This window comes from Neolamprologus brichardi, chromosome 3 (genome assembly GCF_056152115.1).
Source record: "Neolamprologus brichardi isolate AB-2024 chromosome 3, ASM5615211v1, whole genome shotgun sequence".
In the NCBI taxonomy this organism is placed as follows: Eukaryota; Metazoa; Chordata; class Actinopteri; order Cichliformes; family Cichlidae; genus Neolamprologus; species Neolamprologus brichardi.
The window spans coordinates 11,265,027-11,373,449 of NC_142106.1; the positions used below are offsets into that span (position 1 = coordinate 11,265,027).

The 108,423-nt window shown below is 40.0% G+C and overlaps 3 protein-coding genes and 3 pseudogenes across 4 annotated transcripts; 1 reads left to right on the forward strand and 5 right to left on the reverse strand.

Moving 5' to 3' along the window:
• Nucleotides 1-2,326: 2,326 nt before the first annotated feature.
• Nucleotides 2,327-3,723, reverse strand: LOC148103483 (uncharacterized; annotated as a pseudogene).
• A 29,387-nt stretch (nucleotides 3,724-33,110) lies between these two features.
• Nucleotides 33,111-80,336, reverse strand: LOC102797832 (coxsackievirus and adenovirus receptor-like). Of its 2 annotated transcripts, XM_087838773.1 has the most exons (4): nucleotides 80,267-80,336; nucleotides 79,187-79,540; nucleotides 33,507-33,866; nucleotides 33,111-33,268 (listed from the first exon to the last, which is right to left on the reverse strand). In XM_087838773.1, exons 1-4 carry the CDS (start codon nucleotides 80,334-80,336, stop codon nucleotides 33,135-33,137), a joined length of 918 nt encoding a protein of 305 aa, XP_087694899.1. In that variant the 3' UTR covers nucleotides 33,111-33,134. The 2 variants fall into 2 exon arrangements, with proteins under 2 accessions (XP_087694899.1, XP_087694900.1); XM_087838774.1 differs by lacking the exons at nucleotides 79,187-79,540; nucleotides 80,267-80,336 and adding an exon at nucleotides 34,721-34,942 and having other exon boundaries at nucleotides 33,111-33,271.
• Nucleotides 52,982-54,335, forward strand: LOC148103484 (uncharacterized; annotated as a pseudogene).
• On the reverse strand, nucleotides 61,769-64,978 carry LOC148103485 (uncharacterized). The gene is made up of 8 exons (XM_087838770.1): nucleotides 64,948-64,978; nucleotides 64,630-64,665; nucleotides 64,214-64,477; nucleotides 63,889-64,134; nucleotides 63,581-63,802; nucleotides 63,365-63,463; nucleotides 62,330-62,408; nucleotides 61,769-61,866 (listed from the first exon to the last, which is right to left on the reverse strand). Exons 1-8 carry the CDS (start codon nucleotides 64,976-64,978, stop codon nucleotides 61,860-61,862), a joined length of 984 nt encoding a protein of 327 aa, XP_087694896.1. The 3' UTR covers nucleotides 61,769-61,859.
• A 17,836-nt stretch (nucleotides 80,337-98,172) lies between the features above and the next one.
• On the reverse strand, nucleotides 98,173-100,747 carry LOC148103486 (uncharacterized; annotated as a pseudogene).
• Nucleotides 100,748-101,661: 914 nt separating this feature from the next.
• LOC148103487 (low affinity immunoglobulin gamma Fc region receptor II-like) lies at nucleotides 101,662-105,298 on the reverse strand. Its single transcript, XM_087838775.1, has 7 exons — nucleotides 105,223-105,298; nucleotides 104,836-105,099; nucleotides 104,517-104,756; nucleotides 104,314-104,430; nucleotides 103,996-104,088; nucleotides 102,025-102,084; nucleotides 101,662-101,897 (listed from the first exon to the last, which is right to left on the reverse strand). Exons 1-7 carry the CDS (start codon nucleotides 105,296-105,298, stop codon nucleotides 101,854-101,856), a joined length of 894 nt encoding a protein of 297 aa, XP_087694901.1. The 3' UTR covers nucleotides 101,662-101,853.
• Nucleotides 105,299-108,423: the final 3,125 nt, after the last annotated feature.

Consider the following 108,423-nt stretch of genomic DNA (forward strand, 5'->3'; position numbering starts at 1 on the left):
CACCTTGCTGTTGAATTCTGCTATATAAATAAACTTGCCTTTGGTTTAATTTTGTGCATTTTATGATGAATACATGTTCCTCATGAACTGAATTCCCACCCATCCATCAGCTCTGCAAATATTTACCATATTAGTTTACAATACAATGAAAATAAACTTCCTGACCAGTCATTTGTGCAAAATGCTTGTAAACCTTTTGAAGTAAGCTATTCAATTTTTTTTAACAACTGTTTCATAGAGCAGTTTGTTGGCAGTAGCATTTTTGAATGCCTAAGCAAAGCAAAAAAGTTTGGATTTAGGCAGTGTTGAACTGAACGCACGACCCCAAAAAATGAAGGTCTGATAGGTGAGCATGTTGGGATTTTGTAAAAAGCTGAAATGTTATTATCACATGTGTTGTAATGTGTGTATGTGCATGGTATATGTAGAATCTGGTCCAGTGATTGTATATTGAGGATTTCTATAAATGAGTGAACTCTAAAAAATGTGTCTGTTCCGGCGTCAACGTGTTAACGAGCTAACCACGCTAACGCCATGCAGCCTAAAATCCTTTCATTCTCTCAAAAGTTGACAGCTTATGTATGAATTCTGCTTGATGACCGCAAACCGATTTGAAGTGGTACAAGGCGTGCAGCAATCTGTCAAAAAATGTTTTAGTACGACGTTGGCAAGCTACGGAGCTGCACCGCTTAATGGATTGTCGGAGCATTACGGCTACCGAGAAACCTCGCAGAGTAATACTTACTGTGCTTCAACGTAATATTACCGTATTGTGTGTGTAAATGAGACACAGTTACGAAGCGGATTTCAAACTCCGGGCTGTCAGTCACGCAGTAGAACTTGGGAACAGAGCAGCTGTGAAATCTGTCTATGTTATTATGCTAAACGTCTGTTAGTTTACATTTTGACTGCACAATTGTGAGCTTTTTGTTATGCACAAAAACAACATTGTTTTATTTTATTCATGGAGCGTTATCATTTAATAAATGCTGATGATGATGGTATGAATACATTTTCCGTAGATCGAAAAAACTGAAACTGACTGCAGCTGAGATCAAATCTGCATCAACTGCTTCAATAGAGAAAGAGAGAAAAGAGATGTCACAACCCGGCTCATAGGAAGTGACAAGCAAGTGGGAGACCACACACAGGTTTTTAAAGGCTGTGAGACATATTTAATGAAAATAAGGTAAAGCAACTTAAACACAACTTAAAGGTCATAACAGCCATAACTGAAACTTCCAAATGAGCATGATGGGTGCCACAGAGCCAGAGCAACAAAGCCGGTTCAGTCAAGGTGTCTTTATATACACTAGGACTGGCCTTCTCAGGTGTGCTGCATCTATAATTGGGTCAGCTACACCTACCTGCAAGAAACAGGTAAAAGAAAAAAGCTAAACACAAGGCCAGCCCGCTGGCCGTCACAGAGAAAAAAAAACATTTACAGCCACAAAAACACATGAATAGACTCAGTTAAGACAACAATAAGGCTAAAAAGAAATTATAAGTAAAAACATTCAAAAAGAGTAAAATAAATGAATAACAAAAATGTGACCAGCTCTTGAAATATTTAAACTGACAGCCAGAAAACAGAATGTAAAGTTCAAAAAGCTTCACAGATCACAGGAAACATCTTAGTGTTACAGAAATCATTTTTAAATTTTAAATCTTTGGTTTTATGACCAAAAGAGTTAAAATTATAGTTGTTAAATAGATCCTGAACTCCATCCGATTGTTATTGATGACCTATGATCCACAGCAATTCATATGTTCATCTTCACATAGTGTTTGTGTTGTTAGCTGGTTCAGTTACTGTTTGTATTAACAGCTACATGAGGATCAGTCTGTGTGGTATAAACAGCTGTTGAAAATTCAGAGAAGCCAAATATCATCTGTGTTGGAAGCTCACGACAATACATGTAAAGAACATGAAATGCTAACAGAAATGGTTTAGGCTATAATGCTTTAGCATCTAGTATAAACTTTGCCTGTTGATTAAAATGTCTTTGATTTTTCTTGGATCATTTTGGGTCTAACTTCTTAGGTCTCTCCCACAGATGCTGGAGAATTTTTAGTTTTTAATTGCATTGTGATATTACAGTTAAAATAACCTACAAGTTTTAATAATTGTAGTTTCCCATTATGGATTGATTAACTGATCCTTGTCATTTTTTTCCTGATAGTAATACTACTACTACTACTAATAATAATAATAGTAATAGTAGTAGTAGTAAAATAATAAATGTCTTTTTTTTCCTATTGAGATACAGTTAGCTTTTTATTTAACATTGTCTCTGCTGCAAAATCTTTTTTTAATTGAATCAACTCTTTTGGTTTTGTAGATGTTCTCCTGCCTTTGTTGCTTTAGTGATACAGGCTTCTTCTTCTCTTACCCAGCATCACCATGTAAGAAGCTCTGAGACATTTCAAAGCTGCTGCATTTCACTGGGAGGCTGGAATAATTCCCGACACTGTCGTTGTTTATATTTTCTGTAGATCAAAAAACCAACAACGGCAGTAACAAGAACAGCAACAGAAATGCACAGGATAACAATCAGTCAAACAGATATCTCCTCCTCTCCTTCCTCCTTCTCTCCTTCATCCTTCTTCCCTCCATCCTCTGTGTCTCCTCCTGTCTGACCTGCAGGTGAGAAACAGGTGTGAGGTGTCAGCTGTCAGGTAGGTGATGAGTGAAGAACAGAACAGAATCCATTTCCTCTTCAAACTGCTGTCAGACATTATCTACTGCACTCTGATCACATCACTCAGACCAGCTGCTTTCTACAAAGTCTCATCAACAACATCTTTAGAAACAAACATCAACAACCAGGAAGCAGCTTCACCTCTGATCACACACACACTCAACTCTACTCACTCACCTGGAGGATCAACAACACTCAGGTAGATGCTGCTGATGAGCTTCAACGGTTGTCTGACTCCCAGGAAGACATGACACTCGTATGTTCCAGTGTCATTAGTTGTCACATTCTTCAGAATCAAAGACACGTCTCCATCCTTCATCTGTCTGTCCCGCAGATCCACCCGGTTCCTAAAAGATGGATGCTGGTTTTCTGGATCACACTGGCCATCCCGGTACAAAAAAACATATTCATTTTGGAAGGTATATGTCCACTTTAAAACTATGATGTTGTTGTTTGCAGCTCGACATGTCAGAGTGACGAGTTGTCCAGATTCAGCTGTGATGGTTTTCTGGTCTGAAAGTGGAAACAACACAGAGCAGAGAGGTTAAAGGTTAAAGTACAACTGTTCACTTCAACAACATGTGCTGATATTAAATGAACATAATGTGTGAGAGAAAGCAGCCTCTCATTATAAGACACTGTGAGTCTCTGCATGCTGCCTTTATGTAGCTACAGCTGTTTGTATACACTGAACAAAAAGCTTTGTAGCTGTATACTGACTCCTGAAACTACAACACATCACACTGACACACACATTACACTTCTTTGTCTCTGTGCTGGGAACAGCACCGCTGACCAAGCGGGTAAATCCACAGACACCACCAGACCTCGTGATGCCGTCACACACACAGGCAAACTGAAACTAAATGTTTGGGAAGTAACTTGTAAACCAGACTGATGTTTATTCCTCTTTATCTCAGAGGGAAACACCATTTGGTTTATAAACCTCACCTGCAGAGACAAACACGACGACACCGACAATCAGCAAAGTCGAGCAGAGCGACGCAGATAGAGCAGACATTTCCGGGTTCTCTGTTTCTGCTGACCTGACTCTTAGTTTGTTTTAAAAGTCTGACTCTGTTGGTATTTTCAGTTAATAACAAAACTAGAGTTTTAAAACTGCCTACATAAGGTTAACTTTGAGGTTTAAATAAAGCTGAAACATTTGTTTTTCAGCCACACTTTCGATATCTTAAGGAAGTCGCATTAAAGTGACGTATGTTACGCTGCGCTGTAGGACGACCATGAATAAGTGCGTCATAACTAAAGCGGTGAAATCTAAAGCAGGTCTGAGTGTTTAACAGGTTCAGTTCAGCAACACTATAAAATATATATTTAGTTTTAAAATTTCTATTCAGTGTTAATAGTAGCTAGATTCAAAGTGTTGATGCTAGCTTTTTTTAATAAACAACAATATAGATACAAAACTACGGTGGCACTCGGGGTGTATTAAAGTGACGTTTGGTAGGTTGGACTGTAGGGGTGGGGGAAAAAATCGATACTGTGTAGTATCGTGATATTTTGTTTGCTAATAATGTATCGATACAGGGACAGCAGAAATCGATATTTTGTTACAAAAAAGGTTTTTGTGCTCTGACTTCAGAGCATGTTGATCCTTTTTCTGAGCAAGAATCCTGACATTCCTTCACTGTCCAAATGTGTTTAACTTTTTTTATGTCAGCAATAAACATGACAGTTTACTTATTTTAATTTAAGACATGTTTTATTTTAATTAAGTTTAAAACTTTTTTATTTAATGTAAAATTATATTTTGTTTTAATTTACTTTCAAATTCTTCAGTTGCTGAAGGGGCTGCATAGTTTTCATAAACTGCATAGTTCAGAATAGCTATAATTGTACCAGATGGTTGATTCAGTTAAGTTGGACTAGACTGTAATACAAACCGTTCAGTTTGTCAACAATAAAACTGAAATGAGAGAAAGACTGAGTGTGAGACTTTGATAATAAAATATTTTTAAAAATTGCAATAATATCGTATCGTGCGTTAAGTATTGTGATAATATCGTATCGTGGGATGTATGGTGATTCCCACCTCTATTGGACTGTAGGACGACCATAACTTTCGCACTTTCGTGCGTCATAACTAAAGCGGTGAAATCTAAAGCAGGTCTGAGTGTTTAACAGGTTCAGTTCTTGAATGATCTCCACAGAACAACACAATCATAACCTCTCTCATCATCAATTATCAGCTACATACTAAAGACCATCATCAGCCAAAGGACTTCAAAATGACGTCACTGTATAAAAATGTATATTGTACTATGGAGGAGGCAGCATTTAGCTGTAGCCTCCATAAAACCACAGAAAACATAGCTACTATAACTATAAAATATTATTTTTAAACACTTACTGTTCTTCTGAAGAAATCTCTGAAATCCTCAAAGTCTTTTCTGATCATCACGATGGAAAAAATAATCAAAATATTTTAAACATTTAAAGAGCGAAAAAAAAAGGTAAAAAATAAAATAAATAAAAATGGACCTCTGTACTAAACAGCCCGAGAACAAACTGAGCTGTATTTCCTTGTCAGCTGTTTTTAAACAGACACACCTCAGATCTGTGACATCAGCACCCACAGCATCACCTTAGCAACCACATTCCTCCACCTATCAGCTGTGAGTTCACATATTTGATAAACAAATACCACAAATACAAAGTCACAGCTGACTCTGAGCCCTCACAGTCAGCTGATCTTTCTGTCAAATAACCTAATGAAACTAAATGAAAAACATAAGTTATAAGTTAAGGAGATGGCATATTCCACTTTTATTGGATAAATCCTTGACTTGAATTCCTGGTCTACAAGAGGGACTGTGCCCTACTGGACCAGAAACTGATGGCCCTCAAATGGTTTCCACCTGGCTGTGTCTGAACCAAGTTAACAAGCCAGCATCTAGAGTTGGACAACCATGATTCAGCTCTCCAAGACCACAGAATAAATGCTACACCCTAAGACCCCAACGACCAAAACCACAAGCAGATGTGCTTGATTTGCACTATTTTTATTTTATCTTTTTAAAAACAAAACTGATTTTGAAGAGTGGCATTCAATCAGAAGTGGCCTGAATGTGCTGTAGCACATTTTTCACATTTGCAGATGAAAAAACTATGTATTTTGTTGTTTGATATAATACTTTCCTTTGATGGAATGAAAACAGCAATGTTCACTGGCATGCTACTAGAAATAAACTGTATCCAATGCCCTGGATAGTTTTTGTTAATAATTTTATTATAAGCTGGCCCTTTATTTGATTTGCTCAACTGTATTATCTACTGTACTGGTATTTGCATGACATTTCATATTTTTACCATAAAGGGACATCTCAACCGTTTGGTAGATCAATATTTTAAAAACGACAGGGTCTATTGAAAAAAAAGTATTGATTGTGGTTATTACTCACTCCAATCAATAAGTAATGCAAACAAAACATTTTCTTGAGGACATCAAAGGGTTTAAAGACTGAAAGGCATTATTTTAAACACTTACTGTTGTTCTGAAGGAACCCTCACACAGTCTTCTGATCATTAGGATGGAGAAATTACCCACTTGAAACAACAAACCCTCAACACCCTCGACACACCTGTGTGACATCATAGCAACATTTTAGAAACAACATTCCTGTCTTCTCTAGCTTCATACATACATATTTCCAGTCCAACTTTATTTATAGAGTACTTTAAAAACAAAATGGTTTACCAAAGTGCTTTCTTGAGTATTTGACAAAAGTAATGTATTTGACAAACAAATACATTTACAAAGTAATGGAAAGTCAACACATTTGAGTAAAACAGATATGTAGAGACAATCTCTCAACACACTCTGTGTAGTGGGAAGTTGTCTGTCTGTGAATTGAGATCAACTTGGTCCAATGAAATAATTTCAAAGCTCACATGTCTCTAAACATGCTGTAAAATGTTATATACAATGTGTTTACATAGGAGTCAAACTTTTCAGGCTTTTTGTAATCCTTTACACACAATACAAACGAAAAAAAACCTCAATTGTTCAAAATATATGTTACCTTTAAAAAGTAAAACAAAACCAAATCATTCATCATTAACCCAGCAGGAATAATCCCATATTCAAATAACATGAATAAAAAAACCCACTTACACATACTATTGATTCCCTCATTACATCATCAAATTATAAATTATGAAATTATCATGGCTAAAAAACACTAATTTGGGTTGTGGAAAAAAAAGGTTACAACCAAATTTTAGACAACTTTCTAAAATGTCAATTTCCATAGAACAAAATCTTAATCACAGTTTTATGAGTGAATGTTAAAAATAAATGTTAACTTTAAGAAGTAAAAAAAAAGCAGGTATGATCCCATACTCAAACAACATGAATGCAAAAAACCCCAAAAACGTACTTACCATTGATTCCTTCTTTACGTTATCAAATATTACGCTATCAAATCATTAAGGCTAAATACATACTTGATTTAAGTTGTGCAAAAGAGTTACAACCAAATTAATATATTTTACAGCGTCCACTCCAACTATCACAATCTACAGACAAAACCTTTTTCAAAGTTTCACAGTTTTAATAAACAAGTCCAGGTTAAAGCAGTGCATTCTGGGAAACTTTGAAGGCTCATATGGCCATGTTGGAAATGTGGCTGCTCAGAGCAGTTGATGAGTTACTGATTACTGTCACTGTTCACGGTGAAAAGGTCAGTGTATAGGAATTTCTTTTACTTATGTATTAATCACATTATTTTATTGTATGATGCCTTGGTGCCACTGGATTTTAGCATGTCTCACACTCATACTGTAAGACAAATGGTGGAGGTCTAGTAAGGAAGTTGGGGGAAGCAGAGAGCTCCAAAGGAAGAGTCTTTTATCTCTTCGAGGACTCTGGGAAGTAGCAAGGGAGTGTGAACCTTAAGGTGTGAAACAGCTGTGTTCTGCCTTTTGTTCCTGAAGAAGGTATTTAACTGAGAGCCATGCTAGGCTCAGTGAGACTCTGCTGACCGCCTGCCCCGCGGTCATGTAGGCTCTCCAAAAGCTTGGTTGTCTGTTCTTTGTGTGTTTGGATTAAAGAATGTTAGCTACCGCTCACTGCTCGTCTGCAGGCTTTATTTAATAGAAAACTTCCACAACAGTCAGAAAAGTCAGCTTTGTGTTTGTGAAATGAGTCTCAAAAAGAATTTTCCTTTATGAGATTGTTACCTTAAAATAATTATTTGATATTCTGATTATTCATCAAATCTTCACCAGCTTTGTGTTGGTGGAAAACAGGTGTGTGTGTGTGTGTGTGTGAGTCAGTATCCTGGTAAAACTGGTTTAGCACTGAGTGTTTGTTGATGGTACACATGGACTCTGTGTGTTTTGTATGTGAACACATGACATGTTGTTTGTACAGCAAAAAAAAAAAAAAAAAGACATAAAGCTTCTTTCTTCTCAATTTTTATCCTGTGTTCATGTTGATTGTGAAGTGATCAGTGTTGGGAAGGTTACTTTTAAAATGTATTCCATTACAGAATACAGAATACATGCCCCAAAATGTATTCTGTAACGTATTCCGTTACGTTACTCAATGAGAGTAACGTATTCTGAATACTTTGGATTACTTAATATATCATGCTGTTTACAACTACATGAATGTACTATTGCTGTGATTTATTACTGTTACTGAAGGTCCGCGGCTCTTAACCGTAGTAAAGGGACCTCTGGCTAATACGTCGGGTTCGTGTCGGGCTCGTAGCCGAAAACTAGCTTTAGTTTGTTGTCTGGGTCACTTTGCTAGCGAGAGACAGAGAGAGGCGTTGAAAGGCTGCTCCAACGGAACTTATTGTTTTTGGAGGAAAACACGAACACGGTGTACAGTCGAGTCTTAATAGCTTACTTACAACTGGGCTCGTCAGGCTCTCTTCTTGGCTGCAGTGGTTATTATTATATTTACATGCTTCCAGCTCCCGTTTTTGCTCGATGACAGCTCGTACTTTTCCTTTTTCTCCCTCCCTCGCTCACAGACACATAACATGTATGGCAGTCCATTCTCCCTGCAGCACGGACTACACTGCCTATGATGCTACATTCTTTAGAGGTATACCGGTAGCATTCTGCCTATTAGCTTAGCACAACAACAACAGGCGCTCTCTCACCCAGGAAACACGCAGAGAGACAGCGTCACCCTGTAACCAAGGCAACCGTAACGCTGCCGCCTAGAACAACAGAACGTAGCTGTCAAACAAAACCCAAACAGGCCAATATGAAACAGGGAAGTACCGCCGTGTAATCCATTTATTTCAACAAAGTAACTGTATTCTAAATACCACCTTTTTAAACGGTAACTGTAACGGAATACAGTTACTCATATTTTGTATTTTAAATACGTAACGGCGGTACATGTATTCCGTTACTCCCCAACACTGGAAGTGATTTAATGTTAGTAGAGCTAACAGAGCTGCTTAGATGTCAACACAATGGTCAGCTCAGCTGCCTGAAAGCAACAAAACCACATAGTTCAAAAAATCTTGAAAAGGAATGGTTGCTGTTGCAGTCAGCGACTGAACTGCCAATCTTTCACTTTCAAGGTGACCTACACCACCTACCAAGCTATAGCAACTCCAAATGAATACTTGCTACTAGCTAATTTAATTAGCAAGTGATTAGCATGTGAAGATTACACTATGGATTTTTTAAAATGTTTTTTACTTAAACAGCTACACAGTGTCGGATTATGATATTACTTTATGCAATGTTAGACCCCTAATTAAAGATTGTGAATTATTGTGTAGTTTCAGTTTGCATTATGCTCCTGAACTAGAAGAAGGTGATAATTATTACATTTGGTAAACTGATTTGCATTACATTAGACTGTTGATTTATTGTGAATGAATGATATTGTTTTATGATGCATTATACGGCTGAGTTATAAGAAATACTGTTCACAGAAAGTCATCGTCTCATTTGTCTGATTAGAAGAGAACAGAGCATACTGCCCCATTTCATCAGGAGCAGATAAACAGGGAGCCAAGGTCGTAGCTTAGGCGCTGTGTGACAAAGAATGTTTAGGCTCTGATGATTAGGTGGGGGCCACTAGAGGCTATAAGAGTTTGATCAAGGCTCCACCATTTTGAGATCTGATGCTGTCTGTTGTATGGTGTCCATCTCCCACGCGTGTGTTCATTAAATCATCGTTTGACTTGACCCGGCCGGACCAGTGTTGTTATTTTGGTTTTCCTCTTGTATCCATTCCCAATATTTGAATCCGTAACAGTTTTGGGGGCTCGTCCTGTGGTATTGGGATGGAAGTTTTGGAGGCTTGGACGGTCCGAGGTGGTCGGACGGGCAGACATTATCCGGCAATCGAACTGAGTGGACAGGCGCCTTTATAAAAGAGGTAGGCACAGGCCTGTTGATTTTATCCGAAGTGTGCTGAATTGGACGATGAAATTAAATGTCTATTCAGTAAAAGTTGCCGGTGAGTGTCTGTTTTGATTTTGATGAAAAATCTCATGAGTTTTGAAACTTGAAATAAGCTTATAAGTAAAAATACTGAGTTAGAGTCTCAGGTAAAGGTAAAAACACTGAGTTAGAGTCTCAGGTAAAGGTAAAAACACTGAGTTAGAGTCTCAGGTAAAGGTAAAAACACTGAGTTAGAGTCTCAGGTAAAGGAAAATAATACTGAGTTAGAGTCTCAGGTAGTTGGATAGGGAATTGGTCATTTTGTGAGTTAGAGTCTCCATTGGTCTAAAGATTGCATCTGTGTTGGTCATGTTGCGAGTTAGAGTCTCCATTGTCCATAACGTTGCATCTGCCTCAGTCATACTCTTGTTTTTTGGGTGTTGTCTGTTGTTTAAAAGTATTATAAATTTTGTTAGAACGGTGGTTAGAGTCCACTAAGAGGCGCATAGCCCGGAGGTTACGCTCCCTCCTGGCCGCGGACGCGCGACCTTGACCTGTCGGCGAACAGGGTTAGTTCAGTTGGTCACTGTGGAGCTTGGGGCACTCCAGAATAACTAGGAGTTAGAGTCTCCTTATCTGCGCTTTTTTGGGCACTGTAAATTGACTTAGGGACTTTAGAGATGAGGCCAGATACAGTTAGAGTCTGATACTGGTTAATTGATTACAAAAAAGTTGGACTTTCTTCGGTTGGACCCGTTATCTTAAATTTGTCAAAATTGTGTAGGCGCTAAAACTTTCAGGCCTGAGAGTGATTGTAAATATAAGACGTCTTTGTAAAATAACATAGAGAGTTGAGTGTGAAACGAGGCTGTGTGTGACGACAGTGCGCTGCAGCGCTGCGAGCTATTTTTAGATAGTGTGTGAACATGCAAATGAGGTGGCTGCTGTGAAGCCCACAGAGGACTTCCTGTTTAGCGTGTTATTGAGTTTTATAAGTATAATTTGCAAATAATGATACATGCCTGTAATTAAAACGCTGATTTTGCTGATTATAATATTACAAATAAAGTTTTAAATGACTACGAAATGTTTAATGTTTGGCTGAATTTTGATATGGGACAGACGGCTTCGCAGCTGTTGGGGGTAAGTGACCGGAAACTTGCATGCCCATAAAAGGCAACTGCCTGACTGTGTGAACTATGCACCAAGAGAGAGAGTAAAATCTAGGTGGATGAATTAAATGGATGTTTTAAGAAAAATAGTAAATTAATGTTTTAGTCTCTTAATACAGGTGGATTTCTCTCAACCAGGAGACCTGAGTACAGCAGCAAAAGGATAGATTAATAAAATTGGGACGACACACATGCCAAGCTCTGGCTCAAAATTTTACAGGTTGACCTATCACTTTGTCCCCACCCGAAAAAGAAGCTTAAAGGACATCTTCTCCTCCAGTTATCGGTTACCATCACTGGAAATTTTCAGGCAAGTTTTTCACTGAATTGTTTTTGGCACCATGTGTCCCTGAATCTCACAAGCAAGCTCTAATTCCTGGCTGAAGACATGGAATGCTGTTATTTAAGGTGGGAAATCAAAATTTGGGAAACAAAATTAAAAACACACACAATTAGAGAAATGTCTTGTTTGAGAAAAAAGTTAAAATAACCCACCCACAAACGCACATACACGCAATGAAGAAACAGCTTACACTCATGAACACGTGAAGATTTTCCAGCAAGGTTAAAGTAGCAAAACTTAATATACACCTGATGTTAAATGATAAAGTCTATCCACTACTAACAAATAAACTCTCTGGGTTGCAGGACAACAACTTGACTTCAAAAAGACAGACACTGGTAAATCACAAACCAGTGATGAAATAATAAATTTAGTGGTTAAAAGAGTCGAATTGTGACATTTTTTTTTTCTGATTGAATAATACAAGAGATTACTGAATGAAATAAAATTCCTTTTTTGAATTATTAAACATGATCTTAAGAATTTTAACGTGTACCTGTGTTGTCCTGTCAACTTGGTGGGTTATGACTTGATTATATAGTGAGAAAAAACAAAAAAAGGGGGGGAGAAGGCTGACACAGGGCCTGGCCCCTCTCTGAATAACATAGCCAAAACAACATTATTTTCAAACAACATCATTTTCCTGTTCGTCTGTTTTTGTTTTGTTTTTGTTTTTTCTCTTTATGCTTAATTACAGGCTGCTTTGTCGGCCCGGAAAGCCGAGGCTGACCTGGACTCCTGCTCTCCCCTCTAACATCTTTGCTCTCCCTTCTACCATCTTTGATGTGACCCTGACCAAATGCTACAGCAGCTGGACCCACAACAACAGCCTGAGAATGTCAACAGTGCTGCAGGAAAGAGATCTCATGCAGCGGAGACGGAGAACGTTAAATCCAAGGCCCGTTTCACTACACGGGGGAGATTTCCAGACAGCTTCAGCTGACAGAGCTGTGACGAGACGCCTATTAAGCCCGGATGAAAAGTGAGGCCGAGCAAAAGAATGCTGACCTTAACAACTCTGCATTAAAACTGTGCAGGACAGTGATGGACCAACACGGAGGATCGGGCAGCAAAAAGGGCGTGCCAGAGACACGAGGAGTAACTGAGGTCAGAAGGCACCTCAGATTGGACAAAAGCAGCATAAGAACATAAGCTGAAGGCACAGGTGTCGGGGCTCGGTCAGGAGCTGACCTCTGAGAAGAGCCGGACAGCAGAGCTGCAGAAGGCCGTGGAGCAAAGCAAGGAAAACATCAATAAACTTCAATCTGACGTGTACGGAAAAGACTCTGAGGTTTCTGCCCTCAGTGAGAGCTCAAGACATCAGAGCAGAAACTGAGCATGCCTCAGGAGGAGCTGGCTGCTAATCGAACCCATCAGTCAGGCTTGGAGTCCCAGATACAGGACTTGAAATCAGGCCGGAGCTTGCTGGAGCAGGAGGTTGCCAAACCTGACGAGAAGCTCCAACAGCAGGAGCAAACCCTGAAAGACCTACAGAAGCAAAAAGGGTCAAGTTAAGGAGGAGCTGGACAAGGAGAAGATGCAGGACACTGGAGAAAAGGGCTGCCTCAATTGGGGCCAGAACCAGTATGGAGAGAACTTTGGGCAGCAGCACCAATGGACCCAAACGGACTGAAAAGGAGGAGAGCAGGACCCCAGAGCACGCTTCAGGCCGTGGTTTACCCAGAACACCAGAACAGGAAAGTGATGAACACAAACACACACACAAACACACACATTTACATACACTGACTTAGAAGCAAGAGAAACACACATATGAACACATATGCACTCGTTGATTGACTGAGAAATGATACACACACACGCACACAAATCAAAATGCTGATTCAATCCATTGAGAAGTGATCCACACACACACTCACATACACACATACATGTTTGTGCAATGAAGAGTGATACACACACGCTGCTGCAATGAAGAATGCTTTACTAACAAATGCTATGCTGATACGCAAAAGGCTGCACACAAACGTCCAAATACAGAATTTGTTACAACAACAAGAAGCCATTGATTGTTTAATTGGTTAAATGCATTTCATGTCACCCAGAGGGCATTTGTGCAGATTTAGGGGACAGGGTCTAGAGCAGTTTGGTTATGAAAACAATGTCTGTGAGTGATGTCTGTTTATGGCTCAAGGCCTCAACTGAATTGTTTACTGTGCTTCACACAGCCTGATAAGGAGCAGTGGTACAGAGTGAAAATGATGAATTAACGGTGTGAGCCTTATTTCGGAGAGTCACATGTTTGTGATTGAGATTTAATTGAAGGAGGAACACACTAAAAAAATAATAATAAAAATAAAAATAATAACAATAATAAAATATAAAATAAAAAGAAGAAAAGGGGGCCAGCCCTTGGAATTACGTAAGCATCCTACATGTATTTAACACAATTGCCTCAGGCTTTAAAGATCTGTACAAAATTTAACAGGAAATCATAGCTTCCCTGTATTTCCTACATTGTTGGCATGCTGGTGAGTGCTGTTGCTCCACAGTAAGAAGGTCCTGGGGTGCAAGTCCACAGTCTGGTTAGTTTGCAGTGGTTTCTCTCTGGGTATTCTGGTTTCCTGCCACAGTGAAAAGTCATGCAGCTGTTAGAGCTAGGTTAATTGATGATTCTAAATTATCCGTGAATGTAAGTGTAAATGGTTGTTTGTTTCTAGGTGATAGACTGGTGACCTGTTCGGGGTGAACCCTGCCTCGTAACGTATTACTTTAGAGTTATTTCCCAGCCCTCGTGCAATTAGGATAAAGATAGGAGGATGGTAGTTGTTGTAGACCCATTCAATTTTTATGGTAATCAGAATTTAGACTTTGTTGAACCGTAGGCAATGTGAAGACAACATGTAGTATTTAAGGGACCAAGTAGAATTTGGATAAAAGTTATTGAATAGTGTTGAAATAAAATGACAGAATTGTGAAGGATTAAAATATTCCAGGAGCTTAACTTACTCCATCTGAACATGTCTTAATCGTGTAATATGAACTCAAAATGCACAGGTTTACTGAATATGAAAAGGTTGTGTTGATTTAACTCAGTTGTTTAAGTTTCTACCAAAGCAAAACATTTGTGTGCAACTAGTGTCCACTATTGACTGAAATAAGTCCAACATGTTTTTGTCAGTGCAAAAAGAAGTTACGGTACCTGTATGCTTACACAATATTGTCCCGGGACGGAGAAAAACTTTCTGGTGAAGTTTTGGTTGATTTTGGGTTTTGCTTAACACTAGGTTGATCTTATCAGTGAGGTTTGGATTGTTTTCTTTCTCTAAGAGAGAGAAAGATGGTTTTATGCTTGGACATGTTTCCAACGGGCCCCAGTATTTGTTATTATATGAGTATTTTATTGGTTACGTTTGTCTTTGCTTTTGTTACAGTGCACTGAAATAAGAACATCTGAGAGGAGTGATCCACCGGTGGTGATATTTTGGTATTTTGTGAGTTCCTGATTTAACAAATCAGCTCTTTAATCCAGGCCTGAGAGATTGAACTTTAAAGCGCTATAAAACATGATTACTAGAAACAGTCGCAAAGTATTTTTCTCCATAATTATAATGGGCTCTGGAGAAATTCACTTATATGGGACATTGATCACATGAGAAGTCCTGAGCCTAAAAGGATTGCAGCGAGTCAATCCAGTCCAAAAAAAAACAAGGAACTGTTTTCCTTTAAAATGATGACGTCATCCTGCTGGTGATGGAGGCGTGAGAGACTCCATTATCAGCAATATCTGGTATGAATGTGTGTGAATGTATGCATGTGACTGGACTGTGATGGACTGACGACTAAATGTTTAAACTGACTTGACACTGAGACAAAAACGATACCGACTTTAGGATTAGTACATGTCTACAAACAATTCACCCAGCTTGTAAAAGAAGGGTGGATGTTTTGTCTCGCTTTGTTTTGTTTTTGCAGGAGTAGGAGGACAGAGACTAGGGGGGGAGGCTGTAGCTTCACATGAGTGTGAACTGCAGACTTAACCCTTTGGTTGCTAATTTTGAGCTACTGATGTTTCCATTAAGAAAATTGTGTTTTATTAGCTGTGTTTCGATTAATGCAGCACATTATATTGTTGGGAATGTTAAATGCTAAAATGGAGAGAAGCTTTGATTTCACTCATGACTGAACATGTTATTATTAACCATAGCGGGCCACTGTAAAAAGTCAATCAATTTTGATAGAAAAAGCAAGAAAAAACTCTGTTGATAATAACAGGGGAATGATAGACTTGTCACATTCAAAATAGAGATATGTAATGACAAACCTTGGTCCACGTCATTTAGGTTCTCCATTGAAATAGTCAATAATTTAGAAAAGTAAGATAGAACCGACAGGGGCATGTGGTGCTGCACAAGAACAAGAGCAAAATAAAGAAAAATTATTGTGTTTAGCTTTGATAAATTAAAATTAAAATGTACCATTACACTCAGAGGATCAATATGAAATTCAATATATGCTAATTTTGTATGAAGTACATGACTGATAACTGTTCTGTCCTGAGCTTTTGTTTTTACAGCGCCCACTTGACCACACCAACAGTTTCTCGCCACCAAAAACGGGGTACTTGCAAAGAATAGGGAGGAATATCATCAGAAGTGGGAAAGGTAAGCCCCGATGGGGGTGATAATGTAACACACCCAAAGAAAGATTTTAGGTCTGACCAACCGTCTCAGTCGTGGGCAAAACGATGACAGTCAATAAAATTCTAAAAGATAATTTAGTGACTAAAAATATCAAGAGATAAAAGATAAAACAGTCCAGTGTCCCATTCATGAATCAAATAAAAACACACAGTCCCAAGGCCAGAGCCAGCTATGCCACACGGCCAGTTGCACTCCACATGTTGCCTTTAACAGGGGTAGAAGTTGTCCTTGGAGACCCACCACCCTGCAAGCATATAGCCAGTGATCACTCCAGCCTCTGAAACTCTGCTGCCTTTAGGCTGTGGCATATAATAGGCCCTGGCCTGCACAGAGAGACAAAATGACACTTTCAGTATAAAATTCATAGTGCAAAACCCATCCATCCCAAACATATCAGATTATCACATTACATACATGCACAGAGAGACAAAATGACACAGCAGTGTTTGTAGTGTGGGCTATAAGTAGACCAGTGTATCAGTGCAATCAAGTACACCTGCCTCTAATTAGTCCAACCCCATTCCAGCCATTGGCTAACCAAAAATGTGACACACGCACAAAAAACCACTCCCAACCCAGTGCAACTTAACACAATAATATGGAGCTGAATTAACATAGGCACACTAGTCTACCATGTTACAATAACACCATTAATTTCACGTATGGTCAAATTCTTAAAACTTGACCCCAAACATGAAAAATTCTTCAAACATTTAGAGACAGAGTGGAGTTCTAGATAAACATAATGCAACAAATCACATAAGGATGGAGCGTTGGAATTAATAAGATGGTGAAAAAATACGCAGGAAAAATGTTGATCATGTTGATTATGTTTATTCCAGTGTGCAGGGATTGGCTAATCTGACCAGGAAATGTTATAAATGGATTGTCGGAACAATCAGCGTTAAAATCACCTTTGACAGTCCAGACTAAGATGGCGTTGGACATCTTCAGGGCGGAAAAGGGTTGGTGTGACCAAAGTGTGGTTTGGCTTGTTGTATGTATATTTCAAGATGATACAGCTCTGGATGGACCAGTTACCAGGGCATGGAAGGAGGACAGACTCATTAAATGAGGAGAAGGAATTTTCTGGGATTGGAGATCCTGTGGGTGAGTGGTTGACTAAAAGCATGCATAAAATAAAAGCTGTCGTTTGTTATTGATTGGTAATAGATTGATAATTGGCCACACTTATAGTTGTATTGACTTGTTGTGGATATAGTCTACTTCATGTTTAAGCACTCTAATTAACAGATTGAAAATAGTGACATTAAAGGAAGAATAGGCAGCACCACCCTGTCAGATGCCAGTGCCGGTGGGGCTCAGTGATGAATCAGGTGAGCTTCATGGCTGAATCAAAACATAGATGCCCCTGCTGTGGTCAGTAAGGGATAAAAAGGGTGTGTTTTACTGTTATTTTAGCATCAGCATTATTGTTACATGAGAATCATATAACAAGCATTGCATTGAACATTTATTGAAGATATTGACATATTAACATTTGTATTACAGTGATTGTTATAACCTGATGATAATCTTCTATTTACAGGTGTCAAAAGTAGTCAACAAGTTCATGTTGAAGTGAAGTTCATATTAATACCGGTTTTGTTTGTAGACAATTGGGAAGACGCAGGCTCTGGGCGGAGCCAGGTGTTGAACAGATCTAACATGACAATTAAATTGATTTCATTCCCTAACACAGAATAACAAGACTGGAGCAACGACACTGGACAGGAGAAAGTCTGATACTTTTTGAGATATGAGGTCACTAACCTTTTCTTTTAATTTTCTAGCTTAATTGAATGGACACATGTTAGAATTAGAAATGGCTAATTTGTTTTTTATGTCTTTTATTAGAATGAGTGGTTTTAATCATTTTTATATATATCTTGCAAATGTGCTTATAATGAGTTGGCACTCGGTCTTTTGAAGGTCATAAGCTTCGTTCGGCGATAGTCCGGACTGATAAAGTGTAAGAAATGCCTTGAGTGCAGCAGGCTACATGCAAACACGCTTACACACACATACACTAAATTAGGATAAGTCCTTGGGACATTCTGAATATTCTAAACAAATTCTGAATCACCAAAAGATCAGTAGACAGCAACATTAGATTGTTAGAGCCAGGAAGAGAGGTGTTTTGGTTTTCTGTCTCTTACAGAGAAAGGAACAGACACCAGACGAGGTCACAGATATACAAGGATCCTTCGCAGCAGAGACAGACACGGTGACTGGGGAAACATGAACTGGGTTCAAGTGTCATGGCATTTTGGGCTCCAGTTAGTCACCTAAAAAGGATGGATCAAATAAACACAGCGATAACCACGAAGGGGTTGACGGAAATCCAGGAACACCACAACAACGACGTTCGAGAGGCTGTTGGTCATAAGGAGAACACCTTTCTGTTCCTTTTCCTGGGGAACACAGCTGTGATCCCAGAATACACAGATCATTGTTTGAAATCGGGGCAGAATAATCCCCTGATCTGTGCAATGACTGAAGGGTTGTCTAACCCCTGAGGTTGAAGGAAACAAGAGCAGAGAATCACCGACTGGAAGACACTGGTGCCTACAGCAATAAAATAAAGGTTAAAAGCTCCTCGGACAGAGGTTCTAGTCCGAGTACGTTTGGAGGGTATAAGGTAGCACCGAAATAAAGCTGTGGGAGAACTGGGGAGTGATGGGAGTATCATCTGTACCTACTGTTGTTGTTGTAATAAAAGTTTTTCTTGCATCTGAACTGCGCAAACACAGAGGTCATCTCACATATGGTTCACCCAACAGGGGGACAAAAGGCCTCAGGAGTAAGGAGAAATGAACCCGGCAACACTGGATTGCAGGGTGTAAGTGAGCTCTTTATGTCTAAAGAGCTCATCAGGGGGAATTGTCGGATTATGATATTACTTTATGCAATGTTAGACCCCTAATTAAAGATTGTGAATTATTGTGTAGTTTCAGTTTGCATTATGCTCCTGAACTAGAAGAAGGTGATAATTATTACATTTGGTAAACTGATTTGCATTACATTAGACTGTTGATTTATTGTGAATGAATGATATTGTTTTATGATGCATTATACTGCTGAGTTATAAGAAATACTGTTCACAGAAAGTCATCGTCTCATTTGTCTGATTAGAAGAGAACAGAGCATACTGCCCCATCTCATCAGGAGCAGATAAACAGGGAGCCAAGGTCGTAGCTTAGGCGCTGTGTGACAAAGAATGTTTAGGCTCTGATGATTAGGTGGGGGCCACTAGAGGCTATAAGAGTTTGATCAAGGCTCCACCATTTTGAGATCTGATGCTGTCTGTTGTATGGTGTCCATCTCCCACGCGTGTGTTCATTAAATCATCGTTTGACTTGACCCGGCCGGACCAGTGTTGTTATTTTGGTTTTCCTCTTGTATCCATTCCCAATATTTGAATCCGTAACAATAGCTAAACAACACAAAACTGTGGCTGTATCCCAATTCAGGGTCTGCAGCCTTAAAGGCCGCATTTTAAGGCCAATTACGTCACAGCGACGCGACGAAGGCTGTCCCAATTCAAAGGCTGCTCAAAATGCGGCCCTCAAATGCGTCCTTAATTTCACTGAATTTTAAGGATGTGGCGGTGTAGACTTCGTGGCCCAACATATCCCAGAATGCATAGCGTGGCGGTGGGTGTGGATAATTTTGCTGGAAAAAAACGGCGGATGAGGGGCGCCGAAGAGTAAACTTTAAGTAAGCACTGAATATGATGTCACTTATTTATGTGCAAATGTTTAATAGCGAAGAACATTAAAACATTACTGTTGGCCACATGTCGGCACAGTTATGTGACATTAGTGACGTTTGTACTAACTTAAAGCCTTTACTTTGAAATATACGCCGTTCAATGGTTGACGTTAATCTTACAGACAATGTGATGATTTTATGGATATTTAAAGTAAGCACTGAGACAAATTTAGTAATGCCTACATATTAAAAGAACAATATTTGTCTCTCATATATATAACACAGTTATATATACAGTGTCAAAGAAACCTGTCTTTGAGTGAAGATTTAAGGTGACAGGAAATATAAATAAATGTAGCTTGAATCTTTACTGAAGTTCATTCACTGCTGTAATAATGATTGAAATTATAACTTTAATATTGGCCATATTATATTTACATTACCAAAGTGAGATGACTTTAGTCTCATGAACAACATTAGCTAATTGTTATTTACTAGCTAATCTTAAATGACTGTTCAGTACAGAAATGAAGAAATGAAATGAAAAAAAATGAAATGAAAAAAGAAATGAAGCCCAACAATCATGATTTCACAGTCCTGTGGTCTCAGCCTCAGATACTTATCCAATCAAAGCTCATGTAGAAACAAACAAACAAATGAACAAAAGATTTTCTCCTTCATTTCTGTCAAACAAAGTTGTATGAAACGTTTCCAGCTATCATGGTTGCTAGGCAACCTGGGCAGCGCGACGGAGGCTAGACCGTCCCATTTCACAAGCCTCTCACTTCCGGCCTTAGCGGTCTTTGAGTACGTGGCCCTTGTGGACCGTTGAGGCTGCGTACTTTAAGGCTGCAGACCCTGAATTGGGATACAGCCAGTGTGTTGTAAAGGGAACAGGAAGTGATACAGTGACACACAGAGAGTAAGCACCAATTGAGAGTGCCACCAAACTGTTCAAAGGCCATTTAACTCAAATTACTTCACTGGTAAGCTTTAGTTTAAACACTAGATGGCAGCAAATTTTCAACATGACCTTTCAAGTGTCAGCTCTGAGTTGGCTCAGCAGATGAGATCCAGAAGGAAGTTCCATATGAGTTACATGTTCACTGGTTTTTAGTTTATCTCCAAACACTTTAGCTCTCTGGATTCATGTTAAAGTACTAAGTGTTAAAGAATTTCATTCAAGTGGGTCAAAGGCTATTCTGGAAATGAGTAGAAGACCTTTTGTTTGTAGATATCTGAGAAATATACACAGAATCATTCCCAGGAGGAGGAACAAAAAATAAATCTGTTTATCAAAATGAAGCACCCTGTAGTCCAAGTTAACTAGAAGGTTGGAATTAACTGGTTTTTGTTCAGTAGAAAAAAGTCCCAGATTTGAGATTTGTAATACATATTAATTGTAAAGAATCACATTTACGAATCTGCAACCAAATAATGTTTAGGTTGTTTTTATTATTTTTCCTTAACATCAAACAGTCAGCTGCTGCCGCTGGTTTCAGTGTGAATTAGAACATCAAGGTAAGAACTCTTTCCGTGTTTAGCTCTCCTGCAGGTTTAATGGGTTTTTTTTCCCCTCTTATTCTTCTTCTCTGAAGTGAAAAGATGTCTGCATCGGTTAGCCACAACCAAACCGGAACAAGTCAAATTTTCCATCTTACATCTTGGTGAAAACCACAGAACCACGTGAGAAACACAAGAGAACAAAGGGTTCTTAATCCTGCAGAGAAACACCTGTTTGCTGTGGGAACAAGAGCAAGTTATTTCTCATATTTTTATTATAAATAACAGTGAAGTTACAGTGTCTATAAAACACATTCATATATTTATATTAGCACTGATGATTCTGTGTCAGTAAAAAAATATATAATTTCTGATTTTTTGAATCATAAAAGAGTGAAAAAAAAACCATGCACATATATAAAAGAAAAAAAACTTTGTTAACATGTTGATGTCCTCTGGTCTGAGGTGCTGGGGGACCAGATAGAGACCAGCAGTTGGACGTCAGTGGTTGGACTGGTGGACTACCTTAGCGAAGAGTAGATGACGTCTGGCTCTGGTTTAAAGTCTGAACACAAACACACACAGTTCAAACAACAGGAAACATGATTACAAGCTTTGTAGTTCAATCAAGACCTCCAATCTCCACCTCTCTGCATCACACAGTCCCAGTTCAGACTTCAATCAATTCAAAAACACTTGAACCTGAAATCCACAGAGGTGAAACAATTAACTCATAAACTAAACTGCATCAAATTATATTTAAAAGTCTAATATGTAATTTTTGTTCACATAATTGTTGCTATTTGGTGACTTTGTTGCAAGATTTGGCCTCATTCAAGAATACCCTGTCATAAACTGGTGACTTCTAGAAGCTGAGATAAGCTCCACCATGCAAATGATCCTGAACAGGAGAAGCAGCAAGAAACTGGGTGGATTGACAGACCTAGCAAAACATTTATTCAAAATATGGAACTAACTAGTCTTCTAGCTAATCTAACTAATCTTTTGCTCTTCTGGCATAGAAACAGTGCGAGAAGAGCTCTCTCTCTCTGTCTCTCATTCATTGGGTGGGCGAGCAGCGAGACTTCTGAGAACAAAGGTGAGCAGTGGTGCACGGTGGTGTTGCAATGAAGCAAGGCATAGGTGAGTGAAATTTGACCTAGTTAAGTGCACACAGAGGAAAAAAAGGACCTAACACTGAACTGTGTGGTGCAAGCTACAGCTAGATGATAAGTTACATATGTTGACTAAAAAGCTGATTTCTAAAATATATGAATGAAATATATGAAATCAGCAGCTGATAAAAAATGTTCAGATCTACTGAGTTAAATGCTTTGGTTATGTGTGAAAGAAAGCAGCCATGCTTCAGTGCAGTAATTGATTTATTTCAGTCTGTTAATGAGCCCTAAACTCTCAGTTTCCACTGTGTGGCAAATGTTACTGAACTGCAGCAGGTACTATGTAATGCACATGGTGTAATACAGCAAAGTTTACTAAAATATCAGGATTGAGACGGTGTTACTGGATTTTGGTTTGATTACATTTGTCGTGCTCGAAGGGGAAAATATGCTAAGCTGCACATCTATTGTGCTATCCTGTAATTTCCACATTTCAACCAAAGCTCTTCTGCAAACTTGTGATAACTTTTGACCCACTTGAACAAAATCGTTTCTGTTTAAGGTAATTTAAGTCAAGGTATATTAAATTAATTTACATTTTTCATTGACTTCACAGTTTGCTTTGCACTTCGAATGAATAGTGCAACTTTGCAGATAATATATATATATATATATATATATATATATATATATATATATATATATATATATATATTTCTGAAATTATACCAAGAAGTTTGAAATCTTGAGCTTTAGTCAAGATCTGGGATGCTGATCTTTGTGTGGAGACCAGAACAACTTGTGTCCAAAGTCAGACGTAAAGATCATCTGTACCTCTTTTCATCTTTGGTGTGATGATTATGTGTTCATAACTAACATCTTCAATTCTCCTTGCTGAATGGATTTCAGCTGGATCACCTTCTGTAGAACAAAGCAAACACAATGCAATGTTATACTATTTCACTTTTTTTAATTGTTTCATTATACAGACATTAAATGATCACTTTTGTGACTAGCAGCAGGTTTTCAGAGGTTTTTTCCACTCCTTTAAACCTCTGCTGAGAATCACGAAACGACTGCGTAGAACTGGTAGGTGTTTGTGTAAGAAGAACATGCACAGCCACAAAGATGCCACCTTCTTTAAGTGCCGTCTGACACACTTCACCGCAGCGCACCAAGCAAACAAATTCTCACAAAATGAACAATGCCATTGGCCAAACCAGAACTCTCTGTGGTGAAAAGTTTCTTCAACTTCAGACTACAAGAACAAACTAAATATAACAGGAAGCAGCTGCTGTGGTTTGACACAGACCTTTAAGATGACAAAAAGAATCATTGTCTTACAGTTGTCTCTTTATACACTTCATACATCCAACACATTCACCACTCTAATAACCTGTATGTGTCATGGTCCTGGGCCATGTTGGCCCAGTGTTCTTAGTTTTCGTGTGTTTTGTATTTTGTTCTCTATTTATGCCTTGGTTCCTAGGTTGTTTAGTTAAGATGTTCCTTATTTGGTTACCCCCTGTGTGCCCCTCTGTGTATCTGTGAACCCTTGTTTCCCCTTTGTGTACTTCCTGTTTTACTTTGACAGTCTCCCGTCAGTGTTGTATTTACTCCTGCCGTGTCTTGTTATGATTACCAGCGTCACCTGTGTTCCCCGTGTGCTCCCACTTCCCTCGTTAACCCTCTGTGTATTTATGTCTGCGTCTCCCTCAGTTCTGTGTCGCGTTCTCCCTCATGACTGTGTGCTCCTCTGTGTGTTTCCTTGTGAGTCAGTTCCTTAGTACTTCCTAGTTTAGTTTCATATTATTTTGTATCGCCTTTATCCTCTGTCAGCAATAAAGCTGTATTTTAAGTTCAGTCCTGTTTTCCGTGAGTTTGCGCTTGGGTCCTCTCCTGCCTGCACACAGCCTGATCATGACAGAATGTGGGTCAAGAACATATGGCGAACACAGCTGGACTGCCGTCTACCCATCTTGGTTTATTTGTGGTTCCTAGAGAATTTTAAAGTATAATGGGAGGCAGAGCCCTCGTTCTTCAGAACTATGTTCCAGTTTCACTTCAGGAGACAGACACAATCTCAACCTTTAATATTAGGCATGTTCAGCCGATCTTGGCAAATAAATTGGTGCTATATGAGTAAAAGTGACGTGAATGGAGTCTGGGCAGTGATGGTACTACACAAAGCACACTGTAGATTTCTACTCTGGCAGGGGGAAGTATAAACTTTCAGATAGATGGGATCATGTTACAGTGGCTTCTTGGATAATGGACTGAAAGAGCTGAAGACATTGTTAGATGGTTGCAGACAAACATCAGTGAACATCAGTGAGACGAGAATGAGTCTGGACAGTCTGAATTGTAGATTGAACACGGGAGGTCTCATTACCAAGGATTTGGGCCTGAAGGTGGTGGATCTAAGGATAATTATGATGATGCTTGTATCTTAAGTCAAAGTAGGTCAAGTCAAAGTAAACTTTATTGTCAAGTTTTGTTTGGTCTAAATTTCTGGACAATTTATTAGAAGCTAGATCATTTTATCTTATAAAATTTGATCAAAAATAATGACTTTATTTAAAGCTCAGTGCCAATAAGAAAGGTAAAATAATGAGTGATGCTGTGCTAGAAAATGTGGCCATCCTCAGGAATTAATGATCTAATATCAGGAAGATTCTGGGTGCTTTTTCCTCTGGTCATGTTAGCTTATAATTTTCAGTGTCTGTCCTTCAATACCTCTGCAAAATAACTTTATAGTCTAGTTTTTGTGTCTTTGATGATGTTTTGTCCATAACTGACATTTTCTGTTCATATTAATTTCGCTTAATATGTTTGTTTAATTATTATATGCTTCTAACCCGCTTTAGATGAAGTTTAAAAATGTTTAAAATGTTTGATTGGTTTTTTTTTTATCATAAACAGGAAACGGTACAAATGCAGAGGTGTTAGCTTCTGTTAACCACAGACAACAAACACAGAGACCAGCACACAAAGAGCATCACACAGTAAGCACGGAGTGATTCGATTGTGAAGCGCCTTTTTAAAATACAACACTATGGGCCACTTGACCTTAATTAATTAATACTTATACCAATATTATGGGGCCTTTTTGACTGACATGTGCCTCGGGACAAAGGTGGCTGAGCTGCTAGCTGTCTGCTACGTTTCTGCTCAGCTAATTGGAGTCCCTGAACTTGACTTCTGGACTGTGTTTGTAATGTTGGAGCTTCAAGAGTTAAATTATCACTCACCAGTTTTAAATCTAAGATTTTAATATAAGTTATTTACCAAGAACAGATGTTCTTTTACAGTATTTAAATGTTTCCTAGCTTTTTAAAAATGTCAGGACTGTTTATACTTTCTAAATCATATTTGACCACACACCCAATATTACCTCTGATTGGCTGTTGTTGATGATTTGATATTGTCGTATCTCTGTGCAGGTTGTCATCTTCTGCAGGTTCACTGTGATCTTGTGAAATGTTTCAAATTTAACAGTGAAATATGTTACTGTAAGGAGTCTAAACAGAGCCTTAAAGTATCAAAAAATACACATATACATACACACACACACACACACACACATATATATATATATATATATATATATATATATATATATATATATATATATTTAAATATAAATATATATTTATAAATATATATTTAATATAAATATATATTTAAAACACCTTACACGTCTAAAATGCAGCCATCTGGGTCTCACCTTTAGATTTCCTGTGAACACATCGTCTCACCAGCAGAACCAGTAACACCAGTAGAACAACAACACAGACTGATCCAACACATGACAACACAGCGAGAACAGGAGGAGAGAGTGATGGAGGAAGAGTGATGGAGGTGGAACCAGGTGGAGGTGTGGATGTAGGTGGAGGTGTGGTGGTGTGTTCCCCTAAAATAAAGCAAACACAGTCATGAAGTTGTCGTCACATTGTGAATGTTGAAAGCTGCAGAAACACAGACAGGTGAGTGTGTCACCTGTGACAGTGATCCAGCTGGATGGAGACTCTCCATGACCGCTGATGTCACACTTGTAGAGGCCTTCATCAGACCTGGAAACATGCTGGATGGTCATGTGACCTGTAGGCTGCTTCCTGATGAGGGAGCCATCTTTATAGAAAGCAGCTGGGAGGTTGGAGGGAGTGGTCGTTGTTTTACAGAGCAGAGTGACGTCATCTCCCTCCATCACAGGGAGGACAGGACTCTGCAGGATCACTGATCCACCTCAACACAGAGACAAACTACAGCATTTCATCCATTTACACACAGCTTCATCAACACTAACTCCACACACTCAGCTTACCAGTGACTGTCAGGTTAACCATGTTACTGATGGGACCCTCTCTGGACTCACACCAGTAAACTCCACTGTCATGAAGCATCATAGTGATTTTGCATGAAGAACCAGCTGGTTTTCCCCATGTACTTCCACACTGAGTCCTCTGTTGTTTGCTTGTGTTTCTCCTCAGAGTCCATCCAGCAGAGCTGTCGTCCTCCTCACAGCTCAGAGACACAAAGTCTCCTTTAAAGATCTGAGAGCTGCTGGGACTCACAGTCAGACGAGCTGTGAGGGTTAAAAAGAAAAATGATGATCTGTTAGACTTCATTTGGTAAATGGACTGGTTCTTATATAGCGCTTTTCTACTCTTCTGAGCACTCAAAGCGCTTTATACAACTTGTGCATTCACCCATTCACACCAGCACATTTTTCCTAGGTGCTTTCTAACTGACATTCACACACATTCATACTCCGATGGATGCATCGGAGAGCAATTTTGGGGTTAGTATCTTGCCCAAGGATATTTGGCATGCAGACTAGGGGAAGCCAGGAATCGAACCACCAACCTTCCGATCAGTAGATGACCTGCTCTACCACCTGAGCTACAGCCACCCCAGCATAATTAATTTTATTTCTGAGATTTTACATCTTTTATAAGTCTATCCATCCATCCTCTTCTGCGTATCCAGGGCTGGGTCGCAGAGGCAGCAGCCTAAGCAGAGAAGTCCAAACCTGGGTCTGCCCCGGGGCCTGTTCCCTCTGGGACATGCCCGGGACACCTCACCCAGAAGCATCCCTGTCAGTGTGGATGCTTCAAGTGTGACAACACCTTGAGGTGTTATATTAACATATTAAGCGCATGAAGTTTGCGTTGACAAACAGGAACAATCAGGTCATATCAGTGAGCATTTCTCAGGTTTAAACTGTGACAGAAGAAGGTTACTGACCTTGGTTTGTTGTGCAGCTCAGCAGTGAGATCAGAACTAAACAGAAATGACACTCAGGTTGATTTGAGGTGAACATAAAGAACAACTCCAACAGCACTCTCTGCCAGTTGAGTGTATTTTAAACATTTTTTTCCTTTATAAATGATTAATCCTCACACCATATATTGACTTAAATTTAATTCAGTTGAATTTTATTTTGTTTAAAATGCCAAATCACAACAACGGTAGGCTGAAAGTTCTTTGCTGAGAAACCCCTCAAATCAGACAACTCCTCACAACTGCGCAATTTGGATACACTGGAAGAAAAAAAAACTTAAATAAGGAAAATGGAGAGAACTAGGATCTGGGAGTTGTGGAAATGAAGACAAAATAAAGGAAATGGCATAAAACAGATGTTTAATATGTCTCAATTCGGGGGGTGTATCTTCCTGAGGACCCAGACTTTGCGGTCTACATGGACCAGGTCCTTTGAAATGGGACAGCCTAGCCTTTAGATATGCATCACTACTGTCTTGGTGGAGTTTAATCAACTCGGCTGTCTGCTCGTTGCTATCTAAAATATAACAGGACACTGGAGTATATTCTCGAGCATCTCACACTTCTGTTTAATATGTTTTCTGTTTGATGGTTATTCAGCTGTGTGAAAACTAGAACTTTAATCTCAGCCAAATTACTCGGGAACAAATAAAACACTGAAAAAAGCCAAACAATAACATTTGTAAGTTATCTAAGTGGCTTATATATCATGTTTAACCTGAGTAGAGAAAGACTGCGAGGATCTGAAAATGATGTGCCGGGAGTCCAGTGTTCTCACCGGCTCTAGTGAGCCTTGACTTTCCAGCTAGCTTTCTAGCTATTGAGCTGGCGGGTAAAGACGTCTCCGAAAAAGTCGGAGTACTTTTGCAAATATGTGATGTCTTGATAAACCAAGCAGATATTTAAAGTTTACATAGCTGCATTCTCACCTGAAAATATGTTAAAAGTTTGTTTTGTGACCCAGAAAGATTAGTATTTCAAACTCTTTTGCCTATGCCATTGCCGCATTTGAAAAGTATTTTTATATCATTATAAAAATATTATAAATACTACTTCAATTAATAAAGTGTTGAAAAGAGAAATACTAGTAATATTAAAACTAAGTAGCTGCCACCATTGTTGGGAACTGGAATTGGGTGGAATTCTATGAATTATGCACTATGAATTCTGGGATAGGCTGGTCCACGAAGGATAAACCTGACCCATCTTTCAAATCCGAGGAAATGAAGGATGCATTTGCATTATTTGTTTGTAGTAAATATTATTCTTTAGTTTTTTGTAACAAAACTTTTCAACTCCTCTGACTCCCTAGCAGCGCTGGGTCATAACAGAGACAAATCAATGTTTCAATAAAGTTTGATTACAAAACGCATAACAAAAATCATAACCTAATAATAATAATATTATTAATTATTATTAATAATTTATAACCATTATAATAATAATGATTATGATTATTATTAATAATAATAATCATAACCTTCCAGTTTTCCCAGGGTGTGTAAAGGTCATCCATCCATCACAGGCTAACATTGACACCTACAGCTGGTTTAGAATCACCAGTTAACCAAACATGTCTCATGTGTATATTTAACTCCTAATTTTGAATCAGTCCCCTATCCTGATCTGCTTCATGCTGTGTGCTCTCCTGTCTGTCAGTTAATCCATGTTTGTTTGGTTTTTTCCAGTCAGTTTGCTTCCTCTGCCTTATATTTTGTTTATACTTGACAGTTTCCACCTAATAAAGCTGTCTGCTGAGTCCACGCTCTGCATGCATCACACACTAACCACAGCACCTCTCTGACTCTCTGTGCTTTTAGGTCTAATTTTAAAATCTTTTTATATTGTTTTGGAGGAACTTTGTGACTGACAAACATGTTTACGCAGTTTGGGCTCAGCTTTTACCTCTGTTATTATGTTTACAACAAATATACAAAGGATATCCTCTACAGCGTTTCCTCGACTCCTGAGCAAAGATAAAGAGTCAGTTCAGACCTGCAGTTGGTCCTCGTGGTGTTTTGAACTTGAATTCAGCCTGATTTGTTTTTCATGTCTTCTCCTCCATCATCAGTTATCAGGAGAGCAGACAGTCAAAGTACAAGAATTCAAACAAACACAGAGATTCTACTTACAGAGCAGACACAGCACAGATGTTTCCTTCATCGTCCTTCTCACTCATTTGAGCTTTTTTTCATTTCTCTCACTGACACCAAGTAAAGCCCGCCCTCTTCCTCTGAACACCAGCTTTCTATTGGCTCAAACACAGAGGTGGGTAACTGACTTTTTTTCATTTTTTAACAATAGAAGTTATAAAATAATGTAAACATATATCTAAAGGTACACTGTAACACTCCAATTTTATTTCAGAAACAAAAAAGAATAGATCACAATTCTGTTCTTTTAAACGTATGTACAAGGACTTGGACTTGTAAAAAAAGTTTAAGTTGTGACATAATCTAAATTTGACCAGTGAGATTCATGTCTATGATGCCCAAAAGCATCATATTCAACTTCATTGAATAAATCAGATCTCCTCTGCTCTCAGTGATCTGTAGTTTGGTTGATGAACAAATCCATGTCCACGTCCAAACCAGGGACGCTGCTGTTATGGAGCTGAACTGGAACCATTCAGACACTGAGGCCCTCTGAACACATTTTAATTACAGCTGTGCAGAGACACACTGATGACTGACTGGAACACTATGATTCACATTTTACATTAACACCATCCTCACACATGGTTTATATATGACCACCAGAGGGAGATGTTGGACTTTAAACAGTAACATGGATACAAGGAGATCATCAGTGAAGTTTTCAGAGTTTCTTTTGGCATGCTGAGCATGTACTGTTCATAATAAAATGGTTGTTTACTTTATTTCAAATATAGTCAGAGTAACAATGAGATCTGGACTCTTTGACTGCAGAGTTCATTCTACTTTCTGATCAGGCTGTAATATTTCTACTATAAGCTGTTTATTCTAGAGACAATGAATATATTTCATAAACACAGTCAGCAGTAAAAGTACAGTTTGATTACAGTCTGTACTTTGCTGATCCACAGACAAGTTTTAGGTTTCCAGAGTCTCTTGCTTTTTTTTTTTAAAGCAAAACAAAAGCTGTCAACCCAGCAAATGTATTCATACAGATTTTTTTTTTTTACATAGTTTAAGACATACAATACAGATCAAAGTGATGCTCATGAAATACAGCATGCATATATTTCCCATTTTTAGTTAGAAGGAGATTTTGGGAGATTTTGTGTAGTTAAAAAAAGGTGCTGACATACAAACTGAGAAATGGAGTTTATCTGTCTTGTACAGAGTCTATGTACAGTCTGTGGGTGGAGGATGATAAACAAAGATAATCACCATTAGCTGATAAATTAGCACTCCACACTCTATGCTAATTCTCATCCTATGGGAACAGTCTCAAAGTTATTTGAATGTTTTGTTACTTATCTTGGGGGTAATGAGTTTTTTTTTCTTCTTTTTTTTAACAGTTGAAATAATTTAAACATATATCCAACGGCACAGTGTAACACTGCAATTTCACTTTAGAAACAAAAAAAAGGATCAACTCACAATTCTGATCTTTCAAACTGTGACACAAACATACATACAAGAACTTAAGGATGGATGTATAAAAAACGTGTAAGCACTATTTTAACATAATGTAAATTTGGCCAGTGAGATTACAATCCATGTCTATAATGCCCACAAACATCCTAGACATTAGTTCATTGCATAAATCAAATGTCCTCTATTCTCAGTGATCTGTAGTTTGGTTGATGAACAAATCCATGTCCATGTATCTACGTCCCCCTCAGTGAGAGAGGCAGATATGAGCTGAAACTCAGGAATCAAACCAGGGACGCTGCTGTTATGGAGCTGAACTGGAATTAATTTTATTTATTTATATAGCGCCAAATCACAACAACAGTCGCCTCAAGGCGCTTTACATTGTACAGTAGATCGTACAATAATAGATGAAGAGAAAAACCCAACAATCATATGACCCCCTATGAGCAAGCAATCATTTTAAAACACTTATTGGTCTTCTGATGGGACCTCAGAGTGATGACAAAATAAACAACCTCAGGGTTATTTGGTTATTTGAGTGATATTCTTGGATGATTTTTATGATCTATTTGGACTCCAGCTCAGATAAACTCTGCATCAATTAAGTCAATAGGGAGAAGAAGAAGAGATATTAAAAAACAAACTCTTACAGCCACAGAAAACACATCAATAGACTCAAAAAAAACTATAAAGTACTATTTAGGTAAAAAATTTATTAGCTCTTGAAATATTTCCACTGCAGTAACAACCAGAACACAAACAACACAAGTGTTCATGGGATGAAAAGTTCAATAAATGTTCACAGATCAGAGGAAACATCTGACTGTTACACTTCTGTCTTTGGTTTCATGACACTGTCAGAACATCCATTCAGTTATTTTGCACATGAGGATTCATTTGGTTCAAACCTGAAAGAACAAATATGACTTTACAAACAATTCCTGTCAACTGAAATGAAATATTTTTGTATTTATTTTAAGATGTTTTAATTATTGTTTGAAAATATGAACTCATGTCTGTCCACAGAAATGTAAAGAGTATAAAATGTTAAACTGATATGAGCGACTAACCTCGCAAACACAAATCTGACATCATTTTCTGTACAAACTAATTTAGCTGCCTCAGACCAAACATGCAATCAAATGATGATGAAAACCTGTGTTTGAAATATTTAAAACACATCATCAAAGTGATTACTAATAATTTACAATTGTTCAATACATCAGAAGTGAAAAATGCTCAGTGTTGGAAGTAAATTCAAAAAAACATTTTAAAAACAGTAAAGGTGTAGGCTTTAACACCTTTTCCAACATTATTCAGTATCTTCTGCCAACTTCTCAGCGTGCAGATTAAAATGTCTTTGATCCTTCCTGGATCACTTTAGGTCTGATTTCTTGGGGCTCCGACACAGATGCTGGAGAATAAAATTCATTTATTTTTAACCTGCAACGTTTAATAATTTTTATTCCTTCTTACTTGCAGGACAGTTAGCTTTTTATTCAAACATTGTCTCTGCTGTGAAATCTCTTTGGAATGAAGAAATCTTCTGGTTTTATACTTGGACTCTAGTGTTCAGGTTTCTTCAGTCAGACTTACTCTTCTTTGATTAGTAATGTAGACTTCTCTTATTCAGCATCACCATGAAAGAAGCTCAGAGATATTTCAAATCAGCTAAAGTGTAACAGGAGGCTGGTATGAATCCTGACTGTGTTGCTGTTTATGTTTTTTGTAGATGAAAAATCCAACAACAGCAGCAACAAGAAGCACAGCAGAAACACTCAGACCGACGATCAGACCAACAGATCCTCCTGTCTGACCTGCAGGTGAGAAACAGGTGTCAGCTGTCAGGTAGGTGATGAGTGAAGAACAGAACAGAATCCATTTCCTCTTCAAACTGCTGTCAGACATTATCTACTGCACTCTGATCACATCACTCAGACCAGCTGCTTTCTACAAAGTCTCATCAACAACATCTTTAGAAACAAACATCAACAACCAGGAAGCAGCTTCACCTCTGATCACACACACACTCAACTCACTCACCTGGAGGAACAACATGAAGGTAGATGATGCTGATGGGGTCATTAACTAGATTTGCTCTCTTCCTCATGTTTGTTCCTGTCATGAAGACCTGACACTCGTATGTTCCATTATCATTAATCATCACATTCTTCAGAATCAAAGACACGTCTCCATCCTTCATCTGTCTGTCCTTCAGATCCACCCGGTTCTTAAAAGATGGATGCTGGTTTTCTGGATCAAACAGCTCATCCCGGTACAAAAGCACATATTCATCTCCCAGGTCATCTCTGCTCCACTCTACAACTGAGATGCTGGTGTTGTTTGGAGCTCGACATGGCAGAGTGGCGTCCTGTCCAGACACAGCTGTGATGGTTTTCTGGCCTGAAAGAGGAAACGACACAGAGCAGAGAGGTTAAAGGTCAAAGTACAACTGTTCACTTAGGCAGCAGCCAATAAGATTGTGGAGTACACACATTCACTGCTTGTAGCATTATATAAAATAAATAAGATCAATGGATCAATGTGTGTTATATAAACATTTATACAGTGAAACATGTAACATGTAAAGTTTCAGAAACTGCAAGATGTTAGCTTCCACAGAACAACAACATGTGCTGATAATAAGTGAACATAATGTGTGAGAGAAAGCAGCCTCTCATTATAAAACACTGTGAGTTTCTGCTGCCTTTATGGAGCTACAGCTGTTTGTATACACTGAACTAAAAGCTTTGTAGCTGAATACAGGTATATGTAATGAAATGTTCTTAGGGTGGTAAAATCAAAGGCATTTCTTTACACATGCAGCTTTTACAATGTGTAATATGCCTTAAAATGTAGCTACAACCATTTCAAAACATTGAATATAAACTGTAAAGCAATATTGCATAGTGTTGTCATCTACAAAACCACACAGTGGCACTAGGGGTGGAAAAACCATTTTAGATTGGCACATGCCACTCCATGCCGCGTCTGTAGATCCGCTCTTATACTTATACTGACTCCTGAAGCTACAACACATCAGTGACATCTTACACTTCTTTGTCTCTGTGCTGCAAACTGCACCGCTGACCAAGCGGGTAAATCCACACAGACACCACCAGACCTCGTGATGCCGTCACAAACAAAACAAACTGATTAAATATGAAACTCAATGTTTGGGAAGTAACTTGTAAACCAGACTGATGTTTATTCCTCTTTATCTGAGAGGGAAACACCGTTTGGTTTATAAACCTCACCTGCAGAGACAAACACGAAGACACCAACAATCAGCAAAGTCGAGCAGAGCGACGCAGTTACAGGAAACATTTCCGGGTTTTTGTTTTTGCTGATCTGACTCTTAGATTATTGTAAATGTTGAGTTTGTTGGTATTTTAAGTGAATAACTGAACCCGAGTTAAAACTTGACTACATAAGGTTAACATTGAGGTTTAAAAAAGCTGAAACATTTTACGTTCAGACTTTCGATGTCTCATAGTCGCGTTAGTTTGACGCAGACGGACTGTAGGACGATTACAAATAAATACGTCATAACTGACGTTTGTGCTGATAATAGGAGAAAGCAGCCTCTCATTATAAGACACTGTGAGTCTCTGCTGCTGCCTTTATGTAGCTACAGCTGTTTGTATACACTGAACAAAAAGCTTATCAGTATACAGGGCTGGATGTTGTGAAATGTTCTTAGGGTGGCAAAATCAAATGCATTTCTTTACACATGCATCTTTTTACATTGTGTAATATGCCTTAAAATGTAACCAATACCAATGCAAACTCAGGAGTGGATCTACAGAGGTGGCATGGAGTGGCATGTGCCACCCCTAGTGCCACTGTAGTTTTGTAGTTTTGGGGTCAAGGACAGGTCACACCTCCAAATCACCTGAAAAATTTAAGATGACAGTGAAACAACATTTCAGCTTGTGTTGAAAGTGCAGACTGCAACCTATGCACCAGTGTTTATATTTTATTGGTTAATAGTTCTCTGCCACAATAATATGAAGAATATTGATAACAAGAAATAAAGTATATAGTGGTAACACTATGAAATGTATACAGTGACAAAACACTCAAAAATATATAATTATAAAACACTTACAGTTTTTCTGAAGGAATCTCTTATATCCTGAAAGTCTTTTCGGATTATCATGTTGGAAAAAAAAAAGAATAATAAATATGAAAAGAAATTTAAAGAGCAAAACAAGTTAAAATAAATAAATAAATAAATAAACATCAACTTCTATGCTAAACAAGTTTGTCCACATTTGTCCTTAAAAACTCTAAAATATCATTTTAAACACTTACTGTTCTTCTGAAGGAATCTCTGAAATCCTCAAAGTCCTTTTCTGATCATCATCATTAAAAAAGAAATTGTGAAAATATTTAAAAAATGTAAAGAGCAAAAAGAAAAAGTACAATAAAATAAAATAAAAATAAATTGACCTCTGTACTAAACATCCAGAGAACAAACTGAGCTGTGTTTCCTTGTCAGCTGTTTTATGTAGATCCACATCTCAGATCTATGACATCAGCGTCACCTTAGCAACCACATTCCTCCACCTATCAGCTGTGAGTTCACAAATTTAACAAACAAATACAAAGTCACAGCTGACTCTGAGCCCTCACAGTCAGCTGATCTTTCTGTCAAATATCGTAATGAAACTCTGAAATACAATAAATATTTCAGGTCCTTGAAGTACACACGGGTGGGGGCTGGAAACCCACTCCACCCGTCACAGTCTGAAGACAGAACGTGGTTTCTGTCAGTGTGTGAGGATCAGTATGATGTATAATAATGTGAGTAAACTTCAGCAGGTTCATGTCTGTGATGAACAGGAACAAGCAGAGGTGCTCTGGATGTTTGATCTGATAATTCAACGTCTCACCATGTGGGGCAGGAGACTGTCCAGCACAAGTTACAGCCTGTCAGAGAGTCGCTCACATTTACTGACAAACAACAGATGCGTCTGTTACTGTTTCTGCTTTTATTCTAAGCCCACCTTTTATTTCCTGTTCTTGTTTTGTGCTCGTGCTCTGTCTGACTGTGAAATGATTTCACTTCTGTGCAGCTAAAGCTCCGGTTAGAGTGAACATAGCTGTGGTTAGCTCCACCTGCCCGTCTGTTAGAATATAATCGAATCAAATACAATAAAAACATCCTGTTACTGATTATCAGGATCATTAGTTCAAAGTAACAAAGTCTAAGTATTATTATTATAATTGTTTTAACATTACACTGAGATGCAGCATAAACTGTTCATTTAAAAGGAAATTGAAGCTGATTATTGCAGTAACTAAATACATTTACTAAAGTAAAACAGATAGACAACACGTTTAAAAACACTGATTTTACAAACCTTAAATATTCTTTTCAAATGCAACATATCTAAAACCAATAAATCAAGGTCATTTATTCAATGATGAAATTATTGATCCTCAGCACCACTGTGTTGATGGTAAATAGCTGTGTGTCAGTATCCTGGTCAAACTGGTTCAGCAGTAAAATCATGTGTCTGTGTGTGAATCATATCAGATTTCCTCTTTGGTGTTCAGCACATTCATCAGCTCTATTTGAACTTGCAGCTCCATTATTTTTCTTTCTGTTGTTTTGTTCTCGTCTTGATGTAAAATCATTTTAGAGGTCAAAGCTGACACACCTGTGGTTATTTCTGCAAACATCTAAATATTTAAAATTTCACTGAAGTTAAATTTTTCTTCCATTTAGTGTTTGTTTTGATGGTAAACTAAATACTTGACGAGTTTCTTATTGTTTACTTTGAATGAATTAAATGATCAGTAACTCCTTTGAAATGATCATCTGAGAAAGTTTGCTAAAGACAACAAACAGAAACTAAACCTCCAGCTTCCTTAAATGTAAAAGTTTGATTTGTTTCCTGTTTATTTTTCCTCCTCTGAGGAAATATTTGAACATGATCAATTAAAATTTAGCAGGAAAATTTGATGAAATTTGAAGAGAAGTTAAAATGTAACAAAGAGAATTGAGTAAATATTAACTTCCTCTCTCTGTGCTGACAGTGAGTGAAGATTAGATGGGAAACATTTTATGGTCTTTTTCTTGTCAGTAAATTATTTTGGGACATTCAGTCCTTTTTATTCAGTCTGTGGAAATTAAATAGGGACACATTTTAGCTCAAGGCTGTGGGAAGCAGGTGCTGCAGCACCTCCTGGTGGATGTTTAAATTCATGACCAGGGAGACGTATTAAAATAAATAAATACCAAAGATATCTCAAAAGATAAGTTCTTTTGTAAACAGCAGATTAATGTGTAACTCCACCTGTACTTTGACCCAGAGCACAAAGACTATATGCAGGTGAAGTCTATATTTTATGTATATGTTTTATATGATTACTCTTTTATAATGAAGTTAAAATGTATGTTAATAGCTAGAAACGATTTTAAAAAATTGATTTTTTTCCTCTGTGGACCTGGCATAAATAAAACCTTCCTACTCCTAACAGTTAAATCTTGCCCACAGACACAAACACAAAAACACCGACAAACAGAGAAACTGATCAGAGTAAAGCAGACATTCCTCTGTTATCTAGTTGTGATAATCTGCTGTCTTCTAAATGTCTGAGTGTGTTGTTGAGTTTCAATCTGACTAAGATTAAATTCAGATTTAAATAAGTCACTGATTAAGACATCTGTGTTTGAGCTACTTGGTTGACTTTCCCGTAAGTGTTGACGAAAGAAGAAGTTTGGGTAACTACATATAAGTGCGTCATGATAAAATATTAGCTGTCGCCTCCATACAACCACAGCTGTTCTGGAGAACTCTGCCTACCTTTGGTATCCAATCTGTTAATCCACTGAAGACCATAGTAATATTTTAGAAACCACAGACCTGTCTTCTCCAGCTTCACATACATATTTAACAAACAAGTACATTTACAAAGTTACAGGAAGTGAACTTGTCTCAGTAAAACAGGTTGATGTGTAGAAACAACATCCTGTCTGTGTAGTGTATGTGAATTGAAATCAACTTATTCTAATGAGTAAATGTCACATGTATTTAAACATCATGTACAATGTCCTGTACAACACGGTTATTTACAAAAACAGCTCTTTTCTTAATTCTTCTCATGCAATAGGGGAATAGAAACTAAACCCCGAGAGAGTGACTGTTCAAAATGCTCCACTGTCTTGAGTGAATGCATTTTTTCATTTGAAAACAAAAACAAACAAACAAACAAACAAAATGATCATAAATCCAGCAGGTCTGATCACATACTCAGACAACATGAATGGAAAATGTAAATAAAACACTTACTCTGTTTAAAACCACCACAGTTGTTTCTGGTGTCGTTTGTGTCATGGACGTCATTCATTACCAGTGTTGGGTAAGTTACTTTAAAATAGTAACTTAGTTACATTACTAGTTACTTCTATCAAAAGTAACTCAGTTACTTCAAGTTACTCATTACTTTCAAAGTAACTAGTTACTAGGGAAAGTAACTTTGGTTTTACTCAGAATTCTCTTGTTAATGTGTTGCTTCCATAACTTTGGCAGTCTTCTAGCTTGTTTACTTGCCACAAGTGCACTGTGCCACCTACCAATAGAAAGGAAAAGATAATGTGCATATTTCCACGAGAGAAATCCCACGCCTGGACCATCATTGACTGCTGCCATGATTCTAGCCTACGTCACAGCGTCATGTGCGCCTTTTACATCCAACACAAAAAACTGCAGTCGTGGTGCTTTGATTGTACTCAGAACTTGGAAATTCTGCCTTCTGAATAGGAAGATGTAGGTAACACCAGACTGCAGATGAGCTGCATACAGGGCTGGACGGGGACAAAAAATCGGCCCGGGCATTTTGACTAGAGACTGGCCCACCATTATAGGAAAAATCATAAAGCCTTTGAATGAAAACAAACGCTGTTGTGACTGTGATGTTCACTGTTTTGATGGTATATGCATCAATCGTTTGTTGTAAGAGTCAGATAATTATTTTTTAAAAGCTAGACATTTTAAATGAGAATAAGAAAGAAAAGTATTTCTTTGTGCCCACCTCTCCCTGTTAATACCCTACCTGCCCCCCTGGCAAAACTTTGCTAGATCCGCACCTGCACAGTTACCAGCTGTCAGCTACCTAAAAAGGATCCTGGTGTTATCTGTCTCTCAGAAACAGTTCATAACTTCCCTTCAACTCATTCATGTCACCTAAAAGGTAAACCTGTTTCTCCATCACCTGTTCAGCTCTGATGATTCAGTAAGGACATCTCCTGGTTTCATCTTCATGTTTCCCTCTCACCAGATAACCAAACCGACATCATGACCAGCAGCTTTACAGCTGTGGCTCCAGCAAACATCAGCTGATACTAGAAAGTAATATTAAATAAATCCTAACAACAGCTGATCAAACTTAAATGTGCTGCTGTTGTTTAGCGCGACATCGGCTGGTTTCCTCTTTCTGGCGCAAAGTGGGCGATAAACAAACAAGAGAGATAAGCCGATCAGCTGATCATTGATCAGTTTTCATGATTGAAGTAGAAACGGGAGAGGGAGGGGGGAGAATGAGAGAAGAAGAGGCAGCTGTGCAGCAAAGACACAGAATAACTCCAGCTTTGTGTCTTTTTCATTGTAGCCGAATTATGGGACAAACTGTTCCTTTTCACCTCAATAAGAAACGCTAATATTTTCTCTGAATACCAGACGGGACGGTTGGCAACTCTAATAACTTATGAACAAAATAAAGTTTAACATCGTTAACATCATAGCACCCACCCAGCTGTATAGAAACTCCGTCATGCTAGCTAGTACGCAGTACGGAAAAAGTCAGACTTACTTAATAACGCGTTAGTCCCAACACTGTTCATTACTCTACTCCGAGTACAAAGCGCTACATAAGAACCATTTACCGTTTACGATTCGTTCCCTCAGAACTTCACAAGTTATAAAATTTCAATGACTAAAAAAAACCAAAAAAAAATTAAGTTCTATGAAAAGCTCAAACCAAATTAATATTTTTTACAGCACCCACTACAACTGTCACAATCTAGAGAGAAATTTTTTATCAAAGTTTTAATAAACTGAACCATCTGTGAGGAACAGAAACAAGTCCAGGGTAAACCAGTGCATTCTGGGAAACTTAAAGGCTCATATGACCGTGTGGGAACTGTGGGAAATGTGGCTCAGAAGAAGTTTCAGAATAAAGTAAAACAAAAAGACCAATGGAATTTTCCAATTATTTATTATTATTATTGATTATTATTTAAATAATATCCTGATTATTTATCAAATTCTCAGCAGCTGTGTGTTGGTGGAAAAGGTGTGTCTGTGTGTGTCTGCGTGTCAGTATCCTGGTCAAACTGGTTCAGCAGTGAGTGTTTGTTTATTGTACAGATGTGTGTTTTGTTTCACATGAGCTGTTGGTTTGTACAGCAGAATGAAAACACACAAAGCTTCTTTCCTTCTCCGTTTTTATTCTGTGTTCATGAAACATCTGACAGTGACGTGACCTCATGTGTCAGTAGAGCAAACAGAGCTGGTTAGCTGTTAACAAGACGCTTAGCTCAGCTGCCTGAGAGCGATAAAACCACACAGTTCAAAACGTTTTGAAACAGAACGGCTGTTGTTGTGATTGTGTAGATTAGTGCTGCATTCATTTGATTTCTAGTCAAGGAAATGATGAGCTGCTCCCCCTGGTGGATCTTCGGGGAAATTGTTGAACTAAATAGCAATAAAAATCAAAATACAGAAAAAAGAATCAAGATGGCACCGGTGTGTGTGGCTTGCCGTCTGCTTCTGTCAATTGTGTTATTGTTTGTTTTGTTCCTGACAGTTCTTGCCACCCAATCAACTCACAACTGGTGTATGAATACCCCCAAACTTTTGGATCTTCAGTTTTTTGACATAAGTTTTGAAAGCTCTAATCAGAAAGGACAAAGAACAGAGTATCCACCGCCCCTGGCTGATGTTCTTACTTGCTACGTGGAGCGCTTCCACCTGCCCCGACACACCGTCATTAACGCCGTAAACGTACTGGTCAGCTGGTGAAGTTTAAACCTTGCCTTAGTGTTTCTTCAGCGGCTGCTCCAGTTGGTTATTGTCTGTTCCATCGCATCCCAGGGCATCTCCTGGATCCTGTTGCCTCTTGTCTGGTTCTTGTGATGGGTTGGATGGAGGTGAGCCTACTGGCCGCTGTTTTTTGCGTCTTGGGAGTCGTGGAACATGCTTTTTGAATTTGTGCCTATTAACCTATAACCTATAACCTTTACAGACAACTTCTACCCAGGCTTCAGCTCCAATGAGGATGGCTCTAATAAAGGCTTCTTTAGCAAATAAAACATTCAGTTGGTGAGTCTAGCATTATTTCTGAACTGTTGCCCTCTGACTGCTCATTTCTTAATGCTCTAAGGATATCAGGTAGAGGACGAGGAATACTGAGTTTTTAAAATAACTTTCACTGCAAACAACTCCATGTACCAGTTTCCCCCTCCAGCTTTGAACTTCTCATATTTGAACTGGGAGGCTCTCAACTGGTTGTGTGTAATCCATCATCAAGTTTAACAAATATATTATAAATTACTTTTCATGTTTTTGGCTGAAATTGTGACTAAATGTGTTTGGATTTTAATAGTTGGTGATTTTAATATTCACGTCTGTTCCCCTGATGGATTGTTTGCTCAGGAGTTTTTAAATCTTATTCAATCTTTTAACCTTGTACAGTCTGTAGAAAGCCCTACACATCAGCAGGGGCACACTCTTTAAACTGACCTTGACCCCTGTCTCGGTTTGCTCAAATGTTAGACTCAAAACTCACATTCCTTTCAAAGCTATTGGAAAAAATAGTTTTTTTCCCAACTGATTATGTTTGTGGATACTAATGGTGGGTTTTCAGTCTGGTTTTAAACATCTAAACTCCACTAAAACAACACTTTTACGGGCTTTTAATTACGTAATTCTAGCAAATGATTGTGGAAGTTTTGTAATTCTTGTGCTTTTAGATCTTACTGCAGCCTTTGATGCTGTTGACCAACCACAGTTAGAACACTGATCTAAAGGGTTGAAGGACCTTAGATCAGCCGACCTGCTGCTTTCGGTTGTCCCCAAAACTGGTTGAAACTTAGAGGAGAACGAGCTTTTTCAATTGTGGGCCCCAAACTTTGGAATATGTTGCCTTTGAATATTAGACAGGCATCTTCGCTTCTTCCTTTTAAGTCTCTTTTGAAAACACAACTTTTTTCAGTAGCATTTTGACTGGTGTGAGTTGATATGCTTTTTTTCCCTTCATGTGCGTGTTTTAATGTGAATGGTTTTATCTTTTGTTTTATATCTTGTTTTATTTTTGTACAGCACTTTGGGGAAACTTTCCACTTTTTAAATGTGCTATATAAATACATTAGATTTGGATTGTATTTGAAAATCATTAATCTATAAATCAACACTAAACTTTCCAGGTGATGGCTATCTCATCATTTGTAACCTCTAATTATAATTATTCCAACTCACTGGAATCAGAAAAAGCATTATTTTACTTTTATATATTTAACTATTAGTTTCTGAATCCTCTTCGGTAAAAAACCATTAAACTCTGACATCTTGAAGTAAAATGTGAACGGTAATCTATGGTGTGGAGGGCAAAATATTAATTAATTCAGTGTGAAAACACTGCCACCATGTGGTAAACGTGAAACATTACATAATTATGAAAAGACACATTTGTGGGATCATAAATTATGCTTAATCCACTGAGTATAATATCGCACATGACTGAGTCTGCACAACTGATTTACCTTTCGTTAAATCTGTTGTGCAGAACAGAAGAAGAACTCTAGCACTGTCAGGACCCCCCTGAGATTCACAGAATTTCAGACTTTACTTTTCACAGAAGGTTAAAAACACATCCTCCATGATGATCTTAAGATGCCCCCAGCAAAGTCACAGGAGTCTTATACCCACTGAGATGTAAACTCATCCCTCTTACCTAAATGGACATTTATTAGTTTCTGAAAATAGCAGCAGCACAAATTGGTTTGTATAATCAATAGATTAGTACGACTGTCATGCTGCTATGAGAGAGTATTAGGACCATATTAGGAAAAAAAAACAAAAAAACATTGTCACTTTTGAGATTAAGCTCCAAACTCATATTTGAGAAAGTTAAAATTTGGCCCTCACAGTCGCTTCCAGTCGAACAACTGTCATATTGCTTATACCCTCTACAAAATGCTTGTGTAGATGAGTCAGTGAAACACATTGGTCTTATTGTGTCTTGTGATACAACACACATATTCTTTATTGCACAAGACTGTAAATATCCACATTTCCACTCCCAGCTATTTCATTTAGCACAAATCTGGAAACTCTTTCATGTTTGTGTGTTTTTTAAGCAGATGCAGATTTGTGCGTCATCTCTTCTAACTTTGTTATACTCATCACCACATTGTGTTTGTTACTGAAGACATTCTGAATTATGATATCACTAAATAATCCTTACTGGTGTATAGGCCCTTTGTACATTACTCATTTAGCCTGAAAAAATATTAAATATTCCAATAAAAAATACACAAAAAATGACATAAAACATATAAAAATGTGTTTTATCTATTTTTTTTACTCTGGTCTGAGGTGCTGGGGGGCCCAGTTAGAGACCAGCAGCTGGATGTCAGTGGTTGGATTGGTGGACTACTTCAGTGAAGAGTAGACGACGTCTGACTCTGGTTTAAAGTCTGAACACAAACACACACAGTTCAAACAACAGGAAACATGATTACAAGCTTTGTAGTTCAATCAACACCTCCAACCTCCACCTCTCTGCATCACACACAGTCCCAGTTCAACTGGGTCAGAGCTCTGAGTTTCATCCAGGATGAGGTTTCATCAGCTTATCTTAGCATGATGGATACAAACAGGTTTAGCAGCTAGCTTGTCTCTATGCAAAGTCAAAGATAAAGAGCAGCTGTACCTGGGCCTCCTTGTTCTGATGGTTGTTTGTCCATAACTGACGTCTTCACTTCTCACTGCTGAGTAGACCACAACTACAAAATAAATATCTGCAAAATGAAAACAAAAATAATGAAGGTACAACAACTACACCAGAGCAGCTACACACAGCAAAACATATTTACTGTTTCTAATGTTTCATCACGAGAGTCCATGACAGTGCCGGCCATTGCAAGAGTCACATTTGTAAACAGATGAATTTGTCCACCCCAACACTGTTTGTGTGACTTCCCAGAGTTTATCGTCCAATATAGTGAAGAAATTACAAGAACATGTAAAACTTTCTTTCTGTTCTTCACACGGTTCAGTAACCTGAGAACTGTGATGGGTCATGAACAGGAGGAGCTACATGCCACTGATGTTCTGCTTTATAAACCGCAGCATCTTCTTGCAGTTTTTTTCCTCATCTTAACACCTCTGCTGTGAAACACTGAGTGACCACAAAGAACTGTGTTTCTGAGAAAGATGCAGGTGGACGACCACAAAGCTGCCATCTTTTTCCACTGCAGACTGACACTCTTCACCACAGAGCACAAAGCAAACACATTCTCACAACATGAACACTATTATTAGACAAACCAGTAAACACCTCGGTGAGAACGTTCATCTGTTATAGACGAACTGTAATCAGCAATCGGAAGTTGCTGATGTTTTACAGTTTTACAGTTTGCAAAACGTTGAAACAGTTTAAAAGTTTTTATTATATTAAACAAGAACTCTTTTTCATTATACGTCTAATAGTGACAATAAATGCGCTAAAAACCAAACAGCAAACACATATGGGACAAATAAAAGCTGCTCTGAGCTCCTACTACTCAGTTACAACACTGATAATATTCTGCCATCTGGACTTGAGGCTGAGCCATTATTTAAAGTCAAATAATCCCTAAAGAAAATTGCTGATCTGCCACATTTTTTTCCGCTTATCTAGAGCCGGGTTGCAGGGGCAGAAGCCTAAGGAGAGAAGCCCAGAACTCCCTCTCCCTCGCCACCTCCTCCAGTTCCTCCTCCGGGGAACACCAAGGCGTTCCCAAGGCCAGCAGAGAGATATTATCCCTTCAGCATGTCCTGGGTCTGGCTGAGGCCTCGACCCAGTGGGCTATCCCCAGAAAACCCCAATGTACAGGCAGCAAGCTGAGGGGATGCTAAGATACCCAACCCAGCCCACCACCTCTCCTGACTGTATCAGTACTGTATTTTCTTTGAATTGTTGCCTTTTTGTGGTGGAGGCGTGTCCCAGGGATCCCAGGGGCTATGTTGTTGGGGGCTTTTTGTCTCTTTGTTAGGGTCTGCTGTAACAAATTCTCGGTGAGGGACCAGAGAAAGAGCAATTCAACAACTCTTATGAGCAGAGGTCCATGTGGCCTGGCTGGGCATAGCCCAAAACAGAGACACACTTTTGTCGGCCCGCACCCACACTGTAGGGGTTAGGTATAGCTGTGGGGGCGTGGCCAGGAGCGGAGACCCTGGTCGACCCTTCCCTGGCTATCGAGACTAGCAAGTTCATCTTTGACACAATACAATATATCCAGTACACATCTTTCTCTTAAGAATGTGTTCCAGTTTCAGCTGCTGACTGGCTCTTTTTGGGGCGGGGCAACCATTTTTGTTGCAGATTTATATTTATATGAAATTCTCCTTGAAATGTCTCTCTGTTTACACTTTTTAAATCATCGTTATTTGTTTTCAATACTTCCTTTATGAAAGTCTTTACAGGATTACTTATATACTTCCAAAAAATATAAAAAACAGACCTTTGACCTCACATGAAAGGGCAATGACCCACAACCCACCCTAAAGAAAAAAAATATTACCTCCTCTTTCTTTGACTGATTGTTCTCGATGAGCTGATATCTGGATGATGACATGAGTGATGAGGTCATCTTCTTCACTTTCCTCTTGATCTACTGAAATTATCCAAGCTGATCAATAAAATGAATTAAATATCTAAACAGAGATTTGACCCAAAACCAATGTCAAAAAATGTGGTATTTCACCAGATACGTACTCTTAATGTCATTAACTTTGCCTCCAGGAACACTGTGAGAACCCTTGTAGTTATTTTGGACCAGATTATATCCTTCAGTGTCCATATTCAACTACTTGCTTTCTCCCATGTCTGTCTCAAAGTGATGCTGAAAAACTAGATTACCGTAATGCACTAAGTGTATCTGTGTCAGTCAACTTTTACACTCACTATGTGCTTAAACTCCACATTTAAATATTTTCCATTATGAATCTTTGGCTCTCTTCTACAAGATGTCTCTGTCCTTTCTTCCTCCCCTCATGCCAACCAATCACGGCAGATGGCTGCCCCTCCCTGAGCCTGATTCTGCTGGAGGTTCCTTCCTGTTAAAAGGGAGATTTTCCTCCCCACTTCCACCAAAGCTCTTGCTCATAGGAGGTCATATGACTCTTGGGTTTTACTGTTTGGTTTTGTTTGTTTTTTTAAAATTTCCATCCATCCATTTGCCTCCGCTTATCCTTTTCAGGGTCGTGGGGGAGCCTATCCCAGCTGTCGTAGGGTGAGAGGCAGGGTACACTCTGGACAGGTCGCCAGTCTGGCGCAGGGCTAACACACGGAGACAGAAAACCATTCGCACTCACATTCACTCACGTATTCACACCAATGCGCAATTTAGATTTTAAAATTAACCTATTCCCACCATTTTTATTTGTTTTCTTTAATGATCATAATGAATGTGAACTTTATTCTACTAAACAAACTCAGACATGAAAGATCAGGAAGTCCGAGTCTCACCTTCAGGTTTCCTGTGAACACATCGTCTCACCAGCAGAACCAGTAACACCAGTAGAACCACAACACAGACTGATCCAACAAATGAAAGCATAGAGAGAACAGGAGGAGAGAGTGATGGAGGAACAGCAATGGAGGTGGAATCAGGAGGAGAGGTGGATGTAGGTGGAGGTGTGGATGTAGGTGGAGGTGTGGTGGTGTGTTCCCCTAAATAAAGCAAACACAGTCATTAAGTTGTCGTCACATTGTGAATGTTGAAAGCTGCAGAAACACAGACAGGTGAGTGTGTCACCTGTGACAGTGATCCAGCTGGATGGAGACTCTCCATGACCGCTGATGTCACACTTGTAGAGGCCTTCATCAGACCTGGAAACATGCTGGATGGTCATGTGACCTGTAGGCTGCTTCCTGATGAGGGAGCCATCTTTATAGAAAGCAGCTGGGAGGTTGGAGGGAGTGGTCTTTGTTTTACAGAGCAGAGTGACGTCATCTCCCTCCATCACAGGGAGGACAGGACTCTGCAGGATCACTGATCCACCTCAACACAGAGACAAACTACAGCATTTCATCCATTTACACACAGCTTCATCAACACTAACTCCACACACTCAGCTTACCAGTGACTGTCAGGTTAACCATGTTACTGATGGGACCCTCTCTGGACTCACACCAGTAAACTCCACTGTCATGAGGCATCATAGTGATGGTACAGGAAGAACCAGCTGGTTTTCCCCACCCATCTCCACACTGAGTCCTCTGTTGTTTGCTTGTGTTTCTCCTCAGAGTCCATCCAACAGAGCTGTCGTCCTCCTCACAGCTCAGAGACACAAAGTCACCTTTAAATAATTGAGAGCTGCTGGGACTCACAGTCAGACGAGCTGTGAGGGTTAAAATGAAAAACTGATCATTTCTTGTGTAGACTTTCAGCTGTCATTTGAGGGTATCCATATTCAAGTTGGATGAAGGGTTTACGAGTTTTAGCTACCTAACGTCTGCCACCGTCTTTATTGAGTGACCAAAAAAATTAACTAGACAATGATTTATTTATTTATTCATTTCATGGGCAGGTATTGCAATTCCATTATGTCATTATCAGTTAAGATATTATCAGTTAAGATATGAGGCCTTGAGTTGATTTGAGTTGTTGTGCTTGCATTTAGGAGATTTTGCTGTGGACCAACAACATGCAGTTAAAGCGGCTCTCAATGCAGGTGAATCAAGCCACCCTTAAGCTGCAGAAGGAAAAAGCATAAAAACATCTGAGAAATTTCCTTCGTGAACTAAGCAATGCGAAAAGACCTGGATAAATCCTTAGTAGCCAACTGAGGGAACAATGCATTTTCTACCATTCTCTTTATGTCTACCATTACAACTAAACTGCAGGAAAGTAAATCCAAAGGGTTCACTGAAAGGTGCATGCCACTCATGAGCCTCAAGTATAGGAAGACTAGATTCGACTTTACTAAATTAAAAAAAGAAAATGATCTAAAAAAGTTGTAAAAACGTACTTTAGACTGATGAAACCAAGATCAACCTCTACCATAATGATCCAAAGCGTAGTGTGATGGCTTGGGAGTGCATGGGTGGCAGTGGCACTGGGAAACTAGCGTTTATTGATGATGTGACACAGGATTTACATTTATGGACCTGACTGCATGTTTATCCTTATCCTTCATTTCATCAGTTTTATATGTGAGGTCCATTGTGAAACATGAACCCAATCAGGTCATATCAGTGAGCATTTCTCAGGTTTAAACTCTGACAGAAGAAGGTTACTGACCTTGGTTTGTTGTGCAGCTCATCAGTGAGATCAGAACTAAAGAGAAATGACACTCAGGTTGATTTAAGGTGAACATAAAGAACAACTCCACACAAACAGCTGACAAACACACAAACTCGTCTCTCTCTGAAATATCTGCTCATTTTCTGTTCGATATCAGGAATATGTTTAAATAAAGTTCAGACTGACACAAACACTGACATTGACACAGTGTTGTGAATTTTATTTTTGGATTTATGAGGTAGCTCACATTCTAGTGTTTTAATCTTTAGTCATGAGTTTGAGTGCTTCTGAGTTTTGTGTCTATGTTTGCAGTTCTTAGTTCCTTGTTTGCTGATGTTAATCTGAGTCTGGTCTCTGTGCATCTCCTGTGTGAAGTCAGTCTTGTCTCTTGTGTTAGTGTTTATTTCTTTATTCTTGTGTCTTATTGTGTTCAGCTTTTTCTTCCTCTTGTCTAGTTACTTAGCTTCAGTTCACCTGTGCCTCATTTTCACCAGCTGTGGCCTTTCTCTCTAATTGCCTCATGTTTTTATTTAAGCCCTCAGTTTTCTTCAGTTCCCTATCCTGATCACCTGCAATCTGTGTGCTCTCCTGCTTGTCTGTTAGGCAGTCCATGTTAGTGGGTTTTTCCTCTCCCCAGTCAGTTAGTGCCAAAATTCCAATGATTATGTTTTGTTTAAAGAAAACACATTTTCACATGAGTCTTTCTGCCAAGTTCTGGATTTGGCTCACACTTTGCCTGTATCACAAACACACTAACCACTGCACCTCTCCGCTACCTGTGCTGTTAAAACTAATTTAAATAACATTTTTATACTGTTTTAATCAACATTTCTGGAGGAACTTACTGACATAAGTATTTACAGCATGTGGACTCAGCTTTTACTGTGATCATTATGTACATGCTGAGTATATACTTTAAAAATGATCTACTACTTAGACGTATTCACACAGTTTGGCATCTCCATCTGCTATCCCAATTTTTATCTAAAAAGCAGCTCTTACTGTGGTCACTCATGTACACTGACTACTCCGAGTGTATATACAAATATTCACTATAATAACCCAGTGAAGTCATGTGTCCAGCTGTGTTAATATAATGAGTGAATGATTTGAGCTTTTCACTGCCTGCTGTGTTTCCTTGACTCCTGAGCAAAGATGAAGAGTCAGTTCAGACCTGCAGTTGGTCCTCGTGGTGTTTTGAACTTGAATTCAGCCTGATTTGTTTTTCATGTCTTCTCCTCCATCATCAGTTATCAGGAGAGCAGACAGTCAAAGTACAAGAATTCAAACAAACACAGAGATTCTACTTACAGAGCAGACACAGCACAGATGTTTCCTTCATCGTCCTTCTCACTCATTTGAGCTTTTTTTACATTTCTCTCACTGACACCAAGTAAAGCCCGCCCTCTTCCTCTGAGCACCAGCTTTTCTATTGGTTCAAAGAAAGTGGTGGGGGGCTCACTTTTTTCTTTGTGATATGATGATGCTTGATAAAGTTATTTTGAAATCTAACTACAATCAAACTATAGTCCCTTTAAAAAAAAAATTAACTATTGTTTTAATATGATCCAGTATTTTCTATAAACATCTTTATATAAAAATCTGAGGAATAAGATGTCCTCTGTTCTCAGTGATCTGTAGATTCTTTGATAATCAAATCCATTTCCATGTAGTGGACGTCCCCCTCAGTGAGAGAGGCTGAAACACAGGAATCAAACCAGGGACGCTGCTGTTATGGAGCTGAACTGGAGCCGTTCAGACACTGAGGCCCTCTGAAAATATTTTAATTACAGGTGTCCAAAGACACACTGGTTTACTTTTTTACAGACATATGTCTTCCCGCAACTGTTAGCAGCACTTCAAATGAGCAATAATGCGCAAAGGGGCACAATTTGTCATGGCTATATCGAGACTCTCTCCACTCCATTACATGTTCCATATGTATGGGCTAACTTTGTAAGACACCCTGCGAGGAAACAGTGCAACCGAACCCACAGTCAATGTATCAACGAACTATTTACAAATGTACGTATAGCCACGCCACCCCGGCCAGGGCCTTGCCAGACACAAGGTCAAGTCGGGGAGGCATCAGTCCGCAAGACTGGCCTGAAACGGTCCTGCAAGACGCCAGGCAGCCCAGGGAACGACAGCTACCACCGATGGGCACCCAGCACCCGCTTCCCAAAGAGGGGCTGGCTGCCACGTTCAAGTGGTAAAACCACATAAAAGTGGTGGCTGAGGACCACGTGGCGACCACACCAATTGCGCGGAGGGAGGCATCTGTCCACAAGGCCCAACAAGTGGCCACCCCACATGTTGAGTGTGCTCGCACACCCGAGGGGGGAGGGATTGCTGCCAAGGAGTAAGCCTGTCGGATGGCACTACAACCCAATGGGACAACTGAGACTTGGGCAGGGGCCTGCCAAGGATCCTGGAATGGAACGAGACAAACAGTTGGTCCATGGTCCGAATTGGCTGAGTACGTGCAACGTACAGCGCCAGTGCTTGTACGGGGCACAGGGCCCAGAGACGCTGCGCCTCCTCCCAGTCCAAACCTTCTGTGGGAGCTGACCGCAGCTCAATCGACTGGGAAAGGTGGAAATCCGAGAGGACTTATGGCAAGAAGGTAGGGTTCGGTCAGAGGACCACCCCCTGACCCTCTGGCAGCCACCTGCAGCATTCACCATGGACCGACAGCGCCTGGAGCTCACTAATTTTTCTGGCGATGAAGAAAGGCGGCCTTGAGCGGCAGCCACTTCAACTCTGCTTTTTCCAGAGGCTCGAAGGGAAGGCGCTGGAGGGCATGAAGGACCAGGTCCAGATCCCGGGGGGAATGGGGACCCTGGCGTACGATCTGGGCACCCCTCAAGAACCACGAAATCAAAGCAGTGTTGGCGTCGCTGAGTGCTGAGCAACCAAGACAAATGGCCTTAATCGCAGCCACCAGCCCACGCAGGGTAACAGCGGCTCTGCCTGCCTCTAGCTGGGACTCCAACTGCAGCATTCAGGCCCATGAGGCGGAGACACAGGCTCCAGTTCACCCAAGAGTGGAGGCTGAAGTGGTCCAGGCAGACCCTGAGGACCTGCTACCGTTCTGCTGTGAGCCCCTGACGGAGTCCAGGTACATGCCTAGAAAGGTGGTACTCTGAGGTGGTTCCAACCTGCACTTCTTGGGATTCAGGCGGAGCTCCCTGAACATGGGAGACCAGAAGGGCAACATGGCTGCGGCACTGTTCTATTGAGGATCCTGAGGCCCCGCAGCCTCATAGGAGCGAGGGCGGTGTGCACACACCTGGTGAAGGTTCGGAGTGCCAGGGAGATGCCAAAGACGCGGGCGCGGAACTCGAAGATCTGCTCTCGAACCCGAATCTGAGGACCATCAACATCTTGCACTTCAGGGGCCGGAGATAACAATTGAGGCCCCTGTTGTCCAGAATGGGACAAAGACCCCCGTCCTGCTTGGCGGCCAGTAAGTAGTGGGAGAAAACCCCCACTTTTGTCCCCAACGTCCACCTCCTGTATGGCCCCCTTTTCCAGAAGCGTCACCAGTTCCTACCACAGCACCAGGGCCTGCTTCGGGTTGCTCACAGGGTTAAAGGTCGGGACATTATGTTACGGGGGTCTGCGTCAAAACTGCAGGCAATAACCCTGGCTCATAGTGGAAACCACCCAAGGGTCCGCCCCCAGGGCTGACCAGGCCACCCTGCGCTGCTCTGTGGATAGGGCTGGGTGGCCTGGCTCCAAGAGATGTCAGGAGGGAGGAGGTGGCTGGAGGACTGAGAGACTCCACATCCTCCATGCCTTCCCTGGGTGTGACTGCCGCGTCTACGAAAGGCCTCCAGCTAGGGTGGAAGAGCTCCAGGGCCCCAAGCTGGGGCAGGTTGAGGCACAGAAGCCCTGGGCCTCCCCACCCTGTCCAAACTCCTGCGCAGGCCTCGTGAAACCTACTAAGCAGTGCCGTGAGTCTCTGTAGCTTGCCGCACCTTGGTCGAACATGGCTGAAGGGTCAACCGACAGTCTCATAAGGCAGTCCCGGTCGTCCGACATGGAGCCAGGACTGAGACAGCCACAGGTGGCGGCGTGCTACCCAGAACGAGCCTAAAGTGCAGCCCATAGCAGTGGCCTGCTCTTTCATAAGCGAGGCTAGGTGAGAGGAGGCAGACAGCAGCTCCCCTACGCCGTCTAGGTCCCCCAAACTAGCCTGCAACTGGCGAGCCAAGTGTCGTACTTGAAGTGAAAAAATATCTGTCAAATTGGAGAGGCAGGCCTGCGTTACCATTGCCCTGTGCAACTTAGTCAACAGGACATCCCTCATTGTTAGGGCATGCAGCCCTCCCCAGGAGGGAGCCCAAAAGGGCAACCAGAGGGTTCAGGGGCAGATCCACCAGGGGAAGGGGCCACAGTCGATCTGCTCTTGGCCATGCAGAGCAGCAAACCGCTTACATGCAGGGGACCAATGATGCAGGGCGGTAGGGGATCAAACTGCCTGCATACCAGGTCCTGAAAATCAGGAAGCAGTGGCACCTGCAAGAGGTGGCGCTGAGGCTGCGTGGCATCATCAAACATAGAGGGTACTTAGACGGGTTATGCTTAAATCTAATGGGAGGTTGAGAGTGCCCATTGTACATGCACGGGGGGTGTGGCAGAGAAGTGTGTACATGTGGCAGCTCTCCTGTACAAAATTGACACTGCAGTGCGTCTACGAGGGAACATCACACCTACAGATGTCCAGGCTTACTGGATAATGCCCTCAAATATGAAGAAAGTGCAAGGAGTCCCAGGCCATGCAATCAACTACACCACCAGTACAGCAAGGAAAAGGGCACCTGACCAGTCCATTAGTGAAGGACAAAGTGAGTGTTCTGTACCCAGAATCTGGGCGCATACTGGTTGCAGTTTGCTAAAACAAAGAACAGTGACTGAGTTAAAACCTCCCACTGATCTTATGCATGCACACCGGTCGGGGCTCTGCTCTGTTATGGAGGAATTCTGCCTCTTATATGCAGACCCTGTCCAGCCTTGTGTCCTCCCCAAATCACTTACATGTCTCCATGAAAACAAGGGGACAGCACAAATGTGACTTTTGGCACACAGCACAGGCAGGAAGAATCACTGCACCAAACATACATGCGGTTATGTCTGCCTCCAATGCCACTCCTGCGTTATCAACTGTATAGAAAGTGTGCTACCCACAAAAACTGTCACATGAGCTCTCAGACACTGAACCACAACAAATCAAATGGGGAAAAGAAAATGAAGACAGAGCTACAGAATGGTATACCTCACAGAGTAAGCTAAAGCACAGAGAGCTTAAAGTGGAGATGTGTGGTTTCATCATCAACCACTGATGCTCTTGTTAACTGTGAATGTTGTGGAAAAAGCCACAATCTCCTGCAGGCCTGTGAAGATGACAAGTTCTGTCTGAGGTTGACTGATGGAACAGTGGATTTGAAACAGACACGCATCTACTACAAGCAGGACCAAACCCAGATTTTTGTTACAAAGTCACACTTTTGTGACTTAGTTGTGTGGACAACCAAAGCTTTTGTAATTACATGCGTAAATTTTGTGTTCTCTCTATAAAAACTTCAAAATAGTCAATAACTGTCACACGGTCACCAAACATCTCAACATACTGGTGTGGCACACTGGCCTGTATGCAATGTATTTTAGCCCAGTGCACAGTAAATTTACAGTAAAGAGGTGTGCAACATGGTCAAGTGGAAGGTTTAGTCTTAAACGCATGAAAGTCAACAAGATCATCTGAAAATGAGAGATTTTTCTGTGAGTATCTGGTAAGATGGGGCTAATTTGTTATAGCACGCCCATTAGTAAAGCAACAGATGGCAGCCCTGTGTTACGACCAGGCTCAAAAGCCGCAACATAAAAAAGGAGATGAATACCAGAGTGTTGGTGAGAAGAGGTTTTATCTTAAAATAGAATACCAGGTTGGCTAAAATGGCTGGTACCACCAAGGCAAAGACAAGTGAGCTCCCAGAAAGCTTGTCTCAGGTAAGTTTTTATCCACACCTGACTAGGTGTGGCCAATTAGCACCAGCTGAAAACATTGAGGAGATTAGGGGCTCCTGTGTAGGTCTTCACTTTAGAGTTGTTGTCTTTCAGGAAGTCCTTGTCTAATTATTTTTTGGACAGTTCTTGTTTCAATTTTTGTTTTTCTTCCTGCAGGTGCACTATTTCTGTTAACCGTAGGAACACATTTTACACTCCTGCTGATCTTTATTCTCATGCTGTGGACCTATCTGCTGTGGTTGGATCTCTGCTGCAGTTTCAGTAGTGACTGCTGCTGAATAACACACATACATACACAAAAACACAAGTTTACTTTAGGTGCTAAAACAAGATTAACTACTAAAACACCACGAGACTTGGCACAACAGTGCTAGTTAAATAACATTTGATTTACAGAATTTTACTTTTAAACAAAGTAATCAAACAGGCATTATTTTGGCATTTAAAACTTGACTTGGCCCTGTGACCCATACAATTTTAAAATAATTACTTTTAAAACAAATGACTGCGATGGAAAATCTAAGTACAACATATTCCGCAAAACCAGTAAGTGACTTGTAACTTTGAAGTGAACTATCCACAGTTTCAGAAGAGCAAAACAGTTTAGCTAAACACAGGTAAACACATTGGAAAAGGAGAATATTTTTATGTAAAATAATAATTTTGCCTACATGGATTTTGCCTGGCCAAGAGGAATGCGGGACTTTTCATGGCTGTTTTGATGTCACTCTCTCTCTCTTAACCCTTTAAGACCTACCATAGAACCAAGTCCGCCAGAGCTTACTTTATATTTTTATATGCTGTACTGCTATTTTTGGGAGCATTTCAAGTTGCTGTACATCAATACAACTGTTATAGCCAATATATTAATATATGTATGCATTAAGTGCATAGTAACTACATTAATTGCAAAAAAGTGCGATAAACTACAAAAAAATTGAAAATCGTTTTTTTTTTAGTTTTTTTTTTTACATATATTTCTACTTGGAGAAATTTAAGAGACTTATCCCTCAAAACTTTAAACACAAAAAAGTTGCAAAAAATAGTTTCCCACCACAGGAAATTTATTTTGAGTGTCTTCATAGTTTTATTTTTGAGATGCACCAATTTTTATATACTGCAGGAAAAATGAAAAACAATCCTATGATGCAAATTTGTAAAGAAAACAGCATGTGCATCAAAATAAACTATTTCCAGCAGTGCAATTCGAGTTCTAAGCATCCCAGAAAGTAATCGTTGAGCGGCAAAAAGTCATTGGGCTGTTGCCACGTCTCGGTCAAACAGAAAAAGTCAAACTTACGATCTGTGAGTAGATCCCAAATTAGATGACCCTTGCTCATAAGCAAGCGGATGTTAATTAGAATCAGAATACTTTATTAATCCCGAAGGAAATTAGGGTTACAGCAGGCAGCACACTAATGGCACATGCGCACTTACAAAGGAACCTTCTGACCAACTTTACACAAACATCACTTTGGGGAGACATGTCAGAAAGGTAGGCTGATAGGAAAAAAAACAACGAAAATACATAACATGAGGTAAGAGGAGGAGAAAAAAAACTCCACTCAGACTGAGCTCCTAGTGGGAGAACAGTTTGATAACAGAAAAAAACACCTCAGCACAAAAAGCACATGACTGTCAATACACCATAGAAACACAAGACAAGCAACAGGGGCGGGTAAGGGTAAGAGAGCCGGTGTAGACAGCGCATCCGGTCCTGCAGCATGTCTGCGCTGGTCCAGTCGACTGCCATCTTCCCCGGTAGGGCACAAGCATCGAAGGCGTTTGGAAAGGGAGGGGGGATCAGTGTGTGCATATCAGTGTGTGTGTGTGTGTGTGTGTGTGTGTGTGTGTGTGTGTGTGTTTGTGTCCAGAGTTCAGCTGAGACAGTGTCCTTCACCCTGCTAGGCTAAGTAAACAGTCTTCCAGCCAACCCAGGTGGCCTTGCATAGAATGGGAAGAACAGTCCAAACACAGTCGTTATCAGGGAGTTGTTGTTCAGCTCCAGCCTTGAGCCCACAGCTGGCGCCAAAGGGATAGCTGCATTATGATGGTGGTTTTTACTTTAGTGTGAACAACTCATATGAATTTCAAAGCTGTTCTAACAGTCCGACACTGGACTCTCAATCTCCCGTTGGAGAGCCGTGAGCTTCTCCATGATGTTATCAAACTTGCGCTCCGTGATGTTGTCATTCTTTTTGCTCAAAGAGTAGGTTCTGAGAACTCACGATCGGAGTGCACTTCCCCAAGATGTGATCGAATTTGCGCTCAAAGGTGTTATTTGAGCTAGCCCCTCCAGATGTAATCCAGTTTTTCACTCAGAGGTCTTGTTCTGAGTATTCACGGCAGCCATGCGTTCTCCAAGATCTTCTCCGTGCTGCATTCAATGAGCTCATTTTGAGAAACTCACGTCTCATCCCATCATTCCAATCCCAGCGGGCAGCCTTGTGGGGGTTTGAACAGCCGGTTCCGCTTCCTTAATTCTTCGATAAGCCAGGGCCAAGCCAGCTCTGATCAGCAAGAACCCTGTTATCATGGTTCCGAATATCACCGAGCTGAGCCCAAGCTATTTTCAGCTTTTCCTGAATGCCCATGCCAGCCTCAGGCTCAGTTCTCTTCAGTCAGTTCTCCACCTCCCCAGTTCAGCTAGTCCGGCCATTTAATTAAAACCAAGGTCCTGGACTAGGGCATGTCCCTACTTCAGTGTTTTGGAGCGCAGAGTTGTGTGATGATGACAAAACCAGGATTGATACTTGAGAGCTCTTGTGGTGTCTGTTTTTACCTCCACAACTTTCTTCTGTGAATGAACTAAACAAAATAAACAAGTTGTTGTCATCAAAACAAAATTTAGAACATGTGACTTGAAGTAAAACAGAAACAGAGTTGGATTCAGGGGATTTTCACACATTTATAGTCAAGGCTGTGGTAAGTACAAATTCTGAGGGCGCTGCACCGGTGGTAGATGGCAGTGTCCTTAATGACCTACTAATTGTATTCAGGTGTGTTGCAGCAGGAACACATTTAAAAGTGAACGTTGTTTTCCAAAACACTATTACTAAAGTCCTCTGTGGGCCCTCATGACAACTGTTAGAAAACACTGCCACCATGAGGTCAAACTGGAAGATTGACATTACTGCTGTGCAGAGACACACTGATGACTGACTGGAGCACATGTTCTATATAATAATAATAATAATAATGCATTTTATTTGAAAGCGCCTTTCAAAACACTCAAGGTCGCTGTACACTTAAAAGCAACATAAAAGCAAGAAGTTTACAGAATCATAAAAGCATAAGACATAAACAAATAAACTGGGAGAGTGGAGAGGTTATGTGGGATAAGCTATTTTGAACAAGTGGGTTTTGAGTTTGGACTTAAAGAGAGAGAAGGAAGAGATGTTTCTTAAATCCGGAGGTAGGGAATTCCAGAGTCGTGGAGCAGAGCAGCCGGAAAGCCCTGCTCCCCATGGTTGCAAGACGGGGGGAAGGGACGGAGAGTGAAAGGGAAGAAGAAGATCTGAGAGAACGAAATGGGGCGGTGCTCTTAACCAGGTCAGAGACATATGGAGGAGAGAGATGATGAATAGCCTTAAATGTGTACAAGAGTATTTTGAAATTGATGCGATATTTGACCGGGAGCCAAAGAAGCTGCTGCAGGACAGGAGTGATGTGGTGGGCAGAAGGGGTCCTGGTGATGATACGGGCAGCAGAGTTCTGGACGCGTTGGAGCTTGTGGGTGGATTTTTGAGTAAGACCAAAAAGAAGTGAATTACAATAATCAATCCGGGAAGTAACAAGGCTATGGAGAAGAATGGCAGTGGCATGTGGGGTGAGAAAAGGACGGAGACGATTAATCTTGCGTAATTGAAAATATGCAGACCGAGTGACATTATTAATGTGTGAATTGAAAGATAGAGTACTGTCGAGGATGACACCCAAACTTTTCACAGAGGAAGAAATGAAGACCGGTGAGTTATCGATAGCAATAGAGAAACTGTTGGTTCTGGATGTTGATTTAGTGCCTACCAAGAGGAGCTCGGATTTGTTACTATTGAGTTTGAGAAAATTAGAAGAGAACCATGAATTTAGTTCGGCTAAGCAGAGGGTAAGGGAGGATGGGGGAAGAGCAGAATCAGGTTTAGTGGACAGATAAAGCTAGGTGTCATCGGCATAACAGTGGAAATGGATATTGTATTTACGGAAAATGTGTCCAAGCGGAAGAAGGTAGATAATGAAAAGAATCAGACAGGTATGATTTAAGTCAGGCTAGTGGAGTATGGGAGAGACCGATGGAGGCTAGCCTACTGAGAAGAATGGAGTGAGAAATAGTGTCGAAAGCAGCGCTCAGATGGAGGAGAACAAGAATGGAAAGTAAACAGGAGTCAGCTGCCATAAGAAGATCATTGGTTATTTTTAGAAGTGCTGTTTCAGTGCTATGGGAGGGGCGAAAACCAGACTGGAACTGTTCATACAGATTATTATTAGTTAAATGTGAGTGGAGTTGTGTGGCAACTATTTTCTCAAGAATTTTTGAAAGGAATGGTAGATTGGAAATAGGCTGAAAATTCTCAAAATTATTGGGATCTAGGCCAGTTTTTTTTTCAATATTGGGGTGATGGCAGCAATTTTGAGGGAAGAAGGAACAGTTCCAGTGGTAAGTGAAGAGCAGATGATGGCAGATATGAGGGGAAGCAAAGAAGGTAGACATGCCATACCAAAACTGTAGGAATGGGGTCTAGCTGACAAGTAGAAGGTTTTGACTTACAGATGAAATCTGAAATATCAGTAACCGAGGGGAGCTGGAAAGCAGAAAAACAGTGTGATGGGAGAGGAATTACACAGGAAGAGCTAGATGGAACCTCGGAAAACAGATCTTGGTGTATTTTGTGAATTTTCTCAATGAAAAATAACATTAAAGAATTACAAAAGGAGGACGAGTAAAGGTGAGCAGGTAAAAAATCTGGTGACTTGAAAGAAGAGTTGAACAGTGAAAACAGTATCTTGGTTGAGTCATCTTTTGAACAGATAATGGTGGAGTAGTAAGCAGATTTTGTTTGATTAATACACTCCTTACAATACATAATATGATTATTAAACATTTCCTTGTGGATATTCAGACCAGTTTTCTTATAAAGGCGTTTTTCAGGAGCCTGAGTTCAGCTGTAAACCAGGGTGCTGACTGAGAGAATGATACAGATTTGGTTTTGAGTGGGAAAACAGAGTTTAAAATATTATTGAGACTAGAGTTATAATAGGAAACTAAGTCCTCTTGGGTAAGCAGGTTATGAAAATGCAAATGACTAGAGAAAGCAAAAGAAAGAGTATCAGGATTGATTTTCTCAATATTCCGAAAAGAAATGGTACGAAGGTTCTTGGTTATAGAAAATGTCATTTTGATATTGAAAGAAAGAAGCAAGTGGTCAGAAATTAGCAGTTCATCAGCTTTGCAGTTGAAAGGAGTAAGTCCAGAGCAAAACCATCCTCCCACATTGAGTATATATGACCGCTAGAGGTAGATGTTAGACTTTAAAAACAAACCTGATGACACAAGCAGATTAACAATGCTTCAACTGTTGTGTATTTCCTGTTCTATATGAATTCACACTCCAGTGAACACTTGAGCGAGCAGCTTGGGCTTCAGTATCTTGATAAAGGTTACTTTCACATGCAGACTGGAGTATTCAGGGACCAACCTTCCAATTATTAGATGACTTGTTTTGCCTCTGTCTTCTCTTTAAATGTGTGTTTAAGGATTCTATAAGATGCTGCCTATAATGTTACAGTGAGCTTAACTTTTTTTAAAAAGTATATTTTTCTTATTTGTTGTTGGATATTAAAGAAGAGAATGTGTTTTTTTCTCCTTTTTTTTGTGCTTTTTTTTAAACCAATAAGAATGTCAAAGTTATTGTAGCAGGTTGAAAAAGCTACATGTTTATTTTGTAAGAAAACCAATTTTTGTTTATTATTGTGACTTATTTTGACATTGTTATGTGTTGCCAGACCAGGGTTATATTTCATTATGCCAGTAGATGGTGCTCTTGCACTGCTGTGGAACTACCAGAGAGACTCTAGCTATAGGCTCTGCGCATGCGCAGCTCAGAAATAAATGAGCTCCGGCCTGAGCAAGACGCTAACTTCGATGTCCTCTCTATTAATCCACAGTTTGCTCATACTTGGCTACGCAGTGCTCTCTAGCCTGTGTGCCGCTTGCTGCCGGTCCAGATTCCCCTAGGTCTGGTGCCGGTAACATTATCGTGAATTAACACTGATGGTGGTTATTGATGTTGCATTTGTCCCATCACATACAGGAAATACCTTATTGTCTCTAATACAAGTGGGCTTTCTCAGTTCCATATGTATGACACTGCATTACTGGAAAACAAGAAAACTTTACACTACATGTATCAATTTCAAATAACAACAAGAACTTCCTAATTTTTTTGACAATATTTTATTAATTTAATTGTTGTTTTTACCAAAGCAAAGAATATGACAGTACTTAACACGACATCCCAAAACTGATGCCACTGACTGAAAGGATTCAAGCTCAGCAGCATAAAAAGTAAAAGTAGTCAAATGTGGTAAAGTAATGTTATTCTGCTATCAGTGTCTTTAATCTAAAAAAAACCAAACAAACAAAAACATATCACAATATAGCAGAATGTGAGGTAAAATTTGTCTGTCCAGTGACAAAAAGACATCTAACATATAAAATTCTCTGTAACATGTGGATGTCCTCTGGTCTGAGGTGCTGGGGGGACCAGTTAGAGACCAGCAGCTGGACGTCAGTGGTTGGATTGCTGGACTACTTCAGTAAAGAGTAGACAATGTCTGGCTCTGATTTAAAATCTGAAAACAAACACACACACACAGTTCAAACAACAGGAAATATGATTTTAAAAGTCATTCTCTCCTTTTTTGTTGGTTGTAATAGACATTTGGACAGTAGGGGCAGTTACTTTTTAAGGTACTGTATTTATATAGGAAGGAAGTTATTTCAGGTTTTGGCCACTGGAGGAGCTCAAGAGGTTACGGTGGTATTTCTATAGCAGGTATGAGAGCAATGACTATGTTATGTAAAGGGTGCATGATTAATGCTGAAGAACCAATAAGATCAATATAACATAGTGTGTCTGTGAACAAAGCAGCAGCAGCAGAGCTGTTTGGACTTGTAACTGGTCTCAGCAAACAGCTTTCAAGGTGTATGAAACATACAAACTGTAGCATATAGTTGCAACTTTTAGGAAAATTGTTCCACTGATCAGCAGCTAGCTTTTCTGTTTCCACAGTAAAAGATAAAGAGCAGCTGTACCTGGGTCTCCTTGGTCTGATTGTTTGTTTCATGACATCTTCAGTTCTTACAGATGGAGAAACTGCAGCTCGATCAGCGTCTGCAGAATAAAGCACATTAAAGTTACTCAAGGTAAAACAGCAACAGTACAGCTATATAGAAAAACATGGTTATTGTATGTAATCTTCCATTATAAAGGGAACCTGTGATGATCATTATAAACAACAACACCTTTTCACAGACTTCTTAACACCTCTGCTGTAAAACCAAATTGACTACAAAGAACTGAGGGGGAGTTTATGTGAAAAACAAGGTGGACGACCACAAAACTGCCATCGTCTTTCCGTGCAATCTAACACCTTTAACCACAGAGCAAACAAGTTCTCACAATAGAAACTCAGCTATTGGTCAATTTGGAAAAGACTGCAGTAAGACGTCTCCCCAGCTGCAGGCTACAACTACAGTTAACTGGTATCATCATCAAAGGGAGGAATGTTCAACATGTCAGGATGTTACAGAAACCTCAAAATTAGATTTTATTGAAATGCTTTTCCAGATGATGTCTCCATGTTCCTTCCTGATTTTTAAAAATGAACAGCACGGTGTTGAAACACCTGCAGCTGAAGTGTTTTCTTTGTATCAGAAACAGGATGCTGGACGACTGCAGAGCTGTTAGCTTCAGTTAACCACAGACCACAAACACACAGTCCAGCTCACAGAGAACAACAATCAGCAAGTACAGACATGTTACATCTGATTGAAATGATCACATTTTAGATCAAGGACACAAATTAAAAATTAAAAAAATGCAAATATGAACATTAAATATTATGATTTAAGATTTTGAACATCAAACATTTTATACAATTCTGATCATCCCTCACATGCTATGTGTCCTCATAATCCATCAAAGTCAGCAACAGTCCTCATGAACCTATGACCTTATTTGTGCATTTTTATTTTCTTTATATGTTCCCACACTGTAAAACTGAACCAGAGTCCCTCTAGAAGCAAATTTAACATCTTAGTTATGATATACAATAAAAACAGTACTACCTCTGCTTTGTCTGATTAGCTGTTCTTTACAATTTGATGCTTTGATGATGTTGTACATGACATGAGTGATGATGTCATCTTCTCCAGTTTCTTCTTGATCTGCAGAAATGATCCAAAATGAACATTTCAGGAAGTTGTTGGTGTGATCATAATGAATGTGAACTTTATTCTACTAAACAAACTCAGACATGAAAGATCAGGAAGTCTGAGTCTCACCTTCAGGTTTCCTGTGAACACATCGTCTCACCAGCAGAATCAGTAACACCAGTAGAACCACAACACAGACTGATCCAACACATGACAACACAGAGAGAACAGGAGGAGAGAGTGATGGAGGAAGAATGATGGAGGTGGAAACAGGAAGAGGTGTGGATGTATGAGGAGAGGTGGATGTAGGTGGAGGTGTGGATGTAGGTGGAGGTGTTGTGGTGTGTTCCCCTAAAATAAAGCAAACACAGTCATTAAGTTGTCGTCACATTGTGAATGTTGAAAGCTGCAGAAACACAGACAGGTGAGTGTGTCACCTGTGACAGTGATCCAGCTGGATGGAGACTCTCCATGACTGCTGATGTCACACTTGTAGAGGCCTTCATCAGACCTGGAAACATGCTGGATGATCATGTGACCTGTAGGCTGCTTCCTGATGAGGGAGCCATCTTTATAGAAAGCAGCTGGGAGGTTGGAGGGAGTGGTCTTTGTTTTACAGAGCAGAGTGACGTCATCTCCCTCCATCACAGGGAGGACAGGACTCTGCAGGATCACTGATCCACCTCAACACAGAGACAAACTACAGCATTTCATCCATTTACACACAGCTTCATCAACACTAACTCCACACACTCAGCTTACCAGTGACTGTCAGGTTAACCATGTTACTGATGGGACCCTCTCTGGACTCACACCAGTAAACTCCACTGTCATGAGTGAATAGGGTACTAATGTTACATGAAGAACCAGTCCCTCTTCCCCACATATCTCCACACTGAGTCCTCTGTTGTTTGCTTGTGTTTCTCCTCAGAGTCCATCCAGCAGAGCTGTCGTCCTCCTCACAGCTCAGAGACACAAAGTCTTCCTTAAAGAACTGAGAGCTGCTGGGACTCACAGTCAGACGAGCTGTGAGGGTTAAAATGAAAACAGATGTCTGTGTAATTAGTCCTTCACATATAAAACTGATCAAATGAGATCCATCGTGAAACATGAGCCTAATCAGGTCATATCAGTGAGCATTTATCAGGTTTAAACTGTGACAGAAGAAGGTTACTGACCGTGGTTTGTTGTGCAGCTCAGCAGTGAGATCAGAACTAAAGAGAAATGACACTCAGTAAGCACAGTAAAGTCATGTGTCCACTGTGCAGCTGTGTTGATATAATGAGTGAATGATTTGATCTTTTCACTGCCTGCTGTGTTTCCTCGACTCCTGAGCAAAGATAAAGAGTCAGTTCAGACCTGCAGTTGGTCCTCATGGTGTTTTGAACTTGAATTCAGCCTGATTTGTTTTTCATGTCTTCTCCTCCATCATCAGTTATCAGGAGAGCAGACAGTCAAAGTACAAGAATTCAAACAAACACAGAGATTCTACTTACAGAGCAGACACAGCACAGATGTTTCCTTCATCGTCCTTCTCACTCATTTGAGCTTTTTTTCATTTCTCTCACTGACACCAAGTAAAGCCCGCCCTCTTCTTCTGAACTTTTCTATTGGTTCAAACACAGAGGCGAGAACTATTTCCTTTCATGTAGTGGATGTCTCCCTTCGCCTTATGGCCACTAGAGGTGGATGTTGGACTTTACAAGCAGATCATTAGTTGATGGTTCCTCTGTGTTCTGTCCTCACTAAGTGTTGTCCTTGTGAACGTAGACTCAGCTATAGAGACAGCTAAACACTCTCCTAATCAAAATCCAAGGAACAGGCCGATGTGTTGAGTTGGATGATTTAATAAGGAAAAAGTGTGAAATTGTTGACAAAACCAGAAATAAACCAATAAAAATGTTGCATCAATATACAGTATAACAAACACATATTCAAAAATATGAGCACAATATTTATCTGCTTAGTGAGTGCCCGAATAAAACATCAAATGAAATCACACTCATGATCAAAATGTTAAAGAAACCACATGGCATATGAGCTAGCTTAACCTTACTAGCTTAGGTTATACATGCATTCGAATTAAATTCAAACTACAAACTATATCACGCCTTCACAACAAATAATAATGCACACAAGTCGTCTCAGTGATAACAAACAATATTACTTACAGATGATGCCGTTTATCAACTTGTGAAGGCATGGATGGCAACAGATTAACAGAGGTGAAAAGATCTTGCAGAGTAAAAAATACACAAAAACAACCACTAGAGGGCAAACTGCTGCAGAACAGAAAATACCTAATGCCAGCATACTCCCCACCTGACATCCCTAGGATGTCAAACTGCACATCACTTGACAGAGTTCCTCTGCAACAGGAGTATAACTTCAGACACTGGCCTTAAGTAAAGTTTTGGAACACTGTCTCTGAAAACTTTCACCTCGACCTTCCTGACTTTTCCATCGTCACTTGTAAAAGTCCTTGTGATCAGTCCTGTGGGCCAGTCATGTCTCTTCAGTGAATTGTCTTTCATTAGAACAACGTCTCCGTCCATGAGATTAGGTCTCTCCGTTCTCCATTTCGTTCGACCTTGTAGACTACTGAGGTACTCCCTTTTCCACCTCTCCCAGAATGTGTTGGCTAAGCTTTGAACCTGATGCCACTGACATCTAAAGATATTACTATCATCAAAGTTACCAGGAAGAACAGGGGGTACAGCAATCTTCTGAGTTAGCAGCATAGCAGGAGTGAGGATAAGACGTTCGTCTGGATCTGTGGACACTGAAGGAAGTGGTCTGGAATTGACAATTGCAGTTCCCTCTGCCATAAATGTTTTCAGGACCTCATGTGTGACCTGAACTGACCCAAGCTTGAGGAACATTGCGTCAAGGATCCGACGTGTGACACCGATCATCCTCTCCCAGCTTCCCCCCATGTGTGAAGAGTGGGGAGGGTTAAACAGCCATACACAGCCCTGATCAGACAGGTAGTTGGACACTTCCTTGTTGTTACAGCCTTTGGAACTGATCCCAAGCTCTCAACAGGCTCCAACAAAATTAGTTCCACAGTCTGACCGTAGCTGTTTGACAGGCCCTCTTACTGCGAAGAAGCGTCTTAGAGCGTTAATGAAACTGGATGAATCCATCGATTTGATGACCTCGATGTGTATGGCACGCATGCTCATACATGTGAAGATGATTGCCCAACGCTTACTGTTGGCTAGCCCTCCACGTGTCCTCCTTGAGGTGACACACCATGGTCCAAACACATCCAATCCAACAAAGGTTAATGGAGGATCTGTACCCAAGCGATCAGCAGGCAGGTCTGCCATTATCTGCTCCTCCTCTCTCCCACGCAATCTTCGACATGTCACACAGTTGTAGACCAAACTGCTGACAGACCGTCTTCCTCCAACAATCCAGAAACCAGCACTCCTCCAAGCGCCTTCCGTCAAGTGTCGTCCTTGATGGCAGACTTGCTCATGGTAGTGTCTGATAAGCAAGGAGGTAACATGATGTTTACCAGGCATGATAACTGGCTGACCCTCTTCTGCTGTGAGCTGTGACTTCTTCAGTCGTCCTCCGACGCGGAGAAGACCTTCAGAATCAATGAAAGGACACAGCTTGCTGAGAGAACACTGTTTAGGGACCTGACCTCCCTTTTGTAAGCAGTGTATTTCTTCTGAATAGACCTGCCTTTGGACAGCAAGCAAAATTCTGATCCTTGCATGATGTAGCTGGTCTGGACTGAAGAGCAGCTTGCAGTTGTGCCAACCGTGGCAAGGACCTTCTTTTGCTGCCCTTGTAAAAGAATAAGCAATGTGGCAGAGCTTGGCAATAGCTCTGGTGAGTGACCTCCAACTTGACAATTGCTCAAAGCGTTTACTGCCCAGCTGAAATGACAAATTTGTGGCACAGGTCACTACCTCTGGATGTAGTTCCACATCTGCTGCGGGTTCAACTAGGCTGAAAGCTTCCTGTTTGAAGTGACAATGTTACTTGTCTACAAGAAAGGCTGGTCCAGACAACCAGGAGGAAGCTGCAAGCTGGTTAGCTGGAATCGCTCTAGTTGCATGGTCAGCTGGGTTGACATCAGAAGGAACATAGTTCCATTGGCTTTTGTTGGTTGAACGTCTGATCCTTTGTACTCTGTTATGAAAGTAGACGTAGAACCGCCTAGAGTCATTAAATATATACTCAAGTACTACTTTACTGTCTGAGAAAAGCTTGATGTCGTCTACCTGAATGTCCAACTCTGCAGACATAACCTCTGCCAGTTCCACTGCAAGAACGGCTGCACAGAGCTCAAGCCTTGGGATGGTGATGTCAGGCTTAGGTGCCAACTTTGTTTTCCCAAACAGGAATCCAACTTTGCTATGTCCTACAGCATCTGTGACTCTCAGATAAGCAAAAGCAGCAATAGCTTTGGTAGATGCATCACAAAAGATACAGATCTCCTTCCTCTGAGCTGTAGAGAGCGGGACTGTTGTGTAGGCCCTTGGGATCTTCAACTCTCTTAGGTCTTGCAGAAATGTGCACCACCTCTGCCACTGTTCAAGCTTTTCTCGTGGCAGTGGTGCATCCCAGTCACAAGTCTCAGTGGTGAGTTCTCTCAAAATGAGGCGGCCCTGAACACTGAAGGGAGCAGCGAACCCCAACGGGTCAAATAAGCTGTTGATAGTAGATAAAACTGCGCCATCCACACGGAAAGTTAGAGTATCTGTAGCAAGATCCCAACCAAGACCCAGGCTGCGCTGCATGGGAGGGGAGTCCTGACCCACGTCCAGGTCTTGCAGGTTGCTAGCTAGATCTTCAGCTGGAAATGCCCTCATGACCTCAACACTGTTAGACACAATCTTGAGTAGTCTGAGGTTGGATTGTGCTAGCATGTCTTGTGCACCTTTCAGCACTTTGATGGCATCTTCTGCACTGAGGAAAGATTTCAGGCCATCATGAACATAGAAATGTCTGTGCACAAAGCTCCTCACTTCGGGTCCATAGTCCTCTTTACCCTCCATAGCCATCCTCTTCAGGCCATAAATGGCCACAGCTGGCGAGGGACAGTTACCAAACACATGAACCCTCATGTGGTACTCCAGCACTTTGTCATCAAGTTGGTGGTTACGAAACCAAAAGAATCGGAGGTGGTCTTGATGATCCTCCCTCACTAGGAAACTGTGGAACATCTGTTGAATGTCTGTCATCACAGCAACTGGGTCCATTCTGAAACGCATGAGAACCCCAATTAGGGTGTTGTTGAGGTTCGGGCCTTGTAAGAGCACATCATTCAATGAGATGCCTTTGAACTGTGTGCTTGAATCAAAGACGATCCTTATTTTTCACGGTTTCTGAGGGTGATAGACACCAAAGGAAGGTAAATACCAATACTCTTTGTCAGGCTCTGGTGGAGGAGCTGGCTCAGCGTGTCCATTTTTGAAAATATCCTCCATGAAATTTATGAAGTGATGTTTCATCTCCGGTTTCCTATTCAAGGTACGGCGAAGTGACATCAGTCGGCTGAGGGCTTGCTCTCGATTATTTGGTAAACGTGGTCTTGGACTACGAAATGGCAGGGGAGCCACCCAGCTGTTGGAATCATCTTTCTTGAACTCCTTGTTCATGATCTGGAGGAAGATTTCATCTTCGATGGAGGGTGCCAGCTTATCATCCTCTTTTGAATGGCTGAAGACCAGCTCACCTAAGCTTGGCTGAGTGGAAGTCAGTGTGTCAGGGGATATTAGCTGTTCCCCTATGACCTTTTCTTTGCAGATGATCTTGTTCTCACAAGGCTTGAAGTAGCTGGGTCGTCCATTCTCAAGGACATTGGTCTTGAATGTGTTGACAGTCGGCCGGTGAGCCCCACCGAGACAGACGTCACTGACTATTACCGTATAAGGGCATATTAACCTTATGCCCAACCAGGTCCACTTGTTGAGCATAAGGTTTGTTGTGACGGCCGTTATTCTGACTGCGCACTTTGTGAACTCGGATGATGTCCCTCCCAAGTAACAAAAGTATCTCAGCTGACGCATCAAGAGGAGGGATCCTGTCAGCAATAGACTTAAGATGCTTGTGGCTTTGGGCAGCTTCTGGAGTAGGGATTTCGTCCCTATTATTGGGAATCAGGTTGCACTCAATAAGACTCGGCAATGATAAGTGCAACTGTCCATCAGCTGACTCCACCATAAATCCAGAGGCCCTTCTTCCAGCAGTCTCGGTGATTCCTGAGCATGTTTTGAGGGTTTAGGGGGAAGCCTCACCCTAGATGTCAAACATGTCAAAGACTGCTGATCTGGCTAGCGACACATTGCGTTGGTCATCCAGCATCACGTATGTCCTCACCTTTTGGTCTGGGCAACCCTTGGGATACACACTGACCAGGCAGATTTTGGAACATGATTTACCTTTAAGACCCTCACCACACACGGCTTTGGCTTGGTGAGTTGCTGAAGCACAACATTTAAAACATATGGAGTGCTCCACCAGGAAGCGTCTTCGCTCTGCAAGTGATCTTTCTCGAAAGCCTCGGCATTTCCTGAGGGAGTGAGGTTTCTTGTGGAGAGGACACTCTCTGTCTAGATCAACGGTGAGTCCTTTGGAGGACTGAGAGGTGTGGGGGGTGGTTTCCTACCTCAGTTTTACTTACGGATAAAGGAGGTTTAGATTTCCATTGTTTGGAGAAGGATCCGTCACCTTTGAATGCAGCTGAACTGAAATTAGCAAAGGCAAAGCTAGGATCATTTCTCATCTCTGCATAGTTATACACGAAGTCCACAAAAAATGAGAAAGAGGGATATGGAACTTGGTGCTCCCTCTTATAGCGAGACCCGTGAGTTATCCACTGTTCTTGAGGCAGTTTCTCCGCTATAGGGTTTATTCCCCTTGCGGTGTCTAGGAAGCTGAGCCCTGGCAAATATCCCTCTTGCTTAGCAGCTTCGATCTCTAGGAGCAGGTCTCCGAGTTCTTGAAGCTTCTGGTGATCTCTATTTGAAAGCTTTGGGAAGTGGTTCAATCTATCGAAGAGAGAAGCTTCAATGGCCTCTGGAGAGCCATAGCACTTGTCCAGCCTTCGCCAAAGCATGTTCAAACCTATGAATGGATTGTTGACATAAACTGCCCTTATCCTCTTGGCGTGGTGTAGCGACTCCCCACCAAGCCACTTAATGAGCAGGTCCAGTTCTTCACTAGGTTTGAGGCTAAATCCTTCCACAGCGTTAACAAAGCTAGATTTCCATGACAGATAACTAGCAGGCTGGTTATCAAACACTTTTAGTCCAGCTGTGACAAGGTCTCGACGCGCCAGATATACAGCTAACTCAGATACACCTCGAGCCTCCGGTGGTGAGCGGGGTGGAAGTTGGTTTGTTGAGTCTGTGTAGCAACGTGTGTGCATGGAGGGGACATCTCTATCTGTGTTAAAAGACAGAGGATCAGGCCGATTCTTTCTCTGGTTGCCTGGGTGCAGGCCTTCAACCGAACAAGCAGTATATGGCTGTTGTGTGTCACGACTGACACGATGAACTTCAATATCTGGGAGGTGTCTGTGTTGTGGTACAGAAGCAGCAGCCTCTGTTTCTTTCTCATTTTGAGCTAAAGCATAACTCTGCCCTGAAGAGAAATGTGCTTGGATGAACTCACCAGTTTGCTGTAATGACTGCTTCGTTGCTTGAGCATGACTGGCTTTACTCCCAAGGTCACAGTTGTCTAAATCTGCAGCAGCCTCAAACACCTGAGCCTCTGCTGAGGCAGCCTCAGCTTCACACTCTTCTTTTAGTGCATTCAATGTAGCCTCCATGCGTGCTTTCTCCACTTGCATGTCTATTTGACGTTTTGCATAGGCTGCTCACGTGCGTGCAACTTCCGCCTTGGCACGAGCTTTAGCAGCAGCAGCACTAGCTGAAGATTTATTTGAACTTTGCTTGGAAAATGCAGCTGAGGCAGCACACTCTGACCTAACCTCCAGGCTCTGAATATCGGCGTCAATAGGGTTTGAGCTGTACATCGTTTAATACAGGCAGGTGAATGGGTCTTCAAATCCCGTAAAAAGATACAAAAGAAGCGAGCGTAGCCTCTTTGGTGTTTTTCTTCTACTCACTGGTTACTGGTGGCTAAGAAATGGGCTGCCGAGATTCCTTCAAAGCTTGATGTGATGGTTCATCTTTTCACTGTTCTGTCCTCACTAAGTGTTGTCCGTAGACTCAGAATGTAGACTCAGCTATAGAGACAGCTAAACACTCTCCTAATCAAAATCCAAGGAACAGGCCGATGTGTTGAGTTGGATGATTTAATAAGAAAAAAGTGTGAAACTGTTGACAAAACCAGAAATAAACCAATAAAAATGTTGCATCAATATACAGTATAACAAACACATATTCAAAAATATGAGCACAATATTTATCTGCTTAGTGAGTGCCCGAATAAAACATCAAATGAAATCACACTCATGATCAAAATGTTAAAGAAACCACATGGCATATGAGCTAGCTTAACCTTACTAGCTTAGGTTATACATGCATTCGAATTAAATTCAAACTACAAACTATATCACGCCTTCACAACAAATAATAATGCACACAAGTCGTCTCAGTGATAACAAACAATATTACTTACAGATGATGCCGTTTATCAACTTGTGAAGGCATGGATGGCAACAGATTAACAGAGGTGAAACTGCATCTGGCTAGATCTTGCAGAGTAAAAAATACACAAAAACAACCACTAGAGGGCAAACTGCTGCAGAACAGAAAATACCTAATGCCAGCATACTCGGTTTTATAAATAACATTTTTCTGTGGGTTATCTTTTGTTCTCATGTTTTTCTCACATGGTTCAGAAATTATCTTTGCGTGCCACATTGAACTCTAACCACAAGCTACTGAAGTCAATGTTATCTCTTCACAGCAGAGAATAAAAGAGAAAGAGAGGTGGAGATATTTGGCTGCATGTATAACAACATGCCTCACTCTGAGGGACAGTGAATGAGCCAGACACACAAACACATATTGAGATTAACTGCAATGAATATTTGTTCATATTATTATTTATATTATTATTATGTAACATGCCCAGAGAGAGAGTTGCCAGTAGCTTTAATTTTTCCCTTAAAAAAAAAAAACAGGTAAGACTAAACAACCGACATGTCGTGTGAGGTCACGAGGGCGCTCCCTCAGTTAGTATTTTAACAAAGTTAAACATGAAAAACACAATATTAAAAACAAAAAATCTGGCCACACATCTAACCAATAATAATAATAACAACAACAATAACAAAAATAATACTAGTAAAACAATATTTTTTTTTAAGACATAAGGAACCAGCATACAAATCACATGACTATCCATCATGGTAATGTGATCAAGAGATTATTAAGACAAGCTGCTTTTCCTACATACCTCCAGTCACACAAGTTTGAGAGAGCAATTCACGCTTGTATTAACTTTCTTCTAGACCAGGGGTAGGCAACCTTTTTGATGATGAGTGCCATCTAAAATTTCCTCAGAAGTCAATATGCCATATGATTGTGTTAGCAATAAATTTAATAATGCTCCATATTAACAGTTACACACTATATAGAACAGCTTTAGAGAATTATATTTGTTTGCAGATGTTGGTTAGTTATAGTTATCAGCTATTTTGAAACAAAAAAAGACTTTTTATTCATAACAGCAAATGAACTGTACAACAGAAAATGCAAATACTATTTATGGTCTCCTCACAACAATGATAAGAAAAATAAACTGGGCCAATATGGCATGTCTGTTAATACAGAGACACACATGTTAATGTGATCTCTGGTGTCCCACTCAGAGACACAGGTCTCCGAGTGTCCAGCATTCAGACGGCTACCCGAGGACACTCATGTGAGAGAAAATCTGCTCACACAGACATGTAGAGCCAAATACTGTCAATAAGGCCTCTGCAATGTTCTGAATACAGTTAAACTTGTCAGGTAGTGATGTTCAGCAGGTGAAAATGCAGCTCCATGAATACGCACAGCTGTGGATTCCAGCTGTGTTTTGTTGTGGGATTTCTCTTTAATGTATTGTCCTTTAATGTATTGTCTTGCTTTCATGTTACTTAGTTTAGTATGGGTTGTGGGATTTCTCTTTAATGTATTGTCCTTTAATGTATTGTCTTGCTTTCATGTTACTTAGTTTAGTATGGGTTGTGGGATTTCTCTTTAATGTATTGTCTTGATGAAATGCTTTCATGTCACTTAGTTTAGTATGTCTGGTTCACACCTTATTCACGCTGGGAAACAGACGGTGAGAAACTGGTGAATGTCTCCCAGGATGCAGAAGCTCACACAGGAAGGCTTGACCCCAGAGTGGGGGAGATTCACACAGATGATAGAGAGTCTGTCTGTTTAGAGCCAAGGTGTGAACTGCAACTGTAAAAGCCTTTTGTTCTGTGACTGTGTATAAAAAGGACCTGAACTGTTCATTGTCAGAGATGACTTTCAGTGGCCCCTGACTGATGTCCCTCCTTATGCATGAGATAGCTGAAATAAAGGTGTTGTTACAACTCATCGTGTCTGCAGGATTTGGTAATTGAAATTTCCACAACAGTTTATAGTTCTGCAAACTTTGACCCCCACAGAGTCAAGCTTTTCAGTTCAATCAGCTGCATTTCGATGTCCTCTGTGTCCAGCCAGTTAATGCGAGACAAATCCAGCTGTTCATCAAAACTTTCTGGTTTGATCAGAAAAGAAAACATTGGTCCATACACCTGAAAGTCCCAAAAACGCATTGTGAATTCTGTCTCGAGTCTATGGATGTATCCGTGTATTTCTGCGGTGCTGAGTGGAGAGCTCCTGAAGCATTTGAACTGCCAGCTAGCAACGTCCCTCTCACCGGTAGGCTAAGTTATTTTTAGCCAATTACAAGCTGAATGTGGTTGTTGAGATTAGCTAAGATTAAGAAGCAACACAACTAATGTATCTATGTGAGCTAATTTGCTATGTGCACCACTGGCCCGGCCATTTATTTTTTAATGCACCTTCTCAGATTAATTCACTGCATGTCGTGCAGTCAGTTAACCCTTCACGTGTCAGCTGTGGCCCGCGTGCCCAGGTTTGTTGACCCCTGATCTAGACTATTGTAACTCTTTATATGTTGGCTCTGATCAGTCATTACTTAGTCACCTGTGAGCAAAAATGCAGCACTTCACCTTTTAGCGGTGAAGAAATTGTGTGATCTAACCCTCAGCAAGACTTCAGATTAATTTTCTACCTTCACTTATTTGCTTTTGGTGTGGAAATGAATCAGAAATGAGATAAAGTTTTTCTGGGTGATGTGCCATTCAGTCCATCTATGCAGCTCACTAATCTGGTCTTTAAGTCTAACGACATTAGCCATGTCTGGGTCCAAACTCCGCTGCAGGCCCTTAAGTCAAATGATCACTGCAGCATTACTGAGAGTTAAAAACTGTCTAAATTTTTTCATCTTTAATAAAATGATCAGTGTGGCTGCTCTATCAGGTGTAGCAAATAAGTTTAACATCCAGACATCCATGAAAACAGAATTTATTAAATTTAACAGAGTTAGAAGTTAGCAGGAAGTTTCCAGAAAAAAATAAAACGTACAGCTCTGCTATCACTTCTGACATAAATGAAGACAGGGAAAGAAACAGCAGTGATGTTTGTAGGGTTACTGAAGTTGGGCTAGCTGGTAAATAATGATCTGCTACTTGATCGCTAGCGACACAGCTATGTTAGTGTAACATTAGCACAGTGAAGCTGGCGAACGAACGCTAACTTTTTTGGTGAGGGTTCTAATGTGAGGGTTCTTGATGGTTAGGGACAAATGCAATCGCATGGCAGGATGCTGCAAATGCACCAAACTTCAGCCAGGAGAACAACTGAGATAATCCATCCACAATATGAGGTTAGTCATTAATATACTGCTGCAAGGTGTGGGCTGTAGCTACATCGCAAGGTTTTAAAAACTGAGGTTTAAAATGAATAGCGGTAATAAAAACCAAGAGAGGCTGACAGTGATCACTAACTGTTTTAGGTGCTGGTTGAGGCTAAATAGAACAAGATGCAAAGCATTAAAACATGTTAAAAACACAACAGCCCTTTTAAACCCAGAGTAGTTTTGGGCCTGGAAGCAGGATTCATCACATCATCATTTAAAGACCAGATTGAGCTGCCTTGATTTAGCTGATTAATTAATACTCCACCCTCTCATCTAAAAATAGTAACTCCTCCAAACAACATGGCCTGAAACTTAGTGTACTGCTTTCCATCTCAGTGTCAGGCCTGAGTCTGTGACCCAGCATTTTGATTTCATTTTTCTTATGTTTACTTTCCCATATGGTAAAAAAAAATATTTTAAAATATATTTTGAATTATATATATTTCAAAATATACAAAAAATGGCCAAAAAATATATGTGCTAAAATACATTTCAAAATATATTTATATATTAAAGGTCAGTTTGCTAATTATTCATCCTCATTAAAATCTCATATATATGTATGTATATGTGTATATACGTATGTATGGATAGATAGAAACATATATGTATATATATATATATATATATATATATATATATATATAAAGAATAATAAAAAAAAAATACACATGACATATAATGTAATTGCAAGGAGGTATTTCTGTAGTCTATTGATTACTAGATAGTGGAAAAGGGGTGGGATTAAATAAGCTTATGCTTCTTCCTGCTCCTTTTTGAACATGAAAGTTATTTGTAGTTGTGGTTGCTCGTTTTCTTTTTGTTTTGCTTTGTTTATTTGTCTCTTTTAATTGTTGTTGTACTTTTTTAACATGTTCAAAATAAAGATTCAATCAATCAATCAATCAGTTGGCAGAATTGAGAATTTTACATCTTCCAACCACTTAATTAACGCAAACATAATCGGCTTGTTTCTTCCCCTCTCCTCTATCCTCTCACTGTCGGAATCGGCGCCTCAGAGACGTCGGTTATTTTTCAAAAAAAGAAAGAAAGAAAGAAAGAAAGAAACAGCAAAAACTACTAAATAGAATTTTTGCACGTTCATTGCACATTTAAATATGTACTTTTTATTAATTACTTTTCATTTTATCTTTATTTTTAAAATCACCATGGCAATGCGCATGCGCATACTCTCTTGCACGCAACGGGCTTTGGAGTTGACGTAACGCTGCAATGCATTGTGGGAGCGCAGCACCATATTGGCAGGCCACGAATCAAAACAAACACACTCTTTGGCTGTATCCCAATTCAGGGTCTGCAGCCTTATGGGCCGCATTTTAAGGCCGATTACGTCACAGCGACGCAACAAAGGCTGTCCCAATTCGAAGGCTGCTCGAAATGCGGCCCTCAAATGCGTCCTTAATTTCCTTGAATTTTAAGGACGTGGCGGTGTAGACTTCGTGGCCCAACATATCCCAGAATGCATAGCACGGCAGTAGGTGTGGATAATTTTGCCGAAAAAAAACGGCAGATGAGGGGCGCCCGAAGAGTAAACTTTAAGTAAGTACTGAATATTATGTCACTTATTTATGTGCGAATGTTTAATAACGAAGAACATTAAAACATTACTGTTCGCCACATGTCGTCGAAATTATGTGACATTAGTGACGTTTGTACTAAGGTTACAAACTAGGTAACTACTAGTTACCTACTAGTAACAAATAATACTACAAATAATACTACTATTTGTAAAAAATGTTTGGAATCATGTATGATTTTCGTTCCACTTCTCACGTGTACACCACTTTGTGGTGGTCTTTCACGTGGAATTCCAATAAAATCTATTCATGTTTGTGGCTGTAATGTGACAAAATGTGGGAAAGTTCAAGGGGGCCGAATACTTTTGCAAGCCGCTGTACATCCAGCTTCAGGTTTCCTATGAACACATCGTCTCACCATCAGAACCAGTAACACCAGTAAAACCACAACCACAGGCTGACCCAACACTTTACAACACAGGTATGAGAGAGGAACCAGGGTTAGAGCCCCCACAACTTACAAACTTCTGACATGTTCCTGCTCTGTTCTCTGTTGGACTCATTACTTCAGAGTGAAACATCCTTGTTACGTACTCATCTGACTGTGATCTCTCAATCTGCTCGAGGACAGAGACAGCCTCAGGATTATTTGAGTCTTACTCTTGTTGATTTCTGCTCAGAGAAAATCTGCTTCAACAGCCCGAAGAAACAGATGACCAAAGACTAGTATTTTATTAGTAAAATTTTATTAGCAAACTTAAAATAAATAAAACAAAAATTTGTGACCAGCTCTTGAAATATTTAAACTGAAGTAACATCGAACCAGAAGAGTCTCCTTTACTGAAAGGTAAATTTAAAGAGAGTTTTGCAGTGGGGGGAAACACCTGAGCCCTCACTGAACTCATGAATACTGATGAGAAAGCAAACTATGAACAGATTAAATTACTGACATCAATGGAAATAAAATTTAGCTTCAAACAAATTGAGTCAGAAACAGTATATTTCATTGCTAATGCCTATTTGGGAGAAATGTACTCGGAATAGTGATATAACAGCAGCAACATATAATGTAACGGAACATTTTGTTTGGAAATACTCTTAAATATTTTAAATGTGGTTTACTTACTTTTGTTTGAAAATATGAGCTCATGTGTCTTCCACACAAATGTAAAGAGTAAAACAAGTTAAACAGATATGAACACAAACACAAATCTGATATACAACTTTTCTCTCTCTAATTTAACAAACATACAATCAAATGATGAAAACATGTGTGTGCTTAAAACCACACATCATCAAAACGGAATACTACTACTACTGATAATAATAACAATAATTTGCAATATTGCAATAGATCAGAAGCCAAACATGCTCAGTGTTAGCAGTAAATTCATAATAATAGATGTAAAGAACATGAAATGCTAACAGTAAAGTGTAGGCAATAACATTTTTTCAACACCTTTCATTATTCAGTATCTTCTCTAAACTTCTCACCTTGCAGATTAAAAAATGTCTTTGATCTTTCTTGGATCACTTTGGGTTTAATTTCCTGGGAATTGCCCACAAATGCTGGAGAACATTATTTTTTTTAAATTGTGGTTTCCAATTTTCAGTTGATAGATTTGCTGTTCCTGGTCCTTCGCTGTGTTCCTTCAGTTGAATGTCTGGTTTATTTTTATTTTTTTCCTTTTACTTGAGGAACTGTTAGCTCCTTATTTAACCATTGTCTCTGCTGTGGAATCTATTTGAAATTAAGCAACTCTTTTAGTTTTCTATTTGGACTCTATTGTTTTACTTTCTTCAGTCAGGCTCACTTTTGCTTTTCTGCCTTAAAGATGCAGGCTGCCATCTTTAAGCATTCTTATGTAAAATGCTCTGAGACATTTCAGTTCTACTGCACTTCAAGAGGAGGCTGGTATGAATCCTAACTCTGAGTTTGGTCATGCTTTCTGTAGAACAAAATTCCAACAACAGCGGCAACAAGAATCACAGCAGAAACCGACAAACCGATGATCACTCCAGCAGATGGTCCTGTGTGACCTGCAGGTGAGAAACAGGTGTGAGGTGTCAGCTGTCAGGTAGGTGATGAGTGAAGAACAGAACAGAATCCATTTCTTCTTCAAACTGCTGTCAGACATTATCTACTGCACTCTGATCACATCACTCAGACCAGCTGCTTTCTACAAAGTCTCATCAACAACATCTTTAGAAACAAACATCAACAACCAGGAAGCAGCTTCACCTCTGATCACACACACACTCAACTCTACTCACTCACCTGGAGGATCAACAGTCAGGTAGATGATGCTGATGGGGTCACCACTGAGATTAGCTCTTTTCCTGCGGTTATTTCCTGTCTTGACACGACACTCGTATGATCCAACATCATTTATTGTCACATCCTTCAGAATCAAAGACACGTCTCCATCCTTCATCTGTCTGTCCTGCAGATCCACCCGGTCCTTAAAAGATGGATGCTGGTCGTCTGGATCAAATCGATCATCCCGATACAAAAGAACATATTCATCTCCCAGGTCAGCTCTGCTCCACTCTACAGCTAAGATGTTGTTGTTTGGAGCTCGACACGTCAGAGTGACGTTCTGTCCCGACTGAGCTCTGATGGTTTTCTTGTCTGAAAGAGGAAACAAGTCAAAGTACACATGCACATTATGTTTTGCCATTATTACAATATTATTATTGCTATTATTACAACACATTACAAACATAATAATCAAATAATAAGCTAAAATACAAAAACATGTTTTTCTTATTGTTGATGAAGGTCTGTCAAGCAAAAGAAACCAGAACACCTACAAACAGCAATTCTGTATGTTCTTTCCCTCTTTTTCACTGTTTTATTTTTGTTTTATTTTATTATCTATTTCCATCTTTCGGTTTCTCTCTGACAGAGAGATAGTTTTATACCTTAATCTATTCCTGCCGACACCAAAGCCAAGAGGATGAAATATAAACATTTATACAGTGAAACATGTGCTGATAATAAGTGAACATAATGTGTGAGAGAAAGCAGCCTCTCATTATAAGACACTGTGAGTCTCTGCATGCTGCCTTTATGTAGCTACAGCTGTTTGTATACACTGAACTAAAAGCTTTGTATCTGCATACTGACTCCTGAAATCACAACACATCACACTGACACACACATAACACTTCTTTGTCTCTGTGCTGGGAACTCTCTGACCAAGCGGGTAAATCCACAGACACCACCAGACCTCGTGATGCCGTCACACAAACAGATTCAATATGAAACTAATTGTTTGGGAATAACATGTAAACCAGACTGATGTTTATTCCTCTTCATCTCAGAGGGAAACACTGTTTGGTTTATAAACCTCACCTGCAGAGACAAACACGAAGACACCGACAATCAGCAAAGTCGAGCAGAGCGACGCAGTTACAGGAAACATTTCCGTGTTCTTGTTTCTGCTGATCTGACTCTTAGTTTGTTCTAAAAGTCTGAGTCTGTTAGTTCAGTTCAGTTAATAACAGAACCCGAGTTAAAACTGTCTACATGAGTTTAACTTTGAGGTTTAAATAAAGCTGAAACCTTAGTTTTTAAGCCACAGGTTCAAACGCCACACTTTCGATCTCTCTTAAGGAAGTCGCATTAGAGTGACGTCTGTTACGCTGCGCTGTAGGACGACCATGAATAAGTGCGTCATGACTAAAGTATTTTAAGTGAATACCAGATCGAATTAACACTTGACTACACGAGGTTACATTTAAGGTTACATTTATACAGTGCTGAAAGTTTTGGTTTTCAGTCGCTCGTTCAAATTCCACACTTCCGATGTCTCTTAAGGAAGTCGCATCAGAGTGACGTTTGGTGGGTCAGACGATAACAAATAAATACGTCATAACTAAGGCGGTGAAATGTAATGTAATGATTTCTTTGAGACATAATAACTTGATTCTCTTTCACAGAGAAAAACGCTGTTTGGTTTTTAACAGTTAAATCTCTCCTGCAAACACAAACACAAAAACTGATCAGAGTAAATCAAACATTCGTCTGTTATCTACCTACTTTGTTCTAAATCTCTGAATCTGTTGGTTTTTTCAGTCAATAACAGAATATGACTTTAACAGTTGACTACGTGAGACCTCTCTCTGTGCCACGTCCACACTTCCAATGTCTCTTAAAGAAGTTGTGTTAGTGTGAACATTGGTAGATATTATTGTAGGACGATCATAAATGTAAAGCTGAGTGTTTAACAGGTTCAGTTCTTGAATGACCTCCACAGAACAACACAATCATAACCTCATCATCAATCATCAGCCACATACTACAGACCATCATCAGCCAAAGGACTTCAAAATGACGTCACTGTATAAAAATGTATATTGTACTATGGAGGAGGCATCATTTAGCTGTAGCCTCCATAAAACCACAGAAAACTTTCTCCACCTTTGTTCCTAAAAACTCTAAATTCTATAATAAATATAATATTTTTAATATAATATAATAAACTCTATAATTTTAAACACTTACTGTTCTTCTGAAAGAATCTCGGAAATCCTCAAAGTCTTTTCTGATCATCATGATGGAAAAAATATAAATAATAAATAATAAATATTTTAAAAATGTAAAGAGCAAAAAAAGGTACAAAAAAAATTAAATAAATGAAAGTAAGTACGGACCTCTGTACTAAACATCCAGAGAACAAACTGAGCTGTATTTCCTTTCCTGTTTTTATACAGACACACCTCAGATCTGTGACATCAGCACCCACAGCGTCACCTTAGCAACCACATTCCTCCACCTATCAGCTGTGAGTTCACATATTTAACAAACAAATACAAAGTCACAGCTGACTGTGAGCCCTCACAGTCAGCTGATCTTTCTGTCAAATAACTTAATGAAACTCTGAAATACAATAAATATTTCAGGTCCTTAAAGTACACACGGGTGGGGGCTGGAAACCCACTCCACCCGTCACAGTCTGAAGACAGAACGTGGTTTCTGTCAGTGTGTGAGGATCAGTATGATGTATAATAATGTGAGTAAACTTCAGCAGGTTCATGTCTGTGATGAACAGGAACAAGCAGAGGTGCTCTGGATGTTTGATCTGATAATTCAACGTCTCACCATGTGGGACAGGAGACTGTCCAGCACAAGTTACAGCCTGTCAGAGTGTCGCTCACATTTACTGACAAACAACAGACGCGTCTGTTACTGTTTCTGTCTGCTTTTATTCTAAGCCCACCTTTTATTTCCTGTCCTGTTCTTGTTTTGTGCTCGTGCTCTGTCTGACTGTGAAATGATTTCACTTCAGTGCAGCTAAAGCTCCTGTTAGAGCGAACATAGCTGTGGTTAGCTCCACCTGCCCGTCTGTTAGAATATAATAGAACCAAATACAATAAAAACATCCTGTTACTGATTATCAGGATCATTAGTTCAAAGTAACAAAGTCTATATATTATTATTATAATTGTTTTAACATCACACTGAGATCCAGCATAAACTGTTCATTTAAAGGAAATTTGAAGCTGATTATTGCAGTAACTAAATATATTTACTAAAGTGAAACTCATGACATAGCCTGTTTAAAAACACTGATTTTACAAACCTTAAATATTCTTTTCAAATGCAACATGTCTAAAACCAATAAATCAAGGTCATTTATTCAATGATGAAATTATTAATCAGCTCCTCAGCACCACTGTGTTGATGGTAAATAGCTGTGTGTCAGTATCCTGGTCAGACTGGTTCAGCAGTAAAATCATGTGTCTGTGTGTGAATCATATCAGATTTCCTCTTTGGTGTTCAGCACATTCATCAGCTCTATTTGAACTTGGAGCTCCATTATTTTTATTTCTGTTGATTTGTTCTCGTCTTGTTTGGATGTAAAGTCAAAGCTTCATATCAAAGCTAACATTCCTGTGTTTATCTCTGCGTGTCTAACAATCAAAATGGTTTAAAAACTCTACTTTCATTTTTTTCTCTTTTAGTTTTTGTTTTCATGTCAAACTAAATATTTGAACAACTTAAGTGTCATACGTTTTTCTTCTAATGAATTAAATTATCAGTAACTCCTTTGAAATGATCATCTTGATTATTTCTCAGTTTACTTTTCCTCCTCTGAGGTGAGAACATAGACAGAAATATGTCAACATGATCATTTAAATCCAGCAGGGAAAATTCGATGAAAGTTGAAGAGAATGTAACAAAGAGAAACAAACGATTACATATTAACTTTGTTTCTCTGTGCTGACAGTGAGTGAAGATTGGATAGGAAACATTTTATGGTCTTTTGCTTGTCAGTGAATTATTTTGGGTGGTGTTTTTTAATTTAATCAGTCTGTAGAAATAAAATAGAAACACATTGTAGCTCAAGGCTGTGAGAAGCAGGTATGCTGAGGGTGCAGTAGCAATTCCTGGTGAATAACTTCACAAAAGGTAAGTTCTTTTGTAAACAGCAGAGTACTAATGTGTAATTCCACCTTTACTTTGGTCAAGAGCTCAAAGACTATTTGCAGGTGAAGTCTATATTTTATGTTTATCTTTTCTATGATTACTCTTTTGAATTTAAAAGTTATGTTAATAGCTAGAAAGATCCTAAAACGATTTTATTCCTCTGTGGGCCAGGGATAAACAAACAAACAAAAACTACCTACTTCTAACAGCTAAATCTTGCCGGCAGACACAAACACAAAAACACCAACAAACAGAGAAACTGATGAGAGTAAAGCAGACATTCCTCTGTTATCTAGTTGTGATAATCTGCTTTGTTCTAAATGTCTGTGTCTACTTGGTATTTTCACCGAAAAACAGAATTTGAGTTTCAATCTGACTAAGATTAAATTCAAGGTTTAAATAAGTCACTGATTACGATAACAGATCTGAGTTTGAGCGACTTAGTTGACTTTCCCGTAAGTGTTGATGAAAGAAGAAGTTTGGGTAACTACATATAAGTGCTTCATAATAAACTGTTAGCTGTCGCCTCCATAAAACCACATCTATTCTGAAGAACTTCGTCCACCTTTGGTATCCAACCTGTTAATCCACTGAAGATCATAGCAGCATTTTAGAAACCACACTCCTGTCTTCTACATTTACAAAGTAACAAGAAGTGAACTTGTCTCAGTAAAACAGGTAGATGTGTAGAAACAACATCCTGTCTGTTTAGTGTACGTGAATTTGGAACAACTTGTTCTAATGAATAAAAGAAGATGTCACATGTACCTAAAGAACACAGTTATTTTCAAAAACAACACAATTCTTAGCACACAATAGGCAAAAACAAGAGAGTGAACGCTCAAAATAAAACAACAACACATTAATCATAAATCCAGCAGATCTGGAAAATATAAACCAAACACTTACTCTGTTCCTGGTGTTGTCTACATCCTGGAATTCACACTCAGAGTAGAAAAGCGCTGCGTAAGAACCAGTCCATTAACCATTTATGATTTCTTCTTGAAATCTTCAAGATTAAAAAATGAAATACTAAAAATCCCATTTAAGTTCTGTGAAAAGCTGCATTCAAATTAATCATTTTTACAACAAGCACTACAACTGTCACAATCTAGAGACACAATCTTCAAAGTTTTACGGTTTTAATAAACTGAACCATCTGTGAGGAACAGAAACAAGTTCAGGTTAAAACAGTGCATTCTGGGAAACTTTGAAGGCTCATATGACCATGTGGGAAATGTGGGAAATGTGGCTGCTTACAAAGTAAAACAAAAAGGCCGATGGAAGTTTCCAACATAATGTCTCCTCACCTCAAAACTAATGACTTGATATTCTGATTATTCATCAAATACTCAGTAGCTTTGTGTTGGTGGAAAATGTCTGTGTGTGTCTGTGTGTGTCTGTGTGTGTGTGTCAGTATCCTGGTCAAACTGGTTCAGCAGTGAGTGCTTGTTTATTGTACAGATGAACTTTGTGTGCTTTGTTTTGCATCACATGATCTGACATCAAAAAATGAAAACACAAAGTTTCTTTCCTTCTCCATTTTTATTTTGTGTTCATGAAACGTCTGACAGTGAAGCGACTTCATGTGTCAGTAAAGCTAACATAGCTGGTTAGGTTGCATTTAAAAGAAATCCAAGATGGCCATGATGATGCCAGTGTTGCCAGTTGTGTTAGTGTTTTGTTTCTGACAATTCTTGTCACCTAAATCAGCTCCCAGCTGGTATATGAACTAGAGATGGCACGATACCACTTTTTAATGTCCAACACTGATATCATAAACTTGGATATCTGCTGATACTGATATGAATTCAATATAATGTGTTTTGTAATCAATAAAACGTTTTTTTTTTAATATCTTGCTGCATTTGTATAAGTTTATACACAAAATCTAATCTGTTATTGCAAAAAATACACTGCACCCAAAATATTTCATAGTTCAGCAATACTGATCAATCTAATAAACCTAAACCAACACCATCCTCCCTATTCTGGTATTTTAAACAGTACTTAGTGGAAATATTAAACAACCTAACTAATAGGGTTGCCAACTCTCAGCAAAAAAATAGGCCACACCCCCCCACCCCCCACCCACCCTCCGCCTCATAGTGCTTAATTGACTTTAATACACATGTAAAACAAATGCACAGAAATCAATTATTTTTCTACAATAATTAAATAGATTCAACATCTTCCTTCAACAGAATTGCAGACTGCACAGATGGTACCTTCCCAAAAGGAAAAAGTACTATATGTCACGGGGGCAGCAGTCATGTTGTGGAATGAATGAGGACCCAAGATGCAGATGGCGGTGGAGATGCGAACTCCTTTTAAACTGCCTTGGAGATGTCAAGGCTTGGATGGCTCAGATATTTTTACAGCTTCAATGAAAACAAAACAGAGAATTAATTTGAGAGTATTAAAGTTATAAATGCCTAAACGATCTTGCTCCTCCATACCTTTCTGAGGTACTTCAGCCTTACATTCCCCCTCAGATCAGCCGACCAGCTGCTTTTGGTTGTCCCAAATCCAAACTGAAACTTAGAGGAGAACGATCTTTTTCAATCATGGCTCCCTAACTTTGGAATATGTTAGCTTTAAATTTTAGACAGGCATCTTTGGTCCCTGTTTTTTAAATCTCTTCTGAAAACACACCATTTTTTCTCAGTAGCGTTTAGACTGGTGTGAGTTGATATACTTTTCACACTTTTATGTGAGTGTTTTAATGTGAATAGTTTTGTCTTTTGTTTTATTTAATTATTTTTGTACAGCACTTTGGGCAAACTTTGTTTTTTAAATGTGCTATATAGATAATTTGTATTTCTATTTTGTATTTAGAAACCACTAATCTATAAATCAACATTAAACTTTCCAGATGATGCTTATCGGATCATTTGTGACTGCTAATTACAAATTATTCAAACTCACTGGAATCAGAAACAGCATTATTTTACTTATTTAACAAACAACTTTTGAATCCACACTAAAGTATTCCCCTCTTAGTGTTTTGCATGGTGTGGAGGGCTAAATATTAATGAATTCAGTGTGACACCACTGCCACCATGAGGTAAAAGTGAAACATTACACAATTATAATAAATATGATTTAGAAAAGAAAAGACACATTTGTGGGATCATAAATTATGCTTAATGCACTGGGTATAATATTGCACAATATGCATGATTTATTCTTTCCCAGATGTACCTTTTGTTAATGTCCTATGTTGTGCAGAACAGAAGAAGAACTGATCACAGTATCAGAATTCAGTTTTCCTAAGATGCTCCCAGCCAAATCACAGGAGTACAAATTGTTATGTTTGTTGTTGTGTTATGTTAATCAATAGATTAGTACGGCTGTCGTGCTGTTATGACAGAGTATAAGGGCCATATTAAGAAAAAAAAAATCACTTCAATTTTGAAATTAAACTCTTAAATCATATTTGAGAAAGTTGACACAAGGCATCTACACAAAAACACATTCTTTATTTCACAAGACTGTAAATATTAATCTTTGCGTCTGTCCACTGCCAGCTAATTCATTTAGTACAAATCTGGCTAACTCGTCCATGTTTGTGTGTTTTTTTCCTTTTAACCAGAAGAGATGGCACAGATTTCTGCGCCATCTCTTCTAACTTATTACTACATTACTAACTTATTACTACATTGTGTTTGTTACTGAACACATTCGTACGTATCACTAATTCATCTTTACTGGTGTATAAGCCTTTTGCACATTACTCATTTAGCCTCAAATACAAAATATTAAATGTTCCAATAAAAAATACACAAACAAATTATATAAAACATAAAAAATGTGTTTTCTTTTTATTCACTCTGGTCTGAGGTGCTGGGGGGACCAGTTAGAGACCAGCAGCTGGATGCAATGGTTGGACTGGTGGACTACTTCAGTGAAGAGTAGACGACGTCTGGCTCTGGTTTAAAGTCTGAACACAAACACACACAGTTCAAACAACAGGAAACATGATTACAAGCTTTGTAGTTCAATCAAGACCTCCAACCTCCACCTCTCTGCATCGCACACAGTCCCAGTTCAACTGGGTCAGAGCTCTGAGTTTGATCCAGGATGAGGTTTCATCAGCTTATCTTAGCATGATGGATGCAAACAGGTTTAGCAGCTAGCTTGTCTCTATGCAAAGTCAAAGATAAAGAGCAGCTGTACCTGGGCCTGCTTGTTCTGATGGTTGTTTGTCCATAACTGACGTTTTCACTTCTCACTGCTGAGTAGACCACAACTACAAAATACATTTCTGCAAAATAAAACAAAACTCATTGAAGCTATAACAATACACCAGTGCAGCTACACACAGTAAAACATATTTACTTTTTCTAATGTGTCATCACGAGAGTCCATGACAGTCGGCCATTGCAAGAGTCACATTTGTAACCAGATTAAATTGTCTATTCTGAAAAATAGTCAGATTGTCTTTTCTTATTTAATTCACTTAATGTACAGAATTCACATGCTTGCTGCATACATGCTACTACTGCACATTCACATAATGTATCACATCACATAATGTATATATTAGACCCATTTCTGTAATATACTCACATATCTATATTATTGCTAATATATATTGTAATATATCTATATCATGGCTAAAGCACTTCTGGATGGATGCAAACTGCATTTCGTTGCCCTGTATATGTTCTTCCTCTACCCCCCCCACCCCCCTTTTTGCACAAGTCGAGGAGCGTGACAGGTTACATTTCACTGTGTGTTATACTTGTATAACTATGCATTTGACAAATAAAGAACCTTGAACTTGTCCACCCCAACACTGTTTGTGTGACTTCCCAGAGTTTATCGTCCAATACAGTGAACAAATTACAAGAACATGTAAAACTTTCTTTCTGTTCTTCACACGGTTCAGTAACCTGAGAAATGTGATGTGTCATGAACAGGAGGAGCTACATGCCACTGATGTTCTGCTTTATAACCAGAACAACTAGTCTTAACACCTCTGCTGTGAAACACTGAGTGACCACAAAGAACTGTGTTTCTGAGAAAGATGCAGGTGGACGACCACAAAGCTGCCATCTTTTTCCACTGCAGACTGACACTCTTCACCACAGAGCACAAAGCAAACATGTTCTCACAACATGAACACTATTATTAGACAAACCAGTAAACACCTCGGTGAGAACGTTCATGTGTGATGGATGAACTGTAATCAACAACAGGAAGTTGCTGCTGTGGTTTTACAGTCTGGAGAACTTTGAAACAGTTAAAGCCTATTTTACTGCCTATTTCTCAGACCTAGTTTCTAAGAGCAGAGGTAACCCCCAAGGTGTTATTTAACACCATCAAATAACACTGCTCCTGCTCCACGTGCTGTCCCAATTACTTTGAATGAAGATTGTGAAAATGTTTGTTCTTTCTTCATTAAAAAAGTCAGTAATATGAGGAACAATTTTTCTCCTCTGTGCCTCTGTTGTCAGCTCCAACTCCCTCTAGGCCTGTTATTTTAGAAATTTCTTTACCAGTGTCCTTACCTGAGCTGGTCAAGTTAGTTGAATCAAGTTAGTTGATTAAATAAAAGTGATTTATTACTGTTACTGAAGGATACTCGCCATACCAACACCAACTAGATATTAAAATCTTAATATAAAATAAGTAACAGTGGGTGGACATTAGGTAAGGCTGCACTTTTTGCAGCGATCTCGTATAGAAAACTATTCCGCACGTATATAAAACAGGTCCGCGGCTCCGAACCGTAGTAAAGGGACCTCTGACTAATACGTCGGGTTCATGTCGGGCTCATAGCAGAAAACTAGCTTTACTTTGTTGTCTGGGTCAACTTTGCTAGCGAGAGACAGAGAGAGGCGTTGAAAGGCTGCTCCAACAGAACTTATTGTTTTTGGAGGAAAACACGAACACGGTGTACAGTCGAGTCTTAATAGCTTACTTACAACTGGGCTCGTCAGGCTCTCTTCTTGGCTGCAGTGGTTATTATTATATTTACATGCTTCCAGCTCCCGTTTTTGCTCGATGACAGCTCGTACTTTTCCTTTTTCTCCCTCCCTCGCTCACAGACACATAACGTGTATGGCAGTCCATTCTCCCTGCAGCACGGACTACACTGCCCATGAGGCTACATTCTATAGAGCATTGCCTGTAACACTCTGCCTATTCACTTCATGTTAAATATTTTTTTAAATATTTTTAAAGTAGAGGTGACATGGGCCGTGAGATTAAGACACAGGCTTTAGAGCCTCTTAATGCACGTTTTGTTTGGGTTTCCACCAGCGTGGAATTACCAAAAATAGAGAGGGGACAGACTAAGATATGAAACAGGAAAAGACCGCCGTGTAATCCCTTTATTTCAACAAAGTAACTGTATTCTGAATACCACCTTTTTAAAGGGTATCGGAATACAGATACTCATATTTTGTATTTTCAATATGTAACACCAGTACATGTTACTCCCTGATAATGCATTGCTTTAAATGGAGGCAATCTTGAGGGATGGCTGTTATGTGGAAAGGCACCAGCAGCACACATCGTTGTGTGCCTCATCTTTTTGTCTTTTACCCGGGACAATCTGCCATTTTTTGGGGGGGATTAGAGATCTGATCTAGATTATCATATTAAGAGATGGGACACATCGTCAGTAGTGGACCTTGGATTCATCGGGTGTTTCGTCCATTATCACTAGACACCCTCATCCAAGGAGGACCTCCTGGGTTGTTCAGGCCCTGGAGTGTGTCACTGGTTTATGTTAAATTGTTATTTATCTTATTCTTTCTGCTGTTTAGTTTTCTACAATTTATTCTATTTATTCACTGCAACTGAGAAATACTTAACTCTTTATGTCTGTGAAGGTTCTCAGTCATCCAGGTCATCGTAGTCAAAGTAGCTTAACTTACCTCTTTAGCATTTATGGAGCCTCACTTCTCCAAAGGGATAGAAAAGGTGATAAAGAGAATGTATGTTTCAGCTGCTGATTGGCTCTTGTTGAGGTGGGGCAACTATGTTTGTTGCAGATTTCAAATGAAATTCTCCTTGTAATATCTCTATAATGTTTTGGGTTTTTATCATTGTTATTGGTTTTCAGTTGTTCTTTTGTAAAAGTCTTTACATAATTATTAATACGAATATTAAAAACAGAGCTTTGACCTCACATGCGAGGGCAATGACCCACAGCCCACCATAAAGAAAATATTAATAATATTACCTTGTCTTTCTTTGTCAGATTGTTCTTGATGAGCTGATATCTTGATGACGACATGAGTGATGAGATTGTCTTCTTCACCTCCTTCTTGATCTGCTGAAGCAATCCAAACTCATAATAATAATACGGATTAAATATCTAAACATTTGGTATCTAACCAGGTGTGTAGTCTTGGTGCCATTGGCTTGGCTTGGTCTGTGGGAAACCTTGTAGTTATTTTTGACCAGATTATGTCCTTCAATGTGCATATTAAACAAAATATGTAACAGTGCCGTTTTCCATGTCAGTCTCAAAGTGATGCTGAAAATCTAAATTCCCATGATGAACTGAGTGTTTCTGTGTCTGTTTAGCTAACTATGTGTTTTTTTACACCTCTCTGCATTTAAATATTATTAATTATTATTCATTGTTAATCTCTGACTCTCTTCCACAACATGCCCTTGACCTGTCTTCATGCCCTCATGCCAACCAATCACAGCAGATGGCCACCCCTCCCTGACCCTGGCTTCTTTCGGTTAAAATGGAGGTTTTTTTTCCTTCTCGCTGTCACCAAAGCATTTGCTCATAGGAGGTCTTTTGGGTTTTTTCAGGGTTTTTAAAAAAAAAAATTAATCAATTATTTCTTATCACAGGGTCTTTACCTTGCAATATAAAGGGCCTTGAGCCCATTGTTTAGATTCAGCACTATAAATATATAAAAAAAGAACTGAATTTAATTTATTTGAATAGATTACATTTAACAAAGTTGTTACTGTGATCATAATGAATGTGAACTAAACAAACTTAGACATGAAAGATCAGGAAGTCTGAGTCTCACCTTCAGGTTTCCTGTGAACACATCGTCTCACCAGCAGAACCAGTAACACCAGTAGAACCACAAAACAGACTGATCCAACACATGACAACACAGAGAGAACAGGAGGAGGTGTGGATGTAGGTGGAGAGGTGGATGCAGGTGGAGGTGTGGTGGTGTGTTTCTCTGAAACAAAGCAAACACAGTCATTAAGTTGTCGTCACATTGTGAATGTTGAAAGCTGCAGAAACACAGACAGGTGAGTGTGTCACCTGTGACAGTGATCCAGCTGGATGGAGACTCTCCATGACCGCTGATGTCACACTTGTAGAGGCCTTCATCAGACCTGGAAACATGCTGGATGGTCATGTGACCTGTAGGCTGCTTCCTGATGAGGGAGCCATCTTTATAGAAAGCAGCTGGGAGGTTGGAGGGAGTGGTCTTTGTTTTACAGAGCAGAGTGACGTCATCTCCCTCCATCACAGGGAGGACAGGACTCTGCAGGATCACTGATCCACCTCAACACAGAGACAAACTACAGCATTTCATCCATTTACACACAGCTTCATCAACACTAACTCCACACACTCAGCTTACCAGTGACTGTCAGGTTAACCATGTTACTGATGGGACCCTCTCTGGACTCGCACCAGTAAACTCCACTGTCATGAAGCATCAAAGAGGTGTTACAGGAAGAACCAGCTGGTTTTCCCCATGTACTTCCACACTGAGTCCTCTGTCGTGTGCTTGTGTTTCTCCTCAGAGTCCATCCAGCAGAGCTGTCGTCCTCCTCACAGCTCAGAGACATGAAGTCTCCTTTAAAGAACTGAGAGCTGCTGGGACTCACAGTCAGACGAGCTGTGAGGGTTAAAATGAAAAACTTATCATTTCTTGTGTAGACTTTCAGCTGTCATTTGAGGTCATTTCCTCCATATTCAAGTTGGATGAAGGGTTTAGGAGTTTCAGCTACCTAACTTCTGCCACCGTCTTTATTGAGTGACCAAAAAAATTAACTAGACAGTTATTTATTTATTCATTTCATGGGCAGGTATTGCAATTCCATTATGTCATTATCAGTTAAGATATGAGGCCTTGAGTTGGTTTGAGTTGTTGTGCTTGGATTTAGAAGATTTTGCTGTGGACCAACAACATGCAGTTAAAGCAGCTCTCAATGCAGGTGAATCAAGCCACCCTTAAGCTGCAGAAGGAAAAAAAACATAAAAACATCTGAGAAATTGCCTTCATGAACTAAGCAATGCGAAAAGACCTGGATATCCATGGAAGACAACAGTGGTGAATGGCCGCATAATTTCAATACTGATGAGAAACAATCCTTAGTAGCCAACTGAGGGAACAATGCATTTTCTACCATTCTCTTTATGTCTACCATTACAACTAAACTGCATGGAAGTAAATCCACAGGGTTCACTGAAAGGTGCAAGCCACTCATGAGCCTCAAGTATAGGAAGACTAGATCCGACTTTACTAAATTAAAAAAAAAAATCATCTAAAAAAGTTGTAAAAACGTACTTTAGACTGATGAAACCAAGATCAACCTCTACCATAATGATCCAAAGCGTAGTGTGATGGCTTGGGAGTGCATGGGTGGGAGTGGCACTGGGAAACTAGCGTTTATTGATGATGTGACACAGGATTTACATTTATTTATCCTTATCCTTCATTTCATCAGTTTTATAAGTGAGATCCATTGTGAAGCATGAACACAATCAGGTCATATCAGTGAGCATTTCTCAGGTTTAAACTGTGACAGAAGAAGGTTACTGACCTTGGTTTGTTGTGCAGCTCAGCAGTGAGATCAGAACTAAAGAGAAATGACACTCAGGTTGATTTGAGGTGAACATAAAGAACAACTCCACACAAACAGTTGACAAACACTGACATTGACACAGTGGTTTGAATTTTATTTTTGGATTTATGGGGTAGCTCACATTCTGGTGTTTTATTATTTAGTCATGAGTTTGAATGCTTCTGAGTTTTGTGTCTATGTTTGCAGTTCTTAGTTCCTTGTTTGCTGATGTTAAGTCAGTCTTGTCTCTTGTGTTAGTGTTTATTTCTTTATGCTTGTGTCTTATTGTGTTCAGCTTTTTCTTCCTCTTGTCTAGTTACTTAGCTTCGGTTCACCTGTGCCTCATTTTCACCAGCTGTGGCCTTTCTCTCTAATTGCCTCATGTTTTTATTTAAGCCCTCAGTTTTCTTCAGTTCCTGATCACCTGCAATCTGTGTGCTCTCCTGCTTGTCTGTTAGGCAGTCCATGTTAGTGGTTTTTTTCTCCCCCCAGTCAGTTAGTGCCAAAATTCCTCTGATTATGTTTTGTTTAAAGAAAACACATTTTCACATGAGTCTTTCTGCCCAGTTCTGGATTTGGCTCATTTGGCTCACACTTTGCCTGTATCACAAATACACTAACCACTGCACCTCTCCGCTACCTGTGCTGTTAAAACTAATTTAAATAACATTTTTATACTGTTTTAATCAACATTTCTGGAGGAACTTACGGACAAGTATTTACAGAGTGTGGACTCAGCTTTTACTGTGATCATTATGTACATGCTGAGTATATACTTTACAAATTATCTACTACTTAAACGTATTCACACAGTTTGGCATCTCCATCTGCTATCCCAATTTTTATCTAAAAAGCAGCTCTTACTGTGGTCACTTATGTGTTTCCTCGACTCCTGAGCAAAGATAAAGAGTCAGTTCAGACCTGCAGTTGGTCCTCGTGGTGTTTTGAACTTGAATTCAGCCTGATTTGTTTTTCATGTCTTCTCCTCCATCATCAGTTATCAGGAGAGCAGACAGTCAAAGTACAAGAATTCAAACAAACACAGAGATTCTACTTACAGAGCAGACACAGCACAGATGTTTCCTTCATCGTCCTTCTCACTCATTTGAGCTTTTTTTTTTTCATTTCTGTCACTGACACCAAGTAAAGCCCGCCCTCTTCCTCTGAGCACCAGCTTTTCTATTGGTTCAAAGAAAGTGGTGGGGGGCTCACTTTTTTCTTTGTGATATGATGATGCTTGATAAAGTTATTTTGAAATCTAACTACAGTCACACTATAGTCCCTTTAAAAAAAAAAAACTATTGTTTTAATATGATCCAGTATTTTCTATAAACATCTTTATATAAAAATCTGAGGAATAAGGTGTCCTCTGTTCTCAGTGATCTGTAGATTGGTTGATAATCAAATCCATTTCCATGTAGTTACGTCCCCCTCAGTGAGAGAGGCAGATATGAGCTGAAACACAGGAATCAAACCAGGGACGCTGCTGTTATGGAGCTGAACTGGAACCATTCAGACACTGAGGCGCCTCTGAAAATATTTTAATTACAGGTGTCCAAAGACACACTGGTTTCCTTTTTTACAGACATATGCCAGATGCAAGGCCAAGTCGGGGGGTGGAGGCATCAGTCCGCATGACTGGCCTGAACCGGTCCTGCAAGACGCAAATACCGCAACTGATCGGATGTTTTCAGTCAGCCTGCAAGACGCCAGGCAGACCAGGGAACGACAGCTACCATCGATGGGCACCCAGCACCCGCTTCCCAAAGAGGGGCTGGCTGCCACGTTCAAGTGGTAAAACCACATAAAAGTGGTGGCTGAGGACCACGTGGCGACCACACAAAATGCGGAGAGGGAGGCCACAAGGCCCAACAAGTGGCCACCCCACGTGTTGAGTGTGCTCGCACACCCGAGGGGAGAGGGATTGCTGCCAAGGAGTAAGGCTGGCGGATTGCCTCTACAACCTTAGGGACGACTGGGACTTGGACAGGGGCCTGCCCAGGATCCTGGGATGGAACGAGACAAACAGTTGGTCCATGGTCCAAATTGGCTGAGTACATGCAACGTACAGCGCCAGTGCTTGTAGAGGGCAAAGGGCCCAGAGTCGCTGCGCCTCCTCCCAGTCCAAACCTTCTGTGGGAGCTGACCGCAGCTTAACTGACTGGGGAAGGTGGAAATCTGAGAGGACTTACGGCAAGAAGGTAGGGTTCGGCCAGAGGACCACCCCCTGGCCTTCTGGCAGCCACCTGCAGCATTCACCATGGACCGACAGCGCCTGGAGCTCACTAATTTTTCTGGCGATGAAGAAAGGCGGCCTTGAGCGGCAGCCGCTTCAACTCTGCTTTTTCCAGAGGCTCGAAGGTAGGGCGCTGGAGGGCATGAAGGACCAGGTCCAGATCCCGGGGGGAATGGGGACCCTGGTGTACGATCTGGGCACCCCTCAAGAACCACGAAATCAAAGCAGTGTTGGCGTGGCTGAGTGCGATTGCAGCCACCAGCCCACGCAGGGTAACTGCGGCTCTGCCTGCCTCTAGCTGGGACTCCAACTGCAGCATTCAGGCCCATGAGGCGGAGACACAGGCTCCAGTTCACCCAAGAGCGGAGGCTGAAGTGGTCCAGGCACACCCTGAGGACCCGCTACCGTTCCACTGTGAGGGACACCAAGCCCCTGATGGAGTCCAGGTACATGCCTAGAAAGGTGGTACTCTGAGGTGGTTCCAACCTGCACTTCTTGGGATTCAGGCAGAGCCCCAGAGCCTGAACATGGGAGACCAGAAGGGCAACATGGCTGCGGCACTGTTCTATTGAGGAGGCGCAGACCAGCCAGCCTGAGGCCCCACAGCCTCATAGGAGCGAGGGCGGTGTGCACACACCTGGTAAAGGTTCGGAGTGCCAGGGAGATGCCAAAGAGGCGAGCGCGGAAATCCAAGATCTGCTCTCGGACCCGAATCTGAGGACCATCAACATCTTGCACTTCAGGGGCCGGAGATAACAATTGAGGCCCCTGTTGTCCAGAATGGGACAAAGACCCCCGTCCTGCTTGTCGACCAGTAAGTAGTGGGAGAAAAACCCCACTTTGCGGTCCCCAACGTCCACCTCCTGTATGGCCCCCTTTGCCAGAAGCATCACCAGTTCCTCCTGCAGCACCAGGGCCTGCTTCGGGTTGCTCACGGGGTTAAAGGTTGGGACATTATGTTACAGGGGGTCTGCGGCAAAACTGCAGGCGATAACCCTGGGTCATAGTGGAAACCACCCACGGGTCCGCCCCCAGGGCTGACCAGGCCACCCTGCGCTGCTCTGTGGATAGGGCTGGGTGGCCTGGCTCCAAGAGATGTCAGGGGGGAGGGGGTGGCTGGAGGACTGAGAGACTCCACATCCTCCCTGCCTGCCCTGGGCGTGACTGCCGCGTCTACGAAAGGCTTCCAGCTAGGGTGGAAGAGCTCCAGGGTCTCTAGCTGGGTCAGGTTGAGGCACAGAAGCCCTGGGCCTCTCCACCCTGTCCAAACTCCTGCGCAGGCCTCATGAAACCTACTAAGCAGTGCCGTGAGTCTCTGTAGCCTGCTGCAGGAGCCAGGCCGCACCTTGGTCGAACATGGCTGAAGGGTCAACCGACAGTCTCATAAGGCAGTCCCGGTCGCCCGACATGGAGCCAGGACTGAGACAGCCACAGGTGGCGGCGTGCTACCCAGAATGAGCCTAAAGTGCAGCCCATAGCAGTGGCCTGCTCTTTCATAAGCGAGGCTAGGTGAGAGGAGGCAGACAGCAGCTCCCCTACGCCCGAAAGGGCAACCAGAGGGTTCAGGGGCAGATCCACCAGGTGCCACAGTCAATCTGCTCTTGGCCATGCAGAGCAGCAAACCGCTTACAGGCAGGGGACCAATGATGCAGGGCTGTAGGGGATCAAACTGCCTGCATACCAGGTCCTGAAAATCAAGAAGCAGTGGCACCTGCAAGAGGTGGCGCTGAGGCTGCGTGACATCATCAAACATAGAGGGTACTTAGACGGGTTATGCTTAAATCTAATGGGAGGTTGAGAGTGCCCATTGTACATGCACGGGGGGTGTGGCAGAGAAGTGTGTACATGTGGCAGCTCTCCTGTACAAAATTGATACTGCAGTGCATCTACGAGGGAACATCACACCTACAGATGTCCAGGCTTACTGGATAATGCCCTCAAATATGAAGAAAGTGCAAGGAGTCCCAGGCCATGCAATCAACTACACCACCAGTACAGCAAGGAAAAGGGCACTCTTTTTTGTTACAAAGTCACACTTTTGTGACTTGTGTGGACAACCAAAGCTTTTGTAATTACATATGTGATGCCAGATGTAAACATGTGGGATAAAGGTTTAGCAGTGGCTCAGAATTTCTTTTACAAAGTTGTTATGTCAGCGCTCTTGGCCAATCACTACACTGATTCAGAACCCAGCGTTTGACGAGGACAACCTTCCATGGATGTTGCAACGACAATCAAAAAAAGAGAGAGAAAAAAAGCTTGCTAAGAAAACTGAGACAGTATTCCAGTTACACCCGTTTAGACACAACTCTAATATTGCAGGTTTGTTTTAAGATTTTTGGTTCGGTGTCACATTAGGGTGGACCCATCTTCCTGTACTCTGCACTTCATGTTTTATTTTACCTGTTTTTCTATAACTCACTGTGAATTAGTAGATCATGTTTAAAATGCTACCAATGTCATTCACAACATACATACTTTGGTGTATCTATTTTCTAATTTTGATTTATTTCATTTTATCGCTGTTGTTAAAATGTTTTCTCCTGTACAGGCCAACGCAATATGTCTTTTCAGGTTGTAGTATTACACAACATGTTCAGATCCAATAGAAATAAAATAAGTGTTTCATAATTAATTAAATTGTCTTTATTTATAACTGGCATTATTTTCTCATTTTATTACAGAAGCTTACAAGAAAGAGGAGAAATTGTATTCCGTTGTGCTTTATTAGCTGCTTTGTGGAAAAACAAAACAATGCAAACAAACCAAAAACATTTCAAAACAAACTGGAAAACAGTTATTCATCAGTTGATTGCTTCAATACAACACTTGGGCACATATTTGTCAGCGCACATGGAACGGCGACTATCTTATCCAGCAAAGTCATGTTTTCACCTTCACACGGCACCACTAAATCTAGATGTATGGTGTCATTCAGTATGGTGTACATTGAGCCTAGACAGTCTATAACTCGTTCAACATGGATCCTGACCTGTGCAAGTTTTCGTGTCTCTTCCACATCTTTTGCTTGTAACTGACTACGAACCTGGGTAAATGCTGGGATTTTTAAAGTGGCACCCATTACGGCAACACTTTCCGTAATATCAAAAACCCGGTCTGCGAGCACTATGTCCCCAGGTGATAGCTTCTCCAGAAAGCCATCAGCTATAGGTTTGTCACTGGTACGCCCTCCCCATGCTTTAGACATGAAAGAGGTGGTCCCTTGTGGTGTGATGCCTTTGAAATATTTAATTGTGTGCCTACTTTTGTATGTGGAATATGTCTTAGCGCGTAAATTTTGTGTTCTCTATAAAAACTTCAAAATAGTCAATAACTGTCACACGGTCACCAAACATCTCAACATACTGGTGTGGCACACTGGCCTATATGCAATGTATTTTAGCCCAGTGCACCAATGGGCTGAGGTGAGCGCACAGTAAATTTACAGTAATGTTAAACACAGTGGTTTTAGTTTAAGCTAAAATCAAAGAGGTGTGCAACATGTTCAAGTGGAAGGTTTAGTCTTAAATGCATGAAAGTCAACAAGAGCATCTGAAAATGAGATTTTTCTGTGAGTATCTGGTAAGATGGGGCTAATTTGTTACAGCACGCCCATTAGTAAAGCAACAGATGACAGCCCTGTGTTACGACCCGGCTCAAAAGCCGCAACATAAAAAAGGAGATGAATACTAGAGTGTTAGTGAGAAGAGGTTTTATCTTAAAATGGAAAACCAGGTTGGCTAAAATGGCTGGTACCACCAAGGCAAAGACAAGTGAAGTTCCAGAAAGCTTGCCTCAGGTAAGTTTTTATCCACACCTGACTAGGTGTGACCAATTAGCACCAGCTGAAAACATTGAGGAGATTAGGGGCTCCTGTGTAGGTCTTCACTTTAGAGTTGTTGTCTTTCAGGAAGTCCTTGTCTAATTAGTTTTTGGACAGTTCTTGTTTCAATTTTTGTTTTTCTTCCTGCAGGTGCACTATTTCTGTTAACCGTAGGGACACATTTTGTTCTCTGGGGGCTGATCTTTATTCTCATGCTGTGGACCTATCTGCTGTGGTTGGATCTCTGCTGCAGTTTCATTAGTGTCTGGTGCTGAATAACACACATACATACACAAAAACACAAGTTTATTTTAGGTGCTAAAACAAGATTAAGTACTAAAACACCACCAGACTTGGCACAACAGTGCTAGTTAAATAACATTTGATTTACAGAATTTTACTTTTAAACAAAGTAATCAAACGGGCACATTTTTATTTTGATATATAGATATTTATTTACTTATTTTAAAACCTCAAAAGCCAATTTAGGTGTGAAAAAAACCTTTCTGAATAAACCCAAACTTGTGACACGTTTAGAGGATGAGGAGAAATGTTTTTGAAACACATCGGGATTAAAGTTTATAGTAAACCAATCAGATAACAGGCAAACACACAGACAAGAGTTAATGGGTTTTGAGGCAAACACAACAATAAACGTACATGTACTGACAAATGGGGATGAACCTGAACTTCCCCGTTCATTGCTAAAGATGACTCGTTTAGGACATGGAACACCAAGAGTTTACAAATGTTGAATAAAACACAGAGAATTGTTAGCAAACTAATAGAATTTATTTTGTCTATTGAAATCTGTTTTAATTAATAAAATGTTTCCAAGATAAAACTTTTAAATGGATCAAATTTGACTGAAAAAAACAAAAATACAAGTGTGACACTGAGAATAAACTAGAGATGGAACGATACCATTTTTTTATGACTGATACCGATATCATGAATTTGGACATCTGCCTATATAGTGTATTTTAAAATTAATAAAACTGTTTTTTATATCTTGTTGCATTTTGTATTAGGTCATACTCAAATTTAAAAAGACCAAACACTTTAAAATGCAAAGAATACACGTCACCCAAAATATTTCACAGTTCAACAATGCTGATCTTTTTATTTAAACATTTAGCAGAACTTTAAATCTAAGTATTTGAAGCAATATTCAAAAATAATTTAAAATGCAATTTTATGCAGATTTCAAAAGCTCTTTTGTTCTGAAAAAAGAAGTGCAAAATCAAGACAAAATAATCTTTATATTCCACAACTTAAAATGGACCCTTTCATACTTAAATGTAAAGAGACATCCAGAGTGGAAATAAGTGCAAATGAAAGCAAACATGGCTTCATGACACTCATCTGTTATCAAGATGAATGTCAGTAAGCTGTTTCTATCACATTTAACCTGACGCTGAATGTTATGTCATTTCCATACAAACCTTAACACAAGTATGAAAGTTGTTTGTTTTTTAAAGTAAAACTTGAGTCTATCTTTTGTACGGTCAGACTTGGCAATGACAACGCACAGACGTCCGAGCTCCATATATCGGTTGTTAAGCTTAATGCAAGATCGCTTTGCAAACATTCAAAAATGAACTGACTCACTTGCTTTACTTCTCTGCGATAGCTCAGAGATTAAATGCCGGTTTGGCTCCAGATGCTTTCAGTGTGAAGCAACTCTACAACGCTGACAGGTCTCAAACACAACAGCCACTCTACTGTGTGACGCATACTGCTCCTTCATGCTAAGGTCACTACGCCATGTTGCAAGTTTTGTGAGGTGCTTTTGTGACATTTAATGGATCGGGTTACATTTTTTATTTCTCCCCGATATCCAATAAAGTAATTTAGGTCAGGATCGATACCAAGACTGTATCCGATCGGTCCATCCCTAGAACAAACAAGTCAAACCTGCTCAGTTCCTGTTTTATTTCTCTAAAGCGAAAGATGAAAACATTTTGTCTTTAAATTATATCTGTATAACTGTAATACTTGGACTTAACAGTAGGTGGCTGAAGACTCTAAATGGATGTTTTGGCTATGTTAGGCTTCAGAGTGGTTTAACCCAAGAGCTGGGACACATGAATCAGCCTGACTGATCATGCGTGTAAATTATCGGACACCAAACCCTTTCAGCTCTTTGCTGAGGAGGTGAGAACATTAGATCTTCTTAATGTTTTTTTTTTCAAATACATCCCCAGTTCAGTCTCAGAAGGCGACACAAATCCCTCTGCTCTTTGGTTTCTGGATGATATATAAAAATGCCAATCCTTTAGTCTCAAACATGCACATCCTGGAATGAAGCTGTTCTGTTTTCAGCCACTGAATGATTGAAAGAAGGGCATATATCAGTTAGCCACAAACAAATAAGTCAAATTTTCCATTTGATATCTTTTCCAAGCACACATGAGAAAACACATGACAATATTACTGCTGAAGAGTAACTGAGTGTGATAAGAATGAGAACAAACGCCATCAAACATAAATAAATTAAACATGAGAACAGTCAAGGACATAAATCATATTAGTAGAAGATAAAATTTGAAAACTCAAGTTAAAAATACATTGTGAGCATGCAGGTCTAATTCAGTGAGAGGGAACGGACCAGTTAGTGACCAGCAGCTGGACGTCAGTGGTTGGACTGGTGGACTACTTCACTGAAGAGTAGACAACGTCTGGCTCTGGTTTAAAGTCTGAACACAAACACACACAGTTCAAACAGCGTTACAGTTTTCTCTCTGACAGAAATGAGCCTTTAGATATTCTGTGCTTAAGTCATGATGTGGTTAGAATAAGTACAAAGATACAGAGCAGCTGTACCTTTTATTCTCTGCCCAGCAGTGACATCTTGTGTTGTATCGAGTGCAGCTGGATCATTCGCTGCACAATAAAACAAAGAAATGAATAAAGGGACAAAAACATAACTATTTTTGTTTATGTGGAGATTAATAAGGAATTTTTATAAATAGCGACAACTTTTCAAGCTTTTTCCTTTAAACAAACAAAACAAAAAAACATCCCCTCTGCTGTGAAACTATGGTTACCACATGAAACTGGGGATGTTTGTGTGAAAAAGAAAGAAAGCAGATGTCAGTTTCTTTCAGTTCTAACCAAAATTTCTCCACCAGGCACAAATGAAACCTGCTCTCAAATACAAAACAATTGTTAGACAAACCAGACAAGACCATGGTGAGAAATGTCACAACCTCAGAGAACAGTTATCTGGAATAAATAACAGGAAGTTGCTGCTGAGGGTTTTTTAGACAGAATTCTGGGGAATTCTGGGGAAAAGAAGTGGGAAGTTGTTGGTCTTTTAGTCCTTTGTGTATTAGAGAAACAACTGTGTATGTATATTGTGTGTACCAAACCCGGACACATCTGGGATTAATCTGAGCTGCTTCTAAATTTACTGCTCAGTTATGAAACTGGCAGAATTCACAACACATCTGACATCTGGCCTGTGTGAGGCAGACCTGTGACTGCCGCAACATGGGAGATATTGATTGGTGTTAGCTTTGCTCCAACTCACTGACAGGAAAGGGAAGTACTTCACATTTAAAGGGAAGGACCAAAGGGTGATAACTGTTTTGCAAAAAGGAAATGCAAACAATGTTACTGTAAGAAAATACTTCCAGTTTAGTGAAACACATAAAGGCATCCAAAAATAAGTTCAGTAAGTTTCAGTTCACAGTAAAATCCAAAGTATTATCCTTCTCACATTTTCCTGAAATCTCATTATTAGTTTGTTTGAGAGAACCAGAGCTTTTCAAAAGGGTCATTTTTTTTCAATGACTAAAAAAAAAAATTCCTATGGTAATGGTATGATATGGTATGGTAATGTAACTCTAACAATGTAACTGCAACATAAGTTGGCCACTCAGCAAACATCTTAACATTTCAGTCTTTGTCCCGGAACCAAATGTATTGTTACAATTTTAAATAAATGACCAGCAACCTTGTTAGTGTTAAAACACGAGTTTATGTTTAAATACGTTGGATGATCATTTTGTTTTTCTGTATTGAGACTTGAGTAATTCCACTGGCATTAGTACCACCTACAAAATTTCTGGTATCAGGACTCCTTAAGTGGATTTAAAAAAAAAAGAAAAACTCACCTGTTTAAACTTTATTAAAGCTTAAAGTTTGCATTCATAGGGGCGTGGCCTCTTTGACTTACAGGTGGATGGAGAAACTGTTATTAGCTGTATGCTAGGCTTCACCTCAGCTAATTGGAGTCCTTGAACTCTACATAGTTTGTTCTGTTGGTGCCCTCGGGAGCATTTTTAATGTCATTATATGACAAATAATACGTCTGATGTGCGATATGATGTGTGGTTCGGAGATGATGGTACTAGCAGAAAGACAGATGGCCAAGCTGGAGCTGTTAAAATTTTTGAGTTTTGTTGAAGCTTCAAAATGCCAGAAGCCCAGAAACCTGCGGGTGATGCCATAGTTAATCTGTCTATTGCATATAGTCTATTAAATTAACATGAACGCATAATAATGGAAAATAAAACAAAAAAACAAGTGACCCACATTTGCATGGTAAGCATGCCATGCAATAACGTGACTGGTCACTTATTTCCTGTTTAAGCTGCTGATAGGCTCTTTGGAAGAAAGCCCTCTGTGTTCACCTACATAGGTATTCACTCTCTGGCTGAACCTATAATTTATGTTTATTTATTTATTTATTTATTTATTTTTGATTATGTAATTCTAAATGTCCACACTTCCATTAAGTGTTCTAATTTTATGGACCACAACCACAAATCTTAATAAAAGAAAATTTACCTCTTTTTGGTTTGACTGGTTTTTGCTGACGATTTGATAAAATGACCTCAGTGTAGGTGACTTGGTTTTCTTGGACTTCTTCAGGATTTTCAGCTGAAAAAAAACAACAACATTTAACCCGAAATTAGTTAGGGGTAAATGAAGAGAATAAGAAATAGAAAAATGTTTAGAAAGAAAAATGTTTTTTCATTACTGTGTAACAGCTTGGAGGTACTTCCATTGGGAGTGAGAGTAAATATAAAAACATCTAATCACAATAGCTGTGTAGCTTATTCAGCAGAACTTTATTTATATAAAATCCAGAAGTCTAGGTCTCACCTTCAGGTTTCCTATGAGCACGCCATCTCAGCAGCAGAACCAGTAACACCAGTAGAACCACAACACAGACTGATCCAACAGACAACAGCACAGTGAGAACAGATGTGGTGTGTTCCCCTAAAATAAAGCAAACACAGTCATTAAGTTGTCGTCACATTGTGAATGTTGAAAGCTGCAGAAACACAGACAGGTGAGTGTGTCACCTGTGACAGTGATCCAGCTGGATGGAGACTCTCCATGACCGCTGATGTCACACTTGTAGAGGCCTTCATCAGACCTGGAAACATGCTGGATGGTCATGTGACCTGTTGACTCATTCCCAATGAAGATGCCATCTTTATAGAAAGCAGCTGTGAGGTTGGAGGCCTTTGTTTTACAGAGCAGAGTGACGTCATCTCCCTCCATCACAGGGAGGACAGGACTCTGCAGGATCACTGATCCACCTCAACACAGAGACAAACTACAGCATTTCATCCATTTACACACAGCTTCATCAACACTAACTCCACACACTCAGCTTACCAGTGACTGTCAGGTTAACCATGTTACTGATGGGAGCCTCTCTGGACTCACACCAGTAAACTCCACTGTCTGACAGGAAAAGTGTGATCTTACAGGAGCGACCTGCTGGTTGCCCAAATCCATCTGTTCCACACTGAGTCCTCTGTCGTTTGCTTGTGTTTCTCCTCAGAGTCCATCCAGCAGAGCTGTCGTCCTCCTCACAGCTCAGAGACACAGAGTCATATTCAAAGAACTGAGAGCTGCTGGGACTCACAGTCAGATGAGCTGTGAGGGTTAAAATGAAAAACTGATGATCTGTTAGACTTTACATTGTGAACTATGAACCCAATCAGGTCATATCAGTGAGCATTTCTCAGGTTTAAAGTGTGACAGAAGAAGGTTACTGACCTTGGTTTGTTGTGCAGCTCAGCAGTGAGATCAGAACTAAAGAGAAATGACACTCAGGTTGATTTGAGGTGAACATAAAGAACAACTCCACACAAACAGCTGACAAACACACAAACTCGTCTCTTTCTGATATATCTGCTCATTTTCTGTTCGATATCAGGAATATGTTTAAATAAAGTTCAGACTGACAAAAAGAGTGTTAATATAGAGCTACATTGTATCTCAGCTGCCACTGTGGGAGAGTTAATGTGACTGGTCAGCAGTTTCACATCCTGCTTGCATAGAATCACCATTTAACCTCAAACATTTTCCATTTTTTCTGAAGGAACTTCTTTATGATTATTACTGAAATAAAAGTATCCACAAAACTCTTGATTCTCCACCAGTCTGAAGTTTTCATCTAGAAAGCAGCTCTTACAGTGATCATATTTTTATGTACAATGTGTATACTCAGAGTGTAGTCAAACTATCCACTGTATTTAAATAACCCAGTACACTCATGTGTCCACTGTGCAGCTGTGTTGATATAATGAGTGAATGATTTGATCTTTTCACTGCCTGCTGTGTTTCCTCGACTCCTGAGCAAAGATAAAGAGTCAGTTCAGACCTGCAGTTGGTCCTCGTGGTGTTTTGAACTTGAATTCAGCCTGATTTGTTTTTCATGTCTTCTCCTCCATCATCAGTTATCAGGAGAGCAGACAGTCAAAGTACAAGAATTCAAACAAACACAGAGATTCTACTTACAGAGCAGACACAGCACAGATGTTTCCTTCATCGTCCTTCTCACTCATTTGAGCTTTTTTTCATTTCTGTCACTGACACCAAGTAAAGCCCGCCCTCTTCCTCTGAGAACCAGCTTTCTATTGGTTCAGAGTGGTGGGGGACCTGAAGTTTTACTGAGTATAAAGAAAAAAAAACTCTGCAGTATCTTGTTTTTCATTCGTCTGAACACTATGATTCACATTTTACATTAACACTATCCTCACACATGTTTATATATGGACAGTCGATCAATGTTCCCTCTAAGCTGCGCACGTGCGCAATTGCGCACTGCTGGCACGGTCTCTGCGCACAAAAAAAAAATCTAACCTGAATTGAAATTAAAATTAAAACTTTAACAATTCTGTTTTGCAGTGTTAGTCAGTGACTGGCTGCTCCCGTATGGGATTAGAACGATGCCACCTTATCCCATAGTCCAGCCAATGATGCGATTCACATTCGTATATACGCAACTAATCAACGTCGTTGACAGGCTATGACAGCGTCCTTATGTGCCGACACCGGTGTTTTAGCGAGCAAAGCGGCGTGGCTGATGTGGAGTTAAACCACGTTAATGACAACGTGTACAACCATTGGAGATGTGAGCAGGACAGACGGAACAGTTGATGGAAAAAGTGTGGACTTTATACCAGTTTTTAAATTTTGTTGATAGGCCACGAAAAAACAGAGTTGTTGTACAAAATATCTGCAATGTTTGGTTTTCTTCCTGAATAATATCGTTGTTTATATTTACTGCAGGAAGAAACGGTAAAAACGGCGTTTTATAAGGAAAGCACTCTCCGCCTCTGAGCAAAAACAACACCAAAAACACCTCCACCCTTTCCTATTGGTCGAAAAAAGTACCATGTCGACCAATCAAAAAGGATATGGCAAGTTGTTAAGAAACGGGGGGAAGTTTTAGGAGTGACGGCGTGAACAGCTGATTGTTCTGTAAATAGTTTGAAATGTTTGTTTAAAAAAACGCTTTGGCTGCATTTAAAAAAAAAAATAGCTGCAAAAAACTTTGTTGTTTGCCAAACTGAGTTACTTTTTTGAAGAAGTAACTATATAATTAATTGCCCAACATTGGTCATTATATACTGTGTTTTGCAGACAGAGTTACAGGACTCTCTCCCAGACCACAGACTCATAATACAAGTCAGAGCTTTATAAAAAAAAAAAAGAAAAAATACTATATACTTTTTAAGAACTGTATAACAAACACTTTAAAGAGAAGAAAAAACACAGTTTTACTTTAAAAAAAAACAACAACCAATTTTCAGGTTTGAGTTCACATCTCATGGAAAATTAATCAAATGCAATCTATCTCACTTCATCTTAGTTTTCCAATAAATAAAACACATCAGCCTCTGATGGGCCAGATCTTCCAGATCATCTGTCATTTAAAAAAAACAAAACTTGAATATGTCTTTATCAGCTATGTCGGCAGGTTCAATTTCAAGATCACCCAGTTTTACTCCTGTAAATACGGATATGTTCACTGTGATGGGTCCATCACCAGGAAAGGATAATGTTTCTTTTTCTTTCACCTTTCTGATTTCACTGAATCTTTTCCCAAGTGCAGTTTACATTACTATGATTGCATATTGCAAATGCTCACGTTTTATGTGATTGCTTGCTCTGAGCTCTCTCGGGAAGGGGAAAAGAGAGAATGTATCTTTCTGTAGATCTCAAAAGTGATTTTGTGCTTGAACACCAAAACATCCTGAGGACCGTTTTTCCTTTTGTTCATTCAGCTTGTTGTGGTGACATCTTATATCTACCACGAAGTGCAGCTTTTCAAGCCAATCTGTGGTTTCCAGTTGGGATAGGTGAAGTTTTCACATGTTTCACACTTTGTCTTGCAGCAAGAGATTTGATGTGAGAATAGGTGCACTGATAATTTTATGAATTGTTTTTGTTTTTATGTATTCTCCATTGGTGAATGGATTTTGTGTCTTACTATCTCATGAGCTACCAGAAAACTAGCAGCAATAATTGCATTTTTATTGAACAAGGTCTAAAAAAAGCATTTGGTCTGCTTAGCAGTTCCAGTCCCTCTTTTTTTTGTTTGTCTCCAGCTTGGTGCTTTTCAGCAAACTTGGAAACGTCTTGCGACACTGCAATTAAAAAAATGTTATTAAACATCCTGCAAGTCAGCGTAATAAGTGGTGAAAGCAAATGAATCAGTCAAAATGGAGAATTACGCACCAGTTTCCCCCTAGAGTTTTGTTCTTCGGATTAATCCATGGTTAGCTTGCTGGAGCTCTCTTGTTATTAGCCACTGGCAGGGAAAACACGGGAGAGCGAGAGGTGGATATTTGCAATTTTTGTTTTATTAATACGTTAAATAAAACTGTGTATAGAATAAATAAATATAAAAATAGTTTGTTTACAATTGTCTTAATTTTGTTTTATCTTTTTTTACCCTGAAAGCTTCCA

Bases quoted from the DNA above. Each gene is read 5' to 3' on its own strand.
- LOC148103485 (XM_087838770.1), bottom strand. From the start codon at position 64,978: ATGAAGGAAACATCTGTGCTGTGTCTGCTCT. The intron at 64,478-64,629 runs GTCAGTAACCTT...TAACCCTCACAG, and splicing joins GAGCTGCACAACAAACCACG to CTCGTCTGACTGTGAGTCCC. The intron at 62,409-63,364 runs GTAGTACTGTTT...TTTATTCTGCAG, and splicing joins GCTAATCAGACAAAGCAGAG to ACGCTGATCGAGCTGCAGTT.
- LOC102797832 (XM_087838773.1), bottom strand. From the start codon at position 80,336: ATGTTTCCTGTAACTGCGTCGCTCTGCTCGACTTTGCTGATTGTCGGT. The intron at 33,867-79,186 runs GTGAGTGAGTAG...TTCCTCTTTCAG, and splicing joins CCTGACTGTTGATCCTCCAG to GCCAGAAAACCATCACAGCT. The intron at 33,269-33,506 runs GTGAGTGAGTTG...GTCAGACAGGAG, and splicing joins CCTTCATGTTGTTCCTCCAG to GATCTGTTGGTCTGATCGTC.
- LOC148103487 (XM_087838775.1), bottom strand. From the start codon at position 105,298: ATGTTCACCTCAAATCAACCTGAGTGTCATTTCTCTTTAGTTCTGATC. The intron at 105,100-105,222 runs GTCAGTAACCTT...TAACCCTCACAG, and splicing joins GAGCTGCACAACAAACCAAG to CTCATCTGACTGTGAGTCCC. The intron at 104,089-104,313 runs GTGAGACCTAGA...GTTTTTTTTCAG, and splicing joins TGCTCATAGGAAACCTGAAG to CTGAAAATCCTGAAGAAGTC.